Source organism: Notolepis coatsorum, assembly GCF_963971535.1.
Source record: "Notolepis coatsorum genome assembly, chromosome: 6".
Lineage (NCBI taxonomy): Eukaryota > Metazoa > Chordata > Actinopteri > Aulopiformes > Paralepididae > Notolepis > Notolepis coatsorum.
Window position 1 is genome coordinate 171506545 of NC_140170.1, and position 132250 is coordinate 171638794.

The following is a 132250-nucleotide window of genomic DNA, read 5'->3' on the forward strand; positions in this document are numbered from 1 at the left end:
TCTGTTTTGTAATTAATTTACCAATATACCAATTTATAATGATTGGTCTCTGTATATTCAAAATGACCACCTTATATGTCATCTATGTTGCTCTGGAACACCGGTCCACGCTTATCGCACTCCAGTGATTGTCTAGTTCTTCAGGTACCTTTTGCTAGAACTAACCTAGGAAGGACTGCTTCTTTTATTGATGTAGTGGAATCATGCAATCTCTTACGTGACCTGAAACGGAGTACTCTTCTCTCTTGTCTGATTGTGTGTGTTTTGTAATCTCATTGCCTATAGCCTAGCTTAGCACAAATTAATGGAAGCGGATAGGGACCGGCTAGCCTAGCTTAAAACTGCTGTGTTTTTGGCCAACATTTGTGCTAAGCTAGGCTAGCTTGCAGCCGGATAGCTTTCTACTGAAATCACAGAGAGGAGATTGGTATCTATCTTCTTGTCTGACTCTGGAGAAGACGGTAAATGCATTTCCCACAATGTTGGCGTGTCCCTTTTCACTCTGGTAAAGCCAGATCTGGGGGATTCCTCTTGGGCCTAGAGTTGTCTTTACTTTGTTGAATGGTGGGGTTGAGTCTCCAGTGGAGGACGACAGCCTAGTTGAAGCTAGCTTTGGCTACAATCTTCATTTTGCCATAGTTACACATTAATTCGGAATATCTTCCTTGTAAATCTCATTCAGTTGCTCATACTGTAGTTGTTCTTGCATCTTTCTCAGAACACATCTCACACTCATCGTGACAGCCAGGTTGGCTTTGCCTTTGTTGGCACTTGGATAATCTAAAAATGTATCAAAGAAATCTATACTATAAGATATATACTGTATATCCACCCCAAGTGATTGTGCCCAGTGTGAATCTGCAGGATTATGGTGAAGATCAATAACAATAACAGAAATCTTCTTTATATTTGGACCATATGTGATAATTTAGGACTTCAAATTTCAGATTGAAGTCCTAAAATTAGTTTGATGAATAATTGCACTTTATGAATAGAAACATCTAGTCTCTCTCCTTGGTATTTCTTCCCAATAATGAGACGGCCTGCATGTGCAATGTTTGCCCAAAAAAAAAAAAGTATGATGACAACGGTAGCCTATAGCTTACTGTTGTGAAGATTCAGATTCAGATTCACAGTTTTATTTGCCACATGGATGTAATATAAAGCATACCGTTCTCATACAAACACATAAATCCAGTTATACAATGGCATGCAAATTTCTTGATTCTGATTGGCTGAAACACTTCTTTCAGACGTTGTTATTTCTCATAACACACTCCACGTGATCCCAGAACCCGCCCACAACCGAATTACTTTTTTTCCCGAATCACTCCGCCGTTCGTGTTTTTATGAATGAAACCAAGATGGCGGACAATAATCTTTATGAATGGATGTATTGATATCGTCATAACGACTCATTCAAAAACGATAAAGTCACATGGAATGTGTTAGTTGCTTACACAATGTTGGATTATGTAATTGGTTGGTCATAACTAATTGTGAAACAAAATATAAATCGTGGGAAGTGTGTTGTTAGATGGCATTCGTTGTAGAACCTCCCTCTCCTTCAAAAGGACACTGTCATTTCACTGTTAATAAAACGCTAACTTCACTGTTAGATGGCATGCTTTGTAGCAACCTATGTATATTGATTGATTGATTGAAAAGCTTATTAACAGATTGCAGAAAGGGTACAGTACAGTACAGCTCAATACATACAATTGTTAAGAGGATGCAGACCTGAGAAAAACTTTCGTCTTGTTTCCATCAGCGTCCCCCATTTTCAATTCATCATATGACACACACGACATACAGATAGACAGTACTGCTACATCTATACATTTATGACATACCAGATTTGCAAATACAGCATACTGTTTGTGATACTAAAAAAATCCAGAAAAAGAGTATATACATTTGACATAGAAACTGTGCATTGGAGGAGGTTGGGTAGGTGGGGTGGGGCTGTACATTGGCGGTGGGGGAGGGGGGTTGGGTAGGGGGGGACACTGTACATTGGAATACTGACATACATTTGACATAGAAACTACATTGGAGGAGGTTGGGTAGGTGGGGTGGGGTTGGGTGGGGCTGTACATTGGAGGTGGGGGGGGGGTTGGGTAGGGGGGGGGGCACTGTACATTGGAATACTGACAAAGCCATGCTTGGTCTTTATTGTACAACTGGGTTAGGACATTTGTAGGGGCCAGTTTCGAATTGCAGTCTCCCGTAGGTGTTCTTTGAGAGTGTTTTTGAAGGTGGGTAGTGATTCACATTCCTTTACAGCTTTGGGTAGGGCGTTCCACATTGATGTGGCATAATTGCGAAACATGTTTAGTCCCTTGTTTGAGCCGAATCTGGGTTTTACATGATTTGTGGAGCTCCCTCTGGTGTTGTGATCGTGGTATTCACTGACCTTTGGGAAGTATTTTGACATGTACATGGGTACCTTGGTCGTGTAGCTGTAGATGTAGCACTGTCTATCTGTATGTCATATATGTTATGATGCATTGAAAATGGGGGACCCAGATGTAAACAAGATGAAAGTCTTTCTCTGGTCTGCATCCCCTTAACAATTGTGTGTATTGAGCTGTACTGTATTGTACCCATTCTGCAATCTGTTAATACAATTTTCAATCAATCAAATAACAACCGCTAACTTCACTGTTAGATGGCATGCTTTGTAGCAACCTATGTATAGATGTAGCACTGTCTATCTGTATGTCATATATGTTATGATGCATTGAAAATGGGGGACCCTGATAACAAGACGAAAGTCTTTCTCTGGTCTGCATTCCCTTAACAATTGTGTGTATTGAGCCGTACTGTATTGTACCCATTCTGCAATCTGGTAATAACTTTTTCAATCAATCAATCAATCAATCAAATAACAACCGGTAACTTCACTGTTAGATGTCATGCTTTGTAGCAACCTGCCTCCACAAAAGGACACTGTCGCACGAAGCGATTTCACTGGATGTCCCGGACACAATGGAAGTATGGATATATTCGTAACGAATAATTTTAAAAAGATACCGTTAACTGGAATATGTTAGTTGTTTACACAATGTTGGATTATGTAATTGGTTTCGTTAGATGGCATGCTTTGAAGCACCGCACCTCCCAGCTGCTTCTCGCTTTGGATAAAAGCGTCAGCTAAATGACTAAATGTAAAATGTAAATGTAAATGTAGACAGGGAGGCAACTTCTTTTCTTTCTTTTTTTGAGCTACTTTTTCTGTGGATGGTTTTGTGAATAAATCTCCATTATGCTTCAATTACTGTGTGTTTATTGTATAGCAATAAGGTTGGATGAATTCGGCCATTGTATAAAAGTATTACACCACTTGAAGTTGTGTGTTATAGAAATTAGATCACGCCTATGGGGGTCTAACGACCCATAGGCGTGATCTAATTTCTATAACACACTCTGTCGCGTGATGTAATGCTTAATTCTACCATGGGCAAAAAGGAGCAGGAAGAAGAAAATATCTTATAATTAACTGCCCCCTATTCCTGAACTAAACAAGTAACACTTGATGGTCGCCGTACAACCTAATTTACACAAAATAATAATTTATACAATATACAAAGAAACAATTCACAGATGAAACAAGAAAAAAAGGAAAGAAAGAAAAGAAAGAAAATATCTCACTATTCAGATTTATATTTGATAATGACTAAATATTAAAAATGTTATAATTGTTTTTGAATTGACAAATATTAAACCCCTTTAATCGCTATGGGGATAATTCCACAATTTTACACCAATAACCAAAGGACACATCTGTTTAAGTGTGGTACGTGCAAACTGATGTTTAAAATTTAATTTCCTCCTACTAAACTCACTTTCTAAATGAAAAAGATTTTTTTAACTTTTCTGGCAGTATTTTATTTCTTGCCCTAAACATAATTAACACTGTTTGAAACTTAACCATGTCTTCTAGTTTAATTATTCTAGATTTAATAAATAATCTGTTCTTCAACACAATAACAAAAATACGGTGAGATGAGTGAACAGTAGGCGTGAATACTTTCCCCAAGGCAGTTGTCCTTCCTGATTGGCCACTGACGCTTCTCTCAACGCCCAATCGCGTTACTCCTAACGCTCGCTCCTAACTTTCAGAACTTTTCTCAGTTCCACAAGTCCATCACATCAGCTACCTACCTGCATCAATATACTACTAACTATCAACTAACTCGCTACCGCCGTGCATCAATATACTAACTAACTAGCACATCAATGCACTAACTACTACCGCCGTGCATCGCTATACTGCTACCGCCGTGCATCAATATACTAACTATTGATGTGATGTCGATTGGTATGAATAGCTAGTGACGTTAATATAGAGAGATGAAAACAATACGTTATTTATATTGATGTGATGTCGATTGATATGAATAGCGCGTTACGTTAATATAGAGAGATGAAAACAATACGTTATTTATATTGATGTGATGTCGATTGATATGATAGAGAGATGAAAATGGAAGGACTTGGGCTGTGGAACTGAAAGCTAGGCACAACGCGATTGGGCGCTGAGAGAAGCTTCAGTGGCCAATCAGGCCGTGCAAACCGAACGCGGAAGGACAACTGCCTTGGGGAAAGTATTCACGTGAACAGCAGTGTTCTCATTGCCTCATACTCTAACTAACACATCCTTTGCTTTATTCGTAACAAAAAATAAAGCCACAAGGTGGCGCATGTCTCCCTCCAGCCTCCACGGCTTCGACAATAGTGCTTCAGTGCATCCCGCCTGGCAGGAGAGAGAGCATCATCCAGTAACAAGCACTCTCTCGAGTTGGAAGCAGACCTCTACATCAGGACCAGCAGACGCCTTGCGCGGTGGGATTTATCTTCAACTTTGATTAACTCGGACCTACGTTGTGGTTTTCCCCTGAGTAAAGAATATTTAGCAAATCACGTGGCTTTGAAAACTTTACCACACAGGGGTTTAAATATCGTAGAGTTGAATAGAGGGCGGAATGCTCGCTCTGTTTGCTTTGCTGCTGTTGTCTCTGGGCGCTGCGGAGCCCCGTCATGTCGGGGACCGGAGGTCTGCCGTTGTCTGGAACGCAGGCTCGGTGGTGGAACCGAATCAAATCGGAGGTGCGAGCGCTACGGACACGTCGGAGCTGGAACCCCACGCCAGCCTAATAAAGAGAATACCCCGGGGCGCAAATGACGGGAGCTCCACCAAGCGGGACCAGCAGCAGCAACACATACCCCACAATTACCGACACCACGACCCGGACGGTTACTTCACCACCGCCAAGAGCGCACAGCACGTCGGCTCGAACTCCGTCCGTCGGGCGAACTCCTCTTCTTCGCACAAGGGCACGGTGCTCCTGCAGAACCCTCTGTACCCGGTGACCGAGAGCTCCTACGGGGCTTACGCGGTGATGCTGCTCGCGCTCATCCTCTTCGCGGTCGGCATCGTGGGGAACCTGGCGCTGATGTGCATCGTGTGGCACAATTACTACCTGAAGAGCGCGTGGAACAGCATCCTGGCGAGCTTGGCCTTTTGGGACTTTCTCGTGTTGTTCTTCTGTCTGCCCGTGGTCGTCTTCAACGAGCTGACCACCAAACGGCTGCTGGGAGACCTGTCCTGTCGGATCGTGCCCTACATGGAGGTGAGAGGAACGCGTTGTCATTTTAATCAGCTGGCAGCTGATGGTGGCGCACCCATGGCCTGCTGGGCGCACCTGTTACGCACCTGGCCTGCTGGGCGCACCTGTTACGCACGGATGTGTCCAGTTATTCCACCACGGAACAGCAGCCCCCCCCCCCCCCCGAGGGGGTAAAAGGGCCCCTGGCTGTGTTTTATTACCTCCCAAAACACGATATGGCACCGACTTTTATGTCAGTGCTTTCCCCCAGTATGGCACTAATCCATACCACCTCTAGGATATTTTGCTGACTCATTTCATAACTATGAAGTAATTTCATCAAAACATTTAAGCTAAATTGATCTAATATGTTGTCATAAAAGAAAACATAAAAAAGGTCATAGCTCTGAAATTGTGAGAGAGTAATCCCATTTACCCATTGGGGTAAAAAAATAAACTTTTGTTTGATTGGATTGACCATTTTAAAACAATCTGACGATTTTCTGTTATTTTTGCAGTAGTCCAATGATCTGTGATTTTAACCTACAGTAAGCGTACTATTTAGCATATAGTGTTAACTGCTACCTCTACCATTATGACAGGTCTAGTTAACATGTAGACATGAGAAGTTTGAGGTAAACACTTTTAAAGTTGACAAATGACATTTCTAGAGAGAGATGAGAACTTAAACAGAATGATTTTACAACTTGGATAAGTAATTAAATGCAATATCATTTGGAGAAATATGCTCTCAATGGGTCTTTTGCCCCATGGTGGGGGCTTTTAACCCTGGTAGTGGGGCTAAAGGCCCCCTTCAATATGTTTTTATTTGAACAGAACAATTCTACCATACCATATATTATTTTCACATTAAATGTGTTGTATACCCACTGTGCTGTATACCCCCCCCCCCCCCCCCCCCCCCCAATTCTTGTTTAGTTTGTGTAAAAACAAACAACAAATTCCTTAAGGGGGCAACAACACAAGACAATGTGAAGTTTGAGTTTGGTATCCTAGTGTTCCTGGTTTAGGAATACTGCACAGAATACTGTTTGTCTTTGATTCACCTTCAGCTGTATTTAATCATTGAATGGGAGTGTTAATAGTCTGTAATTACACCATAGCTTTGTATATAGTTGTTTGTATATAGACCCTCTATGTGCTCCGCCAGTTAACCTATTCTTATGCAAATAGTCGGCCTGCGTTAAGTGTCTAGAGGGGTCGGCTTAACTAATTGAGGCCATTAAACACTCAAGGAAGGAGGGGATCTGGGTCAGACGCCTCTCTAATGATAGTCTATTTCTTTAACTAACCAAGATGGGGGACCCTATTTGCATTTGGGCCTGTTGTCTTCTACGTCGGTCTTTATCTGTAGTATCTGACAGCATTGCAAATGCTGCTGTTTTATGTGTGGTAGAAGCGTCCATTCATTCTGAATTCACATGGTTGTTGTTCTGCCTCCTCTTCCCCATGCTTCCTGCCTCTGCTCACTTTCCTCACTTTTCACTATCTTCTCTCAACGGACCTTCACCCCCATTCCTCCTCCATGCCTATACCCATCTCCTCTTCCGCACCCTTCTCCTCCTGTCTTTGCTACAGGTGACCTCACTGGGTGTGGCCACCTTCAGCCTGTGTGCCCTGAGCATCGACCGCTTCCACGCCGCCACCAGCCCCAGTCCCGCTCAGACGCCCCGGGTGGAGCCCTGCCAGGCCATCCTGTCCAAGCTCTCGGTCATCTGGATCGGCTCCATGGTCCTGGCCTCCCCGGAGCTGCTCCTCTGGCAACTCACCCAGGAATCTCTCGGCGGTTCCACGGTCGCTCAAACCGGCGGCTCCCAGGCAGTTCCGATCGGGCTCCAGAATGCCCAAATCGGCGGTCCACCGGCGGCTAACCTCGGAGCCCAAACGGGTGACCTTTTAGTGGACATGTGTGTCCGTCGGCCCTCTATGAACCTGCCCGAGACGGTGTACTCCTTGATACTGACCTACCACGAGGCCCGCATGTGGTGGTACTTTGGGTGCTACTTCTGCTTGCCGCTGCTCTTCACGCTGGCTTGCAACCTGGTGACGAGGCACGTCGTAGCCCAGGAGACCCTGCAGAAACAGAGCAGCGGCAAGGCGGCAGGCGGGCGCATCTCCTCGTCTTCCTCGTCTTCGTCCTCATCTTCCCGCTCTCCCAAGAAGAGGCGGCAGGTGCAGCACGAGCACCGGCTGAGTTCCACCGTGGCGGCGCTGGCGGTTATCTACGCCGTGTGTAACCTGCCGGAGAACGTCTGCCACATCTCGCTGGCGTATATCTCCGTCCCAATGTCCACGGCGACCGAGGCTCTCCTGGCTCTGATTGGCCAGTTCCTGTTGTTTGTGCGCTGTGCGACGACGCCGGTGCTGCTGCTGTGCGTGTGTCGCTCGCTGGGCCAGGCCTTCATGGACTGCTGCTGCTGCTGCTGCGAGGAGTGCCTCCCCGATGGCGCCTCCTCCTCGTCCTCCTCCGCCTCCACCACCGCGACAGCGGCCTCCACTTCCCCTTCGGCCCTCTCCTCTCCCGTGTCCCTCTCTCCTCCGTCCCTTTCTCCCTCCTCATCCAAGGAGGAGAAGTTGAAAATCATGTCAGGGGCGACGCCGACGATCTTCTACGATAAGGCCAAAGAGAGCTCCTCGCTGGTGGCCATCGGGACCCCTTGTTGAGAGAGCTCTGTCCTTCATACCGGTCGCTCCACTCCGGCTAGCTGCAGCAGTATCCTGGCCTGCGCGCGCACATAGCTGGGCCGCAGATAATGTCTGACAATTTCACAAATCCACTTTCATAGTCATATTTGTAGTCTTAACTTTTCTAGTCATATTTGTAGTCCTAACTTTTATAGTCACATTTGTAGTACTATGTTGTTTTCTAGTCATATTTGTAGTCCTAAGGTTTCTAGTCATATTTGTAGTCCTAAGTTCCTAGTCGTATTTGTAGTCCTACGTTTCTAGTCGTATTTGTAGTCCTACGTTTCTAGTCATATTTGTAGTCCTACGTTTCTAGTCATATTTGTAGTCCTACGTTTCTAGTCATATTTGTAGTCTTAACTTTTCTAGTCACATTTGTAGTCCTAACTTTTCTCGTCACATTTGTAGTCTTAACTTTTGTAGTCATATTTGTAGTCTTTAATTTTCTCGTCACATTTCTAGTCCTAACTTGTTATCTGTAGATCTCTGTGTTGATCTTCTCGTGTTCTTCTGTTCCTTTGATGAAGCTGCTGTGAAGCAGCGCGGACGATGGTCCATTTGATGAAAGTTTTGCAGAAGAAGGAGATAGCAATAAGTGTTTTAATTACAAATTGAGCTCTAAAAGTGGATTTTTTTTATACAGTTTTGTTTGCAGACTTTAGACACTACAACAAGTAAATAGGTGCGCTTAGTGTGTGATTTCATGTTGCGAGTTTGAGCAAATACGCGTGAAATCGCAAGTACGTAGGGAACAACATTGCACGTAGGACCGGTTATGCACAAAGCAGCTGTGAAGCCGGGGCAGCTGCATGCCGGCCTGGTGCAGCCTCTGAGGGGGATGGTCTGTGTGAGCCTCCCTGTCCACCACCAGCTCTGTTTAAAAACAATACACTTACAGCGCTGGGTATAAGGCTGTAAGACAAACAAATCGCATCCAGGAAATTCTGGAGAAGGCTAAAAGCAAATGTTTGAGGAGGAACCAGAGACTCGTGGCTACAGACCGACAAACTATGAATTTGTGAATTTAACTTTTCTTGCCATTTATCCTCTCGTGCCTTGCAAAAAGAGGTGGTTGTGTTTTCTAAGATCTGATCAAACAGGGGAGGACTTGTGTCCAGCAAAAATACCTTAAAGGTGCACTATGCAGTTTTGGGAAAGAAATCTGAAACTCTGGGTTCATGGAACACTGTTTAAAGTTAGAAAGTTACCTGAATAGGTACTGTTTCACTGTTTACAATGACAGGGACCATACTTCTGTTTACAGACATTCAAAGAATCTTCCACTCTTAACATTTGGTTCACAGTTCCTGAAGATTATTCTGCTTTGATTCATGTTGATGTAAGATAGAGTATGAATTATTCTGCTTTGAGTTACGTTGATATAAAATAGAGTGCAGGCTCTTCTTTCACCAGGCTTCCCTGAAACGGTGCACCAAAAAAGATAATAATAATCTAGGAAACTTGTAAAGATGCTGTCAAATGCAAGCAAATGCAAGGATGAACTCAGTATGAATGACTTTTTCTAGTGTGTTCTTTTTTTAGTATTGTTTGACAACCTTCAATTATCTTGACCAAAAAGGAAAAATATTATCTTAGCTGTGAGTAATTCCTTGAATTACTTTCCTAACTTCTGGTGTCTTCCTTAGTGGGGGAATAAAAAGACTGATTGAAGGATTCTTCGACTGTGGCTGGGACGCAGACGGCTCTCTCTAACCTTTGAACTGCGTGGCGGAATGATCTAGAATGGAAGGAATGCCACACAATGGCAGTCGTCAGGGCCCATCATAATGTGACACCCACCGACTGAAGAAGAGTTGTTTATGCTTTGATTTCAAGGTTCCTTGAGTCATTATTCAATCATTTTAGATCATGGCTTAGTCACACCCATACTGACAAAGTAACCTGCAGTAACAGTGGCCTTGCTTGGTGTTTCCCAGCCATTGAGAGTAGATATACATAATCGTTGCTGGGAGTAGGAGTAGAATAAAAAAACATTTTTTAAATGGACTGCACTTATTTTATACTTTTTTTTACTTGTCCTGTTGAGTATTTTCACATGATTTCCCAACGTTTTGTCCATTAAGATCTACAAAATGCTCTGTAGTCTACAAATAATATAACCACATAATGTAATATAACCCCAGCCTATATAGCCTACTTCTTATCTTAAAGGGAAATTCCACCACACACCAACATTAAAGTAATTTACCAGTTTGAGGCATGATTCTCTCTATGTGGCCAAAGTGATCTGAACAGTGGAAGGTGCTAATTTGGTAGAGCTGTGTGTCCTAATGACACTCCATTCTGAATAAACCACAATGGTGTGTTTCCTGATACCTCGATAGTCTCTCGATCAGCTTCCCACAACGGAGTGACCAGATGTCAAAGCTCAGCCCCTCCCCTCCTTGTGTGTGTTTGGTAGGCGTGGCAACCTTTTGACTGGCCTTGTCTGACACCTGCCCATTTTCAGCTCAGTGTAGTCCTTTGTGAAGCAGGAGCATGTGCAGTAGATATGCACACAGCTGGTCGCAAGCCTGTTCTTTGTACTCAATTATAAAGTAAGAAAAAACAACGTTTCTGTAATAACATCAAACCAATATATTATGCATAACAAACATTATTAATAACTATCCCACTCCAACTAGCATTATATCTTTGTAATGTATGTGTACCATATTGAATAACTGGAATACATTGTTTTTTTTCAATCCAACCTCAGTGGAACAATTGTCATCTAGTCTGTAGTTAGAAAATATTGCTGTTGTTGATGCTCTTTCTGTGGTCAAAAGTTATATAGACATTTTCACCGGAATGCTGTTGCTAGGGAACAGTTTTTTTAGACCCATGTTTATTTCCTGTCAGTTATTGGTTTTATCTAACATTGCAACAGTAATGTAAACTTGGGTCTATTTTAGAATGTGTATTTCCTGTTGCAGTGTTAGTTTGGGGAAAATGTGTTCCTACCCTTGGAATTAACGTGATGAACTAAGAATATATAAAGATCATGTTTGCATTTCAACACAGTAATGTCAGTCTGTCATCATAGGTATCAGTTCATGACATATAACAACCATTATCACCACATTGTTTATGTCAGCTTGACATAAATGTTAACTTAGCATCGTACATGGCTTGATATGCCAAGATGGCCGATGCTCACTCGCTAACAGTTAGCTAGTTGGCTAACATTAGCTTCTCCATCAAGACAGCCATTTGTCCATTTCTAAATACAGCGGGAACTGATTGTACATACGACAACAGACATGCCATTTTGAAATGCAAATATTAACTTTTTATATTATATTAGTTTATCGCGTTATTTGTTCAACCTGGAAGTCGTGTAGGAATAGACTTCGATAGGAATTACATTTACCCCGTACTACAATCACAAGGATTGGTTGGTGTTTAACGTTTGCAATGTTCTGTTACGACTGGGAGACTAATCACATTGTAAGAACAAAGTAGTGTCGTCTCCTGGTGCCGATTAACCTCCAGGAGAACATGGCGGCTGTGACCTCATCCTCTTCTGTGACCTCATCCTCTTCTCATTAACGAACTTGGGCCCAAGCTGTTCTGAACAGAATTCCATCGAAAAGGTCTATACATTGAGCATACTTCTTAATAAGGAGTCTCTCCAGTAGCTCAGGCATATAATGTAAAAAAGAAAAATGATGATAATAATAATAATAAACTGATTTCATGTTTCCCAGCTGATATTTGTACTAGAAATGGATTACGAGGCACACAAGAATTTCCCTGGCATTGTGAATATGTTGTAATTATGATAGGTTGAATATATTTTAACATAGTTTAGTCTATTTTTAAGTGGACAGGTTTAATATTGACTGTAAAAGATTTTTGTATTGAATTGTTATTTAGTTGTTGTTGTTCTTTTTGCCCAATAAATGGTGAAAATGACGTCTAGGGTCTTGTGTTCTGCTGGGAGGCCGTGGGAAGGAAGGCATGTCATCCTCGCTCTGAGAAAAGAAGATCCCACATCTGTAACCCACTCCCCCCCCTACACACCACACACACACTACACACCACACACACACTACACACCACACACATACTCACTCATGCAGTCCCATAATTGTGTTAGTGAATGCATGCCCTTTCTACTCTCTCTCTGTTTGTATGTCTCTCTCACACAGAGGGACAGTAGAGGGACACAGGGACAGTGGGGACTCTACAGAGGGCCGGTAGAGGGACAGAGGGACAGTGGGGAGTAGAGACTAAAGACGCACTTCTTCAACCACTATCTAAAAAATAAATCGAACCCTAACTAACCTTACTGTCATGCATTTGTCCTAATAAACGAACCGACACTGTAGCACTCAACACTTTGATGAACATTGTTACTCAGCTGATAGAGTTGTGCCCTTCCTGATGACTTGTCGTACAGAACTTGTAAGTCGCTTTGGATAAAAGCGTCAGCTAAATGACTAAATGTAAATGTAGAGGGGGACACAGTGGGGAGTAGAGGGACACACACAGGGACGGTAGAGGGACAGTGGGGACTCTACAGCCGGTCAGGACTCGTTCCCGTCCTGTGAGTTGTGTCGTCTCGGCTCTCTGAGCTGAAATATTTGTCTTCCCACTTAGTTGTGCCTGGTTGTGGGCTAAGCGGGGGGGGGGGGGGGGACAGCTCCAATAAGGCCAGCTTTGTTTCCTTGTCCCCCACCTTCTGCCCCCCCTCCTCCCCTCCTCGGAATATCAATGGCCAGCCACTGAGGGAGTTGCCAAGCTACCGTCACATTCAAGCCCCCCTCCCTCACCCCATCAACAGTGCAGTCACCAAAGAAAGAGAAGACAAGAGAGAAGGGGGGTGGGAGGGGCAGGGGGTTGGAGGGAGGTGGAGGGAGAACTCAGTGAACACACAGCGACAAAACAACCCCCAAACACTCCCAAAACCCCATGGTTCCTCTTGGTTGCCGTGACGATGATAAAGTCTGGGGGGGGGGGGGGTGAAGCCATAGCAGTGTTTTTGACATGTGGTTCCAAGTCATGCTTAAAAAATTATAGAATCCACACACTGTTAAACTTTTTATTGCATCTTCATCAATGAAGATCCTTTGATCGAAACATTGATCTCAATAAATGAAGAATGACTCTGAACTAACATGTCAAAAAGACTGGTCTGGTCCTTTAAGGCCGCTCCCCATCCCCACCTACCCCACCCGTATACACTCCCGCATGTGACACTCTCCCATAAACAGCCACTACTTACAAAGGGAGAAGTAATTAAATGGGTTAATTTGTATGAAGAGGCCGTCGTTCTCTTGTGTTCCAGACTCCTTGTTCTTCGAACCGGATTAGATGTGAATCCGGAGTGAAGAGGTTTTCAGATCTGAAGTGTCTCTAAAGTGGGCTCAGGAGAACAGAACCGGGCCAATGAAAGCCAGGCCAGTGAGGCCTAGACGACACAGCTATTCGTGATGTGACCCACAGTTTTTTTCTTCTCAATGAACGGTCTCAGTCGGAACCTGCTCTGGGAAACACTCGAAGGAACGATAAAGAAATTGAGTGAATGAACTCTTTCACTACCACACTACATACGGTTAACCTTTCACTACCCACACTACAGACGGTTAACCATCAGTAGTGTGGTAATGAAAGGGTTAACCGTCTGTAGTGTGGTAGTGAAAGGGTTAACCGTCTGTAGTGGTAGTGAAAGGGTTAACCGTCTGTAGTGGTAGTGAAAGTGTCCCTCAAAGAACCTCTCAGACCGCGGTGGTCGACCTCGTCCCTCAAAGAACCTCTCAGACCGCGGTGGTCGACCGCGTCCCACATAGAACAGCAATGGTCAAAACTAGAATAGAGACGTATACATAAATGCAATGCAGTCACATCTGTTTTAATATTACTACGGTTTGCTCTAAAAGAAAAGGACATTACAAAAATGTTCAGCAAACTGTTCCTCTGCATGCAATGACGCTCAAAGATTGCAACATGTGAGCTTTCAATCACCCTATTACACGTAGTATTGATTACGTTGTGTGCACTCACTGTGGAGTCATTTCCAGTGAGGCTGAGTCAGCTTGTACAGACTCATCCCCGTCAACCTTGCACTGGTTTGTGGCTAACTAGCCGTAGCTAGTATGAAGAAATATGAGGAACAGCTTGGGTTGTGCTGAGAAAGGATTCTACCAATCAACATCATTATTGGTAAGTTATAAATAGGGCTTAGGGTTACAAAACTGAACTGTACCTTCAACCCTTTAACTTTTTATAGAATAGAATAAAGTACTTTATTAATCCAGAGGGAAATTCAGCACCACAGATTGCTCACAATAAACATTTAGGTAGTCAAAGATCTAAAATAAGAATAAGAATACACAGTCAAAGATATACATTCTAAAATATGTATATACATTCTAAAATATACAGTCCAAAATATACAGTAAAATGTAAAAATGTACAGGAAGATATACAAGGATTTATACTGTTACTCTGTGCTCAGTTAGGCAGTGTGGCACAGTGAGGCGTTATACAGTCTGAGGGCTGCTGGCATGAAGTTAATACTCAAACCAAATAAATGTGCACAAGGCAGTTTATAGTTTGGGGATATGTGTGAGATTATGAGCATAATAAATAAGCGTCCTTCTTTTGTTGGACTAGTCTGCTTTTCCAAAACTTGATTTTAGCAGCACACACAGAGCTCATCTTTACCCCCACCGCAGTCGTCACCATCTGCTGAGGGAGCGGCTCTGAGACTGACCTACTCATGCCTCTACAGATCACCACTGTTCTACTCAGAGACTGCTTGTCCTTGCTTCTCTACTGAAGGGGGCTTACTGGGACAGAGGTACATTTAACAGCACAACTAAAGAAGAAAAGGGGGCTTTTGTTTGTGGAAACTAAACAACACTGTTCCCGGTCAATGAGCATTTCATTCAAGGTTCTGTTCCATCCGTCTGTGCTGTTCACGCTATAAATGGTAAATGGACTGCATTTATATGCCGCTTTTATCCAAAGCACTTTACAACTCATGCCTCACATTCACCCACTCACTCACACATTCGCACACCGATGGCGGAGGCGACCATGCAAGGTGCCAACCTGCTCTTCGGGAGCAGTCAGGGGTTAAGTGTCTTGCTCAAGGACACTTCGACAGGAAGCACCTCCGGGAGGAGCCGGAATCGAACCGGGAACCTTCTGATTACCAGACGACCGCTCTACCTCCTGAGCCACTGCCCCCATGAATGAGCCACTGCTGCCCCAAAGGCAAACGGCAGTATCTTCAGTTATCATAGTTTGCCTTTGTAGGGCAGTACTGATATAGTGGTAATAGTACATAAACATGTAGAGGGGTACAGATATAGTGTTATTCATACACATGTAGAGGTGTACAGATATAGTGTTATTCATACACATGTAGAGGGGTACAGATATAGTGTTATTCATACACATGTAGAGGGGTACAGGTATAGTGGTATAAATACACATGTAGAGGGGTACAGTTATAGTGGTATAAATACACATCAACACATGTATAGGGGTACAGATATAGTGTTATTCATACACATGTAGAGGTGTACAGGTATAGTGGTATAAATACACATGTAGAGGGGTACAGATAGTGTTATTCATACACATGTAGAGGGGTACAGATATAGTGTTATTCATACACATGTAGAGGGGTACAGATATAGTGTTATTCATACACATGTAGAGGGGTACAGATATAGTGTTATTCATACACATGTAGAGGGGTACAGATATAGTGGTATAAATACACATCAACACATGTATAGGGGTACAGATATAGTGTTATTCATACACATGTAGAGGTGTACAGGTATAGTGGTATAAATACACATGTAGAGGTTAAAAGATAGTGTTATTCATACACATGTAGAGAGTACAGTTATAGTGGTATAAATACACATGTAGAGGGGTACAGATATAGTGGTATAAATACAACATGTAGAGGGGTACAGATATAGTATTATTCATACACATGTAGAGAGTACAGTTATAGTGGTATTCATACACATGTAGAGGGGTACAGATATAGTGGTATAAATACAACATGTAGAGGGGTACAGATATAGTATTATTCATACACATGTAGAGGGGTACAGATATAGTGTTATTCATACACATGTAGAGGGGTACAGATAGAGTGTTATTCATACACATGTAGAGGGGTACAGATATAGTGGTATAAATACACATGTAGAGGGGTACAGATAGAGTGTTATTCATACACATGTAGAGGGGTACAGATAGAGTGTTATTCATACACATGTAGAGGGGTACAGATATAGTGGTATAAATACACATGTAGAGGGGTACAGATAGAGTGTTATTCATACACATGTAGAGGGGTACAGATATAGTGGTATAAATACACATGTAGAGGGGTACAGATATAGTGTTATTCATACACATGTAGAGGGGTACAGACATAGTGTTATTCATACACATGTAGAGAGTACAGTTATAATGGTATAAATACACATGTAGAGGGGTACAGTTATAGTGGTATAAATAATAATAATAATAATAATAATAATAATAATAATAATAATAAATCAAATTTATATAGCGCCTTTCATAGAACCCAAGGTCGCTTCACAATCAGGACAAAAAATAGGGCTAGGGAAATAGGGGGGGAAAAGGGGATGAGGGAAGGTAAGGGATAATGGATAATGGACCTAATCTAATCTAAACTAACTGATGGGGAAAAGTCTTGGTGAAGAGGTGTGTTTTTAGAGCAGATTTGAAGGTGTCCAGGGTTGGGGCGTTGCGGATTTCGAGGGGGCGAGAGTTCCAGAGGGTAGGGGACGCCACGCTGAAGGCACTGTCCCCAAAAGTCCGTAACCTGGTGCAAGGGATGGAGAGAAGACCTAGATCAGAGGATCGTAGGTTCCGGGATGGAGTGTGCTGGTGGAGGACATCAGACAGGTATCGGGGGGCGAGGGCATAGAGGGACTTGTAGGTGAGGAGCAGGAGTTTGAAGGTGATGCGGAACTTGACTGGGAGCCAGTGGATGTGGATGAGGGTGGGGGTGATGTGCTGCCAGGGCTTGGTGTGAGTGAGAACCCTGGCAGCTGAGTTCTGAATATACTGGAGCCTGTCCAGGGCTTTGCTGGGTACCCCGAACAGGACTCCGTTACAGTAGTCCAACCGGGAGGTGATGAATGAGTGGATCAGGGTCTCAGACACAGAGTCTGAGAGTGAGGGTCGGAGACGGGAGATGTTTTTGAGGTGGAAGAAGGCAGACTTGGTGACGGATTTGATGTGGGAGTGAAATGAAAGTGTGGAGTCAAGGGTGACGCCCAGGTTACGGACTTCGAGAGACGGGGAGATGGAACAGCCGTCAACGTGGAGGAGGAGATCTCCAACCTTCCCGAGCAGTGCCTTGGGGGCCACAACCATGATACACATGTAGAGGGGTACAGATATAGTGTTATTCATACACATGTAGAGAGGTACAGATATAGTGTTATTCATACACATGTAGAGGGGTACAGTTATAGTGGTATAAATACACATGTAGAGGGGTACAGATATAGTGTTATTCATACACATGTAGAGAGGTACAGATAGTGTTATTCATACACATGTAGAGGGGTACAGGTATAGTGTTATTCATACACATGTAGAGGGGTACAGATATAGTGTTATTCATACACATGTAGAGGGGTACAGATATAGTAGTATAAATACACATGTAGAGGTACTCTGCTGTAAAAAAGCGAGTACTGTAGAGAATCATAGTATTCCTGTTTTTTTTTTTTTTTTTCATACATACCGGTACTAAAGAGACGTACCAGAGAAATACTATATGGTTTATAATTTATAGTTATATAGTGGAAATGTACAGAAATACTGAGTACTGAGTAAAAGAAGATGTGATGTTTATATATCAATCGATATTCACCCTCATATTTAGTTATCAAAGAGTTTGATTGATTGATTGAAAACTTTATTAACAGATTGCAGAATGGGTACAATACAGTACAGCTCAATACACACAATTGTTAAGGGGATGCAGACCAGAGAAAGACTTTCGTCTTGTTTACATCAGGGTCCCCCATTTTCAATTCATCTGGACATATATGACATACATGACATACAGATAGTCAGTACTGCTACATCTATACATTAATGACATACCAGATTTGCAAATACAGTACTGTTTGTGATACAGAAGGAGTCAGGAAAAGGGAGTATATACATTTGACGTAGAAACTGTACATTGGAGGAGGTTGGGTGGGGGGGGGGGTTGGGTACACTGGGATATTGACAACCATACTGGGTAATCTACATTGGAGGTGGTTGGGGGGGGGGGGGGGGGGGCACACTGTATATACAAGCAAAACTGTACATTGAGGGGGGAGGGGGGGGGACACTGTACAAACAAACAAAATTGTACATTGGACTATTGACAAAACCATACTAGGTAAATGACTGTACATTGGAGGGGGTTGGGTTAGGATATTTACAGGGGCCAGTTTTGAATTGCAGTCTCCCGTAGGTGTCCCTTGAGAGAGGTTTTGAAAGTGGGTAGTGATCCACATTCCTTTACAGCTTTGGGTAGGGCGTTCCACATTGATGTGGCATAATTGCGAAACGTGTTTAGTCCCTTATTTGAGCCGAATCTGGGTTTAACATGATTTGTGGAGCTCCCTCTGGTGTTGTGATCGTGGTATTCACTGACCTTTGGGAAGTATTTTGACATGTACATGGGTACCTTGGTCGTGTAGTGTATCTTGTAGACCAGGCCCATTGCAAGTTGCTGTACTCTGTCGTCTACTCTAAGCCATCCTAGGTTGTCAAAGTGGGCAGGGGTGAGGTGGGTTCTAGGAGTAAGGTCAAGCAGTAGTCTGACCAGTTTGTTTTGAGATGTTTGTAATTTTGTTTTTAGCGCCTTTGAGGTGCTTTGGTACCATGAGGTGCAAGCATAGTCGTAGTACCCCTGAATGAGTGCTCCTGCCAGAGTCTTCAGGGTATTCTTGTTTACCAGAGAGGAGATCCGGTACAAGAATCGAGTTCGTTGGTTGACTTTTTTTATTACATTGGATGCCATTTTGTCACAGGAGAGATTAGCCTCTAGGATGGAACCCAGGTAGGTAATTTCATCTTTCCTGGTGACAATATTGTCACCCACTGTAACTGAGAAGCCGTCGGTCTTGCTGAGTTTGTTATTTGAACCGAAGAGAATGGACTCTGTTTTGCCCATGTGTAATGATAGTTTGTTATCAGCGAGCCATATGCAGATTCTGCCTAGTTCCGAGCTGAGGGTTTTTTCAACCTGTAACTTGTTCTTGTCAGAGACCAGCAGGGCTGAGTCGTCCGCAAACAGGAACAAGTTGCAGTCACAAGCTGACGACATGTCATTTGCATAAATTAGGAACAGTAGCGGTCCTAGTATGCTTCCTTGTGGAACACCACAGCTCACTGTGAGGGGGGGGGATAGGGTACCGTTTACCTCCACCATCTGTTCCCTCCCCTCAAGGTAGGATTGCATCCAGCTCACTGATAGACTATCAAAACCAATTGCTTTTAGCTTGTCAATCAGAATGGAGTGATTGACCGTGTCAAAGGCCTTTTGTAGGTCCAGCATGACCATGCCGCAGTATTTGCCTGCGTCCACCTCTTGTTTGATGTGGTCATTCAAATAGAGAAGGCATGTGTCAGTGGAGTGGGATGTTCTGAAGCCAGATTGGAATTCGTAGATTAGATTTTTTTCCGCTAGGTACTTTTCGACCTGTTCGTAGACTATTTTTTCCATGACTTTCGAGATGGAGGTGAGAATAGAAACAGGGCGGTAGTTGCCTGGGTCTAATTTGCTGCCCTTTTTGTGCAGAGGGGTCACCCTCGCAATTTTGAAGTCCTTGGGGACGTGTCCCTGTTTTATGGAGAGGTTTATTATGTGTGTGATGATTGGGGTGATGGCGGCTGCTGAGTCTCTGAGGAATTTGGAAGGGATGTTGTCGTGGCCAGTGGCCTTGTTAGGTTGGAGGGCGCTCAGTTTATTGAGTACCTCATCTGTTGTTACCATTTCCAGCTTGAAGTCGTCCTTGCGGACCCCTAGGTTTTTGTAGTAAGCTACTATGTGTTCTACCCCATAAAGCCCTGAGTGGGAGGGTAGTTTGTTTACCAGTGTTGTGGCTATGTTTGTGAAGAAAATGTTTAAGTAATTGGCTACATCCAGCTTGTCTGTGATGAGCGTGTTGTCCGTTTTTATGTTTATGTTTGAGAATCTGGTTTTAAGTTTTTTACTGCATCCTAGTTGATTATTGAGTAATTTCCAAAGTTCACGTGGTTTGTTTTTGTTTTCCTCAGTTTTGTCATTGATGAAATTCTTTTTTGCAGTTTTGATCATGGAGTTTACGTCGTTTCTTAGTCTGTTTCTTTCTAGTTTGAGTTCAGTCACGTGGGCTTGGAGTTCACTGCTCGTGCTTTTAGTAAGCTTTGACTGACTTTTACGAAACTCAGAGCATTTTTTGTCTCTGGTTTTCATAGCGGCCAGTATTTCGGAGTGCATCCACGGCTCAGCGCGATTTTTTACCCTGGTGGTTCTTAGGGGGGCCATGTCGTTTAGTATTGTTGAGAATTTGGTTTTGAAACCAAGCCATGTTTCTTCAACCAGTGTACCATTGAGTTCATCTGACCAGTCCAGACTCTCCAGTTCAAGGTTGAAGGCCTCGCTAGAGTAGGTTTTTAGGTCTCTAGATGTGACTGTTTTGTGGCAGCCAGCCTTTTGTTTTAGTTTTTTGCGGGTACAGAATATCATATAATGATCACTTAACCCGCATGCTATAACCCCTTTATTGGAGATCTTAGACTTGTCGGAGGTCAGAATGAGGTCAATGGTAGTCTGAGTTGATTCACATACACGTGTGGGTTGGGTGATTAGCTGGCTGAGGCCGTGCAGATCACAAAACTTACTGAATGACTTGAAGACGGGTGCATCTTTTCGTTGCATATCCGTGTTCCAGTCTCCAATAAGAATTTTGTCTACATCCTCAACTCCAGCTAAACACCCATCCAGTTGTGACAAAGATATGTACTGGAGGCGGGATATTTTAGTTGAACAAACTTTATTATATATATATATATGAATGACCAAAATCTGCATAGGACTACTGTAGATTAGATGTGGCCTGTTATGGGAACAGAGGAACGGGACCCGAATAAAAGAGTGAAACAGTTCAACAGTTTAAACGCTAGACAAGCGTGTATTTATTTACAAACAGAAAAATATACAATACCAAATACAGAGCACTACAACAGCGATGGTGGAAGTGTGGTGTATGCAGGTCGGGGCCTGAGTTAATGAAGTGTGTGTTAACCCGAAAAATGCGTGGTGTAGCAGACTATGTGTGTGTATTTAATATGTGAATAAAGTCTTACCGTGTTGAAAAATATGTAGTGGAATAGGTTGCTTCAGCCACGCCGGGGTGAAACAATAACGGATCCCTGAGGGGATAACGCGAGTGTGAGGATTGGTCCGGTTCCGCACGCTTCAAGGTACCAATTACCTTCGCGCACCTGAAGTGAGTTCTAATCAGCTCGGTGGAGCCCTTATATACTCTGGTGTTCCTAACGTTCTGTGTCGGGTCGTTTTGGATTACCACTGGCTGCTGCTTGTTTCCTCCCGTGTTGTACCTTGTCTGTTTTTCTCCAGGACGTCTATGGAAGTCGCCGCTGTGCCTTTCTCTGCCATCCGTTGGATCTCTGCCTCATAGACCGCTTTGCGCAATTGCGCCTTGGTGAGTTTTGGAACGTACTTTTTTTGGATACTCTGTTTTTCTCGCATTTTCCTGAACTCGGAACCTTTCTGTTTTTTGTGTGTTTGGGTAACACTGAAGAGGAGCCGCTTGTTGTTGTTACCGACTCAGCTAAACAATTCTGGACTGCATTGTATTCCGTTCGCTCGTCTTGTTGACATTATCTCTCTCTCTGTTTTCCCGAGTGGATCGTCAAGTAGCTGCAGAGCCGCAGAGTCAGAGGCGCAACGCCACAGTGCCGTCTCTGCTCTGAAGACGAGCTGCAGAGCCGCAGACAACTCTGCCAAGAACATTTTCTCCCCTTGTGCTTTTTGTTGTTTTCGCTCATTTCTGTTTTGTAAATAAATACGCCCTGGTTTTTGGCTAACTCTGAACTACCTGTCTGTGCCGTGCTGTTGGGGTTGTTTACAAACCATAACAGCGAGGGACTTGGCGAGGCGGGGGAGAAAATAACACGGGAATATAACGGGCGGATGAACGCGACGAGTGTCCGAGACGGCGTCCTCCAAACTAGACGGAAGAGAAAAGAGACACGATATTAGTTGACCAGTAAACATCTACCCACGCTGGAGGGGAGAGAAGAAACGAGGTTAGGATATACAAACATAGGCATTGAACACGCGCATCAAACAACGAGGGTTAGGTAACAGAATATTGAATGAACAATACAACGAGAACTAAGCTAGACAAAATAGTCAAGAGGTAAAGATTTAAGGCGCAACAAACCTACTGTTCCTACAGAATGAGATCGACTGCTGGGCTGGTCAGGCGTATATAGTCCGGGAAGAGGCAGCATTCTCTGATTGATCATCAGAACCAGCCGTGAGACGGGAACGTCTAGAGAGACGTGCACCTCGAGGTTGAGTAACCGCGCCACACATCCTCAGGGGGGAGCCAACAGGCTGCGGTCCCTGCTCAGACACAGTCCTCACAACAGTACCCCCCCCCCTCTCATGGGAGACACCGGGCGACCTCCCCACGGCCTCAGGATTCTGCCGATAGAACTCCTCCAGGAGAGCTGGATCGGCCAAGTACGAGGAGGGGACCCAACTGTGATCCTCCGGGCTGTACCCCTCCCAGTCCACCAGGTACTGGAAGCCCCGACCCCGACGGCGTACACCCAACAGCTTCCTCACTGTCCAGACTGGGTCGCCATCTAGCAGGACCCGCGGAGGCGGGGGTGCAGCAACAGGGGCAGACAAGCCGCTCTCCGACACGGGCTTGAGCAGGGAGACAGGAAACACGGGACGAAGTGGACTGCCTTGGAAAAACGGTCCACAATGGTTAGAATAACAGTCTTACCCAGGGAGTCTGGAAGTCCAGTAACAAAATCCAGTGCAATGTGGGACCATGGACAGGTAACAGACGTAGGAGGCCGGCGGGGGGCCGATGAATGGCCTTACTGCGGGCGCAAACCGGACAGGCAGCCACATACTCCCTAATGTCTCTCTCCATGGTTGGCCACCAGAAACTCCGCGGCAGGAAGGATAGAGTTCTCCCGATGCCGGGGTGGCAAGAGAACGGACTGGTGTGACCCCATTCAATTACCTCCAACCGCACCAGGTCGGGAACAAACAGTCGGTTAGGGGGTCCGTTACCGGGGTCTGGTTGAGCGTGTTGGGCGGTTCGGACCCTGTTCTCCAGCGCCCACGTTACTACACCTATCACCTGGGAGGGGGGAAGGATAGTGTCGGAACCCTTCTCAGCAGGGTTCTCCGGAAATAACCCGGAGAGCGCGTCGGCCTTAGCATTCCGTGACCCCGGGCGATAGGTGAGGGTGAAATTAAAACGGCTGAAGAACAGAGCGCAACGCGCCTGTCGAGAGTTTACTCTCCGGGTGGACTTGTGGTCTGACCGCACTGAAAATGGATCTCTGGCCCCCTCGAGCCAGTGTCTCCACTCCTCTAAAGCGGCGTGAACCGCCAGCAGCTCTCAGTTACCGATATCGTAGTTTCGCTCTGCCGGGGTGAACCTACGAGATAGGTAAGCGCAGGGGTGAAGAGTACCATCCTCTGGGGATCGTTGGGAGAGGACGGCTCCGACCCCAGTATCATGCTACAGTTCCCTGGAGAATCATGCTACAGTTCAATACTAAGGCATTATTTTAATTAAACTATCATAACAGGTATTTGCAGTTTCAGTAATAACCCAACAGTCTGTTTGTCTCTATTCTGTAATTGTATGGATTTAAACAGTTCTACACATTGGTCCTTGAATGTGGTGTAGTATTATAGATTAAGAGTTGGCTCATGGGGGGTTGGTTTCCTGTGTTTACCCAACAGATACAGTTTAGCATAGAGGGGGTTTTTATGATCACCCACTGTCTCTAAGACTCTCCTTAGTCAGCAGTCGAAACCCACTTTGCTCCAAAAGGTACACAAGGTTTTTTCATTATGGTTACTTTATACAGACACCTTGGCTATGAAATGCACAGTTTCCTCAAGTCAATATACCATATTGGTTTTCATCCAGTTTGTAAGGCTGGATGAACAGTGAGGAATTGAGTGAGTGGTTTTCATCCAGTTTGTAAGGCTGAATGAACAGTGAAGAATTGAGTGAGTGAGCGAGTGATATTTTCTTCATGAACACACTCTCATGTGCTAGCAGACAGCAGTGGAAACAACATGTGGCGGCAACATGGCCGCTGCATTTAATCACCAGACTAAGCACCCCTGGGCTGTCCAGAGTGATGCCTGACTAGAAAGTAATAGGACACCTGGTGGTCCAAAGAATTGCCTGACTGGAAATAATAATAATACACAGCATAGAAAATAATGGGGAATTTACAACAGCCGCCCCCAGAATAGCATAGCTATTATGTAAACAGTCAAATTCCCTAGGTGGCTACGGAGGTCTCTGGATTGTCATCCTCTGCGACAGTCGGGTCCAGAGCGTAGGACACTTGTGGCAGGGAGGCATCCCGCCGTCCCATCAATAACCAGTTTGTTGTCACAGGGTCCGGATCCGCGATGTCTGATGACACATAATGGCGGCTTAAGGGGCCCCAAATGGGCAGGAGGTATTTCTGCCATTGTTGGAACCACCGGCTTCCACCTCCACTTCCTACATCCGGTGCAGGTCCTCTGATGATGCTTGATGGCCCGTCTCCCCACAGGACCCAATACTGGTGCCTGATCTCTGCGAGGGCGCTATCGGGCCATGGGTGGAGTAAGCGTGCATCCACATCATTGATGAGGAGTTTTGTCACTGCATGGCCAGGATCGAGGACTATGGGGTGGATGTCAGTGGAACAGGAGGTGTCCAGGTGACGTTCCTCTGGGAAGCAATAGGCCTGGCTGGTCTTCAGCAGGAAAACTTGTGTCATGCAGGTTAGATTGAGGTAAAGAGGAGTCGGCCGCCGCCCCGTGATGGGTGAACCATGACTCAGACCTATTCACCTCTTCTTCACTCAGCTTGGGAACACATCCTTCATTGATGAGCTGTTGGATCCCTGCTCCATTGATTTTAACGATTGGCACCACCTTAAGGTACACCTTTCCTCCTTGTTTGGAGTTGGAGAGCGAGGCAGCATCCTTTGGTGTGATGAGGTAGGCGTGGGGACCCGGCTTGGCGATGGCATGGAGAACTCTGAGGTGGACCTCCTGGCACTCACTGCATGCTTTCCTCAAGGTGCAGGCATCTTGTTCGTGGCTGGTACGACCGCAATTACGACAACGTTTGCCATTTGCTATCCACTTCTCAACCTTTCCCAGTGAGCATTGGATAATGTCTGGACACTGCGATAAGTAGTGCTCGGCACTCCTACAGAAGAGACACATCCTCTTGAACTTCTGCTTCTTGGCTTCTGATCGAGATGTCTCAGCAGGCTGACGGCTGTCTTGTTTAGGCTTGACGGAGCTATAATAAACTGAGAAAGGCTGGTTGCAAGGTCTGGGTGGGGGAACTTGCTTGTCTCTGTTAGAGAACTGTCTCCCTTCCATCCGATGGCGCTGTGCCATTTTCTCTGACAGTCTTTGAGCTTCAGCCTTTAACCTGAGACAGTCGGCGAGGTCTCGAAGGTTCTACGGGTTTAGGCTAGTCGTGTTGAGGCGACCTTGAGCGAGTAGGTGCTCCACAAAGCCGCCCCTCACTTGCGTAGGGAGCTTACACAGGAGCCGATCCACATGGCCGGTCAACATGACTTCCATCCCGTTAGATCCTTCCAGCGACGTCAGCATTCCCACTAGCAAGTCGATGCTAAGGGCGAAGCTCTGGAAGGCTTTGGTATCTCCTGCTTTGAGATCAGGAGCGTTCAGTATTGCTGCAATCTCGCTTTGTGCAAGTTGATGTGGCTGTCCATATTGCTGCTGCAAGGCCTGCATGGCGGCGGTGTAGGGTTGCGCATAATGCATGCAGGACTGGGCTATTAGCTTAGCCTCATCCAGAACCAGCTGCTCTATAAGTACACAGTACTTGTAGTGCTCAGAAAGTTCAGGGTGGGCATCGAGTAGGTGGTCCAGCACCATCTTAAGGTCTGTGAATTCTCCCTCACTGTCGTGGACCAAGTTAGGCAGTTTAGGTACAGGGACTGGCTGCCGTGGAGGCTGGAGCGGCGCGTATGACTCCTGTAGTTATGTATACTGGGGCTGATGGACATACTGGACCGGTGGAACTGGTACAGAATAATAGGGTGCTGGACCAGGTGTTGGATGCACCAGCTGATAGGCTGGCTGAGTCGATGGAGCAGGCTGAGGCTGATGCACTGGTTGTGGATGGTGGCTCAGTTGGTGCGGCAGGGATTGATGCATTTGCTAAGCAGGGATGACTTGTGGAGGCTGATATGCTGGTTGTTGATGGCTCTGCTGGTACGGCAGCGCTTGATACACTTGCTGAGCAGGGATGCCTAGTTGAGGCTGATATACTGGTGTTTGATGGTGGCTCAGTTGGTGCGGCAGCGATTGATACACTTGCTGAGCAGGGATGACTGATGGAGGCTGATATGCCCTCGCTGCTGCGACAGCGGTTGTGAATGGTGAAGGCACCGCTGTCCAGGAGGGTAGTTGATGGGTAGACTGCTGAGGTGCACCTGCTGTATGTTGGCCCACTGGCTGGAGAGCAGCAGTGGGTAACCGTCGTGCAGGGTAGAGTGCTGTTGTAGAGAGCCACTTCATCCACAACAGCACACTCCGGACAGAGAGCGGACACAGACACCAAAGAACAGTCCTTTGTAGTTTAATGTTGGTATCAAAGGATCAAAGGATGATAGGGTTTCTTCAGTACAGGTGATTTCCATCCAGTTTGTAAGGCTGAATGAAACAATGAGCATCCACACAAGGATGAGAATGGTATTGGGTGAATCTAGCCAATTATTGAGTGAGTGGTTTTCATCCAGTTTGTAAGGCTGGATGAACAGTGAGGAATTGAGTGAGTGGTTTTCATCCAGTTTGTAAGGCTGAATGAACAGTGAGGAATTGAGTGAGTGAGCGAGTAATATTTTCTTCATGAGATAGCAGACAGCAGTGGAAACAACATGTGGCGGCAAGATGGCCGCTGCATTTAATCACCAGACTAAGGACCCCTGGGCTGTCCAGAGTGATGCCTGACTAGAAAGTAATAGGACACCTGGTGGTCCAAAGAATTGCCTGACTGGAAATAATAATAATACACAGCATAGAAAATTATGGGGAATTTACAACAGTACCGTTTACCTCCACCATCTGTTCTCTCCCCTCCAGGGAGGATTGCATCCAGCTCACTGATAAACTATCAAAACCAATTGCTTTTGTGTGAAAAAAGAGTGTGTGAGAGAGACAGATAGAGATAGAGTGAGATAAATAGAGAGGGAGGGAGATATAGAGTGAAAGACAGACAGATCTGTCGAGATATATATATATAGAGACAGACAAAGAGAAAGTGTGTGAGAGAGATAGAGGGAGAGAGTGTGTGAGAGGGATAGATAGAGTGAGATAAATAGAGAGGGAGGGAGATATAGAGCTATAGAGTGAAAGACAGACACAGAGAGATAGATACAGTATATAGATAGATCGAGATCGAGAGAGAGACAACGAGAGAGGTCAATGGACCCATTTGATATGACTAATATCAGCTGACCGATATGATATACACATTGGTATGTGTTCAGCCTCCACTTAGCTCACTCAACACCCCCCCCCCCCCCCCCCCAAACTCACACTGTTTATCTTGTTCCCCATCCAAACGCAGCGGGTTTTAGGAAACATATGGGCTGATCACACACTTACATCCTCATTACCAAGACAACACAGCCCAGCGACCGGCTCCGGCACACTGAGGAATGCTGAACAGAATCGGGTCGTGGAGAGTCATCGTCCCGTCCCCCCCGCCCCCCACACACACACACACACAATTACTGGGCTCAGATCCCGGAGGGGCCAAAAGGTTCTAGATCCTTCCATCTTCTGTGACACCGGAACACAGAACCGACCCGGTTTGCGGCCGCAGTCTTTGTCAATAACGCAGTAGGCGCAACCCGGAGCCCCCTCCTCTCAGCGCAGGCTGTAAAAGAGCTGGTACCAGAGATGGGCCGCAGGGATTCTTCCTCGTCGTGGGCAGTGGGGTTGAAAAAGAGATGGGAAACATCACTAAAGCCTACAAGTAAACACTGGGGGGTTCCCTACATTCAATCCTGAACAAACAGTGCTTTCACTGACTGAACTAACAGCACTTTAGGCCTGGAAAAAACAACATCTATAGGGTCTTTAAAAAAACAAAGACGGCGAAGTAGATGAAAGGTTTTCTAACGAGCCGCCACTGTTCTGTTCAACGGGCTACCTTGGTCCGGTCACTGCCCCGGTGCTCGGTGCTGCCCTCTGTCTCAAAGGAAACGTTTCCACTCAGACGTATTAGGCTTCAGGGGAGCTGGGAATTAACACAATAAAAAAAGAACTGGGAAAAAGTAAAACTCCTTTATTTGGTTTTTCAGATATGGACCACTGCTTAAATAATCTAGACCTATACTGCCCTCTTCTGGTTGTCATGTATAATTGCTTAATTATATTGAAATAGACTTCAATATGTAGGCTACAGACTGTAGCAGTGAATGTACTCATTATTCTCATGACGTGTCATCCCAACCAGTATTGATTGATTGATTGATTGATTGATTGAAAACTTTATTAACAGATTGCAGAATGGGTACAATACAGTACAGCTCAATACACACAATTGTTAAGGGGATGCAGACCAGAGAAAGACTTTCGTCTTGTTTACATCAGGGTCCCCCATTTTCAATTCATCAGGACATAATATGACATACATGACATACAGATAGACAGTACTGCTACATCTATACATTTATGACATACCAGATTTGCAAATACAGTACTGTTTGTGATATAAAAAGAGTCCAGAAAAGAGTATATACATTTGACGTAAAAACTGTACATTGGGGAGGTTGGGTGGGGGGCTGTACATTGGAGGTGGTTCGGTGGGTGGGGTGGGGGGTGGGGGGGGGGTTGGGCAGGAGGGGTGGGGGGGGGGGGGGAACACTGTACAACTGTACAAGCAAAACTGTGCATTGGAATATTGACAACCATACTTGGTCATTTACTGTACATTGGAGGGGGTTGGGTTAGGACATTTACATGGGCCAGTTTCGAATTGCAGTCTCCCGTAGGTGTTCTTTGAGAGTGTTTTTGAAAGTGGGTAGTGATTCACATTCCTTTACAGCTTTGGGTAGGGCGTTCCACATTGATGTGGCATAATTGTGAAACGTGTTTAGTCCCTTGTTTGAGCCGAATCTGGGTTTAACATGATTTGTGGAGCTCCCTCTGGTGTTGTGATCGTGGTATTCACTGACCTTTGGGAAGTATTTTGACATGTACATGGGTACCTTGGTCGTGTAGTGTATCTTGTAGACCAGGCCCATTGCAAGTTGCTGTACTCTGTCGTCTACTCTAAGCCATCCTAGGTTGTCAAAGTGGGCAGGGGTGAGGTGGGTTCTAGGAGTCAGGTCAAGCAGTAGTCTGACCAGTTTGTTTTGAGATGTTTGTAATTTTGTTTTTAGCGCCTTTGAGGTGCTTTGGTACCATGAGGTACAAGCATAGTCGTAGTACCCTTGAATGAGTGCTCCTGCCAGAGTCTTCAGGGTATTCTTGTTTACCAGAGAGGAGATCCGGTACAAGAATCGAGTTTGTTGGTTGACTTTTTTTATTACATTGGATGCCATTTAGTCACAGGAAAGATTAGCCTCTAGGATGGAACCTAGGTATGTAATTTCATCTTTCCTTATGACAATATTGTCACCCACTGTAACCGAGAAGCCGTCGGTCTTGCTGAGTTTGTTATTTGAACCGAAGAGAATGGACTCTGTTTTGCCCATATGTAATGATAGTATGGTGCCGCAGCTCATTGGCCACAGTTGACATTTAATAATAATCACCTTTTTTTATTACAACCACCTGTTGTTTGCAATCAAGATCAGGCTCCACAACTGGGGGCATGGACTGCTGCCATCAGCTGGAGAACTAACGGTGGCAGAACTTGAGAACTATTAACACTTAAATGGTAAATGGCTGCATTTATATAGCGCCTTTATCCAAAGCGCTTTACAATTTGTTCCTCACACATTCACACACCGACGGCGGAGGGAAACCATGCAAGATGCAAACCTGCACATCGGGAGCAATTAGGGGTTAGTGTCTTGCTCAAGGACACGCTGCCGGGGAGGAGCGGGAATCAAACCGGGAACCTCCGGATTACCAGACGACTGGTCTACCTCCTGAGCCACTGTCGCCCCCTTTAACCTAACTAACAAGTTCAAGTTCAAGTTCAAGTTCAAGTTCTTTAATAGTTGTCATACAGAAGTACAGAATACTTTCATACAAAATGCTTCTTACTGTTACGCTCCAGAGACTGTGCTAGACAAGATAGTATCAAATAACATAATAACATAATATAGCATGAATTTAGAAGAAGAAAATGAGGTCACAGTGTTCGGTATAGACATATGTACAATGTTCTGAGTTACCATATAATATACAATCCACAATACTATGCAGTGTACTAATGTACAGTACTATCTAGTGCAAAGCAGAAATGGGATGAGGTACAAGTAGTTAACCACTAAACCCTGCACAGTTACTAGTTAGAATATGTATATTATGCCCAATAGGGTATACAGACCCACATCTGCACCTCTGCATATACTGTTTGATTCATATTTTATATTCATATTAATCATTTGTATTGCCTATATTTATTTCTATTACCCTGCCCATACCTGTAGCTCCCCTCTATCCTCCCCCGAGCTGCTACGACACCTGAATTTCCCCAAGGGGATTAATAAAGTAATATCTTAATTTATTTCAAGAGGCGATCAAATACTATGAATATAGTAGACTATAATATGATATGATATGATATAATATAATATGACCAATGCACAAATACCTTGGAACAAATACTTTTTTGTTGTATCAGATTAGGATATAAATCATCAAGTGTTCTCTGTATTAGAGCCTTATTAACAGATTATTGGCCTCACAAATCTCACATTTACCAAGCTGGTGAGGAATGTGAACCTATCACACGTTTTCCAACATTCCCTTAACACAATGATAGCCTATTCATAAACATCTATTAAAATATTTAAAAGTTCCTTGTTTAAAGCAATATGAATGAAAAGTCTTTCCTCACTCCTTTACGACTATTCCAACGGTTCTATAAACGGTTCTTCATTCCTCTACTACTGGAAAGATTACTCAAAGCAAAGACTCTCAAAACAGCAATTTATCATCTTTTGGTGTGTATAGTTGTGTAATTTTGTTAATAAATAATACCTATAGACATAATTACAGCCGACATGTAAACAAGTCAGTTCGTGTATTGTCAAGATCATACAAATTCAATAGACAAAGGGGGGGTGGGGGGGACACCAACAGAATCCTTTCATTTATCTGACTGAGGTGGAAAGATATTTGAGCCAAAAATGTCATCAGATCAGAGTCTATTGGAAAAGCTGCTGGGAAAGGTTTTCCTTCATGATCTTACCTTTTTCAAGTCAGCATAATTAGGGCTAATATAGGCCCTTCTCACAGCTGTCATCTTGATGAGTCACTCAGGTGTAATTAATATGCTTCTGTTCCATTAAGCTGTGCCAAAGCCGGGATTGTGATGGTGTGAATGCTGACTCACTGGGACGACTCTGGCACTGGGAAACATAATCGTCACACCTGCGTTTACCCTGCTATGACACATTAAAGGCACAATCCGTAATGGCTTTCAAAAAATAGTGACCTCCCGGGCAAAGGAGCCACGCTTGGTATTGCGCTTTGTTTACATTTTTTGTTTTTGGTCATTGGCGTTGGCCGTTGGTGTGGATAGGGGGGGGGGGGGGGGGTGCTGTTGTTGGTCATACCTCAGGCTTTGGAGAGGTCTGGAGAAATTCACAGTATAGTAAGTTACTGTAGTTATAATATGGTATATATATATATAGTAATTTATTATTAGGGGTTTAAGCCCAGAAGGGGCTAATTATATTATTATAATTTGTCTTCTTCTTCAGAAATGTTTACACAAATTCCTGTGAAATGGTAGAAATATGAAATTCTGCCCATTGCTTGGAAGTTGCTGCAAGTGCTGCCAAAAAAACATGACCCCAATCAGCCTGATGACGGCGCTATAATTATCTTTTAAATCTTTTTTTTTTTAAATCCTCTCTTTCTCTGATTTTTTCTGTTTTCTCCCCATCCCAATTCAGTCGTTGTGCCAATTCCACCCCTCCCCTACCTGGTTGTTGTGCGCATGTTCTCCTACTGGTCGGTACAAGGGAACCCTGAAGTCATCCGCACGCTTCCTCCGACACACGCGGCAACAGCCAGTGACTCTTTTTTCACCTGGAAGCGAGGACTCTCATTGGTGAAGTGTAACGCGTGGGAGGTCACGCTGCCTTCATCAAGTCCTGCCTCCGCTGAGCAAGCGCCCAGACCTGACGGCGTCGCTGTCCACAACGCCAGATTCCCACCCATGACTTGCCCTCCCCCTAACCCAACCAAACGGGTTAGTATAGCGATCAGCCCAAGTCCCAAGCAATGCTAACTCCGGGAGTCGAGACCGCAGCCTCTTGCATTGGTGACAAGCGCAATCTCCGCTACGCCACCTGACCGCCCTATCTTTTAAATCTTTAAACTTTGAAAGGTCAAAACTCCTACACAGTGAGTGTGATTTACACAAAACCTGCTACAGACATCTATCCTCTCTACAACCTTTCTTCAAGAACCACATTTTCCATACTTTGTACTTTGCTACCAAATTGTCTGTGGATCAATATTGGACAAAGCTTATCAAGCAATCAAAAGCTTGTTCATATCCTCTTTTATTTTCAAGATATTGACCAATGAACTTCAAAGGGGTGTGGCTCAGCACATAAATACACCAAAGTCAACAACTGTTGGGCCAATCAGCACAAGGACATGTCCACATAAGTACCAGAAACATACCCATAAAGTTGTATTCAAATCGACCACTAGGGGGGGCGCTACAATAGCAAAATAAATGGGCGTGGCATAACACAAATCAGACTAAAAAACACTATTTACTGTTATTATTAATGTGAATTTATCCAGACTGAGGTGTGGCCAGCAAAAGCAACCCAATATCAAATCAAAACAAAAAATTTAAACAAAGTGCAATATCAAGCAGCATTTGCCCAGAGGTTGCCGTTCGATGGCATTACAGATTCTACCTTTAACTCATTCAGCGCCGAAGCGATATGCCCGATATAGGTCTAGTACGCCACAGCTTTAATCAATGGGGGGACTGCGAGATTTGCGAGTGCTTAAAATATATCTTAAATTAAAGCTATAGGTCTAATACACCCGTAGATTATCAGTGAGTTGCTTCCAGTCAACATGTACAAAACGGATAATTTTTTCATTTGTACATTTCCGTTTTATACCGTTTTGAATATGAATATAGTTTGGGTGCTTCTGTGTAATTCCAGGAAAAGACGCGATAATGGCGTTTTAGTGGAATACACTAAACACGTTGTCATTTTTCGCCTGATTATCGAATCTTCCTGAAATCAACGCTAGATCATCATTATTATCCTTCCTCGTGCAAGAATGAAAAGAGCCTCGTAGGCGTAGCACGAGGCTCCCCCAGTCCCCTCCTGCACTCAACAGCACACAGCCACACACAGAGACAGCATCGATCGGGGTAGAAATAAATATCAGATCAACGATCAAATTTATATATAGTGTTCTTACCTTATATCTGATGTAATGCAAAAGAAATAATCCAATTATCTGATCGCCATTCCAAATACTGCTCGTGGAGGTCCGTACCACATTACCGACCGTTACACACCGACGGGCGGGCGGGGTTACTGTTCCATGCCATCGTTGTTGAGGCCTACCTCGCCTGAGTATTTAAACACCGCCCAGGCGGCTTGGATCGTCCCAGAAAAGAAACTACACCATTCCCAATGGAATGCAATACCAGCTGGAAGGCATAGGCTGCGGTATTTGCTCTTTTGCAAGCTCAGACCCATTCCCAACGATAACATCAGGCTGGATGGATGAAAATGAATGGATATCGCTAATAAAAGAAATAACGATTAAAAACCGACTATACTCGTTATTGCCGCTCAGGCGATGGCGAGTTAACCCGACTATCATCGTGACTGGCGCTGAATGAGTTAACAGTCAACATTTCTATTTGAGCTCAAGACACAAATGAGGCCAATCAAACACAGAACACTCATATTCCGCTCCGAGTTCACTAACCTTGAAAAGTTGCCCTGGAATGAAATCCAGTATCTTTTCACCCTTAAGACTAACAACTCAATATGAGCATACTTTGTTGTTATACAATGGTATTTGATGTTATACAATAAAATACTATGGGAATACTAAACTCGAATTACTGAGATGTCTCTGTTGGATGATAATAATAATAATAATAATAATAATAATAATAATAATAATAATAATAATAATAATAATAATAATAATAATAATAATAATAATAATAATAATAATAATAATAATAATAATAATAATAATAATAATAATAATAATAATATCCTACAGGAGATAATAAAATATGGCAAATACTGCGCTGCGTCAGGATCAGACAGAACAAGATGAGTCACTGTATGTTTTCTTCATATCGCAACGGAATGTCTTCTTTATTTATCGTGTAATTTCAGTAAAAGTAGAAATGGAAAAGCTATATAGATTCACTGATAAGACCTCACTGTGCACTGTTTCATATCACAAGAACAGAACCAAAGACAGGCGAAAACAAGAGAGTTAGTCGATGGTCAAGAGTCCAACTTTATCCCAAGTCTTTAAAGTACATGGCGTAAAAAATGCATATAGGTATAGAAAACAAAACAAACTCCTAACAAACAGTGCAAATCATAATATCCTCACATAATCTTTACAAGAAGAGAATCAGGTTGGGGGGGTATTTGGGGAAGGGCTTTAAAGGGACACGCCAACATTATGGGAAATGCGCTCACCTTCTTCTCCAGAGTCAGAAGATGGATACCGATTTCCAATCTCGTTCAGTAGAAAACTATCCGGCTGCAAGCTAGCCTAGCTTAGCACAAATTAATGGAAGCGGATACGGACCACTAGCCTAGCTGTTGGGCAAAAACACCTCTCCCAGAGTTTTAAGTTAGGCTAGTGGTCTGTATTCGCTTCCAGTCATTATTTAGTGCTAAGCTAGGCTAGCTTGCAGCCGGATAGCCTTCTACTGAATGCAGAGAGGAAATGGGTATCCATCTTCTTCTCCGACTCTTGAGAAGACGGCAGCATAGTTCCCATAATGTCGCAGTGTTCCTTTAAAGGTGGAATCCGTAATGCCGTCAAACAGCAACCTCTAGGCAAAAGCGACCCGCTTGGTATTGCACTGTTTACATTTTTTGTTTTGATCCGACGTGTGGGTTGTTGAGAGTTCAGTAACTCAGACCTCTCTTGGCCTAAGGCGTGGACCAGCAGTAGCAGCAACCCCTCCTCTACCTCCATTCAACTCTAACCCATACATCAGACCAAAACGAAATATGTAAACAAAGTGCCTAGAGGTCGCCGTTTGACGGTACAGATTCTACCCTCGAAGAGTAAAATGGAATGATTTAGATTGAGAAGTAAGGTGGGGGGGGGGGGTGTGGGGTTCGAGAGAACAAGTAGCCCCGGTCTGTTTTAACAAAACCTGCGACAGCAGTAGCTCCACCAGAAGCACATACAGGAGGGAACGTCCACCATGTTGCTCAGATCCATCTCAGCCGCTCGGGGATCAAAAGAAAATCAAGATGGGATTCTTGGTCTTGTAGAAAAGAGGCGAAAATGGAACCAGGGTGACGGGATGGAAGGAAGGGAGGAGCGATGGAGGAAGGGGGGGGGGGGGGGGGGCAGGAGGGGTTGAGATGAGCCTTAAAGGGGAACTACACCAAATACTGTCTTAAAGGGGAACTACACCCTTATAGACTAAGACAGTCCAAAAATATTAGTCAACATGGTCAGCACAACAACTAGAGTGCTAACATTGGGAGAGATGGTAAAGGTGACACTGAGAGACACCCAGGAGAATGTTCTCAGTATATGATGGTAAAGGTGACACTGAGAGACACACAGGAGAATGTTCTGAGTATATGATGGTATAGATGACACTGAGAGACACCCAGGAGAATGTTCTGAGTATGTGATGGTATAGATGACACTGAGAGACACCCAGGAGAATGTTCTGAGTATGTGATGGTATAGATGACACTGAGAGACACCCAGGAGAATGTTCTTAGTATATGATGGTATAGATGACACTGAGAGACACCCAGGAGAATGTTCTCAGTATATGATGGTATAGATGACACTGAGAGACACCCAGGAGAATGTTCTCAGTATATGATGGTATATAGATGACAATGAGAGACACCCAGGAGAATGTTCTCAGTATATGATGGTATAGATGACACTGAGAGACACCCAGGAGAATGTTCTCAGTATATGATGGTATAGATGACAGTGAGAGACACCCAGGAGAATGTTCTGAGTATATGATGGTATAGATGACACTGAGAGACACCCAGGAGAATGTTCTCAGTATATGATGGTATAGATGACACTGAGAGACACCCAGGAGAATGTTCTCAGTATATGATGGTATAGATGACACTGAGAGACACCCAGGAGAATGTTCTGAGTATATGATGGTATAGATGACACTGAGAGACACCCAGGAGAATGTTCTCAGTATATGATGGTATAGATGACAGTGAGAGACACCCAGGAGAATGTTCTGAGTATATGATGGTATAGATGACACAGAGAGACACCCAGGAGAATGTTCTCAGTATATGATGGTATAGATGACACTGAGAGACACCCAGGAGAATGTTCTCAGTATATGATGGTATAGATGACAGTGAGAGACACCCAGGAGAATGTTCTGAGTATATGATGGTATAGATGACACTGAGAGACACCCAGGAGAATGTTCTCAGTATATGATGGTATAGATGACACTGAGAGACACCCAGGAGAATGTTCTCAGTATATGATGGTATAGATGACACTGAGAGACACCCAGGAGAATGTTCTCAGTATAATGGTATAGATGACACTGAGAGACACCCAGGAGTATGTTCTGAGTATATGATGGTATATAGATGACACAGAGACACCCAGGAGAATGTTCTCAGTATATGATGGTATAGATGACACTGAGACACCCAGGAGAATGTTCTGAGTATATGATGGTATAGATGACACTGAGAGACACCCAGGAGAATGTTCTGAGTATATGATGTTATAGATGACACTGAGAGACACCCAGGAGAATGTTCTGAGTATATGATGGTAAAGATGACACAGAGCATCCAGGAGAATATTCTCAGTATTATGATGTTATAGATGACACTGAGAGACACCCAGGAGAATGTTCTGAGTAATATAGGTACATTTTACGTGTCAGAACTGAGAACACTGCTATAGAATGAAGCTCATTTGGATACAGAAAAGAAAACAAACAATCTGTGGCTCCATTCAGTGTCAATGGAGCAGCTAAAGACTTCATGCCTGATGACATCACAGGTTTGGTTCTGACTCGTCTGGGTTCTGGCTGGGAGAGCGAGTAGCTCCCGTTTACAAATATTGATTGAACATTCCTAGGTCATGGACATAACGTATTGGATTGGATTTCTGAATTTGGGCGGTGTTCCCCTTTAAGGTAGCGGGTGGGATGGTGTGTGTGTGTGGGGGGGGGGGGGTTCAGGGGGTCCAGAGACGGGTCCTCTCATGTCCTCCGGCTTCTGGAATGCTGGATCAGCCACTGTAGTGTGATGTCTGGAGGGAGGGACACACACACGCACACGCACACACACACACACACACACACACACACACACACACACACACACACACACACACACACACACACTAACATTTAGAATGCTCACTTTATGGACAGACAGTCGTTGCAACAGGTAGTTTATTAAAGCTGCTGTAATTGGAGCCTTTGCACCAAAAAAGCACAAGTCCATTTAGAATCTTCAGACTTTTGCAGTTGTGAAGTTAATCTAAATCACTTTTCTTTTTTTTCTTTTTTTTTTATCCTCTCTTTCTCCGATTTTCTCTGTTTTCTCCCCATCCCAATTTAGTCGTTGTGCCAATTCCCCCCCTCCCCTACCTGGTTGTTGTGCGCATGTTCTCCTACTGGTCGGTACAAGGGAACCCTGAAGTATCCGCACGCTTCCTCCGTCACGTGCGGCGACAGCCAGTGGCTCTCATCTCACCTGGCAGCGAGGGCTCTCATTGGTGAAGCGTAACATGCGGGAGGTCACGCTGCCTTCATCAAGTCCTGCCTCCGCTGAGCAAGCGCCCAGACCTGACCTGTAGGCGTCGCTGTCCACAACGCCAGTTTCCCACCCACGGCTTCCCTCCCCATAACCCAGCCAAACTAACTAGTATCTTTAGATAACTTTAGCATCTTTAGATAATAAAGTACTCAGCCTCTACTGTCTTTACCTATGAATGAACACAACACCGTCTCTAACTTACCACCTTTAGATAATAAAGTACTCAACCTCTACTGTCTTTAACTATACATGAACACAACACTCTAACTAACCACCTTTAGATAAGAAAGTACTCAACCTCTACTGTCTTTAACTATACATGAACACAACACTCTAACTAACCACCTTTAGATAAGAAAGTACTCAACCTCTACTGTCTTTAACTATACATGAACACAACACTCTAACTTACCACCTTTAGATAAGAAAGTATGCAACCTCTACTGTCTAACTATGAATGAACACAACCCTCTAGTCTAACTTAGGCCTAACAAAATAAATTGTTTGGTTCCTGTTGGTTGTCAGTTAAGGCCATGGGTAGGTAGGGAATTTATTTTATTTTATCTTTTATTAAAAATGTTCCCACTGCGACTATGGATAGGGAATCTTTATTTAATTAAAATGTTCACGACAACATGGATGCATGTACTCTGCCAGCATGTTTAATATCCATAATACTAAAGGTTTGACTAAGATTTTTATGAAACTTTATTGTAAAAAAAATATATATATATATTATTATTATTATTATCTTTTATTTTAAACTCATAAAATAAATTGGGTCGCACCTAAATCGGCAGGGTCGGTCGGCAACCGGAACCAAACCATTTATTTTGATAAGCCTTACCACCTTTAGATAATAAAGTACTCAACCTCCACTGTCTTTACCTATGAATGAACACAACACTAACTTTACCACCTTTAGATAATACAGTACTCAACCTCTACCGTCATTCACTATGACTAACAAACCTAATTTTAGAATGTTCATCCCTGTCATAGGGTGGGAAATAATTGTAAGGTATATTAAAAGAAAAAGGTATGCGTTTTCCCATCATCACAAAATAATATACATTTGAGCCATTAAGTAATAAGAATAAGTGATGAAAAATAAGATGAGAATATAAATATCTCTGAAATAACTCTAAAATGTAAAATGTTTGTCCAGCAGCAATGTTTGTATTACTGAAATAGGCCTGGATCCCCTACTTTCAGCCAGGCGACGTAGTGCAACTAGTCTCTCGGTATACTTGCTTGTGACCACGCGTACGAGCAGACAAGCTGCTGCGTTGTGAACGCCATTGTTCACATACTTGTGCGCGTATTTAAAAGCAAGTATAGCGAGACCCTTAGGGGGAAAACATTCCGAACTCTTGAGGTTGTCCATTCAAAGAGGGTAATGATTCCTGGGACAAGCTGCTGGAGATGGACAGAATTAAAGGACCATACCAGTCTTTTTGACATGTGGGTTCCAAGTCATTTCTCTTAAATGACCAGTCTGCAGCGGCCTTTGTGTCACCTGGTTGATGCAAATTTAATTATACAAAATGTTTCAGTAATGGTAAAAGAAAAAAGAAGGGTGCCTTGCTTTTTACATCAAGGCAAGAATGACTTGGATCCCACATTTAAAAAAGATTGGTATGGTCCTTTAAGAAGACTGGTATTGTCCTTTAAGAAGAACGGTATGGTCCTTTAACCCTTTCACTGCCACACGACAAAGGGTTAACCCTTTCACTACCACACTACAGAAGGTTAACCTTTCACTACCACACTACAGACGGACCATAAGACTGTATGGTCCTTTAAGAAGTCTGTACGGTCCTTTAAGAAGACTGTATGGTCCTTTAAGAAGTCTGGTAGGGTCCTTTAAGAAAAGGTACTACTGAAACCAGCATCATAAAACAACTTCCAAGAATAAAAACGGTTACGCAAATTATAGAATTGAATCCACATAGACATTAATGTGACTTTATCAAGTAATCATTCTTTATAACCCTGTTAAACAGGCAAACTCACCAATGTTGTCTTTCTCCTTGCATGAGATGGAGTAACAGCAAATCTCTCTGTCTTGGATGGCTGACAAGTTCCTGGAGGAGAAGAGAGGAGAGGAGGTAGAGGAGGAAAGGGGAGGAGAGGCGATGAAGAAAGAGGAAAGGAGAGAGAAGTGATTCGAGGAAATGGGAGGAGGTGAGAAGAGAGGGGAGGAAAGTAGAAGATAGAAGAGGAAGATCTGTTATCTATTTTCTTGTCTGACTCTGGAGAAGACGGTAAGTACATTAATGTTGGCATGTTCCTTTAAAATAAAATAAAAAGTGTAACCTCTCCCGAACTCACATCCTCTCGATTAGTTCCTTTTCATCCAAGGCACCAGGAATGTCTCGTTTGTTTCCCAACACCAACACCTAGGAGACCGACAGGAAACACACTGTCCATGACCACGGACACAGACTACACCCTTTCGCTTACAACGAGCACCTACTAGCCTTGAGCTCAGTTTGAATAGATTACAGATCGACAATGATGTTCTTGCCGTCTTTGGTCTTGACATGATCAAAGTAATGGAGTATGAGTTGTTTTTCGATGGGATAACTGTAATAGGTTTCCTGCCGTCGGCCGTGACTGAGGTACTGGCGTTACAGCTGGAGTTGGTCCCTGGGGCCGTACTGTGTGGCTGCCCACTGCTTACAAATTAACTTAACAATAATAATATAATAATGACTTGGATTTATATAGCGCTCTTCATGACACCCAGAGCGCTTCACAGAGTCCATTATTCGTTCATACACAGTCATACCGGTGGTGGTAAGCTACAATTGCAGCAGAGCAACAACTTATATTATTACTGACATTGAGATAGTAATTTGTTACACTACAGATTATATTATATGTTGTTACTACTGTATTGCACATCGTTGCGGGCAAGACCACCCGCATTTCATTGTATACTTGTATGCCGTGACAAATAAAACTCTTGACTTGACTTGACTATCTACCCTGCATTCTCTACCATCTACCCTGCATTCTCTACCATCTACCCTGCATTCTCTCTACCCTGCATTCTCTACCATCTACCCTGCATTCTCTACCATCTACCCTGCATTCTCTACCATCTACCCTGCATTCTCTCTACCCTGCATTCTCTACCATCTACCCTGCATTCTCTACCATCTACCCTGCATTCTCTACCATCTACCCTGCATTCTGTACCATCTACCCTGCATTCTGTACCATCTACCCTGCATTCTCTACCATCTACCCTGCATTCTCTACCATCTACCCTGCATTCTCTACCATCTACCCTGCATTCTGTACCATCTACCCTGCATTCTGTACCATCTACCCTGCATTCTCTACCATCTACCCTGCATTCTCTACCATCTACCCTGCATTCTCTACCATCTACCCTGCATTCTGTACCATCTACCCTGCATTCTCTACCATCTACCCTGCATTCTCTACCATCTAGAGGTGCAAATCCAGAGCCTGCAGGATAATGAAAGACCCTCACCACCCCAACAACAGCCTGTTCCAGCTGCTGAGGTCAGGCAGACGCCTGCGAACCCCAGCTACTAGGACGGAGAGACTTCGGCTTGGCTTCTTCCCCCAGGCCATCAGAGCCTTGAACACTGAACTCTCCACACACAAGCACACATGAGCACACACACGACACGCACGCTGTACACGCACGCACACTAGCAGCCACTTTGACATGAGCAGGCACACACTCATGCTGCACACGCCCACACTTATGGCCACTGGGGAAGGGTCACTTTAAGGGTAGTATGGTGGCAGTGGCAGTGTGTTGCACTACCAAAGGACCTAGCATGTCCTCCATGCTCTGTGGGTAACTTGTGTACGGATACCGATATGCCCTACTGTGTTACCTGTTTATTGCACAATGTTGTTTTATTGGATTCTATGTTGTTACTACTGTATTGCACATCGTTGCGGGCAAGACCACCCGCATTTCATTGTATACTTGTATGCCGTGACAAATAAAACTCTTGACTTGACTTGACTATCTACCCTGCATTCACTACCATCTACCCTGCATTCTCTACCATCTACCCTGCATTCTCTACCATCTACCCTGCATTCTCTACCATCTACCCTGCATTCTCTACCATCTACCCTGCATTCTCTACCATCTACCCTGCATTCTCTACCATCTACCCTGCATTCTGTACCATCTACCCTGCATTCTGTACCATCTACCCTGCATTCTCTACCATCTACCCTGAATTCTGTACCATCTACCCTGCATTCTGTACCATCTACCCTGCATTCTCTACCATCTACCCTGCATTCTCTACCATCTACCCTGCATTCTCTACCATCTACCCTGAATTCTGTACCATCTACCCTACATTCTCTACCACCTACCCTGCATTCTCTACCATCTACCCTGCATTCTCTACCATCTACCCTACATTCTCTACCATCTACCCTGCATTCTCTACCATCTACCCTGCATTCTCTACCATCTACCCTGCATTCTCTACCATCTACCCTGCATTCTGTACCATCTACCCTGCATTCTGTACCATCTACCCTGCATTCTCTACCATCTACCCTGCATTCTCTACCATCTACCCTGCATTCTCTACCATCTACCCTGCATTCTCTACCATCTACCCTGCATTCTGTACCATCTACCCTGCATTCTGTACCATCTACCCTGCATTCTCTACCATCTACCCTGCATTCTGTACCATCTACCCTGCATTCTCTACCATCTACCCTGCATTCTCTACCATCTACCCTGCATTCTCTACCATCTACCCTGCATTCTGTACCATCTACCCTGCATTCTCTACCATCTACCCTGCATTCTGTACCATCTATCCTGCACTCTGTACCATCTGTACCATCTACCCTGCATTCTCTACCATCTACCCTGCACTCTGTACCATCTACCCTGCATTATCTTGCTCTCTCTCTCCAAAATCTATCCCTTTCTTTTGGCTAATTTAAGACTCATTTGATGTTTCCCTGTGCTCCCTCAGTTCCCCCATCATTCCTCCATTTTTACGACCTCATCTTCTGTATCACCTCCTGCATCCGGCTCTCTCCACCTCCTATTTTTATCGTTTTTACGTTTTTACTGCCTTCTCTCCCTACAGGCCTCATCTCCTCTATCTCTATCCCTCTCTCAGTCTCATCACTAAATCAGGCAGATATCCTTTTTGGTCATCAGACACATCAATTATTCATTACTGGTCTTAAGTCTAGTGTCTGTGTCTGTAGCAAGGTGACAGGTGCCACACTGCAGGACCAGCAGCCATCAATCACCAGCTGAAATCTCACGGGTCATTCTACATTGCTGAGGCCATATGCACCTGCATGATGCACACGGCTCTTCATTTCTCATATGACACCACCATTTTTGCTCTAGCGTTAGAATTAAGCACACAAGAGCCCATGAAGGATGGTAATGTCGGTGGGCCAATATCATAATGTCGGTGGGTCAATACCAATATCATAATGTCGGTGGGCCAATATCACAATGTCGGTGGGCCAATATCACAATGTCGGTGGGCCAATATCATAATGTCGGTGGGCCAATATCACAATGTCGGTGGGCCAATATCATAATGTCGGTGGGCCAATATCATAATGTCGGTGGGTCAATACCAATATCATAATGTCGGTGGGTCAATACCAATATCATAATGTGGGTGGGCCAATATCACAATGTCGGTGGGCCAATATCACAATGTCGGTGGGCCAATATCATAATGTCTGTGGGTCAATATCATAATGTCGGTGGGCCAATATCACAATGTCGGTGGGCCAATATCATAATGTCGGTGGGCCAATATCACAATGTCGGTGGGCCAATATCATAATGTCTGTGGGTCAATATCATAATGTCGGTGGGCCAATATCATAATGTCGGTGGGCCAATATCATAATGTCTGTGGGTCAATATCCCATGTTGAATATCAGTCAGTACAAAAAAAAATTATTTATAAAAGGCAAATATCGGCCGGGTAAAAACAACCAGGCCACATGTACAAAAAAAATCTCAAAATTCATCTTCAACTTGCACGTTTTTCTAGATGGACGTAAGCATTATTTGTGTGCTGAATGTGTTATTACACTGTTATTTCACAAGCATAACATGTTAATAGATGAGTAATGAATGTGTTATTACACTGTTATTTCACAAGCATAAAACATTAATAGATGAGTAATGAATGTGTTATTAGACTGTTATTTAACCCCTTAAGCCCAACGGGCCTGGTAGTGGTTCGAAATTAATATCACGTCATAAATACATCAATAGAGTCCGTATTAATTAATGTTGCGTTTCTTTTTCAAATGTAGCCAAGAGTAAAGACCCTAACCCTATCAAAACAGCAGTCAACGTGTATATTTTCAGCATTACGTTTGTTTACCAATGATTTTAGTGTTATTAGCTAAATATAAGTTTATAAATATCCGGATGAATTAGACGCGAGGAAATGACGCCGTCATTCATGTTTGTAGTCCATGGCGGAGCATAGACATTATAAAAAAATAACTGTACTTACAGTAGATTTCATTCATAGTCTTTGCTGCCCTGTCAGGGGCACCTGGTGGTACTAAATCCAGATTGAACTCTGCCATTGGAAAGATGAGATTTGGCCCGATCCATAGATGTATGACTTGGCCATAATAAGGTTATTTATAGGCCCGATATACTATATTCATATTTTAAATTACATGTGTCCGGATGGCAAAATTCAATACTGTATCTACAGAAAACCCTGTAAATGATCTGCCGTTTATTAATTTGCTTAGTTTTTTGTACACTTGATCTAAAGAAGGTGCTGAATGAGACTTTTCACGTCTGGTCAATGTTAGCATGGTGTTATTCACCGTCAAAGATGGCAATTTTTTTAATAATAATAATAAATTATATTCTCCTTTGGTTCATTACAATTTACTCAAGCCTAATTGATTGATTTTTATTTAGTACATACAAAAGTATAAAAACAAGGGGTACAAGGATAACATGTGAAAGTCTGTCGACTTGTTTCCAACATGGTCCCAAGAAGAATACAATACCGTAATTTTCGGACTATAAGCCGCGCCTTTTCCCCCATTTTTCTACCCTGCGGCTAATCTATGGATTTTTACAGCTAACGGCCACTAGGGGACCTCCTAAATCTATGGTTTTTTACAGGTTACAGTCCACCACCTTTAACTCTCACTCGCTCTTCTCTCACAGGCACACAGCTGCTGCAGCAGTGCACACCTTGCCCCTCCTCCTCCCCCTCACAGACCCATGTCAACAAACCCTTACGGCAAGAGTCGAGTGCATGAGCAGCTCAGAGCTCCTCTTTCAACATAACTGAAGCATTAAACAAAATGACCCAGTCAACTATTCACTTTAGTTTAATACATGAGGCATTGGCTAACGTTAACTACTGGCTACTGATGGCTCCTGATATCAACGTCTGATATCATCAGTTTGGCATTCGTTTTCACAGGTGCTGGCTAGCGTTGGCTAACTAGCTATTGTTGTTCCGTGAGCTAATGTTAGCTACCTAGCTAACGTTACTGTTTAAACAAAATGACCCAGTCAACTATTCACTTTAGTTTAATACATGAGGCATTGTCTAACGTTATCTAGCTGGCTAGCTACTGATAGCTCCTGATATCAACGTCTGATATCATCAGTTTGGCATTCGTTTTCGCAGGTGCTGGCTAGCGTTGGCTAACTAGCTAACGTTCCGTGAGCTAACGTTAGTACCTAGCTAACGTTATTGTTTAAACAAAAAATTTAATAAATGGGAGCTTCCTCAAACAGCCATCTCTTTCCAGACAATCCCCTCTGTGCCATTGCCAAACTCAAAGCCCTTCTCTCCCCTGCAGACCTTCAGAGAGTCATCCACGCCTTCATTTAATCTAGATTAGACTACTGCAACTCCCTCTATATAGGCATTAACCAGTCTTCCCTGTCCCGCTTACAACTGGTACAAAACGCTGCTGCCAGACTGTTGACCGGAACCTGCAAGAGAGACCACATCACCCCTGTCCTTGCCTCCCTTCATTGGCTCCCAGTACGCTACAGGATAGATTTTAAGGTTCTCCTATTTGTTTTTAAAGCCCTTAATGGTCACCCCCCCTCCTACATCTCAGACCTCCTATCCCCCTATTCCAACACCAGGTCCCTCAGGTCAGCCGATCAGAGGCTCCTGACAGTCCGGAGGGCTAACCTCAAGCTCAGGGGAGGCCGTGCCTTTGCTATCGCAGCCCCTGAACTGTGGAACAGCATCCCCACCTCCATTAGGCTCGCCCCCTCGATAGATGCCTTCAAATCGAGGCTCAAAACCCACTTCTACCTACTAGCCTTTCCCGTTCACTGACTCATGCCCTGTTTTCCTGTGTTTCATGTGTTTGCCTGTGTGCCCTCCCATAAAACGGAGTGTGATTGTTGTCAATATGTATCTATGTGTATCTACCCTCTGTACAGCACTTTGGTTGACACGCGTCATGTGAAATGTGCTATATAAATAAATCTGATTGATTGATTGATTGTGCACGAACCCTTACATATGGTAATTAAACATTAAAAGACATGCGGCTTATAGTCGAGTGCGGCTTATATATGTACACATCATTCAATTTAGCTGCTGCGGCTTATATTCAGGTGCGCTTTATAGTCCGAAAATTACGGTAAATCACAAAAAAGAGTTAAGATAAGATAGATAAAACAAGTAGATAATAGACAACACAATTTTCTGAAAGAGCCTCATTACAGCATGTCATGTTCCTGTTCTTCAAGAGTGGTGGCCAAGCACCCACTGCAACCTATTGTTGCAGATGTCGCTTCACACCCCTCTTGAAGACAGCAATAGTGGGGGAGTTTTGGATGGCCCTGGGCAGAGAGTTCCACAGCCGGTAGGCTGTAGACAGAAAGCCATTCTGTGAGTAGGAACCCTTTCTAGGCTCATAAACTGAGAGCTGCCCAGACCGTAACTGTCGTCCGTGGACCTGGCCACACAGGACAATGCGAGAGCATAAATAACTGGGGGCAGATCCATTTAACATTCTATACATATGTCCCAGTTTCAGAAAGGAGACCCTCTGCTCCACAGGGAGCCATCCCACCTCATTGAGTGACATGGCTCAATATGGGTTCGAGTTGGTAGATTTAGGACCAATCGTATGGTCTTATTTTGGCTGGTTTGTAGCCTGTGTTTACTTTCCACTGTAACACCACTATACCAGTACGTACATGCATAATCATATTGGCTGAGGATCATGCAGTTGGCAAGCTATTTCATAGTTTCCAGTGATAAGAACCTCTTTTTTCGGTGCAAAAATTTCACCCTTGCCTAGTAACAGACACAATATTCCTGTAACTGGGAATACATTCCCTGAGGTCCATAGATGTCCCAAGATACCAAGAACATGCAAATGGACCTTGTAGAAGTGGAGCAATCTTCCATTTACTTGGGTATGTACTTTTAGGCAGATTTTCTGAAAATATGGCTGGGGCTTAAGAGGTTAACAAGCATAATGTTAATAGATGAGTAATGAATGTCTTATCCCAGTTATTTAACATGGATAACACGTTAATAGATAGTAAGAGATGTGTTGTCCCAGTTATTTAACATGCATAACACGTTAATATAGTAAGTAGGGATGCTCGATATTGGCTTTTTTACCGATACCGATATTCCGATATTGTCCAACTCTTAATTTCCGATACCGATATCAACCGATATCAACCGATACCGATATATGCAGGGTTTCCCCCCCAAAAAAACTGAATAATTTCAGGTAACTAATAATTTCACTGTATGCAATATTGTTATTGTTTTTATTTTTTTTTAAACCGATACCGATATTTTCCGATATCACATTTTACTGCCGATATCGGTACATATATTATCGGTGATAATATCGGACATCCCTAATAGTAAGAGATGTGTTACCCCACTTATTTAACATACATAGCACGTTAATAGATAGTAAGAGATGTGTTATCCCAGTTATTTAACATGCATAACACGTTAATAGATGAGTAAGAGATGAGCATCCAGTTGATAGTAAAATCATTACGGCCGCTCTATGAATGAGGCCCCAAGACGTTTTGTGTGTTTAAACTTTAAGTGCTCTCACTGGAATGCCCTGTAGCTGGGGTTTGTCTAGGAGGTTGTGCAGCTCATTCTTGGAGGCCTCAATCTTTTCAGGGTCCGCTGCATCTACCATATACCTGGGTGAGGGAGGACGGGGCAGGAAGGAGAGAAAGGAAGGTGTCATGTGAGCACATAGTCCATTATATACACAGTATATATATTCAAGATTCCAGATTATTTATTATTTATTTATTCCACAGCTAAAGAGATTGGTTTTATCCGGTATCACAGTGGCTAAAAAGCTGATAGCATCACGATGGTTTCAACCGGAAAAAATTTGCCGTAAGGTCTGGATTCTTACATATCTCTATGTGATTTATCAAGAAATATCAACAGCTAGAATTTTGGGTCTCAATGAATCCAAAATGGCAATGTGGTTAGAAGTGGTGGAGAGAATAAAAGCCAGCATATAATGGTAGTGTCTGGTTAGGAACAAATTATAATGGTTGGATTATCCAATGGGGGGTCCGGGAGAGGGGGGTACGAGCTGGAGCATATGTGTATTTGTATATCCTATTGTGTGTTGTCATGTTTGTTTATATGTTTGTTTAAAAAATTATAAAAAAATAAAATACAAAAAGATTCCAGATTATATATTGTCATGTGCACAGTTAAACAGACAGTTTGCTGTACAATGAAAATCTTATTTCGCTAGTCCGCCCTTCAAAATCACACGGATCACACAATACTTAAACAAAAAATTAACAACTTAAATACAAGCAAATACTAAAACAAGGCACAAGTGAGTAACATTGACATTATTGCACGTTCCTTCCATATATATATACTATAGTAATTTCATGAAAAGTCTAGTGTAGATTTCTCACAGAATTATTTCTGAAATGTTTGAGAATGTCAGGTGAAAGATTGTGTGTGTGTGTGTGTGTGTGTGTGTGTGTGTGTGTGTGTGTGTGTGTGTGTGTGTGTGTGTGTGTGTGTGTGTGTGTGTGTGTGTGCGTGTGTGTGTGTGTGTGTGTGTACTCACACAATTGCACTGACTCCTCGACAGTATCTCTCCCACATACTCCTGAATCGAGGCTGACCCCCTATATCCCACAGCTGGGGAGACAGAGAACCACCATCGTTATGCAAATCAAAAATATCTTTAGCCTCTTTCTCTACCTTTCCCACTGCCCTGTGATGAACCCATGATTCATTCAACACAGTGTACAAAACACAATAACCTAATGAAAAATGAACCCATGATTCAACACACAGTCCAAAGGTACATATATTGTTACAACATTTGTACAAAACCCAATAACTGCTAAAGGCTGTTTTTATCATATAGTGGCTGTGGGATGAAAATGAAAATCGCTGAATTAGCAACTGCTAATCTAGGGTGCCCACCAGCTCTGCCTAAGTGCCTTTGAGCAAGGCACAGAACCGACAAACTGCTCCAGGTGTCCCTGTACCCGTCCCTCTCTTCTACCTCCGTGTAGTCGCCGGTACTGGTGGAGGCAACATGTCGGCACGTGTTTCAAATGACACACGTGCCTAGAACGGGCTCCGTTATGTATTCCTGTAGGAGGTCGAGACCCACTCTCTCCTACTGCGACGCCTTCTTCCACTGGAAAGAATACATAAGCGGCCCACTTGGAATTCCTGGTAAATATCAATGGGCTCTTGTTGCCGATTTGCATATTAATAGATCATTGCGTTCTCACTGAGGGTAAAGGTGCAGAGATGCTGCCGAGCCATTTATATTCAACTACCTGGTGGGGAAAAAATATATAAAAATAAAATAATATATCCCTTTCCATATACTTATACTATATCTATTGTGCTATATTTAATTTAGTTTATATCCCATATAATTTTATTCAACCTCTTATACAGTCGTACAGCCCTGGCCTAATACTTTATTTCATAAATATATTATTCTATTGTGCTTAACTTAGCTCATATTTCATTTTATTTTACTCCACCACTTTATTGTATTATCCGTCTGTTAATGTCTGTCCGCTAATGTCGCACCAGTAACGTCCAAAGCTAATTCCTTGTAGGCAATAAAGACCTTTCCGGTTCTGATTCTGAAAAACATATTTATACAAACAGAGACAACAGAGTTTTGTATAGAACATTTTTAAGGGTTCAGAATCTGTGAGCCTGGAGATGCTGGGTTCTCATCCCGCGGCGAAGTTATGGTGCGGACGACATCCACGCCCTCAGAGCCGAGTCCTCCCACTGACCTTAATGGTGACATTTCCTTTGGTGATCTTCCTCATGTTGAAACCCACAGTAGGAATCATGTCTTCACTGAACTGCCCCGACTGGAGGGAGAGGAAGGAGGGAGAGATGGAGGAGGAGATGGAGATGGGAGAAAGTGAGCGTGCGATGAATGATGAGAGAGAGAGAGAGAGACCAGAGAGGAAGGAGGGAGAGAAAGAAGGATAAATTATGAACGCACCAGGGCAAGACGGCTGTGTTCACAACGTCACACATACAGTATGCAACCGACAGAGTGCCGTGAACAGGCTTGATGAGCTAGCAACAAAATCTGACCGCAGAGGTCACAGTGGAAGTTGAAAAGGTCAATGTTTCTGACAAGTCATTGATCGTGGCTGTCCTGTCTATTGATCCCCTTCAGTGGCGTTCTCGCAACATCCGGCCCACGGCATTTAAACGCTCGGCTGATCAGCACAAAAGGTAAAAGAAAAGGACAGGTTCACCTTTTCTTTCTACATACTGACCTGGAAGGCTAATATATCCCTTTCCATATACTGACCTGGAAGGCTAATATATCTTTCTACATACTGACCTGGAAGGCTAATATATCTTTATAGATACTGACCTGGAAGGCTAATATATCCCTTTCCATATACTGACCTGGAAGGCTAATACAGTATATCTCTTTATACATACTGACCTGGAAGGCTAATATATCTCTATAGATACTGACCTGGAAGGCTAATATATCTCTTTCTACATACTGACCTGGAAGGCTAATATATCCCTTTCCATATACTGACCTGGAAGGCCAATATATCTCTTTATAGATACTGACCTGGAAGGCTAATATATCCCTTTCCATATACTGGCCTGGAAGGCTAATATATCCCTTTATAGATACTGACCTGGAAGGCTAATATACCCCTTTCCATATACTGGCCTGGAAGGCTAATATATCCCTTTATAGATACTGACCTGGAAGGCTAATATATCCCTTTCCATATACTGGCCTGGAAGGCTAATATATCCCTTTATAGATACTGACCTGGAAGGCTAATATATCCCTTTCCATATACTGGCCTGGAAGGCTAATATATCCCTTTATAGATACTGACCTGGAAGGCTAATATATCCCTTTCCATATACTGGCCTAGAAGGCTAATATATCCCTTTATAGATACTGACCTGGAAGGCTAATATATCCCTTTCCATATACTGGCCTGGAAGGCTAATATATCCCTTTATAGATACTGACCTGGAAGGCTAATATATCCCTTTCCATATACTGGCCTGGAAGGCTAATATATCCCTTTATAGATACTGACCTGGAAGGCTAATATACCCCTTTATAGATACTGACCTAGAAGGCTAATATATCCCTTTATAGATACTGACCTAGAAGGCTAATATATCCCTTTATAGATACTGACCTGGAAGGCTAATATATCTCTTTCTAGATACAGACCTGGAAGGCTAATATATCTCTTTCTAGATGGCATCAGAGTAGAAACTATTTGGCAACAACATTACCTGAACTCAGTATCACATGTTTGTGTTTGTCATTTTGTGTTCAACTGAGCCTAGAGCTATTATTACAAAACAGGATATATCACACACGCGCGCGCGCGCGCACACACACACACACACACACACACACACACACACACACACACACACACACACACACACACACACACACACACACACACACACACACACACACACACACACACACACACACACACACACACACACACACACACACACACACACACACACACACACACACACACACACACACACACACACACACACACACAGCTTAGCTCGACCGCCACAAGTGGTGCTGTGTGGGCCTAGGGCCAATCTCTCTTGTTAAGATACATTTCAACACTGTTGTTGTTGTTATGTGTAATTGAAATGTACTTTCCTCCTCAAGATGAATATTCAGCCTGGGGTCAGTGAGACCTTATTTCAGAGGGACACAGACCAACACTGTTACCTTCTCCTGTAACAAGGTAATTTAACACTTTACTGTTCCACTGTTGGTAATCACATTAGTTACTGATCTAACAAATAGGCTACATTATCATTCCCCGTTCTTTTGTCGATTCAAATAAATATTGATACAATTCTTTATAAGCCTTTTGGAGAATCCCCTGTAGTTTACAGCTTTATAAAGTGCGCCAGAGAAGAGAGGGAATATGTTAATAATTACCCCTTCTATCGTGATGCATTCAAATACATATTGCAGTTATTTCCTCTTTATTGTCATAACCCTAGCTTACCACTTGTTTTCATCATCCCCCTGTCTGTCGTAATGTTTTACGTTTAAAGGAACTGCAGAATGAGAAATGCACTTACTGTCTCCTCTCTGCACGTTCAGTAGAACGCTTCAAAGCGGATATGGATAAGCTAGCCTACAGTAGCTGTTGGCCAAAAACACCTCTACCTGGAGTTTTAAGCTAGGCTAGTATCCGCTTCCATTCATTTGTGCTAAACTAGGCTAGCTTGCAGCCGGTTAGCTTTCTACTGAGTTACTTCATTTTGTACTTTAGGTTGTACTTTAGTTTGTATTGTATATTTTGTATAGTGTGTTTGTATTCTTTTTACTTTTTTTTTTTACAGTATGAAGCACATTCTCAGGGGGCTCATACAGAACCAAGCATTTCACTGTAATGTACATGTACCTTATGTGAGACAAATAAAACAAAACTTGAGAGGAAATTGGTATCTATCTTCTTTCAGGGGGCGCCTATAGGAGCCAGGAACCGTCCAATAGGAGAAGCAAGATGCCAGTATGAGATATAATTGTCTAAACTGAAAACGATGGGCAGATAACAGCGAGCGTGACGACTATGAACACACAACAGTCACTCTTATCATCTGGCTCGATTTGTAGTCAATTAAATACTAATTAGTATTACAATATTCCCTCATCTTACTGGGGACCCCTGGAATCCCCTCAGGGCCGAGCTTGAGAACCACGGGTCTAGATGTCTGCATACAGACAGTGGCCACTGAAGCATCCATCAAGGCAGGTCGGTGTAACAAGAGGAGGGGGTGTTCCTGTAACCAATTAGATGCAGTTTATCAATCATTTTGATCAATAATAATCAATAAATAACCCAATGGAATATCACATATTAGATCATCCAATTAACCCAAGCATCACATTGGGACTGCATGGTGAATGGAAAGTGTGATATAGATTCAAAATGTTATATTTACACAAAGAAAATGTAATCACAATAAAAAAAAAAGAGAGAAATCACACAAATAATAAAGGATGAGGCTAATATTGATATATCGCCCAACCCTACTAAGAAATGTACAGTGACAACTAAGTTAATCAACAGACTTTGAGCTCGTCATTAATCTGTGTAATCTGTTCATTTCAGTGAACAACTGGGCTAATTATGCCATCGATCACAATGCCAGTCTCCCCCCTAAGCTGTGCTTCACTCTACAAGGACCTTACAGAAGCCTTTGATTTCTCCAAAGAGTAATCATTTGTTAGGACTAAGCAAGGCCTGAGCACACTTAAAGGAACACGCCAACATTATGGGAAATGTGCTTACCGTCTTCTCCAGAGTCAGACAAGAAGATAAATACCTATTTGTGCGTTCAGTAGAACGCTATCCAGCTGCAAGCTAGCCTAGCTCAGCACAAATGAATGGAAGTGGATACAGACCAGCTAGCCTAGCTGTTGACCAAAAACACCTCTAGGGATGGGGATACTACTCTTATCGATACTGCTTAACGGTTCGGTACTTTATCGCTACTCTTTATCGGTTCTTTTTGATTTAGCAAAAAAACAAAAAAAATTATTACGAACAGAATCGACATTGCTTTATTATTATTTTATATAACTATATTACTGCACATGGCTACTTTTTTATCAATTAATACAAGCAGTCAGATAAATTAACTATTTTGGGACTTTCTATTTTATTTAGAAAGTTCTTAAATCAGAATGACCCACCCAATACCCAGCTGTTAAAAACGGTTCAATACTCCATGTTATTAGTAGAGGCTGTGTGTCTTGGTGCGCTCCGGGTTCTGTTTACGGTTTGCGTTTTGAGCGTGTAAGCTTGCCGTAGCGATGATGTCACGCTCTAACGTCAACACAGGAAGAGGTTTAACACACGGTGGTGGAAGCTGGATGCTGATATAAAGAAACAAATAACCAATAAATATGAAGTTATATTTGAACCTGTTGTCAAGCCTTGTCAATATAACCCACCCCCTTTTCTCACGAATGGAACTGGTGTCGTGGAGTCCGCTTTGAACGTTTTCCAGGGTTAGCGGCTAACGCTAAGCTAACATTTACATTTACATTTAGTCATTTAGCTGACGCTTTTATCCAAAGCGACTTACAAGTTCTGTGCGACAAGACAGCAAGAAGGGTATAACTCTATCAGCTGAGTAACAATGTGTTGCGTGTTACAGTGTAGGTTAGTTTATTAGGACAAGTGCATGACAGTAAGGTTAGTCGGGGTTAGATTTTTTTTTTTTTTTTTTTTTTTATCATTTCAGATAATGGTTGAAGAAGTGAGTCTTTAGTCGACGGCGAAAGATTGGACGGGATTCGGCTGTCCTAACTGGGATGGGTAGTTCATTCCACCATTGTGGGGCAAGGACTGAGAATAGGCGGCTTCTCTTTGATGACCCTCCGGGAGCTTGGATAGGAGTAGATCTGAGGCGGCCAGAAGATGCAGAGCGTAGGGGTCTTGAGGGTGTGTAGTTAGAGACCATTGACCGGAGGTAGGCGGGAGCGGTTCCCTTTGCCGCACGGTATGCTAGGTCGAGGGCCTTGAAGCGCTAGTTAGCTTAGCCTATGTATTACTAGTTAGCAGCTAACATTGCTCGCATCAATTATATTGCATGTCATTGATCTACCGGTCGATCACGGCCGACTGGTTGGCCACCACTGGTCTATAGAAATAAATGCATTCGAACAAGAACCCAATGTATAGTAGAAATAGCAATGGCAAAAAAAGTTAAGTGTGAGTAATAATGGCTCGCTGCGGCTCGCTTCTCGTGCAGAGACAGAGAGAGGAGAGATCATTTGCAACGTTTAAATTCCTCAAAAAAACAACTCATAATAATAATAATTTCTAGAGTATCGATAGCAGTACCGATAACGTCGGAGCTTATCAATACTCCGGTCTTTTCTAATATAGTACCGATTCCCGTTTAGAACCGGGGTCCGGGGGGCACTCCTAAACACCTCTCCCCGAATTTTAAGCTAGGCCAGTGGTCCATAACCGCTTCCATTAATTTGTGATAAGCTAGATAGCTTTCTACTAAACACACAGAGGAAATTAGTATCAATCTTCTTGTCTGACTCTGGTTAACCGTTAACCTAACCCTTATTAAAACCTAACTTTGTACCCTAACCATAACCAGAGTTTCTTTTCATACCCGGGCCGTGTGTCCTTTTATACGTACAAAATATACATATCGCTACAGAAATACGTAAGTCTTTTACATTATTTGACATGGTCATTGTGCTAAGCTAACATGCAGTCAGATATCTTTCCACTGAACGCACAGAGAGGAAACTGGTATCTATCTTCTTGTCTCTCTCTGGAGAAGACAGTAAGCTAATTTCCCCAAATGTTGGTGTGTTCCTTTAAGTGACACACGGCCGGTGGCCTGAATGTCATATAGCGGGTAAAAGCGTCTCATGAACATGACCCAATTATTTGTGACCCCATGACTGTTCCAAGGATTAGTGTGTGTGGCCTCCTTTGAACGCCTGTAAAAATCATAATCATATTACACCACATACCTGAGAAAACTAGAACTGCATCTCACAGGACAACTCTGCTCTTGTGTCATACGAGTGATCCCAAAGCCATTTAAAGGTGCACGTTGGTGAAAAAACTTTATTTTGCACATAATCCCAAAACTCAACAGTTTTGCACATATTAATTTAGTTTCAGAGTATTTTTTTGTGTGCCTTTTTCTCAATTTTGCCAATTCCCTGTGTGTGTCATGGTCCTACCACTCCTCTGACGGTCTGGGAAGGGTGTAGACTACCACATGTCTCCTCTGTCGGTCTGGGAAGGGTGTAGACTACCACATGTCTCCTCTGTCGGTCTGGGAAGGGTGTAGACTACCATATGTCTCCTCTGTCGGTCTGGGAAGGGTGTAGACTACCATATGTCTCCTCTGTCGGTCTGGGAAGGGTGTAGACTACCACATGTCTCCTCTGTCGGTCTGGGAAGGGTGTAGACTACCATATGTCTCCTCTGTCGGTCTGGGAAGGGTGTAGACTACCACATGTCTCCTCTGTTGGTCTGGGGAGGGTGTAGACTACCACATGTCTCCTCTATTGGTCTGGGGAGGGTGTAGACTACCACACGTCTCCTCTGTTGGTCTTGGGAGAATGTAGACTACCACACGTCTCCTCTGTTGGTCTGGGGAGGGTGTAGACTACCACATGTCTCCTCTAATACATGTGGAGTCGGCAGCCACTTCTTTTCACCTGACAGTGAGGAGTTTCACTGGGAGAGCGTAACGCATGCAGAGGTTCACACTATCGCCCCCAGGCCAACCAGTAGGAGTCGCTAATGCAACGACCAGGACTAATACCCTCACCAGCTTCCCACCCGCAAACTAGGGATGGGCACGTGTAAGGTTCCCAGATTGATTCCTTGCATAAATTACTTGAGTAATGCTAAATTACAGTACGTGTTTAGGGATCTATGGCAGCACCAATAACTGCACATCAATATACCCGACAGGGTTTCCGTTAGAAAAAATTGTTGCCGGTCTCCGTGACCTGCAAGATTTCAACTACCGGACAAATGAGATTAATTCCGGTCATAGTTTATTGAGCTTTAAAACAATTGATAGGCAGGCTCATGTCATCCTCAAGGCATGTAGATTTATAATATTATTACTTAAAACTAGGCTACTTTTGCGTATACAGTCATTAATATATTCCAAATAAAATAAGTCCCTCGATACTCCGTCTCCGTGCTGCTGCTGACTTGAAATAAAATAGACCGCGTATGTGGCAGTCGGTCCGACCCTAACAGCAGTCTGTTATAATCACATTTTTATGAGCTAACGAATTCCGTTATATTGGACATTTGTATTAATTATATCAAGCGAAGAACTGAGAAAGCAGAGACACGGCAACATTATCGTGGTTTGCGTGACTACTCTCTCCACCTCAATGTCACGCGGTCGAAAAGGGCGCTTGTCTATTGGACAGTGGAAATGTGTGTGTGGCTGCGATCCTGTGTGTGCGCGCGCGCGTGTGTGTGTGTCTGTGTGTGTACTGCGGAGCCCAGATCAGCGGAGCCGAGTTTTGACATGGCATTGATCCATTGTTCTATTGAAGCACATTATTACCACCATCCTCTCGCTAAACAACTTGTAGACCACGGTGTTTTTATGAGTGCCCACAAGTAGCCGTTTTAATAATATAATAAGCCGCGCGCCTCGGTAATAATAATAAGCCGCGTTTTTTCTTCCTTCTTCCCAAGATGCACAGACATAGAGAGAGAGAGAGAGAGAGAGAGAGAGAGATAGATAGATAGATAGATAGATAGATAGATAGATAGAGAGATTAGATGCAGTGTGCTTGTTTTGCAGTGAGTGCTGCGAGCAGTGGTAATAATAATCACTTCCTATATTTGGTTCGCGTTTGGTCCGATGAAGCGAACCGAGACCTACGTTTTTAAAGCTCTCGCTGACAACGTCGTTGTCATTATTATAAGTAACGAGGAAACAAATGTAATGATCGTTTCGTTCATCGCATAGGCTATTTAATTTTAGCCTATTTTAATACAATTCAAATAATCAAATTGTGCTTAGACTCAGGGAATTATTTTCACCGGACATTAAGACCGGAGAAATTAAATATGTCGGACTTCAAGAGATTTTGCCGGACAAATACCGGTAATTACCGGCTAACGGAAACGCTGATACCCGATGCTAATGCGTACTGTCAGTCAAAGCAGTCAGTTACCATTTGTAATAATTACATGATTACCTCCACTCTGTCTGCAGCAGGTCTCTCCGCTGATGCTACGGCATATTTCCGTATCAATAGTCTCATAAAGTGGGCAACATGATGTTGGCACAAGTTGGAAATGCACAAACACAAACCTCTGTTTTTATCTTTTACATAACACTAAGCTAGCTGTAGTCCAACACAACAAACAGTCACTGTAACGTTAGCCTACTATCCATACAATCCTCCTTAGGCCTAAAAGAAAAAATGGTTTGGTTCCGGTTGCCGACCGACCCTGCCGATTTAGGTGCGACCCAATTTATTTTATGAGTAAAAAAAAATATATATATATATATATATATATAATTTTATTTAATTTTTTTTTACAATAAAGTTTCATAAAAATCTTAGTCAAACCTTTAGTATTATGGATATTAAACATGCTGGCAGAGTACATGCATCCATGTTGTCGTGAACATTTTAATTAAATAAAGAAATTCCCTATCCATAGTCGCAGTGGGAAAAAATATAATAAAAGATTTCATTAAATAAATTCCCTACCTACCCATGGCCTTAACTGACAGGAACCAAACAATTTTTTCTTTTATGCCTTATGCTCTCACGCTCCACAGTGTTGTCTTCCTGCAACAACTCACGCCTTGTGAGATTTCAGAGCGAGACAAACAAATGTATTAATTGTTAATAAATTGAGTTCAGTTGAAACGGCGAGTACTCAAGTAATCGATTTCTCACGCCCATCCCTACCGTGAACACTGCCAATTGTGTTCATGGAACGTCTGACCAGCTTAGACCTCTGCACCCAGACTCCCCAGTGTTTAGACCTCTACACTACCAAGCCACTCCAGTGTTTAGACCTCTACACTAGTTTAAGTTTCAAGTTTGTTTATTATTTGTCACAACAAAATACAGAATACTTTATGATGAAATGCTTGTTTCTGTATAGGCCCCTGAGAGAGTGAGAGTGTGCTACATACAGTAAAAAGAAAAGTAAAAAAAAGTAATTAAGAAGTAAGTAAAAAGTAACTAAAGTCAATATACATATATACTAGGGCTGGGCGATATAACGATAATTATCGTAATATATTTTAATAATCGATATCAGAAAAAGAAATATATCGGGGGAAAAAATATATCGATTTATTTTTTTAGTTAAACCCAGAGACAGTGGACAGACTTGTCTTTCTTGCCTGCAACTTAAAGTAATGGCTTTGCTTGTCCAAATGACAATACTGACCAAATTGAGATTTATTTCTCTCGTCCATTTGTTTTGTTTGCTTTCTAATGTAAAATACAGTTTGAAACCGTCTGTACACAGTAGGCTATGTGTGCTAGCAGAACTAGACTCCAGTCACGAGTCACGGTGCACATGTGCAGTGGTTTGTCCACCAAAAAAGCGCCAAAAGATAGAAAAGAAACTAGCAGAGCCAGAACTGTTCAACTCCCCTGAAGCCACAGCCAGCAGAGAAGCTTGTTTACTTTCGCTTTCAAACCAGCTGCAGCCTGAGAACTGGAGTGTGAGGGGATGTAACACTAAAGATGGCGGCAATGACAAATAATTGCTGCAAAATAAACATAAATCTGTTTTTTTTTTAATACTTATAACAATATCGATAATTATCTATATCGCGTAATATGATATTGTTATCGATATCGTTATCGCAATATCATTTTTGGCCATATCGCCCAGCCCTAATATATACAATATACAATACAGAGTATTGTATGAGTGAGGTACAATGCAGAGGTACAAAACTTAGGGTAGGGTGCAAATGAGGTATGAATGTAGTGCAAATCTCTTTAATAATAGATAAATATAAAGTGTGCTAAAGTGTCTAAAGTGAGTAAAGTGAGTGGTAATGTGAGTGTTTGTTAAAAGTGAGTGTGTACATGTGGATGTGTGTGCAGTAGGGATGGGTACCTTTCACATTTGAACCGATACCGGTACCTGTGAATCGATACCGGTACCCAACGGTACCTTTTTTCGGTACTTTAGTCTCAAGAAATTTAATTTACCTACTTCAGTCGAAAAAAATAAATCCAAACTTCAAATAACTACAATTTGACAGTTTTCGGCTTGTCATTGCTCCGACTGCTTTGTTGTTGAATCAAGTTAAATCCTAGGTAAGCATATATTGTGCGTGTGAACGTTGACATGAAAATAAAAAAGTAAAAAAATAAAAAATAAAAAAAGGTAATTTTTTTTTCTTTGTATCTCACTTGATTCGATACTCGGTAGTACCGACGTGTTTCGGTGCGGTACCTCAAAAGTACCGAATTCGGTACCCATCCCTAGTGTGCAGTGTGTGTAGATGATGGGTTGTTACATAGTGTCATTGTCATTGAGCATCCTGATGGCCTGGGGATAGAAGCTCCTTCTGAGTCTCTCTGTACTGACCATGAGACTCCGGTAGCGCTTGCCTGACCGCAGCAGTTCAAAGAGGCAGTTGTTTGGATGACTAGAGTCTTTGATTATTCTCTTAGCCTTGGTCCTGCAACGCTTGTTATATAAGCGTCCTGGAGAGTGGGGAGCCCCCCTCCAATTGTGCACTCGGCTGAACGGGACACTCTCTGTAGTCTGCTGCGGTCTTGTGCAGTGCTATTCCCAAACCAGGAGGTGATGTTACCAGTCAGGATGCTCTCTATTGTGCACGAGTAGAAGTTCTTGGGGATCTTCTGACTCACTTTGAACTTCTTACGCCTAAGGAAGTAGAGGCGTTGCCGTGTATTCTTCACTACACTGTCAATGTGTGTGGTCCATGTCAAGTCCTCGGATATGTGGGCTCCGATGTACTTAAAACTGCTCACTCTCTCGACCGGTGCCCAGTCGATGCCGAGGGGGCTGTAGTCCCTGGCCCCCGACCTCCTAAAGTCCACAATCACCTCTTTAGTTTTGCTGACGTTCAGGGAGAGGCAGTTCTCCTGACACCACTGTGACAGATTCTCTACCTCTTCCAGGTAGGCCCTCTCGTCGTTTGCAGAGATCAAGCCCCCTGTGTCGTCAGCAAACTTGATAATTGTGTTGTTGTTCCGCTGTGCCACACAGTCATGTGTGTACAGCGAGTAGAGGAGGGGGCTCAGAACACAGCCCTGGGGGGGGGCCCTGTGTAGAGAGTGATGGATGAGGAGGTGCAGTTGCCTGCTCTCACCACCTGGTGTCTTCCTGTCAGGAAGTCCAAGACCCACTGGCAGAGGTCATAGTTCAAGCCCAGGTCCCTGAGCTTGGCTATGAGTTTGGAGGAGACTATGGTATTGAATGCTGAGCGGATGAATAGCATTCTCACATAGTTCCCCTGCCTTTTGTCCAGGTGTGATGCTGCTGTGTGCAGCACATGGGATATGGCGTCCTCCGTGGACCTGTTGGGGCGATATGCAAATTGCAGGGGGTCCAGGTTTTGGGGAGGGAGGAACAGATGTAGCCCTTCACTAGCTTCTCAAAGCACTTCATGGCTATGGAGGTGAGAGCTACAGTGCGATAGTCGTTGAGGCCAGCGGGCATGGATTTTTTGGGTACAAGGATAATGGTGGACCTTTTCACACAGGTGAGGATGACAGACTGTTCTAAGGACTACCCAGCTGCTCCAGTGCTTAGACCTCTACACTACCCAGCCTCTCCAGTGCTTAGACCTCTACACTACCCAGCTGCTCCAGTGCTTAGACCTCTACACTACCCAGCTGCTCCAGTGCTTAGACCTCTACACTACCAAGCCACTCCAGTGTTTAGACCTCTACACTACCAAGCCACTCCAGTGTTTAGACCTCTACACTACCCAGCCTCTCCAGTGTTTAGACCTCTACACTACCCAGCCTCTCCAGTGCTTAGACCTCTACACTACCCAGCCTCTCCAGTGCTTAGACCTCTACACTACCCAGCCTCTCCAGTGCTTAGACCTCTACACTACCCAGCCTCTCCAGTGCTTAGACCTCTACACTACCCAGCCTCTCCAGTGCTTAGACCTCTACACTACCAAGCCACTCCAGTGTTTAGACCTCTACACTACCAAGCCACTCCAGTGTTTAGACCTCTACACTACCCAGCTGCTCCAGTGTTTAGACCTCTACACTACCCAACCGCTCCAGTGCTTAGACCTCTACACTACCCAGCCGCTCCAGTGCTTAGACCTCTACACTACCCAGCCGCTCCAGTGCTTAGACCTCTACACTACCCAGCCTCTCCAGTGCTTAGAGCTCTACACTACCCAGCCTCTCCAGTGCTTAGAGCTCTACACTACCCAGCCTAGTATCCAGTGCTTAGACCTCTACACTACCCAGCCGCTCCAGTGCTTAGACCTCAGAGGTCTAACTGCACCCCTTCTCTCCTCCTCTATCTTTGCCAATCTGTCAGTCAGAATAACAAAGCTGTGAACATTTTAGTCCTTCACTCGGGCAAAGGAGACAATTAAAGCACGCCAACTGCCATTTAGTAGAAGCATTATGACAACAGTGAGATACATGGAGGGCCAGACGGGACGGATGAGATCAACAGATAGGAGTCATCCATGCCAATCATCTCTGGACTGTGACGTCACACTCATCCCGTCATCAGATGAGACTGCTCGTCACACCAGTCTCCCATGTGACCAACTATGACCAAGTTAAACCCATTCAATGAACTCTCAACAGTCAAGGTGGCCCTTTCATAATGACACGACAACTAAGGCTGGGCGAAAGGGAATGTAAGGACTGTAGGGATGCATGACACCTATAGACCTGGGGAGTCATGATGCAGTAGCTGTTTCCCCTACCATTGCCTTGGCAGGGCGGGCGGCCCGCCCCGCTAACGTGACCCCCCGCCCCCCCTGAAAAAATTATAATAAAAAAGAATATTATATATAAAAAAAATATATATGTTATATACTTTTTTTTTTATTAAAGTTTGCTTTAATCACAGTAACGTTGGCGAGCTAGCTAAATTATACATAAATCGGTTTTCATATAAATTAATCTTCACTAAGACTTTAAAACGGTGGTGCGGCACGGTCTACGGAGACGCAGAAAAAACCTACCAAATCCATTCCGAGACTGACTAGCGTCGCGCGTAACAAGTCTCAGTCTCAGTCTCACTCTCAGTCTCTCTCTCTCTCTCTCTTTCAAGTAATGTTACACTATAAAAACGAACTGGATAGTTTATATATGAACTGCATAGCTCATTAAAAAAAAATTATCGCAAATTTTATCGCAATCGCAATATCTGTCAGAAAAATCGCAATTACATTATTTCCCAAAATCGTGCAGCCCTACAGGTAACCACTTTTGCTTCATTTCTTTGATGGCTCAAATGTATGCTCTAGTCCTGTGGTTCTCAAACCTACGGGAGGCTGCAATTCGAAACTGGCCACCGTAAATGTCCAAACCCCCCACCCCCTCCTAATAGACAGTCTCCTCCCCACCGCATGTATATATTCTCTCCCCGTCGTATGTATATTTCTCTCCCACCCACCCACCCCCTCCAAATGTACAGTCTCCTCCCCACCGTATCTCTCCCCACCGTATGTATATTTCTCTCCCACCAACCCACCCCCTCCTAATGTACAGTCCCCTCCCCATCATATACTCTGTCAGGATCTATGGGTAACAGTACTGTATATTTGAATATCGTATATGTCACAAATGTAACTAAATACCTGTATGTCATGTATGTCCCTATGCCATAAATGTCATGTATGTTGTGTATGTCATAAATGTCACTATGAATTGAAAATGGGGGACCCTGATGTAAACAAGACAAAAGTCTTTCTCTGGTCTGCATCCCCTTAACAATTGTGTGTATTGAGCCGTACTGTATTGTACCCATTCTGCAATCTGTTAAATAAAGTTTTCATTCATTCATTCTCCTCGAGGCACCCCAGCCGTTCCATGTATTTGTTAAATTCCACCACCAGCACACCTTATTCAACTAATAAAGGGCTTGTTAAGTTGAATCAGGTGTGCTGGTGGTGGAATTTAACAAATACATGGAACGGCTGGGGTGCTCCGAGGAGAGGATTGGGAAGCACTGTCGATTTTGTGTTTTGAGCACAAAGTTCATCATAGATCTGGATCTGGCCTCTTTATTTTGCTCTCAAAGTGCACCAGATTGATGCATTCAACTTTAAAATATACAAAAAATAAAATAAAAATCCGGGGGAGCATGCCCCCAGACCCCCCTAGAGCAGGGGCGGCCAACCCGCGGCTCGCGAGCCGCATGTGGCTCTTTGCACGTCAATGTGTGGCTCTTCCATCAAAAAAATTATAATAAATAAATAACTTTTATTTTTTTTTGTATGTCACTCATTCCATAAGGACGTAGAATAAACATTTTAAAAAAATGTAATGGTCCATTTGCATGTTCTTGGTATCTGAATCTAGGGACATATGGATCAGTGTCAGAAATAGTGTGTATGTTACTAGGCTTGAGTAAATTGTAATGAACCAAAGGAGAATATCAATTCTATTAAAAAAAATTATAATTATCTTTGACTGTGAATAACACCATGCTAAAATGTACCAAACCTGAAAATCTAAGCAAATGAATAAAGGGAAGATGATTAAACAGACGGTTTTGTAGATACAGTACTGAATTCTGCCATATTTTTTATAATGTCAATTTCTCCACCATTTTTCATCGTATTGCAACACCGTTTTTTGCAAGACGTTCACAGAAAGGTAGAGAAACTAACTGCGTTCTGTTTTATGGCAATAACGTTCAGGTTTGTGGGAGATAATCCCAAAAAATAAGAGAAATAAAAAAGTAAATCCAGAAGTCAGATGATTGTGGCTGCGCCACTTCCTCCTGTCAATATGCGCCGGTTTCCGACTCAATGCCCTGAGATTTCTATAATATTATATTTCACTAATAACAGTTAAAATCATTGGTCTCTACTACAGACCCACCTGGTTCAGGTAGAGTGTTGCCTCTGGTCTCTACTACAGACCCACCTGGTTCAGGTAGAGTGTTGCCTCTGGTCTCTACTACAGACCCACCTGGTTCAGGTAGAGTGTTGCCTCTGGTCTCTACTACAGACACACCTGGTTCAGGGAGAGTGTTGCCTCTGGTCTCTACTACAGACCTGCCTGGTTCAGGTAGAGTGTTGCCTCTGGTCTCTACTACAGACCCACCTGGTTCAGGGAGAGTGTTGCCTCTGGTCTCTACTACAGACCTGCCTGGTTCAGGTAGAGTGTTGCCTCTGGTCTCTACTACAGACCCACCTGGTTCAGGGAGAGTGTTGCCTCTGGTCTCTACTACAGACACACCTGGTTCAGGTAGAGTGTTGCCTCTAGTCTCTACTACAGACCCACCTGGTTCAGGTAGAGTGTTGCCTCTGGTCTCTACTACAGACCCACCTGGTTCAGGTAGAGTGTTGCCTCTGGTCTCTACTACAGACACACCTGGTTCAGGTAGAGTGTTGCCTCTGGTCTCTACTACAGACACACCTGGTTCAGGGAGAGTGTTGCCTCTGGTCTCTACTACAGACACACCTGGTTCAGGGAGAGTGTTGCCTCTGGTCTCTACTACAGACCCACCTGGTTCAGGTAGAGTGTTGCCTCTGGTCTCTACTACAGACACACCTGGTTCAGGTAGAGTGTTGCCTCTGGTCTCTACTACAGACCCACCTGGTTCAGGGAGAGTGTTGCCTCTGGTCTCTACTACAGACCCACCTGGTTCAGGGAGAGTGTTGCCTCTGGTCTCTACTACAGACCCACCTGGTTCAGGTAGTGTGTTGCCTCTGGTCTCTACTACAGACCTGCCTGGTTCAGGTAGAGTTTAGCCTCTAGTCTCTACTACAGACCCACCTGGTTCAGGTAGAGTTTAGCCTCTAGTCTCTACTACAGACCTGCCTGGTTCAGGTAGAGTGTTGCCTCTGGTCTCTACTACAGACCTGCCTGGTTCAGGTAGAGTTTAGCCTCTAGTCTCTACTACAGACCCACCTGGTTCAGGTAGAGTTTAGCCTCTAGTCTCTACTACAGACCTGCCTGGTTCAGGTAGAGTGTTGCCTCTGGTCTCTACTACAGACCCACCTGGTTCAGGTAGAGTGTTGCCTCTGGTCTCTACTACATACCTGCCTGGTTCAGGTAGAGTTTAGCCTCTAGTCTCTACTACAGACCTGCCTGGTTCAGGTAGAGTTTAGCCTCTGGTCTCTACTACAGACCTGCCTGGTTCAGGTAGAGTTTAGCCTCTGGTCTCTACTACAGACCTGCCTGGTTCAGGTAGAGTTTAGCCTCTAGTCTCTACTACAGACCTGCCTGGTTCAGGTAGAGTTTAGCCTCTGGTCTCTACTACAGACCCCCCTGGTTCAGGTAGTTTTGCATAGTTAAATGACTGAGCATAGTTAAATGAGATTTGTGTTTGATTTTTGAGAGGACATTTTGAAAAACAAGAAAAAAATTGGAAATATTGTGATATTTCTTCTTGACTTGTTTAACCGATTCAGTGCCAACCACAAGATTAGTCGGGTTAACTCGCCATGCGTTGAGTGCCAAGACCCGAGAAAACTTTTATTAGCTATATCCATAAATTTTTCATCCATCTAGCCTGATGTTATCATTGGGAATGGGTCTGAGCTCGAAAAGGGCAAATACCGCCGCCTCTCGTCTCCCGGATGGTATTGCACATCATTGGATTGGATTGGGTGGCACTGTGCATCAGAAAAAAACTCAGCTCCCGGGGTTTCCCTTCTCGGGCAAGCAGTATCCGTTACCACATTCACTGGGGAGGCTCGGAGCAGCTTTCGATTATGTGTTTTGGTGCTATAACGTTGGATCAATAAACGCGATCAATATTTGGAATGGCGATCAGGAATTGGATTAATCTTTTTGCAGAACATCTGATGTGAAGTAAGGACTCTATGTTACGTCTTGGGGTAATCAGATGTTTTTTTCTCCGCCATCGCAGCGCGCATGCTGTGTGTGTGTAACGTTAGCCGTATCCACGGCATGGATAATCGATTTTTCAGCCCGCCTCTCTAGCGTGCATAAGTACATACTATCGATAATCTAGCGTTTATTTGAAAACGATTAATAAATCAGCCGAAAAATTATAACGTGTTTGTGTATTCCAGTAAAGGGCTATTATCGCGGAATTTCTCTGGAATTACTAGAAATCTCCAAAACTATACTCGTATTCAAAACGGTATAAAACGGAAATGTACCAATGAAAAAACAATCCGTTTCGTACATGTTGACTGCAAGCAAGTCATTAATAAGCGAGGGGTGTTTTAGACCCATAGCCATAATTTAAGATATAGTTTAGGCGTTCGCAAATTTCCCCGTCCTCCCATTGACTTCCTTATTGGCACAGTAGCCCTAATATGGTCAAATGGGCGTGGCTCTGAATGAGTTAAAGAATACTTGTCCAGCCCATGGGGGCATTACCTTGTGATTTCGGGCTTTACAAATACATTTGATTTTAATTTTTTCTTGTTTTTCAAAATGTCCTCTCAAAAATCAAAACACAAATCTCATTTCGGGCCAACCCTATACTTTTGTGGGAATGATAGCATGTAGGACACATGATGTAACTAACAACCTACTGTAGCTGTTACATCAGTAACTGCAATATGATTACTGAAGTTGAAACAGTAATACCTTACATTGCTTCTGTCACAGGAGGAACTGATGTGATTACAGTCAGTGTGTTACTTTATCATACGTTACGCACAACAGTGCTCTTAGTACAAGGTTTTGGGGCTGGGGGCGGGAGCCAGCATATGTTTGGAGGCAAGGTCATCATGGTAGGATTTTACGGGCTCTGTAAAGGTGTATATTTACACACAGTTGACCTTCTGCACAACCACTCAGTTGTATGTATACTCACTAGGGGTGGGACAATACATCGATCCAGATCGATATATCGATCTATTATCAATAATCAAATAGGATCGACGCAACGTAAAAAGATCGATTCATATTGCGATACTCTTATTTTGAAAATCCCCGCGAGTCATATCCGCCGGCGCCCAGTATTGTGAAACTCCGTGTAGAAATTACAGCAGTGTTTGCGTCTGCTGTAAAGCACTACAGAGCGTCTATTTTGCGAGCCGATATAAGTCTGTGCAGTTTTTCCCCCGCAACGGGTCAAATGCATATAACAGGCGTTGCATCGTCGCCATTCCTTTATGCCAACGTCGCGTTAAATATCTAAATGAACGTCGCGTTGGCTGCTAAAAGCTAAGCAGCTAACCGTGAGAGATAACAGGAGAGTGGAAAGGGGACTTGGAAGGAGGAGGGGTGGGGGCTGTGGGGGACTGTGTGTGTGTGTGTGTGTGTGTGTGTGTGTGTGTGTGTGTGTGTGTGTGTGTGTGTGTGTTAAAGCTCAATATATAAAAACAAAAGTGAACAGGAGGTCTATTTGTATTAAAAACAATAGATTGTTTTTCATTTAAATGTCTGGAAGAGCTCAAAAATAAATACATCAATTGATATTTCCGTAGCCTTTTTTTAGTTGATCTAAATGTGACTGATTGTGTTAAATGGGCACATAATATCGCCTCATATCGATCGCAGACACCTGAATTGAATCGTATCGTATCGTATCGTGGCAGACTTTGTGATATCGGCAAATATCGTATCGTTGTCCAAAGAATCGATATCGTATCGTATCGTGATGAAACTGATGATTCCCACCCCTAATACTCACCCCAGTCGTTAAAGACTTCCCCAGGCTTCCTGTCTCCTGCTGGATCAATTACAACATCCTGGTCTTCACCTACAAAGCCCTTCACCAACAGCCCCCCCCCCCCCCAGATCCACCTCAGTCTGTCTCCACTCCCCCTACCAACCCTCAGATCCTCCTCAGCTCCTACCAACCCCATCAGCCTGCCTCCTCTCCTCCTCCAACCCCATCATCCCTCAGATCCACCTCAGCCTGCCTCCTCTGCTCCTACCAACCCCATCAGCCTGCCTCCTCTCCTCCTACCAACCCCATCATCCCTCAGATCCACCTGAGCCTGTCTCCTCTCCCCCTACCAACCCTCTCATCCCTCAGATCCACCTCAGCCTGTCTCCTCTCCCCCTACCAACCCTCTCAGTCCTCTTCCTTCTCTTCACCCCAATTACAATCGCTGCCGTTTTTGGGGACAGAGCTCTTCTCCAGGTCAGCTCCCAAGCTCTGGAACTCCCTCCCCTCTCAGAGCTCTTCTCCAGGGCAGCTCCCAGGCTCTGGAACTCCCTCCCCTCTCAGAGCTCTTCTCCAGGGCAGCTCCCAGGCTCTGGAACTCCCTCCCCTCTCAGTCAGAGCTCTTCTCCAGGGCAGCTCCCAGGCTCTGGAACTCCCTCCCCTCTCAGAGCTCTTCTCCAGGGCAGCTCCCAGGCTCTGGAACTCCCTCCCCTCTCAGTCAGAGCTCTTCTCCAGGGCAGCTCCCAGGCTCTGGAACTCCCTCCCCTCTCAGTCAGAGCTCTTCTCCAGGGCAGCTCCCAGGCTCTGGAACTCCCTCCCCTCTCAGTCAGAGCTCTTCTCCAGGGCAGCTCCCAGGCTCTGGAACTCTTGTCCCCCAAGACTTTAGCGACTCAGATCTCTCAGTTTTCTAATCCCACCTCAAGACCAGTCTCTTCTCCACTGCCTTCTCTTATCCTTCCTTGTTGTCTGTTGTTTGTCTCACTACTCCCTCCCCTTAGTGTAAAGTCACTAAGAAATTAGATATATAATTTATTATTATCAGAGCTGTCAGTCCAAAGGCACACATCGAATATATAGAGTAATAAGCCTACACTAGGTACTAAAGAGAAGTAGCACACTGACACTTATAGACACATTTGACCTGTAATAATTTTACAATAACTCACTGTAAACCACAGAGTCCTTAAAACCATGTGATCAATAAGAACACAGCATAATAGAAGAATTTAAAAAATTTGGTAGAAAACCCCCACACATCAGCCTTGGTCTTAAGACAATAACGTGTAGGCCATATAGGGGGGGATCAGGATCAGGAATGCCTGCCTTAACTGTTCTCCAAGGTTGTGTGGGTTTCAGGACCATTTTGAAGGGACGTCATTCGTGGTGTCGTCATCATCATCATCATTATTACTAGTGGACTGATGACACGTCATGTGGTGTTAGAGAAGGTCTTCATGCATCCATATATAAAATGATTAGAAGAGTGTCCGCTGTGCTATTCACAAATGTCCATCTATGTATGTATGCATACACTTCCTGTACTGTACTCTATACTGCTTGTACTGTATGTGCAGCGGCGCATTCTGCGACACTTGCATTTTGGGCGGAGCGGCCGCGTCTCGAATCACGGGACCCGCTACTCAAGGCGACACACACACACACACACAAATGACGACGACCGAATTTACCGCTATCACGTTCACGAAGGTCGTCTTCCCCGAATACTGCAGACCGACCAGTGTCAGCTCCATCTCCTCCTTCCAGAACAAGGCTTTGAACCAGTCCAGTAGCTTGTTAAACAAGGCGATCATCTTCTTCACCGCACTGGAGATCAGCTGACCGTCTTCACCCTCCTGCTGGCAGCCAAGTCTCGCCAAGTCACAATAACAAGCCCCGCGTTACTTTGATTTTCACCTGCGAAAGATGATCAATATCTTATGATGAACGCCTTTTCGCACAATATTCCCGTCCGTTTAAGATTTGCGTCTCGACTGTTCCTCGTTGGGGTGGGGTGACACACATCCATGCACAGCTGATCCCAAAACAATGCACAGAGAGAGAGGAGGGGAGCAAAGCGCTGTGGTCAAAACCTGTTGTTTGGCAAAATTGCGCCCCCTGCTGAACGTCGCAGACAGAACAAGCGCTTAGCATTCATTCTGACAGATTCGACTCAACCATTATCACCAAAGACACTCTACTAACGGAGAGAACGCGTTCAAAGCAGGATGGAAATGGAATAGTTCCGGTCTCCTATGTGGGCGGGACGTTTACGCCACACATCATCCGCACTGAATTTTTATCGCCACGCCTCTTTTTGGGAAGGAATAAACAGCATTTCTTCATAAACTACCATTTTAGGACAAAACACGGGGGTATAAATCACGCCAAAGACGATCTAGGCCCAGACATAGTCATTACCTCTTAGTTTTCTTGGAGATTCATAAGCATGTCTAGGTAGGGAAATAAGGAGCAGCACGGTGGTGTAGTGGTTAACACTGTCGCCTCACAGCAAGAAGGTCCAGTGTTTGATTCCCGCTTGGGGACCAGGTTTCCATGATGCCAGGTACTCAGGTGGGGTATCTCCCTCTCTCTGTGCTCGCAAGGGTTTCCCCCAATAAGATAAACCCAATGGAAAAACATGCACACAACAGATCGCTGACGCTATTGCGTCCTTGACGAAGACGGGCAGGAGCACTTGGATTGGTCCCTGGACGCGGTACCTCGCCGACGCCCTGTCTGCTCCCGGCTGCCATTGGGGGGAAGGACGACGGGATGTGCTAAGCGCAGAGCTCAATCGCATCGGCGACTGAGAAAAAAAAGACAATGCGTGTGTGTGTATTCCAGTGTGTGTGTGCCGCTCCCATTGCATGTCCCAGTGTGTTGCATGTCGAATAAAGACCTCTAAAGAGGTCCTGAATTATTATTATAAAGGAGATATCCTGCAGTTGAGGCGTTTGACTGAAAACGGACCAAACCTAACTTTTCACAATGGCGCAAACGCTCATTGACATTGACGGCCAGTGTTGGAAAGTAATTGCTTGATGATGCACATGATGCACTAACAAAACAAACCTTTCAAACAATATAAGCATTCTGCAGACAGCTTTTATATTATACATTATAAATCATACAATGTCACTGACATAAGTATACTCACTAATGGTAAAACAGCCGTTTTTCTGCCACACAGCAATTAGAGTAGACGACAGTAGTACAGCAACTTGCAAGGCCTGGTCTACAAGATACACTACACCACTAACATTGATTAGTACATGATACCCATGTACATGTCGAAATACTTCCCAAAGGTCAGTGAATGGCACGACCACAACACCAGAGGGAGTTCCACGAATCATGTTCAACCCAGATTCGGCTCAAACAAGGGACTAAACACGTTTAGCAATTATGCCACAACAATGTGGAACGTCCTACCCACAGCCGTAAAGGAATGTGAATCCTAGCCAACAAGCCAACGTTCGTTATACAAGTATCGCAGCAACATTTCAAAGGTACTCACAGTTGCACGAGGGTCTTGGACAGAGAAACGCAACGCAATGGTTCGGCATTGCTAATAAACATTTTTAATTATTTTTATAAACGTGTAAACAGCGAAGAACGTATGGCTGCTCTCCCCCGAACGCCGCAGTGAGGAATAGGGTATATCTGTAGAGCCGCACTGCCGTCTCAGTGATGTTTACACGTTTATAAAAAATATTTAAAATGTTTATTAGCAACACCGAGCTTTCAAACCATTGCGGTTCTCTGTCAAAGACCCTCGTGCAACTGTGAGTACCTTTGAAATGTCTCTGCGATACTTGTATAACGAACGTTTCTCGTCGGACCAGTTCTTCAGAGTTAAAATAGGGTGGTTTCCTATGGGGGAGCAAGGGACTGTGGATTCACTCGGCCAAACCTTGTTAGCGTGCATCAGTCACGAAAGGGGCTATGTGAATCCCTACCCTCCTTCAAACCCGCTCTCAAAGAGCACCTACGGGTGGCTGCAATTCGAAACTGGCCCCGGTAAATGTCCAACCCCCCCCCCCCCCCCCACCCAACCCCCTCCAATGTACCGTTTCTTCCTCCTCGAATATATATATATTTTTTTATGATATCTTTCTCTTAGACAGTACTGTATATTTGTATATCTTGTATGTCATAAATGTCATGATGAAACAGTACTGTATGTCATACAGTAAATGAAAATGCCTTGATTAATTGAAAATGGGGGACCCTGATGTAACCAAGACTCATGGAGGTGGGGGCCAGTGCTGTAGCTCAGTGACGAAATACAAGAAGTGAGAATGAGTTTAGTCTCCCATTGAAGTGTCTCTGATATCACCAACTCCTAGAACCCACCTCACCCCTGCCCACTTTGACAACCTAGGATGGCTTAGAGTAGACGACAGAGTACAGCAACTTGCAATGGGCCTGGTCTACAATTCCTGATGAATTGAACATGGGGGACCCTGATGTAAACAAGACAAAAGTCTTTATCTGGTCTGCATCCCCTTAACAATTGTGTGTATTGAGCTGTACTGTATTGTACCCATTCTGCAATCTGTTAATAAAGTTGTCAATCAATCAATCAATCACACTACACGACTAAGGTACCCATGTACATGTCAAAATACTTCCCAAAGGTCAGTGAATACCACAACACCAGAGGGAGCTCCACAAATCATGTGAAACCCAGATTCGGCTCAAACAAGGGACTAAACACGTTTCGCAATTATGCCACATCAATGTGGAACGCCCGGGAGCATGTCTATGTTCCCCGCTTTGATTGATTGAAAACCATTTAGACCACCAGCCCTGATTCCAAACTCTAACCTTAACCAGTTCGAAAGAGGGCCTAAGCTTAACCAGTTCGAAACAAGGCGGACATTAATAATTAATAAAATAATAAAAATTTATAAAAATTTCAATCTATTAATCAATCAAGCGGGGAACATAGGACCCGGGGAACATAGGACCCGGGGAACATAGGGATGATCCCGAACGCCCTACCCACAGCTATAAAGAAATGTGAATTACTACCCACCTTCAAAACCACTCTCAAAGAGCACCTACGAGGAACTGCAATTCAAAACTGGCCCCTGTAAATGTCCTAACCCAACCCCCTCCAATGTACAGTAAATGTCCTAACCCAATAATACACAAGACCCTCTTCTTGGGACCAAGTAAGGTTTCGTAGATAATCCAATGTACAGTTACCCCCCACCCCCCCTACCCAACCCCCCCCAATGTACAGTTCTCCCCCCACGCCACCCACCCACCTACCTACCCAACCCCTCCCCCTCCACCCCACCTACCAACCTCCTACCAACCTCCTACAATGTACAGTTTTTTCGTCAAATGTATATACTCTTTTTGTATCACAAACAGTACTGTATTTGTAAATCTGGTATGTCATAAATGTATAGATGTAGCAGTACTGTCTATCTGTATGTCATGTATGTCATGTTATGATTAATTGATCATCCTCATGTATTGCGCTGTACTGTGTACCCATTCTGCAATCTGTTAATAAAATGTTCAATCAATCAATCAAACAAACCTCAGTATGGTCAAGAATATAGCGACAAAATAAAACACATATTACTACGGTAATACTGCATGTAAACCTATAGGTTTATAAAGTTATATTGCAATTATTTTCTAAATAATCTGCATTGTTGTCAACCAGGATGTTACGAAAGTGCGAAGTCGAATCGGCCGGGAAGTGGCTGACTGACTGATAGCATAGCATACTCTGCACCTGCAAGGAGTCTGAGCAGCAAGTAGCGTCACATTGTTTGCCGTCGAGATAGAATGAGACGCGAGAAACCGTGAATACAACACAATTATAAAAAATAAGGTGAGTGGAACTCTCTTCCATTTAGTTATGTGTGAGTGGAGGGAGTCTGAAACGTTAGATAACGTGGACTTTAGCTAGCTAAGTGTTTTAGCGCTAGCTAGTTTTTGCTCTTGCCAGCTGTTAGTTTTGAAAAATACCCAAGACACATTTTCAAACAAAGTGGCCTATTGCAATATTCCAGACGGCGACCTCTCAGGCTCTCAGTAATGCAGAAGCTGTTTTTTTGTTTATATCTATATATCTATATTTGTATATATCTTGACACTGACAGAACCTAGCTAAGCTAACATTAGCTAAGATATGCTAACGTTAAAGGAGAATGCCGCACATTTTAAGAATTCAATTAATGTTCTTCCTGTGCATCAGCAGTTCAGTACTTCAATCTGTGAACTAGAACTCACAACCCTTCTAGAACTAGAACTCATTTCACTATGAATTGAAAATGGGGGACCCTGATGTAAACAAGACAAACGTCTTTCTCTGGTCTGCATCCCCTTAACAATTGTGTGTATTGAGCCGTACTGTATTGTACCCATTCTGCAATCTGTTAAATAAAGTTTTCATTCATTCAGTCGGTGTCACTGAGATCTGGGGATTCTCCATAGACAGTGAATGGGGCTTTGACTTTACATCACAGATTTGGAGAGTGGTGCATGTTCACAAATACTGACTGAACTGTCCTGGGGGCTGGGGCACAGGAAGAACTTGTGTAAATTATTAAAACTGGTGGCATATCCCTTTTTAAGGTACAATCTCTAATGCCATCAAACAGTGACCTCTACCACCGCTTAGTATTGCATTTTGTTTTCGTTTTTTTTGTATTGCACGTTTTTTGGCTTTGGTCTGATGTGTCTGTTGGAGTTGAGTGGGAATAGGGGGGAGGGTTTGTTTTGCCGGCCAAGAGAGGCATGACATCCACAGTATAATATAGGCCTATTTCTATATATTATGTAGTATACCATATTATGGTGAGGCTGGTATATTTAGTTATTATACTGCAAACCTCTCTTGACAGAACCTGAGGTGTGGCCAGCATTAGCAACCCCTCCCCTATCTCCACTAAAATCCAACCTCCCCCCCCCCAAAAAATAAAGTGCAGTTGATGGCATTGACGGCATTACAGATTCTGTTTCCATCACGCTGGTCATCTGCAATGTCAACCATCTAATAGGGCTTGTTGTGAAGGATCAGATTAAACCGAATATATATATTTATTTATGGATATATATTTAATAGTATTTGTATATCGTTTGATATCTCTTGTATATTCTTTGTACATATACACTGAATATCCCTTTAGTCTACTACAGCCCATAATAGTTAATTCTCTCATTGGACAAGAACCTGGCGCCAGCAGACAAGCCCCTTGAGTCAAGTTCAATAGTGCCGACGAACATGTCCCAACTAGCCCCGGTTCCGCGTAGGAATACGGCTACCGAAATACGAATGGTACTATTTGTTCACCGTGCATATAAATATGGCGCAAGTAAAGTAGAACTTTCTTTTAGTCCATTAGTCCTTTACCCTCCAACCTAGTAACAGACGTGAAGCCTCACCCACGACCCACGTGTGGTGCAGTATGGCCTATTTGGCCCCAGAATAGGCATTGAGACCTCGTGTAAATTCATAGCTGAATTGTCATAGTTTGGCACTGTACCGTCGAGTGGGACGTATTTCTATTAAGTTAATAATAGTCTATTATGTATGGTGCATCGTTCGGTTAGAGTTCTAAAGTGAGCAGCACCCCCATCGTTTCCTCGCGTTATCTAGAGTCTTAACCAGGCTGGGCAGACCACGCGTGGTGCTTTCATCCGAGGAGTTCTGGGCGAGGACGAGTGGACCTGCACATTGGATTACCTACCCGGACGACTGCTGAGCCTATACGGCATGGAATATCTATTTGCTTTGGGTGCTTTGATTTGTGGAGCGGATAACAGCCAACGCCGGTGAGTGTTGGAATTACCCCCGAGAGGAGCCCAGGTGAGACGGCGCTCAACCCAGACCGAGGCCGCCTCGCTTCTCCTTCGTTGTGGACCTACAGCTACCGTCTACAAGAGGGCCCAAGTGTATTCATCTGTGGATCAAGATCCTGCGGGCACTGTGTTCTGTACCTGAATTCTCCCCAGGAATCGTTGGCCAGATGGGATGCAGCTGACGGCTCTCCAAACCCCCCCCCCCCCCTACTGACTTACAACCAGCAGGACCCCTTTAGTATCCCGCTATAATCCTTAAGTACCATCGCTATAGTTCCCTAAAGAACCAGGTTGTATACTTGCTTCCTGCGTAACCAGAGATTGGACATTCAGTGTTGATTTGCCTACGAATACTCATTTGCCTTACAAGTGCATTCAAATCATAAATGTAATTAAGTGAATGTTGTATATACCTTTTGCTATATTAAACCTTCGACTGTTATATTTGTGTGGACCTGATTTCATATGTGGGAAAGTGTTCATCATACTTAGATATCGTGTACTGTATGGCCAGAAGTTAAAGTACATCAAGCGGTAGTGGTTTAATGATACCATACTTATCAATACAGTCAGGGAATTGTACCCCTCAGTTACAATTGGTCCTTCGAGCCGGAGGGTAACTAGTGTAATATTAATATAGTGTTATTAATATTGAAATGGCCTATGATGAACACTCCACGAAACGGTCCTCCTAAAGTAGAACGCCCGCGGCGCAGACGACAGACACCTCAGTACTTAGAGGATTACGCTGTCAGTCAACTACCTAGCCTTCTACAGACGGTAAACGCGGTAAAAGTAGAAAGTAAAATTATGTCTGACCTTAACGACCAGGTTACCCCGACCACAGAGGCCCTAGTGGGTTCTAATGTAACTGACCAAGCTCACGGTGGGGACCAGGAGGGAACAGACATGCCTTTACCCCCCGCCAATACCGAAGAAGTAGTCCCCGACCAGCTCCGGGAGGAAGACAACCCTCCAGAGGTGGAACCCTGCATGAAACAAGATGAGGAGAGCGCCGAGGAGATAGAGCTCCAGGACTCCCCAACGAGTACAGCCAGGAGCGGCTCACCTCTACAAGCGTCTTCCCCCAGCGAGGCGGAGAGGATGCTGTCACAGCAGGCCTGTACAGTGCGACATATATCTCGCACGTGCTACAGCAACAGCGGTCTGTGCGATGGATGGATTTACTTCAGTAGCACTGGTGCGATAGGGATTCGGTTCATATAGATACTCTTATTTTGAAAATCCTGTAGCGGGTCTCATTTCTGCCCACGCGCAGCTCCAGCTAGGCTCCGAAAGCTAGCAACGTTCAGGTGCATATGATAATCTTATTTTGAAAACTCTTGTGACAACTCGACGAGTCATATCCGCCCTATCCGTGCGCCTTCTGCAAGCAGAGCAGCGCGTTGGTCGGTTGCTGCGTTAACACAGCAGTGCGCCTACACGTCCCGAAATAAGTCCGTGGTGTTTTTTTCTTCTCGCAACGGGTCAAATGCATCTACATGCTTTGCACCGTCGCCATTCCTTTATGCGCACATCGCCCGAAATTAACGTTTATGTACCATTACAATCACTACAACGTTAGCAAGCTAACAAGCTAATCCTGATCACAGGCAGAGCCAGCAGACACAGTGTGGAAAGGGAAATGGGGGGGCACTCTCTCCCCTTCCCTGTGTGTGTGTGCGTGCGTGCGTTTGGAAAGATGATGAAGTCACTAGTCAGGACAGGAGTATATTATAGTAAACTGAGGATGGACAGATAATGTTGATATTCAAATAAACAAGTTTCGAGAGGAGTGGAAGTTTGAAGACAGACTAGACTACAATATGATGCGGGGGTGGTGAGTTGAAACTGTGTGTGAATGAATGAATGAGAACTTTATTTAACAGATTGCAGAATGGGTACAGTACAGTATGGCTCAATACACACAATTGTTAAGGGGATGCAGACCAGAGAAAGACGTTTGTCTTGTTTACATCAGGGTCCCCCATTGTGTGTGTGTGTGTGTGTCCCAACCGACCCCACTTCTATGTTTCAATAAATTATTTGCATTTAAAACTATTAACGCTGACTCATTCCTTCAGTCCACTCAAAATTATGCTAATATTCCTTATGTTGTTTATGATATTAATTGAAAATAGCATATGAGAGTATCATAGTAATAATAACACATGGCGATATACTAAATGACAGCCAAACATGGCACTGCAACTAAATAACACAAATACAATAGGCACATTTGTGACTGTTACAAATATAACAAGTTTTATACTTGTGCTACAAGATTTTGGCCTGTGCTACAAAACTATCAACCTCTGTAGCACCAGTGCTATGTGCAAAAAAAGTTAACGTACAGCCCTGTGTCACAGGCGTTCCTCGTCAGCCTGACAGCCTCTACCGAACGCGATCGACTCCAGGGGGAACGCGATCGACTTCAGGGTGAACGCGATCGACTCCAAACACAGCAACGGAGCGAAGAAGAGCACATACGCCTGGAGATGAGACGCCTTCAGACGGAAGAGAATATGGCAAGAGACCGGTCCGACACCCAGCGCGCCGCTGACGGTGCCCAAAGAGAAGCAGAGCGCGACATCGCTCTCATCCAGCGCGAAGCCGAGCGCGACAGACTACAAGCGCAGCTAATGGAGCAGCTAATCACCAAGGCAACACCCTCTCCCTCCGCCAGGGGTTCAAGGGCCTCGTCGAGACAACAGTCAAGGGCAGCATCCCCTAACCGACCAAGCGACCCTGAACTTGACCACCAGAGAGAGCCTATACCCCCCGCAGACCCCCTTCCCCGACCGGTCCAAGCGAGACCCAGCTACAAGGAAGGAGCAGCATACACTGCGGAGAGGCTAAATAAACGACTACAGGATCTAGAGGACCTGACAGAAGAAGAAGAGGGAGAGGAGGAGAACCAAGCCCGACGACAGCACAGTACTCCACCGGACCAGGAGGTCCAGTACAGCCCAGGCTATACCCCCGCGGCGCTGCGCTACAGACCCCCGACTCTATTCACGGGTGAGCATGACGCACGACCAGCCCCGAGGAACAGCACCTGGACCAGCGGGCCATGGTACCCTGCCGGTACCAGCCCACAGAGAGGCGCAAGAGGAGACTCGCCTAGGAGGCCTCTCTCCCAACGCTCACCGATGTGCCAGCCATCCACGGCGTCATACATTGGCACACCGACGTTTCCAGACTTCACCCATGAGAATCGAGCACAGTACACGGAGCTCCGGATGTGCTTAGAGACAATGATGGTGGATGTCGTTGACGAACGCCACAAGTATGCAATATTACTGAAGCACCTGAAAGTACCCCGAGCGCACAATATAGCGCTAGCCTATGCCACCTCTACGACCCCATACACTGCGGCTCTAGCAGCGCTGGACCAGAGATATGGACGTATATGGGATTACGTAATCCAAGAGATAAGGCATATTGACCGCCTACCCCCAGCAACAGACAATAATTATAATAATTATAATAATAATTATAATTTAGGACCTGCTCCGAGGTCATCAATTGGCACACATGCGATGCATGCATGCAATTCGTATCTGCGATTAACCCATCCCGTCGTCCTTCCCCCCCAAGGGCAGCCGGGAGCAGACAGGCGTCAACGTGAGCCGCACCAGGGGACCAATCCAAGTGCTCCTGTCCGTCTTCGTCAAGGACGCCACAGCGTTAGCGATCTTGTTGTTGTGCATGTTTTTCCATTGGGTTTATCTTATCGGGGGGGAAACCCTTGCGAGCACGGGGAGAACATGCAAATCGCTCACTAGACGACCTGTCTATAAAAGTGCAGTCCCTGGTAGGGATGCTGGGAGCGCAACGAGAAAAGGGTATGCACGAGCTATACGCCAACTCTAACGTCGAGAGGATTTTAGAGAAGCTGCCGCCCGCCAGACGAGAGCGCTTTAGGCGGCAAAGAGACCACCGTGATCCTAACGGTCCCGAACCATCCCTCCTCGATTTAGCCGACTTCCTGAGGAGAGAAGTCAGCAGCCTACGCTTGGATACATTCGTGCGGAGCACACCAAGCTCCAGAGAGGGACCTAGGAGAGTAAACGATGGAAGAAGATCAGTGACTGTCATGCACCAATCAGAATCAGTACCGAGCAGTAAGAACCACAGTACCCCCTTGAGAAAAGAGAAGTGGAAGATGGTGTGCCCGTACTGCGAGAAGGAACACTGGCTGTCACAATGTGACCTGTTCAAGAAGATGAATGCAGAAGAAGTGAGTCAATGGATAAAGTCCAACAGGCGCTGTTACCGATGTGCGCGCAGTCACATGGCAGCCGAGTGCCGCCCAAAGAAGAGGTGCAGTCGGTGTGACGGAGCCCACCTAGATGTCCTACACGACAGTAACAGAAGAAAGCCTGCACCTGCACCATCGAGCAGCACAAAGGCAAGTGTCATGTACATTGACCCCGCCAGCAGCAGCGGCGCCCAGGTGCTCTTAAAGGTAGTCCGTGTAACATTGAGCCACCAAGATAAAGTCATGGACACTTACGCCGTCCTTGATGACGGGTCAGAGAAGACCCTTCTCCTCGCATCCGCTGCGGCCCAGCTGGGACTGCGGGGGAGCGAGAACCAGATGACGATTCGGACAATAAGAAGAGATTTAAAGACGATAAAAGGCGAGAATGTCTCCTTCACTATCGCAGCAAGCGGGCAGCCAGAGAGACGGTATAGGATTACAAATGCTTTCACCAGCCAAGAAATAGGACTATCACAGTACACCTACCCCATCGCCAAGCTGATGGATAAATATGTGCACCTGCGTCAACTACCTATCCCGCTCATAGACGGCGCCACCCCGACCCTGCTGATAGGCTCCGACCATGCAGACCTCATAGTCCCGATAGACCGGGTCCATACAGGACCCAGAGGCTGTCCTGCAGCAGTCGAGACCCGCCTAGGATGGACACTACAAGGCCCCCTCGCTAAATCTCTCAACCGAACAGCAGCCACTAGCTGCCTCCACTCCAGAGTGACAGAAGAAGACACCACTCTCCTGCAGCATGTCGAGAGGCTATGGACACTAGAGACAATGCCCTTTAAGAACGAAAAGAAAGACATTCGTTCTAAAGAAGACATTTACGCCATAAACCTCCTCGAGCAAGGGACAAAGAGAGTCAGTCGGCGGAGTGATGAGATACGCAACTCCACTCCTGAGGCGAGAGGGAATGCCCACCTTTCACGCCACGAAAGAAGCGACGGAGCGGTATCTATTGAACACAGAGCGGCGCCTAGCCAAAGACCCCGCTCAAGAGAGTGTGTACCGCGCTGAGATTGAGAAGCTAATCACAGCGAGACACGTAATGAAGATTGACATTAAAGAGGCCGATCAGACGACCGAATCATGGTACGTGCCGCACCACAAGGTCCACCACAACGGCAAGGATCGCATTGTGTTTAACTGCAGCTACCAGATCGGATCCCAGAATCTGAATAAAGAGCTCTTGCCCGGCCCCACACTCGGCCCCTCTCTACTAGGCGTGCTACTACGCTTCCGCCAGGACAAGGTGGCTATCAGCGGGGATATCAAAGGGATGTTCCTGCAGGTGAGACTAGTGGAGGAGGATAAGCCCCTACTGCGGTTCCTATGGAGAGAGAGGATCGGAGATGAGCACCCAGCCATCTACCAATGGGAAGTCCTCCCCTTTGGAACCACATGCAGCCCGTGCTGTGCTACATTTGCACTGCAGAAACACGTCGCAGAGGACCCAGCAGCAGATGAAGAGGTCCGACACAGTGTGAAGAACAGTTTCTACGTGGACAACTGTTTACAAAGCGTTTCGACCCGAGAAGAAGCCGAGGCTCTCCTACTCAAGCTACGCGCCTCCCTGATCAAAGGCGGCTTTGATCTCAGGCAGTGGGCCAGCAGCGACCCGCAAGTATTGCGCAGCCTCTCCCCCGCGGACAAGGCAGCCAGTAGCGAGACCTGGATGGCGACCATCCCAGGAGAAGCCCAAGAAATGACACTAGGACTAGTCTGGCGCTTCAAAACAGACTCGCTCCACTATAGACACAAACCCCTGACCACGGAGCAGGGAAGGTCGACGGCGATACCGACCACCAGACGGAGTGTGTACAGAACACTCGCCAGACAATATGACCCGTTGGGATGTATTCTACCTTACACCACCAGGGCAAAGATGATTGTACGAGCACTATGGGACAAGGACCAGGGCTGGGACGACCCAATACCCGCACACCTTGCCTCCACATGGAGAGAGTGGGAGACGGAACTCCGCTCACTCCCAGGCGTCAACATACGCCGCAGCTACTTCCCACCCACAGTGAGGCCAGAGACATGCAAGATGGATCTACACGTCTTCAGCGACGCCTCCGAAGTAGCCTATGGATCTGTGGCCTACTTGCGTGCCCAAGAGAAGGGAGAAGAGATACACACCGCTTTCATCCTGGCTCGCTCAAGAATAGCCCCACGAAAGCAACAATCTATCCCGCGTCTAGAGCTCTGCGCAGCCCTAGCAGGAGCGCATCTAGCCACGTTAATCCAACGTGAACTCACCATCCCGGTGCAAAGAACAATCTTGTGGTCAGACTCTACGACAGTACTCACATGGATCAAGTCTGATTCATGCAGATACAAGGTCTTCGTGGGAGTCAGAGTCACAGAGATTCAAGAGTTAACAGAAGCAGCAAGCTGGCGGTATGTGGACACCAAACACAACCCAGCTGACGTCATCACCCGGGGAATGTCCCTAGATGACCTCACCCGTCACAACATCTACAGTGACGGACCAGAGTTCCTCAAGCTCCCGGAAGAAGAGTGGCCTACGCCCACCCCACGGGAGGCGAGTAAAGAGGAGGCTAAAAACAAGAAACCTATGTTCTGTGGATTGAGCACAGTTGCCTCCACAGACCCCAACATAGATGATTGCCTCACCCTACAGAGTGCGCAGCTAAAGACATTCCTGTGGCACCACCCAGAGATTCAGCCCACCACTGACATTTCAGCAGCTGACTACGAAGAAGCAGAACTTCTTCTACTACAACGAGCCCAGAGAGACTCGTTCCCCGATGAGCTAGACTGTCTACAGGGAGGAAAGCCCGTCCCATCAGACAGCAGACTGCTCCACCTGGCACCCGAGAGTGACGCCCATAATCTCATCAGAGTGGGTGGTCGTCTGCGGAGAGCCCCCGACCTACCGGATGACGTTAAGTACCCGATAGTCTTGAACAGCCGACACAAGGTCACAGAGCTGATCATAAAGAAATACGACGAGGATGTGCACCACGCAGGAGCAGAGAGAGTCTTCGCGGAGATCAGACGTCGCTATTGGATACTTCAAGGGAGAGAAGCAGTGCGACGCTTCCAGCGAACCTGTCTAGACTGCCGAAAGTGGCGCGCGCAGCCCAGCATACCCCGGATGGCTGACCTACCTCCCTGTCGCCTCCGACTCGGCGACAAGCCTTTTCACTCCACAGGCATGGACTGTTTTGGCCCGTTGTATATAAAGAAAGGAAGAGGAACCGAGAAGCGGTGGGGTATTGTATTCAAATGCATGACCACCAGAGCGATACATATCGAACTCCTTCCAACCATGAGCACAGACTCATTCCTTATGGCCTTCCGAAGATTCACATCGCGGAAAGGAAAACCGTCTACATTGTTGTCTGATCACGGGACAAACTTCAAAGGCGGAGAAAGAGAGCTGAGAGAGAGCTTCCAAGCTATGGGCCCAGAACTTAAGACCCACCTCGCTCCATCCCAGATTGACTTCCAGTTTAATCCCCCGAACGCACCCCACTTCGGTGGAACCTGGGAACGAGAAGTACGTTCTATAAAGACAGCCCTGTACGCCGTGCTTGGGGCCCAGACTGTGGCGGAAGAAGTCCTAATGACAGTCCTCATGGAGATCGAGGGAGTATTGAACTCCAAGCCCCTCGGTTACGTCTCAAGTGATGTAGCAGATGTCGACCCAGTCACCCCCAACACACTCTTGATGGGGCGGCTGGACCCTGCGCTACCCCAGACAATGTACAGGCCTGAAGAAGCGAACGGCCGAAGAATGTGGAGGTACAGTCAAGTACTGGCTGACAAGTTTTGGAATAGCTTCCTACTCCACTATCTACCGTCTCTACAGACCCGCCAGAAGTGGGTAAAAGAGAGAGACAATTTGACAGAAGGAACAGTCGTCATGATTATCGACCAGTCACTACCCAGAGCTATGTGGCCGGCTGGCCGCGTAAGCAAAGTGATCACCGGTGCCGATGGCAAGGTCCGAGCAGCTGAAGTGCTCGTCCAAGGGCGGACTTACACACGACCCGTGGCGAGGCTAATAGAACTGCCAAGACTCCCAGACACTATCGATGACGACCATGACCCCACGACTTTGTGAGTTGACTGACCCTTACAGCGGACCTTGAGTGGTAGACAGTGCGGTTAATCTGTCTCTGCTTAGCTAATTAGGTGGGACTAATTAGGGGGCGGCTGTTGTGAAGGATCAGATTAAACCGAATATATATATTTATTTATGGATATATATTTAATAGTATTTGTATATCGTTTGATATCCCTTGTATATTCTTTGTACATATACACTGAATATCCCTTTAGTCTACTACAGCCCATAATAGTTCATTCTCTCATTGGACAAGAACCTGGCGCCAGCAGACAAGCCCCTTGAGTCAAGTTCAATAGTGCCGACGAACATGTCCCAACTAGCCCCGGTTCCGCGTAGGAATACGGCTACCGAAATACGAATGGTACTATTTGTTCACCGTGCATATAAATATGGCGCAAGTAAAGTAGAACTTTCTTTTAGTCCATTAGTCCTTTACCCTCCAACCTAGTAACAGACGTGAAGCCTCACCCACGACCCACGTGTGGTGCAGTATGGCCTATTTGGCCCCAGAATAGGCATTGAGACCTCGTGTAAATTCATAGCTGAATTGTCATAGTTTGGCACTGTACCGTCGAGTGGGACGTATTTCTATTAAGTTAATAATAGTCTATTATGTATGGTGCATCGTTCGGTTAGAGTTCTAAAGTGAGCAGCACCCCCATCGTTTCCTCGCGTTATCTAGAGTCTTAACCAGGCTGGGCAGACCACGTGTGGTGCTTTCATCCGAGGAGTTCTGGGCGAGGACGAGTGGACCTGCACATTGGATTACCTACCCGGACGACTGCTGAGCCTATACGGCATGGAATATCTATTTGCTTTGGGTGCTTTGATTTGTGGAGCGGATAACAGCCAACGCCGATGAGTGTTGGAATTACCCCCGAGAGGAGCCCAGGTGAGACGGCGCTCAACCCAGACCGAGGCCGCCTCGCTTCTCCTTCGTTGTGGACCTACAGCTACCGTCTACAAGAGGGCCCAAGTGTATTCATCTGTGGATCAAGATCCTGCGGGCACTGTGTTCTGTACCTGAATTCTCCCCAGGAATCGTTGGCCAGATGGGATGCAGCTGACGGCTCTCCAAACCCCCCCCCCCCCCCTACTGACTTACAACCAGCAGGACCCCTTTAGTATCCCGCTATAATCCTTAAGTACCATCGCTATAGTTCCCTAAAGAACCAGGTTGTATACTTGCTTCCTGCGTAACCAGAGATTGGACATTCAGTGTTGATTTGCCTACGAATACTCATTTGCCTTACAAGTGCATTCAAATTATAAATGTAATTAAGTGAATGTTGTATATACCTTTTGCTATATTAAACCTTCGACTGTTATATTTGTGTGGACCTGATTTCATATGTGGGAAAGTGTTCATCATACTTAGATATTGTGTACTGTATGGCCAGAAGTTAAAGTACATCAAGCGGTAGTGGTTTAATGATACCATACTGATCAATACAGTCAGGGAATTGTACCCCTCAGTTACAGGGCTGAACAATTAATCAAAGTTTTTATCAAAATCTCAATTGTGCAATATCAAAATCGCAGCATGCGCAATGTTTGTTAAAAAGTGAAATTCTAAATGAAGTACTGTGGTGTGTGCTGCAGAGACGTCTCGGCCTACCAGTCCTATTCTTCCATAAACAAAACATCTTTGTTTGGTACATATCCTGACCTCAGTGAGTGCCTGTATGGTATCAGCCTGGCATTGTCCCACAAAACAACGTAATATTGGGTTAACCGTCTGTAGTGGTAGTGAAAGGTTAACCTTCTGTAGTGTGGTATTGAAAACTGTTAAAACTGTTACCGGTTTTAATGATAACGGTTAGTAAACTAATACTGTGTTTGATTACAGTGCTTTGAAAAAACTCACTGTAAATACTGTCTGGAATGTCCAGCATCAACCACAGACTTTAGCAACAGTCTCCCAGACACAGGTGTGCAGGTGCGGCATGGGTTTGTTTCAGTCTCCCAGACACAGGCGTGCAGGTGCGGCATGCGACATGGGTTTGTTTCAGTCTCCCAGACACAGGCGTGCAGGTGCGGCATGCGACATGGGTTTGTTTCAGTCTCCCAGACACAGGCGTGCAGGTGCGGCATGCGATATGGGTTTGTTTCAGTCTCCCAGACACAGGCGTGCAGGTGCGGCATGCGACATGGGTTTGTTTCAGTCTCCCAGACACAGGCGTGCAGGTGCGGCATGCGACATGGGTTTGTTTAGCCATGAAAACATGGCTGAATGCAGACGGAGATTTTTTCAGCCTTCTAAGAGGACTAAATGTGCACGTATTCTGTTTTTATAAGAGTGCTGAGTCTGACTGAGGGAAACTCAGTCGTACATTTTCAGCAAATTTTTTACAATACCGCGATAATCTCAGTCAGTCAAAGTCACCTTTATTGTAAATGTTCTATTGTGCAAGACAATTTACAGAACTTTGAAATTACGTTTCCTTCATTTCCACGGTGTATATAAAAAGATATAGACATAGACAATGTAAAGAACAAAAGTAAAAATGTAAGACACAATATACAAACACACAATACACAGGACTGCAAAATATGCACAATATAAACAATAAATTAAAATAAGCTTAGTGCAAATAATTTTTAGTAGTACTGAGTAAAGTAAAGTGGCAGTGAGTATAGTGGCAGTTATCCGTTAAACTGATGACCATGATCATTTTTGTCTCTATAATCGTGATATGACATTTTCATATCATCTAGTTTAAATTCACAATCACTAAACTGTGGAATAGCCTCCCCTTCCACACCAGGTCAGCCCAGACCCTCCATGTCTTTAAGTCCCGGCTAAAGACTCCCTGGCCTTTGACCAGAGCTGAGCCTGCCTCCTAGGTCGTTACTTTTAGTCCCTTTATGCCCTATTTTTGTAATCTGCTGAACTTTTCTTTCTTTTATTCTTCTTTTATTTTTTATTTCTATCTGAACCCCTGCACTTATTTATATTTGCACTTTTTGCACCATTATATTTAGTATATGTATTGTATATGTATATTTTTTGTATATGTATTTCTTGCTCTATGCTCTTATCTGTGAAGCACAACAGTCACAACTGTTGTAAATGTGCTATAATACAAATAAACTTGATTATGAATCAACCCCCCATGCCAGCAGGTGATAATGTGCATGGAGCCGGCGGTGCTGAGCAGACTGGAGCGTGCCGATACCGCCTGAGGACCAGCGAGCCGCCGCAGCAGCAGCACCATGGGCACCACCACGAGCGAGCCGTGCGTCTACGACAAGCTGTCGGAGAGCATCGACATCCTGCGGCAGTCTGGCTACCGCTACGGCATGTCGGAGAGGGAGATCGAGAAGTTCATCAAGCAGGTGCTGGAGACCAACGAGCCCCGGAGAGACCCCCCCCAGTTCCCTGTCCTGCGGGCCACCATCAAGGTGCACAGCGCTTTATTCAAGATTACTTTTACATTTTGTCATTTAGCTGACGGCGCTTTTATCCAAAGCGACTTACAAGTTCTGTACGACAAGTCAGCAGGAAGGGTACGACTATTTCAGCTAAGTAACAATGATCAAACAGTGCTGAAACTTGGGTGTTGCCGTGTTGAGTGCATAGACATAAGACATATTAGTAGGAGGAGTGCATGATAGAAGACAGTAAGAAGGTTCGTGTTTTAATTTTTTTTTAGATATTGATTAAAGAAGTGTGTTTTTTGTCGGCGAAAGATTGGTCGGGATTCGGCTGTCCTAACTGGTGGGAAGTTCATTCCAGATTATTTATTGTCATGTGCACAGTTAAACAGACTGTTTGCTGTACAATGAAAATCTTACTTTGCTAGTCCGCCCTTCACACAGATCACACAATACTTAACTAAAAATGAACAATTTAAATACAAGCGAATGCTAAAAATAAGGATATTTTTATTTTATTTTTCATGGTAGAAGATATATACAAGGCACAAGTGAGTAACATTGACATTATTGCACGTTCCGTTCACAGTGTAGGATCCAGTAGTGTTTACAAATATAAATATATGGAGGTGACAGTGGGTCACAGCAGCAGTTAAAGTGTCTTTAGTGTTCACAATTGGGGGGAGGGTGACGGTGAGGTCACAGCAGCAGATACAGTGAGGTCACAGCAGCAGATACAGGGAGCTCCACAAGTTGACGATCAAAAGTAAACCCAGAGCAATTAATCACAGCATCTCTGAATATCCCTCTTCTTCTCTCCAGTTCGTGGTAGCGGTGGGCTTCCTGCTGGCCGTGGTGCTGGCCTTCACCTACCCCCAGAACCCCCCGCAGCTGGGCCTGGTCAACAGGGGGGCCCACAACTGGTCGTCGCCCCTCAGTCACGTCCGCCTGCTGTCTTTGCCCATCGCCAAAAAGTACAACCTGCAAGGTACAAATCTCTCTCTTTCTCTTGCAGGGGTCAACAAATAATGGTTTTTAAACTGACCGTGGGGAGCCCCCCCCCCCCCCCCCCCCCCCCGTAGACTGCAGACTTTCAATGCCTACTGCATTGTGTTGTAAACCAACAAAAATACAACAAAATGCATGGATATGTGATGAGCTGAATGTGTGGCAGCGTAGTTCTCTCACCGGTGACATCTTTTCCAGCTGCTCCCGGGTTTTCAGTCTTTGCTGCAGCTGCAGGAAAACGAATGGACTATTAATAGATCTCCTGTGATTCATGCAGCTGTGGTCCCGTGAACAAGGCCTTGTAATATACACTTCTCTCTCTGATAAGGCAGTGGATAGGGATGTAGGTATCAGCTAGGTGTGTACTAGGGATGTGCATGACTGACCAAAATCATTTTCCAATAGTCTCTACTGTTCTTAACTCATTCACTGCCAGCCATTACCCTTATCCCGTTCTAGCTGGGCCACGCTTTAAAGACAATACTATGGTCATTTGACAGTCAGTATCTTCTGTCGAACATGCAAAAAAGAATACATTTTTTCATGTATACTTTCATGCGTTATCCCGTGGTGAATAATGTATAATTTCAGAGTGATCCGGGCTAATTCCTGAAAAGCTCTGCGTGCACACAGAGCCTGACCATGTGGTCTGTCACATCATACCTGTTTGCATCCTGAACCCTCTTCCTCACGCAGGCTTCCACGAGTGGTGGGGCATGGGCGCTCTGAGGCAGGGCCTGGTCAACTGCTCTGGCTGCGCCGAGGTCTCCTCTGTGCTGGAGGTTCCTGAGACACTCAGAGAGTCTGTAGCCATGCGGAGGGGCCCCCAGCCCGTCCTGCTCAAGGTAACCCCTGAATATGTATACACAACCTGTCCTCCTCGAGGTAACACCTGTACATACAGTATATACACAACCTGTCCTCCTCGAGGTAACACCTGTACATACAGTAATATATACACAACCTGTCCTACTCGAGGTAACACCTGTACATACAGTAATATATACACAACCTGTCCTCCTCGAGGTAACACCTGTACATACAGTAATATATACACAACCTGTCCTCCTCGAGGTAACACCTGTACATACAGTAATATATACACAACCTGTCCTCCTCGAGGTAACACCTGTACATACAGTAATATATACACAACCTGTCCTACTCGAGGTAACACCTGTACATACAGTAATATATACACAACCTGTCCTCCTCGAGGTAACACCTGTACATACAGTAATATATACACAACCTGTCCTCCTCGAGGTAACACCTGTACATACAGTAATATATACACAACCTGTCCTCCTCGAGGTAACACCTGTACATACAGTAATATATACAACCTGTCCTACTTGAGGTAACACCTGTACATACAGTAATATATACACAACCTGTCCTCCTCGAGGTAACACCTGTACATACAGTATATACACAACCTGTCCTACTCGAGGTAACACCTGTACATACAGTATATACACAACCTGTCCTCCTCGAGGTAACACCTGTACATACAGTATATACACAACCTGTCCTCGAGGTAACACCTGTACATACAATATATACACAACCTGTCCTCCTCGAGGTAACACCTGTACATACAGTAATATATACAACCTGTCCTACTCGAGGTAACACCTGTACATACAGTATATACACAACCTGTCCTCCTCGAGGTAACACCTGTACATACAGTAATATATACACAACCTGTCCTCCTCGAGGTAACACCTGTACATACAGTATATACACAACCTGTCCTACTCGAGGTAACACCTGAACATATCTATTTACTTCTATATACACAACCTCAAAACATTTAGAACGTATTATCCTGCTTATACCACGGCCACTTACCAAAGCCATTTACTCTTATTTTCAACATTAAAATATAACAAAATATGTTATGCATGCTTTGCTCACTGCTGACTTTCATTATAGTCCCTCTGTGATACCTTAGTAACTGCTTGACAACCACCTGTCGCCTGACTGATGCCTGTGACACTGACCCAGAAAGTTACTTTATGCTAGTGAGCCTTTCTGTCAGTAACTTTGCCTGGTTAACAAACAGTGAATACGGGGAGAAAGGATTCTACCGATCAACATCATCATGTAAGAAATGGAGCCAGGGTTCTAAAAATCATAACTATTTTTTTATAATACTGCCAATTATTTTTCTCCATTTCCACCACCCTCTCTCTTCCTGTTTGCCCCCGACACCACCTCTCTCGCTCTCTTTCTGTCTTTCTCTGTCTCTCTTTCTCTATCTCTTTTTCCATCTCATCTCCCTCCGTCTCTCCCTCTCTCTCTGTGTCTCCCCCCCCCTCTCTCGCCCCCCTCCCCACTCCCCTCTCCCCCCCCTCTCTCTCTCCCCACCCCCCCTCCAGGGTGGTGAGTCTCTGTGTGTTCAGAGGCAGCAGCTGGAGGAGCTGTACTTGGCTCACTCAGGCTCCATGTCCATCCTGCTGGAGGAGGAGGACCGTCTGCTGGCCCCCGACCAGGGCTTCCCTCAAGGGCCCGCCAACTTCACCCTGCTCTGGTACCACGCTCTCCACCCCCCACCCCACGCCCCCCACCCCACGCTCTCCCCAGGCTGTGTGACGTACAGGCGTAGAGGCAGCTCTGTGTAGGAGTGTGTTTCAGGCTGTGTGACGTACAGGCGTAGAGGCAGCTCTGTGTAGGAGTGTGTTTCAGGCTGTGTGACGTACAGGCGTAGAGGCAGCTCTGTGTAGGAGTGTGTTTCAGGCTGTGTGACGTACAGGCGTAGAGGCAGCTCTGTGTAGGAGTGTGTTTCAGGCTGTGTGACGTACAGGCGTAGAGGCAGCTCTGTGTAGGAGTGTGTTTCAGGCTGTGTGACGTACAGGCGTAGAGGCAGCTCTGTGTAGGAGTGTGTTTCAGGCTGTGTGACGTACAGGCGTAGAGGCAGCTCTGTGTAGGAGTGTGTTTCAGGCTGTGTGACGTACGGGCGTAGAGGCAGCTCTGTGTAGGAGTGTGTTTCAGGCTGTGTGACGTACGGGCGTAGAGGCAGCTCTGTGTAGGAGTGTGTTTCAGGCTGTGTGACGTACGGGCATAGAGGCAGCTCTGTGTAGGAGTGGGTCCGTTGATATTTCCTGACCAACCAACTCATTCAACCAGAGACCCACAGCTAACAGAATACACTATAAAGTTTGGTTGCTTAGTGGAAAAAGCAGCCTATGGAAAGTGTCATATCCTTTTTCTTTTTTGTTATGTGGTGGGGTGGGCACGGCGGGTGTATTAAAGGTTAATGGTTGATTCAGGCATTTTGGGCTCTGACATTGCCATTGTTTCTCTAGGAGGTTCAGCTCGGGGACCAGAGAGAAGGTGCTTCGGTGGCTGTTTCCCAAGGCAGAGCTCTGCCCCCTGCTGGACAGTGCCGGGACTACGCTACAACGCTGCCTGGTGACTCACAGCACCAACTCGCAGAGCAGGGTAAGAGAGAGGGAGAGTAGAGCCTATGAAATCCGTAAAAAAGAAAATCCCAAATTCAGTTTTTTCCGTTTTCATATTTCAGAATTCTGTATTTAGCTTTTTATGTGCATTTTACCATCAGAAATAGTGTCTAATAAGTGGGAATGAATAAATGTCCACAATTTAAGGTTTTTAAGTGCTGCAACTCAGAAATACTTAAACATTTTAAAGTGCTTATAAGCTTTGCTAAAGGGATGTCGGACTCTGCGCAAACGGCTACAAAGTCTTGCACAAACTCTCGTCTTGAGTCTGCTGATGAGGTACTTGCTGTAATGGTCGTTTGAAGAGCTGGTGTGTTTTAGAAGGAAGCACAGTGTTTTTCCTTGTTCCTGACACGGCTTTTGGAGACTACGTGATCTTCGATGTTTTTGTGGGTCCAGCCCACAGTATGTTGACAGAATTTGCAAAACACCTTATCGCCTGAGGCATAAAAGTCATTAGGATACTGCTCTGCTCTGAATTGAGGGCTTAGTGCGGAATTTCTTAGATTTTTTGCCGACATTAACACCGAAGCAGCCAGATGCTTGGACATTGCTATGTGTTGTGAAGCAGTGTGTTAGTGACGTACGCGGTTGTAACACGCTGTAGCGTCCCCGGGCATGTTTGCTTTGCACCAAACGTTCCATCTTCTCCCGAAAACGGAATTTCAGTCCAAATTAGGGCATATTTCGCAATATTCCGCGTTTTACAGTTGATTCCATTTTTATTGTTAAATTCCGCGATTCCGTCCGTGATTCCGTGAATGTGGATTTCATATGGCTCTAAGAGAGAGAATGGATAGATACCTTGATTATGCATGTATTTTCCAGTGTGAGAGTGAGGGAGATGGGTGGTTTGTGTCTTAGGGGAGTGTTGACGGCTTGTGTTCCTAACTCCATTCTACACTCATTGCACACAACATCCACACGCGCACACTCACTTTAAACATTCACTTTAGACACTTTTTAACACACCATATTTTATCTATTTATTACTAAAGTATTTGCCCCACCTCTACCTCATCTTTGCATTTTGTACATTTTAGTTTTGTATATTTTGTATAGTGTTTGGTCCTTTATTTTTGTACTGTATGAAGCACAATTTCAGGAGGGTCATACAGAACCAAGCGTTTCACTAATAATGTACCTTATATGTAGGGATGCACCGAATGGGAAATTCTTGGCCGAAACTGATACCGAAAATAGAAAACAGTTTATAAATAAATCACTATTATGGGTCCATAAAACATTTATTCAGCACTTCTGAATGCATACAGCACATTAATTCCATCTTTTCTCTGGCTGCCGCGGCGGACATCTGTGCTCTACTGAGCGCACCTTTCTAGTCCCCAGTTGAATGTGCTCTCTTGACTCGGCACAGTAGACGTGTATGCTCGAGAAAGATTATTATCAACGACAGACAGCGTCAATGTGAGAAACACTACCCCCCCCCCCCCCCCCCTCTCGCTCTGAAGAATATGCATATTAGATCACTCAGTGATTAACCGCGACGGGCATATAGTAAATAAGGATGTTAAAGACTCATTTATTAGACGCGTTGCGCGCAGAGTTTACATAGAAACAGCGCGACTCCCGACAGCGCGACATCATCACAACAACACGCGTTAGGTTACAGGTTGTTTCTGTTTCGGTATTATATTTTCGGTGAAAAAACTCTTTCGGCCGAAAGGCCATTTTTTGCCATTTTTGTCCGAAAACTTTCGGTAGCCGAAATTTCGGTGCATCCCTACTTATATGTGACTAATAACACTTGACCTTGTTCGCAGGGGCTGCCTGTCCTGGGCTGGCTGGTGGTGGGAGAGGGGCTGCCCACGGTCCGCCTGCTCCCCGTTCATCGCTGTCAGAAACACTGCAGCTCCTTCAACCTGTGGCTGGGCCCTGGGGACATGGGTAAGAAGAACAGTCTCCACTTCTCTCCTTAGTAGTTCTCAAACTCTGGTCCCCAGTGAGGGACCACACGGGTCACAGGAGGAGGACATGGAGATCCGTTTAGTTAAAAACGGAAATAATGTTCTTAGACGGTATATTCTGTTCACAGAATGTCTTTCACTTGGACTAGGACACTAGCTTCTGTCCTCTAGGACTCTGGTCTTCTCACCAAGGGTCCACTCCTGTCTAACTTAACTATATCGAGAATTCACCCTACGAAAGTCGAGAGAGATCTATAATGAAAAAGCATTGAATTTCACTTGCTCAAACAGATACCGTAATTTTCGGACTATAAGCCGCGCCTTTTTCCCCATTTTTCTACCCTGCGGCTTATATAACGGTGTGGCTAATCTATGGATTTTTACAGCTAACGGCCACTAGGGGACCTCCTAAATCTATGGATTTTACAGGTTACAGTCCACCACCTTTAACTCTCACTCGCTCTTCTCTCACAGGCACACAGCTGCTTCAGCAGTGCACACCTTGCCCCTCCTCCTCCCCCTCACAGACCCATGTCAACAAACCCTTACGGCAAGAGTCGAGTGCATGAGCAGCTCAGAGCTCCTCTTTCAACATAACTGAAGCATTAAACAAAATGACCCAGTCAACTATTCACTTTAGTTTAATACATGAGGCATTGTCTAACGTTATCTAGCTGGCTAGCTACTGATATCAACGTCTGATATCATCAGTTTGGCATTCGTTTTAGCAGGTGCTGGCTAGCATTGGCTAACTAGCTATCGTTCCGTGAGCTAATGTTAGTACCTAGCTAACGTTACTGTTTAAACAAAAATGTTAATAAATGGGAGCTTCCTCAAACAGCCATCTCTTTCCCGACAATACCCTCTGTGCACGAACCCTTACATATGGTAATTAAACATTAAAACACCTGCGGCTTATAGTCCAGTGCAGCTTATATATGTGTACACATCATTCAATTTAGCTGCTGCGCCTTATATTCAGGTGTGCCTTATAGTCAGAAAATTACGGTACTTGCTTACTTTCTGGGCGGTGACGGACGCTTATGTCTCCTTTGCACAAATGGACTTCTAGACGTAGTTAAACACAAGTAATGTTAGTTAAACAAAGCCATGTGATCACACAGGTCAGCCTTTTATTGGACATCATTTTGAAACCTTACCTCATGAACATGTGCACAGAATAATCTTGTGATCTCCACTTTGTGCTTGCACAAATGTTATAAAATACTATACGTCTAACAATTCACTGTCAGTGATTAATTATGCGCCACTGTCTGGGCTACTGTGACCTGAATTATGCATGTGAGGTATTTTAATATCACAACATTATTTGGCTATTTTTTACTTACAGTTCATCACAACTAGAGCTGCCGCGGTTACCGCATTACCGCGGTATCGCTGTTACATCACGCCCACCGCAGAGTTTAGCTGAATACCGCATCACCACTGTTTTTTATAATAATACTCTCAACCAAAGCAATCCAACGGAACAATTTTGATTGACAGTCGATTCTGCCAATTACGTCACACCGCTTGCACCCGCCTCTGCTGTTACCACCAATCGGCAAGCGCTTATTCGTTTTTTACTTCCTGAATGTCAGCCATTGATCAGAGCTCACAACAAGGCTAATAACGTTAGCTCCCCGCCGGAGTGGACTACCATCGCTCCTCAGGAGTACTAAACGAGGCATAATGATTTTACTGCAACGAATGTTATAATAAAAGCCCTTCGTTCTATACACTTGTCTGATTGAAAACTTTAGTGAACACCGAGTGAACGGCGCTTTCAATAACGAATGCGTGCTTGCCGAATCCCAAACAATATTCATGCTGCAAAGTCATCCTCTAAAGATAGACATTTAGACTAGAGGCAGGCTATATGCTATAAAGAGTAGAGTAGACTACAAAAAAAAAATGCATTCAAACTTTTTTTTTTTTTTTTTTTTTTGGGGTAACCGCGGCGGTAGCAAATATTTCGCAAATTTGTGCGGTAAGGAAAACATCAATACCGCGGCAGCCCTAATCACAACAGTGAGAAATCACACCTTTGTGAATAATACATGAGAAAATGTCAACAAAATCGGCTTCATTAAATGTCCCATATTATGAAACACATTTTCAGTGCTTGTGTACATGCATGCATTTGGGTCTCTGATGGGCCTACTAACACACAAACTATGAAGTAAGCCAACCCAGTGTTTTGGACCCAGACCCTATTCAGAAACTGTGCCTTTAAACGTTTGGACTAATGCCTTTATGTGATAGATACCAATTCCCTCTCTGTGCGTCTTGTAGAAAGCTACCCAGCTGCATGCTAGCCTAGCTTAGCACAAATGAATGTAAGCGGACACAGACCAGCTAGCCTAGGTGTTGGCCAAAAGCACCTCCCACAGTTTTAAGCTAGGCTAATGGTCCATATCCGTGTTAATTTGTGCTAAGCTAGGTTAGCTTGCAGCCGGGTGACTCTCTCTGACTCTGGGGAAGATGGTAAAGCTAATTTCCCATAACGTTGACGCCTTTTCAAAATGGAGACTCTGTATTTATCAAAAGTCTCAGGAAGAGCCTCGTGCTGGAAAGGTCACAGGAGAAAATAAAACCCCTTTAAACAGGAGCTATTTGGTGTGTAGATCTCTGTTCAACTCTGCCAGGTCTTTCTGGATCCATCCCATCCTCTTGGGTGTCGGGATGATGTGCGTGTATCTTCTATAGTTTCTTATCACTCAAACGACCCCTCATGGAAACTGTAAATGAAGCTCCAGGCTACATGGAACCTCCTTAACCTGTTCTCGTGACCTTCCTCTAGTGTACGCCGACCCCCGCTACTGGCAGATGGAGCTGTTCCCAGGGAGGGACCAGAACATCGTCTGTGACGGCTCTGCCTTCTGAAGGACGGGAGGAGCACTCTTGATGGAGAATGTCAAACGAAAGGAGAGGAACTTCAAAGGGAAAGAGGAGAGAGAGAGAGCGCAAGGATTTGACAGCCAGGACTCGATGATTACAGCCCTCTCTCTCTCTCTTGTGGAAACTGCTGCTGATAAGAATGCGTCATCACTGGAGCTCTTCAACCCCGTAACGACAGCATCACTGGAGCTCTTCAACCCCGTAACGACAGCACACATGACATGTCTGCTCTTTAGACGAGTGGTTTGCCGCTACCTTGAGAAATGCCCATGTTTTAACATTGTCACGCTACATAACGCATAATAGTCTTTGGCCTAGTCCCCCATAAGGCCTTATACCAAATGTTTTTGCTTCTAAAGACACAACCTTCTTGCCTAATAGCCGCCTCATTGCCAGTCCCGCAGCGCTCTGCGATAATGACCGAACGTCTTGTTTGGCGTTTGGACATTTCCATCAGTTAGGAGCGGACTGGAATGTTCTACTGCAGGTCTTTGCATGGCTGTGTGTCCACACTGGAAAAAAGGGACTGTGTTTTGGGAATTGCACACGATTCAATGTGAATTATATACAGGGTCATAGCTGTATACGCATAGTGGCAGGTGTGATGTCGGGTTGAGGATGATCAGTCGAGAATAATTTTTGTTGACGTTACTAGTTTCATCACATGTTTGTCCGATTTCTAATTCAGTTGGACTATTTTTGGCCGTGCTTGTGCTATAGCTAAAAGAGGAGCTTGGTCGTTTTAAATCTGCACTATGTCGTTTTGGGATAGAAATGTGTATGTGTACCCTGACAAAGTCAAAATAGATTGTGATCAAGTGGTGTCCTGCCCTCCCACCACATTTACAATACAAAGAAGCATCTTCTAAAGATTAATGTTGGTCAACCTGGTTTTTAGATGCAATTTCTTGGATTTGTGTTGACATAAGAAACGGATGTAAACATTTGTAACTAATTATTGTAGGGGTAGTTTTTCCTTCCTAAAACGACATACATTTAAGGCAAAGTTATTTTATGGGTTGGATGCCTCATTGAGCTCAGCATGTCTTTGTTAATGTTCCTTAAAATCATTGCTTTGCTGTCTGTTATCCGGTTGCCTGTAAGAGCACTTTATCTAGGTAGCATTTTTTTTTTTTTTTTTTTTTTCTCCGTTTTTCTCCCATCCCAATGTTAGTCGTTATGCCAATTCCCAATCCCCTTCCTGGTCGCTGCGGGAGAGTGGAATCCCCTACGGTCGGTCTGGGAGAGTGGAGGCTATCGCATGCTTCCTCCGACACATGTGTAGCCAATCAACCGCTTCTTTTCACCTGGCAGCGCGGACTCTCACTGAGAGGGTGTAACGTGTGGAAGGATCACACTACCCCCCTTAGATCCTTTCCTCGCTGAGCAGGCGCCCCGACCGAACTGTAGGAGTCGCTGTTCACCACGGCCAGGACCCACCCACCAGCTTTCCCACCCCTAACACTGCCAATTGTGTTAGTATGAACGACCAGCCAAGCTGGTAGCAATGCCGAGAGCTGGGCTCGAACCAGCATCTCCTGCACTAGTGGCGAGCGCCTTGCCCACTGCGCCACTTAGCCGCCCTCTAGGTAGCATTTCTTAATTATGTCACTGATAGATCAGACATTTAAATTATCTTCTATAATGTGAAACCAATCACAGTTCTTGCCAATTAATAGATTTAATTCATCAACATTAGGGGCGACTGAGTAGTGTAGAGGCCTAAACACAAAGATTCCCAGCAGCGGTACCTTCCGGCTTGGTCAGTCGCCCCTATGGACACAATATTGGCGGTGTTCACGGGTGAGAAGCCGGTGGGGTTGTAAGTCCTGGTCGTTGCAACAGCGACCCCTACTGGTCGGTCAGGGGCCTGTTCAGCACGGAAGGGAGATGGCGTGAAGCTCTGCAGGCATTACGCTCTCCTAGACTAGCTCCTCCCCAGACCAACAGTAGGGCAGCACAGTGACCAGGAGGGAATGGGTATAATGACTAAATTGTGGGATGGGAGAAAATGCTAAAATAATAATCATTTATCAACATTGTTTTTCCAGTTATGGCCTTATAGACCACACTTTATTTGTAAAATGTGTTTTCATCTTCGCGGTTCAGGTTGTGTATGGAGATGTCAAATTCATTCAACCTGTAATCAATATTCTAATAACTTTATTAACGTGGACAAAGCTACTTTTCTTAATTTCCTTATCTTAATTTATTGTTACAATTGGATGTACATATTGGAAGCTAAGCTATTTTGTTTGGTTGTGGTAAAACTAATATTTTTGATAAACATGTGATTGCCAAAGTCTATTCATCCTGTGATGTTTCTGAGAAGCTGCGATGCTGACACTCACTCCTGCCCCCTTTTCAAGTCACCATTACTTCTGATGCTCCCAGAATTGTCCAATCCTGAGGAAGGGATGGGCAGGAGTGCGAATTACACTGAGAGGAGATGATGGATTTGAAAGATGGATGACTGCTATACTAGTAGACCACTCCTTTGAAGTCTGTCTTGTCATATCAAGAGGGTCTAGGCATAGTCTCATCAGTACTAAGGACATTTAAATGGATTGAACAGAAATTAGAATCTTTTCATCCTAATTTTAGTTTATTATGCCTTCTCGGTAAGTAGCTCGTTCCAACACTAACCAATGTGGCTGCAGGAAACAATGGTTTTGAACATAACTCTAGTTATATGATTTCTGGTAAAGCGTCTTGCTTCACCCATGGACACTTGCTGATATCTCTTTTTTTTTCATGTTTACATCATGTGCTGGTTGGATGCTTTATATTGTTGCTGGTTTGGATAGCCTCTCGTATGCAGATCCAGCATTGCATCAGTGTTTGTGTGTGTGTTTGTGTAACGGAACACGCCAACTTTTTGGGAAATTAGCTTAGCTTTGTTTAAAAAAAGAAAACAGGGCGTTTGAGGTGATGAAATCGTTGCGCCCAAGCAGCAGTGGTTCGGCAAAAAATAGTTCCGAGTATATATCTGCTTTGAAAAACGAAAATGTCAATTTTTTATTAATTTTCTTCTCCACGTGCTAAATGCACAGGTCACAACATGTTTACAGGAATGTTTTGGAGTGTATTTCGTGACTGTTGGGAACTACAGTAGGCTACACTGGCACACCTACTTCCAGTGAATTACACTAAGCTAGGCTAACGGTGCGGCTGTTCCCTAAGCCTAATGCATGCACAGAGAAGAAAAGGGTATGTATCTGCTTGTCTAACTCCAGGGTAGATGGCAAATAAGCTAATTTCCCAAACATTTTGTGTGTTCCCAGCGGCCTGGCTGTGAATGATGTTTGGTGAAACCTGTTGGGGGATTTGGACATCTATCCTATTCTGTAGGATTTCATGCAGTTTTTTATGAGAGCATAAAAGCAAGGCGCTTTGCCAGCGATCAAAATAATTATGATCATATTTCAATCATGAGTTATGATAATAACTCATATTTCAATCATGACTTATGATAATAACTATAACCCGACCACAGAGTCTGGTTCACACGGCTACATAAACCCATTAAAGTCACCACATGTGACTAAAATGCCATGCTATGTCACTGTCCTCTGCAGAGTTGGATGGCGTTCCACTGGCTGTGACATGTAGAGGATTATCATGTGTATCTTGTTTCTCTGAAGAACCAGCTTTGCCCTGTGGATCATCATCATGCTGTGATTCTTCAGTCACTACAGACTACAGGTCTCTGGGTGTGTGAGGCCTGAACAGAGCTCTCTTTGCCTGAGCTGGACTATAGTAGGTACCTGCAGTTTCAGGACCCTAGTTTTTGCTACACCGCCACCCAGCGAAATTGATCTTGTTTTTCTTTTACTTTTTTGATAACCACATTTATAGGACCCTAGTTTTAAAGGTTTATCTCACCCAAATGCTACTTTGGGTGGAATTTAATTGTATAACTTATTTGATCATGCAAAGGAATTTGGCAGATGCTGTTATCCAGAGAGAGCCATACAACAATATAACATGTTTATAACAATTAAAGAGTGGGCGTTGCATGTTATGCATTCAAATGACAAAAGTGCTTCTCTTCACATTAATACTACTAATTCAATCTTATACTACTACCCATCTTGCTAATATGTCTATACTACTATGAGAGTGTAACACTCGAGCTCAATATTATTTGAAGAACAACGCCACTGACCCTTAGCTGCCAGAGATGTACCCCTCCTGGTGACATGTTGTTCACAATCTGTAAGTCGCTTTGGATAAAAGCGTCGGCTAAATAAGTTGCAAATTGTAAATGAATCTGCAAGAAAACCGTGTTAAAACAAATTGTCTGCGGTCGGCTCTCCCTGGTACGCTGCTGAATTTGAGTGTTGCATGCATGCATAGTTAAAGACATAGTTCAGCACTTTCATAGTTCAAAGCAAGGGTGTAGATGTGAGTGAAGGGAGTTCAACTGCACTGGCCCACGGTGTTCTGGTGCAATGAGAGGCCCCTCCCAAGAGCACCTACATATTAACATTATCAATAGTTGGGCGGTCAGGTGGCATAGCGGAGATTGCGTTCGTCACCAACGCAACCAACGAATCCAGCTCCCGGCGTTGTCACCAGCTTGGCTGGCCGTTCACACTAATACAATTGGCAGTATTAGGGGGTGGGGAAAGCTGGTGGGTGGGTCCTGGGCGTTGTGGACAGCGACCCCTACAGTTGGGTCGGGGCGCCTGCTCAGCGAGGGTAGGATCTGGAGAGAGGTAGTGCTGCCTCCCACACGTTAACACTCTCCCAGTGAGAATCTGCGCGGCCAGGCTGGCTGCCGGCTGGCTGCACATGTGTCGGAGGAAAGCATGTGACAGTCTCCGGCCTCTCGGACCAACAGTAGGGGAAAGTGCGCAACAACCAGGAAGGGGGTTGGGAATTGGCATAACGACTAACAGTGGGATCGGAAAAAAGGAGGGGGAAAAAGATAATAAAATAAAAAAAAACATTATCAATAGTCAGTTATAAGGAGGGGGTCTGGCAGTATCACAATTGTTCACCTGGGCCAACTGTGACCTCCCTTGTGAAAAAGTATCACAGTATTGTCTCCGCCGTCGGTGTGTGAGTGAATGGGTCAAATGTGAGGAACTAATTGTAAAGCGCTTTGGATAAAAGAGCTATATAAAAATGCCCCATTTGCCATGGTGAAACTGAAATTACCATGGAACTAGGATACTTTGCCAGTGGTGTTGAAGATAAGGCGTATTGTTTAAAATAAGATAGTGAAACTTCAATCAAACCTTCCTCATTGGGAGCAATCAATGAATGGAGCAAGGTTCCTAACAGTGTAATATTATCCGTCTCCAGAGCCCAGGGAGGGCTTTCAGCCCTGTGTACCCATTATACAAGATGAGTCCCTTGTGATGGATGAGGACTAGGTGAGGTGCTTTGCATGAAAGTGGAGAACGAATATGGGGCTACGGAAGTAACTTACTGTTGCGGATAAGCTATAAGCCTCCCGCCTCAACAGTAGCGGGGGTGCGCAACAACCAGGAAGGGAGTTGGGAATTGGCATAACGACTAACAGTGGGATGGGAGAAAAATCGGAAAAAGAGGAGGGGGAAAAAAGATAGTAAAAAAATAAATAAATGGGCAGTTATTTTTCTGGAAGCACATTTGCGAGCTATAATATTAAAAACCAAGGGGGGGCGCCCAAGTGGCAAACCATGAAACACGCTGCGTCGCGAAGCGGCCGACCCGGGCTCGATTCCCGGACCCAGCATCCTTTGCCGAATGTCTCCCCCCCCGATCTGTCTCCCATTCTTCCTGTCTCTCTCTCTCTACCGGACTGCCCGGTAGTAAAACCAATAAAAATCTACAAAAACATAATTAATTTTTTTTTATAAAATAAAAACCAAGGGACAACTTTGAGTACATAAGTGTATATTTCATGCATACTCTGGTAGCATGTAGCGTGTTGTAGGTTTCATTCTGCAGCATATTAGCAGCACATAGTGTGTTATGTGAAAGAGCCCATAACTACAACACGTCTAAGAATGGAGTCTGTTAATTATATAGTATGTCAGGGGCACGTAAAATGTTGTGTATAGTCCAGAAAGTGGGTTCATACCTCATAACCCTCTATGTAGCTGCCATGGACGCCGTCATGGAATCAATGCTGCTTATTATTTAGCCACATTCTCTCAAAAAGAACTTAAAAGAAACACGCCAACATTATGGGAAATGTGCTTACGATCTTCTCCAGAGTCAGACAAGAAGATAAGATACCAATTTCCTCTTTGTGCGTTCAGTAGAAAGCTATCCAGCTGCAAGCTAGCCACATGAATGGAAGCGGATATGGGCCACTAGCCTGGCTTAAATCTCCGGGAGAGTTGGCCCCTGTAAATGTCCAAACCCAACCCCCTCCAATGTAGTTTCCCCCCCACCCCGCCTACCCAACCACCTCCAATGTACAGTTTCCTGTCTTTCTCTGGTCTGCATCCCCTTAACAATTGTGTGTATTGAGCTGTACTGTATTGTACCCATTCTGCAATCTGTTAATACAATTTTCAATCAATCAATCAGGTGTTTTTGGCCAACAACTATAGGCTAGCTGTATCCGCTTCCATAGGCGGCGTGTGAACCGGACATTAGGGTAGGCTATATCGCGTGGAGCACACAACATTTTCCCTTTTTTGTCAATACACACACCCACTAGGCTATGCGAGGCGAGGCCCACTCATTTAATATATAGTGCAAATGAAGTGTTCAAATGAAGGCATCCAATAATAGATTAACCATTGTCTTACCTTAATGCAGCAAAATGCGACGTTTCGTCTTGGCATCAATGATATTTTCTGCTTTAACTTTGTCTGTGAGATCGCTTTCAATGTGAAGCAGACTGGCGCATTGTTGTTCTTAGTCAGTTTTGGATGTGATGTGCCTCATTGCTGAGAAAGACCGTTCACAACTTGAATCACAAGTTGCAGTGCTGACAGCAATGAAGGGAAAGTTTTTTGTAATTTAGATCTCATCATGCTTTGAAAACAATGTACATACATAGCTCTAAAAAGTGTCCACGATTTGATGAACTCGGACCAGGGCTTGACATTAACACCTGACCACCGGCCAAATGCTGGTAGAATTCGGCTGTGGCCGGTAACTCTGTCATTCTACCGGCCACAGTGGCCGGTGACTTTTTTTCTATGAAAAAAGGCATCGGCAATAATTAAGTCAATCCAAGTGATACTACATAATACTACAACTCATGATACCGATCATATGCATTTAGATTTTAAACCTATTCATCATCACGCTATAAAATGGGAACGTATTGATGAAAAGATTATTTAGTGTGGTGATTTTTGGCTGGTGAAAATGCTGAGTGGCTAGTGACTTTGGAAAACCACTAGCCACAGTGTCTAGTGAGCCAACAAGTTAATGTCAAGCCCTGACTCGGACTCTCATCATGTCCTCTTAGAGAGCAAGCCCTTGCCAAGATAACGCAACATATAGCCTCAGGTGATCCGTGTAGTTATGCCCAGGGGCAGCCCGGTGCAGCTTCTAAATTACTTTGTTTATATGCTTTGGGAAAATACCATATATCCATTTAGCTTTTTGAAATTTGACTAAAAATAGTGCGCTGGTGTTCGCTACAAAGCGATCGGCGGGCGGAGATTCAGAACACAGATGTTTGCTTTACTGCGGGATCAGGATGATCATGTGAATGATGTGATTGGCTACATTATTTAACCTGAGCCTATGCGTGATTGGTTACTGCCTGTACCTGGAATGTTAAACGCTGCCACCTAGCTGACTGACCTAGCCGGTTCGTCGTTGACACCTCGGCCAGCGGGCTGCAGCACAAGACACACACAATAGCCAGCAGCCTGCGCACATATATTATATATACATTTCAAAATTCCCAGCATAATATGGGTAGGCATAGCCTAGCCTGGCCTTACATACCCGCCGCCTATGTCCGCTTCCATTCATTTGTGCTATGCTCGGAGTCGCATTCTACTGAACGCACGGAGGAAATTGGTATCTATTTTCTTGTCTGACTGCGGTGGGGCAGCGGTGGCCTAAAGGTTAGAGAAGCGGGTTTGTGACCTGAAGGTCGCCGGTTCGATCCCCCGGACCGGCAGGAAAAATCTGGGCTGGGGAAGTGAATTAATAACTCTCTCCCATACCCTAACACCAACCGCTGAAGTGCCCTTGAGTTGCTCAGTGGCCAATGGTGTCAGACTGTGGTTGTACTGGGCCGCTCCCAGGTGTGAATAGAACTTTGTGAATGTGAAGCAGGGCGTAGCTGAAAAAGAGCATCCGTGCTCAGCGAACTGGGTAAATAAAGGTATAAAAAAAAAACAGCAGGGGTGTTGGTCAGCCCAAAGGGCATTACCTTGTACTCGAAGTGACCGAGTGGGGTCTTAAAGGCTGTCTTCCATTCGTCCCCCTCCCGGACACGGACGAGGTGATAGGCGTTCCTGACAGGGTTTGAAATTAAGGGGGGCTTGGGGCAAAATGCCCTCGAAAATTTACCAAATGCCCTCGAAAATCAGTTAAGGGGGGCAAGAAAAGCCCCAGACAGTTTACTAATTATATATATGCTCTACAGTGCGAGTATTTCACTCGTATTTGCCCCTAATAATATGTGTGTGCGAACCAGAAAAATCATTTACTCGCAGTGTGCGAGTGAAGATTACAAACAGCTCCGCTGTTAACACTTTCATTGCCACTTGTTAACATGGTAAAACGTGGTTGGATGCCAGCACCCACTTCAATGATAGCGTTGTGAACGCATAATCTATGGGTTAAATTATGGCTATGTGTCTAATCTGCCCGTCGCTTATCAATGACTTGTTTACAGTCAACATTGTCGAAACGGATTGTTTTTTAATCGGTTCATTTCCGTTTTATAGCATTTCGAAAAGCCGTCGTTTTCTTGAAAGTTTCAGGAAAATAGAAAGGTTCCATCAAAAAACGACATTTACTGGAATATTCTGGTATACACAAAAAACGTTGTAATTTTTCGGCCTATTTATGAATAGTTTTCAAATAAACACTAGATTATCGATAGTATATGTGTATTTATGCATGCTATAGAAGCGGGCTGAGAAATATATTCTCTCATTTCCTGATCGCACACACACACACACACACATACGGGACACGCTGATATCTCAGTCCTTCACAATGCCAAAGAGCTGCTGTGTTACACGTTGTACTAATGACAAAAACAGAAACCCAAATCGCAAGTTTTATACCATCACGGAGGGAAAAGTGGCTGGCAGCTAACGTTAGCTACGTTAACCTAGACAAATAGCTACATGCTGAGCTAACGTTAATTATATCATATCGAACCGATAGGAGCTTATCTTATCTAATTTTACATGGATGTTTGATCGGGTAGTGGCACACGTGGTACCACCACGTAAGATTAGATAAGATAAGCTCCTATCGGTTTGATATATATGATGTAATTAACATTAGCTTAGCATGTAGCTACCACGACCACAACACCAGAATCAGGGGGAGCTTCTTTGACTCATATCTCGCCTTAGAATCACCAGAAAGGCTTTCGAAATAGTGAAATGCCATGTTGGCCTCAATATTTTCAAAACAAATCGTATGCAAATGTTATGAAATGAACAAGAATGTGATAAAACATGTAATAAAAACGGACTTCAACGCATGCATTTGATGGTAGAAATGCATCTATACTTTCCGTAGCCGCATTTCTGCAGGACGCTCTCTGATTGGCCACTGACTGACGCTCTCTGATTGGCCACTGACATGTTTGCCCAATCGCGTGACGAGCTGTGTCTTTGCCCATTTCCGCGTCGAACAGCCTGCAAACTACCTGGCGTTCTATCGCCATGCTCTAAGGCAAACTCTAACATTAACCAACTTCGAAAGAGTGCCTAAGCTTAACCGTCGAAAGAACTTGCCGTCACGCTCTAAAACAAACTCTAACCTTAACCTACTTCGAAAGAGTGCCTAAGCCTAACCAGTGTAGAAACTGACGTCGGCCAATCAGAGAGCGTCCTGCAGAAATGCGGCTACGGAAAGTATAGACGCGGTAGAAATCAGTTTGTTACCCTCATACCAAGATGGCGGCGGTCTTGTGACATCAGAGTGTCTTCGAGAATACTATTTATTTATTATTCCGCCGATTTTTGTCCGCTAACTCCTCCCAGAGCTTTCACACCACATACACAATGTAAATTGCTATTATTTTTTGGAAAGTTTCACCGCACCGTTTGGCTACTAATCGACTTTAAACAGGACATTTTGGTCCATAAGGAATGAATGGCAGAACATTCTAGAACATTTGTGATGTCACAGTATGATGTCATAATAGACCATTCTAGAACATTTGTGATGTCACAGTATGATGTCATAATAGAGGCATTTAATTTTATGTCACCTAGATTATTGTGCACCAGTATGGTCCTCTGCATCCAAAGGTCAACTAAAGAAATTGCAAACTGCCCAGAACAGAGCTGCAAGGTTAGTTCTGTATCGTTAGTGGCTTAGCTTGGCATCACACTGCACTATCTCACGTACGTGCACGCGCACTGAATAAACCACAAATATACCTCTAATACCAATATTAGTCTGACCACACCCCTCATCAGCTTACCTTCATAAGCAGGTGTGTGGTCACCTGCTCTCCTCCTTCTCGCTTTCACCACAAGGAAGTGCCTCGGTAGTACCCCACTTGACGTGTCGTTGATAGTTGAAAAGAGTTGTGACTAGGTTTACATTGTGCCTAACCTTTTTCTTCTCTCACTTGTTTGTATAAGAAAAAGGTTTGGGTCATAATGTATTCCGCGGAGAGTAGACCCGCTAGACCTACTCTTCACCACCGATTCTCCATTCCCGCCTCCGTCGTGCGTTCCGGTGCTGGGCTCTCGTGGTTGCTGACCCAGCCCGGGAGACTGCCGGTGGATAGTTTTCCTCACCGACGAGCCGAGGGTTCGGTGCCGTCGCTCCGGCGATGGCCTGATCTCGACTCTGGTTCCTCTGTTTCTGGGGAATCGCCCGTTGATGAACGGGGGATTGTCTTAGAGCCAGAGGATTTGCGACGAAAACTTTTTGCGTCTGCTCGCTCACGTCGTAACATGGTGGCGTGCAGACGCGAACGGCCTGGGTTTGGGGAATTGCTGGAGACCAGCGAGGCCGCGTCCGACTCTGGATTTCTGATGGAAACTGAAGACTTCATGGAGGAGGCGGACGGGTTCTTGTATGATGGTCCCGTGGAGGGGAGTATCCCTCCTCCGGAGACCCCGGAGGGGGGAGAAATGGCTCCACGGGGCGCCTTGTTCGAGGATGTCGGGGAACCACCTTGGCCTCATCGACAGGATGCCCTACTGTCAGCCGCATCGGATTGTGGCTCCTTGACCAGTCGCAGCCTGCTGTATGCGAGGGATGCGGGGTCGGTGGAGGAGGGTCCGCAGGGGGAACTGCGGGCCTTGTTCCCCGAGCTCATGGCGGTAGCCGCCGCTGCAAACGGTGTGCCGCTGCCGCAGCCATTGCCTGCACCTGTCCCTGATGACCTCATAGGCCATCCCTGGCAGCGTCCCCCGGTGAGAGGGGTGGACGTTGTCTACCCATTTTTCCCATCGATGGGGGCCTATGTTCATCGGGGTCAGGCGGTCTCCAACATCATGGGACTAACTCCCGCCTACGTACCAGTTACGCGGGTGTCGGGGTTGGTCAAAGGTATGGGGGAGGGCGTACCTCGGCTTGACAATCCGATGGCCGCGCTCCTCTGTCCGGATATGGTGTGGGAGCCCCTATGCAAGCCGGTCCTCCAGGGGAGGTCGGCTAGGCGATTGGCTTATTGGGGTGACCAGTCATTCATCGCCGGTACACAGTCGCTGGCTGCGGCCTCTAACATCGCCCACCTGGCTAGATTTGTATCGGGGATAATGACGGGCGGCGCGGATCTGAACGAGGTGAGGTGCGATCAGATCACCCAGGCTGCGGGAGCTGTGCTGCACCTCTCCCAGGTGCTAGCCATAGCCATGGGGAAAGTGCGCGCCCTGGCCACCCTGGGCCAGCGTCATCTTTGGCTGGAGCAGGCCCGTGTGCCGGAACGGAAGAGAACCCCTCTTCTGACGGCCGCCCTCTCCGACGCTGGCCTGTTCGGGAAGGCCCTGCTATTGATGACCTCAACATGCAGAGAGATGGCAGAGGAGAGGTCCATTCTCCAACCCCATTTTCCGCCTCCCGTCCTTGCCGGTGGGGGCAGAAGGATTCCGCGACGTCGAGCTGTCTCCGTCGCCGCTACCACTGCCTCCGCCGCCGCTGCTGGCCCTGCCAAGAGGGCCAGGGGACGAAACGGCGCTTCGGCCACCGCCGGCCCATCCCAGACCGGAGGAGACGGTAGGGATCGTCGTGTCCAGCAGACTGTTACCTATCGTCCCTCCGGGGCTCCCCGGGGTGGCAAGACTCGAGCGGCGCGAGGTGGCAGGCGCCGTTGAGAGTGACTTTTCCCCCTCTGTGTCCCCTCCTCTACACCCTCCCCGGCCCCTCTATGATTTTGTGCCTTGAACACGTATTTATTTATTAATAAAAAGTTCCCTGACATAAGGGGGACTGTGTTTGGCCGAACAAACTGTGTGTTTCTTCAATACAAATCATGTGGTGGGGTTGTGTTTTATGAATCTACCCTGTTACGTTGGGGGAATGAGTTGTGTTGTGTTACGAGTTTTTAAGCAAGGTCTGCAACTTACACTCGGTAATAGGTTCTATTAGCTTGATGCTCCACATGCAATTAGAACTGGTGGTATTCCATTGCTTTAACTAAGTATATGTGTTCACAACGCTGTGTTGTTAGTTGCAGTAATGCTCGTACACACTTTTCATGGCCTAGCCATTACTCTCGTTCAACGTCTTCCTATGTGTAGCATAGGCTGCGGGTATGGGATTCACGCACAGGCGACTTGTGTTTTGTTGTAAACCCTTTTACACTTTGTGGGTAGCTAACATTGTATTAGCTTATGCTATATATTTTGTTCTACCGGAGGTTTTCAAAATGGCTACGGTTGTTTTCTGTGTGTAGGGATAGAAGGTGTGTTTTTCGGGAGGGGGTGTCGGATAAACCCCTCCTTTTTCCCACTTGATTGGTTTAGAGGGTTTGTTGACTTTTCTGCTGAGCCAGTCAGGGCCAAGCCAGTGCTTGACGGGGGAGGGGGGGGGGGGGGAGGGGTATTCTACCGACTCCTGTTATGACAGGATCCGGTGGGTTTTCCCCGCCCGTTATAGCGTTGTTGCTATGGCGACGCCTTCCATGAGCTGGTGTCGTAAAGATGTCGAGGTTAGAGCGCAGGACTTAACCTGCTGCGCTCGTTTTTGTGTCAAACTTGAGTCTGTTGGTCACGTGTCTCACAGTTTACATATCTTTTTCTTGACCGTGGTCTCATGTGGGAAGGTGTTTCTGGGGGAATCTGGTCTTACACTCTGATTAAAAAGAGTGACTGGATTAAAATCATGTGAAAAACAGGGTTTTTTACTCCCAGCTGTGCAGTTAGGTCATACATGTGATGCCTTTTCTTTATTTTATAAAGAGTTGAATGTGTCTTGATGGATATGAAATGAGGGTCCCTGATGGAACAAGACTAACGTCTTCTCAGGTCTGCCTCCCCTTATCTTTTTGTATGTATTCCTGTACTGCAGTCTGTTGGGTATATTTTTTCATTCATTCATTCATGGAGTTGATTGCATCTCGCCCCTCTTGTCGTTTCCCTGGGCGTCTTGGGGATTCAATATGGTGGTCTAAACGGCCTATTGTTGATGTGGGTATGTCCAAACGCACACATAGTGCTAGCTCAGGATGTGCTTTGGCCGTTGCTGACTGGCGCGCCTCGTTTGCTTTGGTAAAACAGCGTTTTTATGGAGCAATTGGGATGGGGGTTTTTCCTCTTCCGACATCCTGTGTGTTGTCGATGGGTTCCCGTTCATGTCAGGGGATGATGACGGAATGGGTCTGGGCATATGGGAAGGGTCTCACGCCCTAGGGGTGGGCCGCCGGACGCGGTTCATACCGACACGTCTGGGTGGCGCCTTCTTTTATGTTGGGATCAGACGCGCATATCTGCCCCTTCTCCTGGGGTTGGCAGGTCGGCGTGATTAGGGCACGGGACTGGTTCTGGTCGCGCTGGTCCAGATCAGTGCACCCGTTGTCCGCTGGGGATGCAGATCTGCTGTTCTGGTACCCTGAGGGACTTAGGGTTTTTTCAGGGGGGAAAAATGCTAGGTCGATCCGGGTGTCACAGGGTTGTGCGTTATGGGACCCCTTGTTTGATGTATTCTGCACTGTCATAGTGGCTTATGGCCGTGCCGACCTGTACGCATCCGATCTCGTCGGATCTCGGCTGCTGTGCGGGTTGGTCTTGGTTGGTACTTGGTTGGGTGACCTCCTGGGAATACCGAGTGCGGGGTGCTGGGGGCTGGTCTTCCATATTACGCTCTTCTCTTGCGTTTTGGCGCTGAGGAGCCTGTTGGGTGGGGTTAACCTCCTTTGGGATCCTGTGCTCCCCGTATCGCCGGGCCCGGTCCGGGGTGATGCCCGTTGACCTGTAGGCCCGGGATAGCCCTGTTGGGAACCGGAACGCGGGCTGCGGCGGTGCCGCAGGTGCGTTTCGGGTTTTTTTCCTGAGGGGTTATAGGACCAACCATTACATGGGGTAATGCCTGGGTGGTTGGTTCTCTGGTGTGTTGCTGCAGTGTCAACTCCCGGTTCTCCGGTTGAGGGTGCCCCTGCACGTTCATGACGTCTGCCGATCGTATGGGCTTTTCTGTGGGCAGCTGTCAGGGGCCGTGTGGTCTACGGATCCCGCTTCTGACGTGCTGTTGAAAGCTTGGTTATGCGACAACGCCAGCATACGCCCCTTCCGCCGGGGCGGCTGTTTCAGCTGTCCTTTCTGGCGCCTGCCTCGTCCGCAGTTTTTTCCAGGCTTGGGTTGACGACCTGTTGCCTGGTCTTCCCCGGTGCACTGCCTGTTTCCGTTGGTTAACTCTTGTATGTTATGACCATGCTGTCTGCCTGTTGCAGGGCTTGTGTTCCAGGCGGTGTGCTGTTGGGGGGGACAGGGCCCGCTCGGCTGAGGGGCCTTTGTCCGAATACGCTGGCGATGTGAGGGGCGGGGTCACTAGGTGCCCCCCTGGTGGGGTCTTGATGCTGGCATCATGGACTTCTCCGGGCCCCCATTTCAGGGAGCCCAGTCCTTGGTGGGTCTGGGCCTTCCTTCGCGCTCCGCTGCTACGGCCTTGCCACGGGGTTGGGTTGGCCCTTGACCCCGTGATTCTGGGGGCAGTGACGAGGTGGTTTTTCTCCGTTCGTTCCCGGGTGGCATGCGGGTTGTGCGTGTGTGTAGTCGTGGGGTCAAGCCACGGCTGCTCACCCTGTGCGTTGAGTGCTTGAGTGCCTCTTCGCACGGTCGGGTCCGTCGCCTTCCCGTGACGTCCCTAATAGGGGGGCTACCCGCCATTAGGGGGGGTCGGGGGGGCTCGGCCCTCCCTGTTCTGATGGTTGTGGGGGGGCTGTCAGCGGGGTGTATTTGTCAGCCAGTGGCTCCGCTTGGCCTCCCTTGTGCAGTGTGATGCCAAGCTAAGCCACTAACGATACAGAACGATAGGTTATGACTATAACCAAGTTCTGTTAGTTAGGGGCGATGCTTGGCATCAGACGGCCGCTGCAGCCCTTGTCCTCACCTTGTGGTGAAAGCTTGGGAAGGAGGAGAGCAGGTGACCACACACCTGCTTATGAAGGTAAGCTGATGAGGGGTGTGGTCAGACTAATATTGGTATTAGAGGTATATTTGTGGTTTATTCAGTGCGCGTGCACGTACGTGAGATAGTGCAGTGTGATGCCAAGCATCGCCCCTAACTAACAGAACTTGGTTATAGTCATAACCTATCGTTTTACATTGTTCCATGAGAACAAACACCATCACTATGCACCGGCAACTCTCATGGTTAACGGTAGAGAATAGGCTGGTTTTCAACACAGTTAAATTTTTCAGGAACACTGTCTTTTCGTCTCAACCTGTTTTCTTATACAAACAAATTGTCAGATGCAGTCAGGTTCATTCTTATTTTACTAGGTCAGCTGATGATGGACAGATTATGTTACCACGTCCAAAATCAAATGCTTTAAAGAGGACTGTTGTTTATCGTGCCATCAATCATTGGAATAACTGCCCACTGAACATAAGTAAATTGAATAGTAAAGTGTCTTTCAAATACCACCTGAGAATGCACTACTTAAATATGTGAGCAAAATATTCTGATGTTGATAATGATGTCTACAATGTTTTACTGTTTTTAGACAATGTTACAATGTTTTTAGATAATGATGTCTACAATGTTTTACTGTTTTTAGATTATCATTGTTAATTGTGATTGTCATATGTATCTTATGTTGTTATGTTTTGTGTTGTCTTTCTATGTGGACCCCAGGAAGACTAGCTCGCCACTTAGGTGACAGCTAATGGGGATCCTTTTTAAACAATAAACAATAAACAATTATTAGTATTTTTTCTTTTATTAAATCAACTTTCCCGCCTCCTGTCAACTGTCAAATGATGTCAACTGTCAACCTGAATTTTAACATTCAGTATTCAATATTGTCTGATTCAATATTAACATTCAGTATTCAAGTAGACAGCTAGCTAGCCGTTGTGGACACTCACCTTTCCACAGCTAACGTTAAACGATCGTTAAAGGAATGTGAGGAACAAAATTGCAAAGCGCTTTGGATAAAAGCGCTATATAAATGCACCATTTACCATTTATTTTAAACTGAGTGTCTAATTTTCTATGCATCCATTCCGTGCTCGCATTCCCAACAAACCTTGGGTCAAAAAGGAATTATTGTCTATGGACTTTCAGGGTAGGACTTGGAAAAAGAAAATAAGATAAATGAAGGTGGGTGGCGTTATGAGAGCATGAGGAGCATGAGGAAGAGGGTCTAGGAGGCCAGGTAGCTGTAAGTGTCTTTCTCTCTGTCCACTCGTTCCAGATACTCCTTCTCAATCAGGATGTCGATGCATTTCTTGATAACAGGTACCCTGGGCTTGAACCTAGATGCCAGCTGGTTGAGGACCTCTGCTAGCAGCTGTTGGTGTTTCAACACCTTCCTCATCTTCATGATCCTCACGATGGCAGCCTGTATTAGCAGCTTCCTGTCCTCCTCAATGTTCTAGTGAGTGGTTTCCTGTTCCTGCTTCTGCTCTGTCTTCATTGGCACATTGATGTTCACCCGCAGTTTCTTGTTCTTGTATCCCAGGAAGAATTTGATGAGCGTGTCTGGTTTGAACTCCACCTCATCCACATTGGCATTTTCATCCTCCAACACCAGTAGTTTAGACTTCAACAGGATCTGTAGAACCTGAACCAAGATGTCTATTTTGATCTGTGTGCTGTCTGTTAGCTGCTGAACCGTGTAGACATCCTCAGTGTTGTACTGTAGTAGGATGGCCATCTGGAACGTAGATGCCTGCAGTGTGTATCTGTTCTTGAAACAGTTGGTGACCAGCTCTCCTTTAGACAGGTGGTAGAGCCATGTCAGCTTCCTACCACTGTGTCTAGTACTGGCATAAAAGGCGGTGAACCGTTGGTAGCTACGCTCCAACACAGAGGGGAGGGTGAATGTACACGACTGTTGGAAAGGCTGGGAGCCAGAACTAAGGACTTGGATGCTGAAGTCCAAGTCTAAAGGCTCAGAGTTGGTGAGGTGCTTCTTGAACTGCTCGTTGAGGTCTTTGCTGACTCCTATATCCTGGAACATGCGCTGTAGTTTGGACGTGTACTCAAAGCCACAGGCTTGCTTGAGCTTGGAGATCATACTGGCCTCTGCGTCATCACTGGCACTGTTCTGGTGGACCAGCCTCTTGGCTAGCATCTTAGCATAGAACTTCTGGAACACATCTTTGTCTTCTATGTACTTAAACACCACCATCACTTGGTTGAGTGTGTCTTCTAGCTCTGCCTTCTCTGGGTTTTTAGAGCTCTTCTTGAGCAGCGAGTCACAGTATCTGGCCAGCAGCTCTGGTGATTTACTAGACGACTGGACCATCTTGGTCACAGCGTTGTTGATGAAACGACCGCAGGCCTTGTCCAGAGCTGCTACAAACCCGGCGTCGTTGTTGAAGGCTGACATGACTAAGGCATTGTACTTCTTATGGACGTCTAGGATGGTCTGGACATACATCTTAGGGTCATTAAGAGCAGCGTCTCCACATTTCTCTATGGCGGCAAGGCCCTGATTATAGATGTGTGTCTCTAGCAACTTCTTCAGCTCTCCCAGACCGTCCGTGATCCGAGACACAAGGTTGTACATACGGCCCAGGTCTTCGTTCTTGTCTGCGTCCAGGAGGTTCTGGAACTCTATGTGGAAAATCTCCAGGTGTTTCTCTATGAGGACCTGCTCACACTTCCTGGCCAGCTCGTCCTGGGTGGACTTGTGGAGGTACACCTGGACACGACGCTGCTCTTCTAGCAGACGGGCGTCCGCCTTCTTCATGTACTCCGTGACCGGGTTCTGCTGGAGGAACTCTGTGCTCTCTCTGGTGTAGAAGCGCTCTGTGTCGGCCAGGAACTGCGTCTCAAAGTACTCCTTGTACACGGACAGCATGGGGCCTTTGGCGAATGCGTCGTCTTCGTTCAGCCCCAGCTCCACGTAGGACTGGAGCACTCCGCTGATGAGTCTAGTGTTGATAGTCTCTCCGTTACATTCCTTCTCTATCAGCTTGAGTACTGCATTGGTTACCTGCTTATTCAAAGGTCTAAAAAGGCATTCCCTCCACATCACCAGAGCAAGCGAATATATTTCATAGATTCCTTTCCTTCCCTCGTGTCGTAGGTGGCGGTTGAGGTAGGCACAAATAGCGTTCAGCACCTTGCTAGAGAAACGGTAGTCCTCCCACTGCTGGGTATACAACTTCAACACTCCCTCATCCATCAGGTCCTCCCCATCCTTCAGCAGGTTGATGAGGTAGGTATTGAGGAACTCCTTGAGCCACTTGTAGAGCTTCAGGCCAACACACTTCTTGGAGCGCTTGGAAGGCGGGGGGGCGGCCCCACGTGCCTGGTTGGACTGGTGAAAACTGGTGCAGTAGCTGTAGACATGTGTGTAGAGTTCCATGTAACGTGAGTTGGCCATGCTGCTCTGCCTGGTGTATACCTGCTGTATTCCTGCCCTCAGGTCATCCCAGATCTGGTCCAGGCCAATCTGCTTCAGACCATGGGGGTTCTGGGTCCTGTTGGACCACATGCTGGCTCCTATTCTCCACTCAGTTGCACTGGGGTTAGTTGGGTGTCTAATGTCTCGGAGTGAAACTGTGAATCCTTAGTCCTCCATAGGGGGGTTATAGGGGGAGATGTGAAGGGTTGGGGTTCTCAGAGGAGCCCCTGAAGTTCAAATGGCAATCAGGGGTGCACTCTGTCTGCAGACCATCGTCCAATATTGCTGCTTCAGAGGTCCGACTGGAAAGAAAAAAAACACGCTGGAACTCACATGAATATTAAGATGATGTTCTTGAACCGATTTATGAAACGGAACGCAACCCTCATTAGCCGCAAAAATATTTACTTTTCTGTAAACTCCACTGAACAGCCTGCCTTCTCAATCCTATATAATCACCTTTCCACAGCAAAACGGTAGGCAAAGCATCTTGTTTGAGAAATGCAGGTTTCAATCTATATGTTGTTTAGTCTATCTATCTCTTCAGTCCTGTTCCAAGATGCACAATGAGAAAGATCTGTTAAAGATCTGAGAGAATTGTTGAATAGATACACAAATGTTCTAGAATGTTCTATTATGACATCATACTGTGACATCACAAATGTTCTAGATTGTTCTATTATGACATCATACTGTGACATCACAAATGTTCTAGAATTGTCTATTATGACATCATACTGTGACATCACAACGGAACATGTTTGAGTTCTATTTGAATAATATAAATAATATGTTTGGTAAGGCTGTCCCCGATGTAGATTAATCGTCTGGAGGCTATGACTTGGTGCGAGCTCAGCTCATTTATTGACAACTTCAGTATGCAGTAACAGACTGACTCATTCACGTTCAGTGTAACAATATAACTCCAGATCAATGCACATGCCTTAGAACTACACCTGTATATCTTATATACTTCCGTATATGACATCTCCCCTTTTCAGCATGTTATCTCTAACATCATAGGAACATTTCAAATGAAAAGTACTATAGGCTGAACATACCTTTTTAACTTAAATCTGAGACATCATCACACATTCTGGTCTCTGTCTAAAACAATGAACTGTTTAAGCTTTCAAGTGTTATTATTACAGTTAAATCACCAACCAATATTTCAACATCCAATACAACATTCCCTTTTTTTTTTTTTTTTACATTGTACCCAAAAACTCTGCACAGTCCATTTTACCTGACCGATCTACAGGTCAAGTCTCTTGACTGGCTTACTCAGTCGTCCCGATCGGGTCACCGTTTGACCTGACCTTGAGCTGTAGCCACACTCTGACTGGCAGGAACAGTCTCTAACAAGGTGTGTCTGTCAGAGTGGGAGTCTGTCCCTGCACACTCACTAGGCGCTGCTGTGGTTGGCTGCATCGCAGGCACCGGTTGGAGGTGGTGCCGGTTCCGCCGCAGCTCTGTTCCTTGCTGTGTCTGGATGACGAAGGATCTCGGGGTGCTGCTCTCGCTGGAGATCACTGCTGGCAAGGACCACTTCTTGTCATGGTCCAGCTTGGAGAGTACAACGTCTCCTGGTCGCAGGGCGGGTAGGGCCCCGGCCCAATGACGGCGGTTGAAGTAAAAGGCCCGTTTAGCTTTTTTCTTCTGATCCTTCTCTCGCACAGCTGCCTTGCTGGGCCATTTTGGGGTGAGGTTTTTCTCAAGAGTGGGGAGGGTGGTTCTGAGTTTCCTCTCCATCAAGAGCTCCGCTGGGCTGTAGCCTGTGGAGGAGCATGGAGTAGAGCTGTAGCTCAGTAGAGCCATAGCTGGGTCATCTTGCTTGAGGATTTTCTTTGCCGTCTGCACGGCTCTCTCTGCATGCCTGTTGCCTTGCGGGTGATGAGGGCTGGACGTGTAGTGTTTGAAGTCGTTGCCTAGCCAGCTCCTTGAACTCCATACTTGCAAACTCTCGCACGCCCACACGCCCGTCAGACCTTCTTTTTCAATCTGGGCGTAGCGCGTTTCTGCTTCGGTGAGGCGTCTTGAGCAGTATGCCACAGGTTTCCACTGCTCGCCATGAAGTTGAAGTAGCACGCCCCTAACCCGTAACTGCTTGCGTCTGCAGACACGGCGGTGGGCTTGCTCACGTCGTAGAAGGCGAGTACTGGTGCTGTGGTCAACAGCTCTTTGATCCTCTTTAAATTTAATTTAAAAAATTTAATTAAAATTTTATAATTTGTTTTAATTTTTTTTTTTTTTTGATCCACTTTTTCTCCCATTTTTTCCATATTTTCTCCCATCCCAATTTCGTATCATCCAATTCAACCCTCCCCTGTCACGAACGCTGTTTCTTGCCTCCCACAAGCCGGCTGCAATGTGGACTAAGTCATACATAGCACAAGTCCCCTCCGGTACTTGAGGTAACAGCAGTCGCATCTTTTCACCTGCGCAGCTCGATCTCTCAGTGTCAAGGAGTAACGCGTGGGAGGCTCACGCTGCCCCAGACACTTCCTGATTCTACTGCGCAGGCGCACCAACCGACTTGTAGGAGTCGCTTGTTCACAACGTTCGATCCCCACCCTTCAGTTTTCCCTCCCCGTAATACGGCCAATGTGTATTACTGCGGACGACCAGCCAAACTGAAAAACAATGTGGAGAGCTGGATTCGAACACGCGAATCCTAGCGTCTCCACACTGGTAGCGAGTGCCTTGTCCACTACACCACCTAGCCGCCCAATTTGTTTTAATTTTTATTATATATCCTCAAACTAAATCCTCAATTTGAATAAAGTGATTCAAACTTCGTCAGGGTTTTTCTAACGGACGTTCGAACCTTTGAAAAAAAGATTAATTAAAAACTAATAATTTTATAAATTCTTTTTTTTTTATCCTCAAACTAAATCCTCAATTTGAATAAAGTGATTCAAACTTCGTCAGGGTTTTTCGAACGGACGTTCGAACCTTCGTTTTTAATTAAACAATTAAAAAAAGAAAAATAATTCAAAATTTTCTTTATAAATTCTTTATTTTTTATTTTATTTTATATACTCAAACTAAACCCATTTGAATAAAGTGATTAATCTGATTAAATTAGTATTTTTTCTTTTATTAGTTTGTTAGTGATGTAATCAAAAATACAAAAAAAAACGATAAACGATTGGTAAACACTCTGATTAACCAAAACACTGATAACTCGTCCATAATAATTAATTTAACCAAGAAAACTGGATGAATTATTATAATAATATGTGGTTGGCACTTCTTTATCGTTGCTATTGTAGATAACTGTGGCAATTCTAGAGTTAATACATGTAATTTTTTTTATTCATTGATAACCCAAAAAAAACATTATCTACTTGAGGAGAGAATGTGTATATCTGTGTTTTAACTTTGTGTACACACTTATCGCCCATAATGGGAGTAGGTATGCGTTACTCATAAATTGTTTCTGCTTGGGGAGAAGTCTTGGTTTTGGGGAGAGTAATACTTGCTCTACTTCTAGAAACAAAACCGTGAACAAAATGTGTATTTTAGCAGCTTTAGGGGCTACAGGCGTGTAGTTCACCAGTTTGATAAGAATCTATTATTTGGGAAACAGACAATACTGTTACACTATAACCACTTGTTAGGGCTGGGCGATATGGCCAAAAATGATATTGCGATAACAATATCGATAACAATATCATATCACACGATATCCATAATTATCGATATTGTTATAATTTTAAACAACAGATGTATGTTTATTTGGCAGCAATTCTTTGTCGTTGCTGCCATCTTTAGTGTTACAGCCCCTCACACTCCAGTTCTCAGGCTGCAGCTGGTTTGAAAGCGAAAGTAAACAGGCTTCTCTGCTGGCTGTGGCCAATAGTACCCAGCTGCAGCTCCGGAGACCAGCGCTTACAAGCCCCGCACATACAAGCCCGCACATAGCAACCCCTCGCTTCCATTGGCTGATTTTGGTCACGTGATTTTGGGTCACGTTGCACTGCGGGATTGATTGATTGATTGATTGAAAACTTTATTAACAGATTGCCGTATGATTTGGGTCACGTTGCACTGCGGGATTGATTGATTGATTGATTCATTGATTCATTGATTCATTGATTCATTGATTGATTGATTGAAAACTTTATTAACAGATTGATTGATTGATTGAAAACTTTATTAACAGATTGCCGAATGGGTACACGTGACCACAGGCCCTGATTGATTGATTGAAAACTTTATTAACAGATTGTAGAATGGGTACACGTGACCTGACCGATTGATTGATTGATTGATTGATTGATTGATTGAAAACTTTATTAACAGATTGCAGAATGGGTACAGTGACCGATTGATTGATTGATTGATTGATTGATTGATTGATTGATTGATTGAAAACTTTATTAACAGATTGCAGAATGCAGTACAGCTCAATACACACAATTGTTAAGGGGATGCAGACCATGCAGTACTGTTACATTTGTGACATACAGTAAATATATACAAGGGGGAGGGAACTGTACATTTATGATGAATTGAAAATGGGGGACCCTGATGTAAACAAGACGGAAGTCTTTCTCTGGTCTGCATCCCCTTAACAATTGTGTGTATTGAGCTGTACTGCAGATATATTTCAATTGCCTTACTTATTTACATAAGTATTATAGGCCTACAGCAGTATTGTACAGACAGTCTGTGTGAAGTCTGTGTGGTTCTCCAGCTGCACAAAGGCAGAGCAAGAGGCTCTACAGAGGGTGGTGATGATAAAGCCATGATAAAGACCTTCAATCAGCTGAAGGGGAATCCCTCCAAGCTGCTGTCAGCGCTACACACCTTCGGCCGCTCTGGTATCAGCCATGCATCAAAACGTGCACACGCACTCAGGCGAGTCGCTAACCGTGCTGGGCCAAGTATAGCGGCTCAACCCACCTCTGTTGCCCGTCGTAAAATGAAGCTCGGGGGTCGACGACGGCTCGCTGCGGGGAGGCCGAAGAAAAGTGTGGTGAGCACAGACCATCGCTATAGTTTCCCAACAGGAGTAAAGTCTGGAACGCACCACAGCCTGTCACAAGCAGTAGAGATGTGTCGTAGCAATCCGAAGTGACATTGACCACCAATATAGCATGTACATAAAGACCCAGTGCCTCATCCGTAGCTAATATTGCACTACCACAGGACCTAGCATGTCCTACCATGCTCTGTAAATAACTTATGTACATATACCGATATGCCCTACTCTGTTTACTTGTTTTATTGCACAATGTCGTTCTATTGGATTCTATTATATGTTATTACTATTGTATTATGCACATCTTTGCGGGCACGACCACCCGCATTTAATTTTTTTTTTTTTTTTTGATATTTTTTGCACAAATCTCTCCAATATTCAAAACATCTCTTTCCACATCACCATATGCAACTTCCAAGATTTGCCTTTTTCTTTTTTGTAAGAACATACAAAACATGTAAAGGACTCATACAAATACATTAACAACTCAAGTTCAAGTTCAAGTTCTTTAATAGTTGTCATACAGAAGTACAGAATACTTTCATACAAAATGCTTCTTACTGTTACGCTCCAGAGACTGTGCTAGACAAGATAGTATCAAATAACATAATAACATAATATAGCATGAATTTAGAAGAAGAAAATGAGGTCACAGTGTTCGGTAAGCGTCCCAGACACATGTAGGTGTGCATGATAGCATGCATGCATGTGTGTCTCCAACATATGTATGTGGGTACGTGTATTGATTGATTGATTGATTGAATTGATTGATTGATTGATTGAAAAGTTTATTAACAGATTGCAGAATGGGTACAACTGACATGGAAAATAAAAAAGACTTACGAAAAAAAGAAAAATACTATACTATACATTGTGCGTATACATCCCTGATATATATACTTTGCATGTAGACCGATCTACCTGCGAGCAGGTATGTGCTGCATCCTCTATCGGGATGCCACCCTTCTCCATATTGCATGTGAGAGAAAGCGTCCCAGACACATGTAGGTGTGCATGATAGCATGCATGCATGTGTGTCTCCAACATATGTATGTGGGTACGTGTATTGATTGATTGATTGAATTGATTGATTGATTGATTGAAAAGTTTATTAACAGATTGCAGAATGGGTACAGTACAGTACATCTCAATACATACAATTGTTAAGGGGATGCAGACCAGAGAAAGACTTTCATCTTGTTTACATCAGGGTCCCCCATTTTCAATTCATCATAACATATATGACATACATGACATACAGATAGACAGTACTGCTACATCTATACATTTATGACATATCAGATTTGCAAATACAGTACTGTTTGTGATACAAAAGTGTCCAGAAAAGGAGTGTATATACATTTGGCGTAGAAACTGTACATTGGAGGAGGTTGGTGGGGTGGGGTTGGGTGGGTTGGGTGAGGGCTGTGTACGTAAGCATGTGTACATGCCTCACATGTGTGTGTGTGTGCATCTTCCAGGTATGCGACTGTACTCCTATCTCTTGTGTGTGTCTCGTATCCATGTGTGCCTCCGCCCCCTATGTGAGTGTATATCTCAGGTGTGCATATATATGTGCGTCTCAGCTACGTATGTGTGTGTCTCCTATGTACATGTATATCCCCCATATGTGTCAGTGAGAGCCTATACCTCAACTATGTGTATATGTAGGTGTGTGTATGCCTATTTCCTATAAGTGAGTATGTGCATATGTGTGCCCCTGACATGTATAACTTAGCCTTGTGCATATGAGTGTGTGTAAACCTATTATGTACACATACGAATATGTGTATCCTAGATACTTGTATGCGGCTAAACATGCACATATGAGAGTGTGATAGAGACAGTGACCATTCCATAGATATACCATCCGGACATAAAATCCATGTACATATATATATAACACATTATAAAGTACAAGTACCATCAGATCAGATCCCCTTTTTCATATTCATCCTTGATATCATTGTAACCCCACCTTAATCATTTGTCCCCAGACCGTTCAGTCAGGTGTAGAAAACTGTCCCATAAACGTGTATGCAAATAAACAACTTGTGACAAATAAAACTCTTGACTTGACCACCAGCCTCTCTATCTAAATGTTATATTGTTAACTGTCTAGTTAGGCATTAACTGTGTTAATCTAAATGTTATATTGTTAACTGTCTAGTTAAGGCATTAACTGGGTTAATTAATCTAAATGTTATATTGTTAACTGTCTAGTTAAGGCATTAACTGGGTTAAGTGGGGAGTGCGTCATGGTACAGTTTCAGTAAGTGGGGAGTGTAAACAAGTTGAACGCGTCACGTGAAATAACGTTACGTGAATAAACATATAACGTTACAATGTACAGTTTCTGACAGCTGGCTGTGTTGTGAAATGTGCATAACGTTATGAATAAACCGCGAAGTCACGCGAAATAACGTTATAAACGCGAATCTGGTAGTATATTTATTTGTATCTTCTTGAGATGATAACATTAACATCCGCATTTTACCGCATGGCGAGCTAAACCAATCAGAGAGGGGCTTCGCTCAACCAATCAAAGAGGGGGCTGCAGAAATGGAGCCCAACCAATCAGAGAGGCGTCTGCAGAACTTCAGCCATTGGGTGGGACCCAAATCACGTGACCAAAATCAGCCAATGGAAGCGAGGGGTTGCTATGTGCGGGCTTGTATGTGCGGGGCTTGTAAGCGCTGGTCTCCGGAGCTGCAGCTGGAAGCATCTCGCTGTGGCACCAGGGGAGTTGAACATTTCTGGCTCTGCTAGTTTCTTTTCTATTAGATGGCAGGCCGAGTATGTCTAAAGTGAACTTGATTGATCCATGTTGGGAGACTACACAATTATTTGTGTGTGATATCTAGTTATTATGTTCAGTCAAAATACGTTTGTTGGCCAGCCGTCTGGTGGTCATCGGTTATCGTAATCTTACATTTAAATTAAATGTTTGCTCATGCATATCTTTGGACACCTCTAGCTGATAAACCAATCAGGATACAGAAACGGGAAATAGGGACCCCAAAATTGTCAACAAGAACGGAGAATGGATCTGACTGGAACGCTAGCTGGATTATACATTGCAACATGAGACAGTAAATACTATTGTAATAAAACGTTCAAAACTATGTTCAATTTGTGTATTGTTTTGTTACTATAAGATTGTATTTCGCACTGTATTAAGCCATACCGACGTCACAGATGAGCTTTAGATGGTTAACGTGATATTAACGTTAGATCTATCCGACCTAAATACTATTGTAATAAAACGTTCAAAACTATGTTCAACTTGTGTTTTGTTTCTTACTATAAGATTGTATTTCGCACTGTATTAAGCCATACTGACATCAGGTGAGCTTGCTAGCCATTAGATGGATAACGTGATATTAACGTTAGATCTAACCGACCACAATTTGATTCGAAATGTATTACCTCACTTTGTTGGTCTCACGAAAGTCTTTCTCTGGTCTGCATCCCCTTAACAATTGTGTGTATTGAGCCGTACTGTATTGTACCCATTCTGCAATCTGTTAACCGTTTTCAATCAATGTCAGACGTCCTCTCTATAAAAAAAACAATTGAATTGCTCAGAATTTAGAATGATGTCCCCAATAGGACATAATAATATTAATATTATTCCCCAGTATGACACAATAAACACAGAATGAATGCTACCAAAGAGAATGCTATATGCAATTTGCTAATATACATAACATAGCCCGCAGGAAGGCAAAGTTGACAAACACCACAAAAGGTTTGTACCAAAATGCAATTTATTTTAAACATAATGATACATGATTAATGTATTTTTTTACTTTTAGCAATATGGGTGTAAGAAAATGTGTATTAATCCTGTAACATGAGTCAAGGTCAGATCTAGCCTGGAATAGAGAACAGAATGTTGATTTTTTGATGTTCAAGTTTCTTTATTAGTTGTCATACAGAAGTACAGAATACTTTTATATAAAATGCTTCTTTCTGTTTTGCTCCAGAGATTGTGCTAGATAAAAATAGATAAGTATAAAATAGAAGTAAAGTGTTCAATATATACATACAATGTACAATGCAGAGTAGAAAAGTAACTGAGTTACAATACAATATACTATACAGTACAATGCAGAAATGGGATGAGGTACAATTTAGGTACAATTTACAGTAAGGTGTAATGAGGTATGGGTTGTAGTGCAAATTCTTTGCCAATAAATATAAAGTGTATGTTAGGGTTTGAAACCGACCTCAAACGCACGGCACAGACAGGAAGTTCAGAGTTAGCCAAATACTAGGGCGTATTTATTTACAGAGTCACAAAAGGGGTAAAGTAACAACTATGAAACAACAAGGGAAACTGCCATCGGCAGAGTTCTCTGCGGCTCTGCAGATCCTCCTGGTGATAGCGGTGGGGAATCGGTATTTGACGTTGTAGCGGCTCTGCAGATACTCCCGGCTTTAACTCGAGGTGGAAAACGGAGAGAGAGAAAGATATCAATAACAGTCCAACGAAACACAGAGGCAGTGTGGTTCCCTCCTCCCTTAGCTGTGTCCAGAACCAATGAACAGTGACAATCTTCAGTGTTCTCCACAACACACAATTTAGCTGAGTTTAGTGCAAACAGAAATGATATCTTCAGTGTCTCTTCAAAACACACACTTCAACTGAGTCCAGTGCAAGCAAAAATGATAATCTTCGGTGTTCGTCACACACACAGACAGAATAATCCAGAGGGGTTTGGTTCCAACTCACCCAAGCGCAAACGCGTAAAGCGGGTAAACGAGGCGCAGCTCCAAACGGGGAACAAGGTTCTCATCAGCGGATCTCCACAGAAAGTCCTGGAGGGAAAGTAGACGAGGCACAGCAACGGGGAAAAAGCAGGCAAAAGCAGTTGTATTCCAAAACGACCCGACATCGACTGAAGGGAAGTCCCAGTATAAAAAGCCTCTGGGGCGCTAATCAAAAACTATGACAGGTGTGCGCTGGAATTGATACTTGCTCCAAAAGCGTGTGGCGGGGAATGCACCAATCAACACAGCACCTTAAAGGAGCGGAGCGTGTGGCGGGGAATGCACAAATCAACACAGTACCTTAAAGGAGCGGAGCGTGTGGCGGGGAATGAACAAATCCTCACAGTGTGTTTAGGTGTTCTAAAGTGGGTGCTGCAGTGAGTTGTTTGTTTAAAGTGAGTGTGTGCGTGTGGATGTGTGTGCTGTGAGTGCATTTGATGGTTGTTACATAGTGTTATTGTCATTTGTATGTGTGTAATGTGTAACTAGTACAGTGGAGGGGTGTCCAGTCCGCGTCTACCTTAATGATAAGCAAGCAGTGCAGAAATGCGGAAGCATTCGTCACCGCACGCCACTACGGTAAAGCGCCTTTCTTTTCAGGCCCGCTTTGGGAGCTGTCGCGCGGAAATAGGCTGTCTATTGCCATTCTCTTTGACAAACTCTAACCTTAACCAGCTCCTTAACAGCGCCTAAACTTAACCGTTCTAACCTTAACCAACTCCGAAACAATGCCTAACCTTAACCTTAACCTTAACCATGCCTAACCTTAACCATAGAAATTATATTGCCATTCTCTTTGACAAACTCTAACCTTAACCAGCTCCTTAACAGCGCCTAAACTTAACCGTTCTAACCTTAACCAACTCCGAAACAATGCCTAACCTTAACCTTAACCTTAACCATGCCTAACCTTAACCGGCGAAAGAATACACGTTAAAAAAAAATCACGTTAAAAAAAATATTCGATGGGATTCGAACTCGCCAGCAAACGAGCCATAGGATCCACAGCCATGTAGTCTTGCCAATTGAGCTATTTCTAGATACTGAATAAGGGGCGGTGACTTATATATATTGAGCTCCGCTCGTGTCGAACCAAGGCGGGATCTCATGCGCATGCGCGGGCACCTCGCGCGAGCACGCCGGCGCACGCACGCACCTGAGCGAGCACGCCGCCGCCGGTGCACGCACGGGCGCTGGGCGGCGGAAAATGAAAGGCGCATTACCGCACGCCACTACGGTAGAATGCTTCCGCATTCTTGCACTGCTTGCTTATCATTAAGGAAAAGGCGTCCAGTCCAGGGCCCAGTGAGTAGAGAGCTGTGTGAGTCGTCCCCGGACAGCTTATGTGAGAGGATGACCATCCTTGTTCAAAAGTTGAGCTCTTGCAGATTAGCCTGGCCCCACTTCTATCCAGAACAATATATATATATAAGGGGACTGCACATTGTTTATTCACTGTGCTGTTTACCATGGCTATATGAATTGAAAATGGGGTACCCTGATGGAAACAAGACAAACGTCTTTCTCAGGTCTGCATCCCCTTAACAATTGTATGTATTGAGCCGTACTGTATTGTACCCATTCTGCAATATGTTAAATAAAGTTTTCATTCATTCATTCATTCATGGCCTCTCATTCAATCATGATATTCATTGTTTTGGGAAATACAGGTCCTGCAGTTGCCACTCTGATAATGGTTCTTGATATAGAGCAGGGCCAGTCACCTCAAGAGCTCAATCTTTGAGCTTGCATGATTACTATATAACCCTCAGGCTAGGGTTAGATTAGGCCTAGAATATATCTGTCGTGTGGTCCAGGGTTGAGCATCTGGGGAAACAGAAAAACAATCAATACATTTTGGAACATTGTTACTACAATAGATAACGTTATTCATCATATTAACAGATTGCAGAATGGGTACAGTACAGTACAGCTCAATACACACAATTGTTAATGGGATGCAGACCAGAGAAAGACTTTCATCTTGTTTACATCAGGGTCCCCCATTTTCAATTCATCATAACATATTACATACATGACATACAGATAGACAGTAAACAACAGCACAGGGACCATCCAATATCAAACTATTGTTAAGGGGATGCAGACCAGAGAAAGACGTTGTCTTGTTTACATCAGGGCCCCCCATTTGTAATTCATAGTGACAACAGCATCTAAAACAATATATTTATATGTATATTTATATATTGGAAGAGTATATTTATGAGACAGTATATTTTGTACATATGTAACGGTTGTGACAACGTCACCTCAAACTTCTAACGTCACAGGCAACAACACAGACCGCTATACCATAGTGTAACACACAGCAAGAATGTGAAACAAGTTACTATTATTAGTATTGGGTTAGAGTTGTTTGATTTACACTAACGTAATGTTAGATCTGAGAAAGTTAAAATGCTAACGTAACGTTAGTCTATGTGAGCTGGCTACAACATTTTCCAATGTGTAATCGGAAGTCAAAACGGACTGCATATAAACTGCTAATGACTCATAACTTCCTATCACGTTTGAATAATGCTGTAAAGTTAAGTAAAAATGCATTTCAATAGTAATGTATATGAATTGAGAGCTTACCGATGCAGAGCTAAATCCACTGTTGACAACAGACGAGTCGCAACATTTACTTCCTAGTTCTGGAGCTTGAGGAATGTCATTGGGAGAAATCAAGTCACATGACGTTGTAACACGCTTTGATTGGTTCCGCAGCAACGCCCCTTTTCACAAACGTAGGTCGTTTTTTGCTTATCAACACATTAATTTTCATAAAGATATGACCCAAAAACCATTGCCAACAAACGGAAATGTGTTATTATAGTATATTATGTAGTTCATATTACAATAACATATACTCTCTAAAACCAGATCAATCATTTCACTAACGGAAGCCTCTAGCAACCTTCGGCCCACCGTCTATATCTTTTGGCGCTTTTTTGGTAGACAAACCACCATGTGCCGTGACTCGTGACTGGAGATAGCTCTGCTAGCACATATAGCCTACTGTGTACAGACGGTTTCAAACTGTATTTTACATTAGAAAGCAAACAAAATAAATGGGCAAGAGAAAAATAAATCTCAATTTGGTCAGTATTGTCATTTGGACAAGCAAAGCCATTACTTTAAGTTGCAGGCAAGAAAGACAAGTATTTTTTTTTTTTTAAATCGATATCAATTATTAAAGCGTTGGTTTTAGGACCTGGCAATTCAAGCTGCCCACTACTGGAACCTCTAGTAGTGTAATGCTCGTGCACAGTATTACTCAAAACAATCTAATTAAGCCGTCGGTCTTGCTGAGTTTGTTATTTGATCCGAAGAGAATGGACTCTGTTTTACCCAGGTGTAATGATAGTTTGTTATCAGCGAGCCAGGTGCAGATTCTGCCGGGTTCTGAGCTGAGGTTTTTTTTCAACCTGTAAAAAGCAGGGCTGAGTCGTCTGCGAACAAGAACAAGTTGCAGTCACAAGCTGACAACATGTCATTTGCATAAATTAGGAACAGTATAGTGGTCCTAGTATGCTTCCTTGTGGAACACCACAGCTCACTATACAAGGCGTGTCTTCTGTGTATTGCTACAAAAAACAATGTACAGACTTAAGTGGGCTAATTAGCCTTACTTACCTTTTTATCCATTTGGCGGGCAAATACTGCGGCATGGTCATGCTAGACCTACAAAAGGCCTTCGACACTGTCAATCACACCATTCTGATTGACAAGCTAAAAGCAATTGGTTTTGATAGTTTATCAGTGAGCTGGATACAATCCTACCTGGAGGGGAGAGAACAGATGGTGGAGGTAAACGGTACCCTATCCCCCCCCCTCACAGTGAACTGTGGTGTTCCACAAGGAAGCATACTAGGACCACTACTGTTCCTAATTTATGCAAATGACATGTCGTCAGCTTGTGACTGCAACTTGTTCCTGTTTGCGGACGACTCAGCCCTGCTGGTCTCTGACAAGAACAAGTTACAGGTTGAAAAAACCCTCAGCTCGGAACTAGGCAAAATCTGCATATGGCTCGCCGACAACAAACTATCATTACACATGGGTAAAACAGAGTCCATTCTCTTCGGTTCAAATAACAAACTCAGCAAAACAGACGGCTTCTCAGTTACAGTGGGTGACAATATTGTCACAAGGAAAGATGAAATTACCTACCTGGGTTCCATCCTAGAGGCTAATCTTTCCTGTGACAAAATGGCATCCAATGTAATAAAAAAAGTCAATCAACGAACTCGATTCTTGTACCGGATCTCCTCCCTGGTAAACAAGAATACCCTGAAGACTCTGGCAGGAGCACTCATTCAAGGGTACTACGACTATGCTTGCACCTCATGGTACCAAAGCACCTCAAAGGCACTAAAAACCAAATTACAAACATCTCAAAACAAACTAGTCAGACTACTGCTTGACCTGACTCCTAGAACCCACCTCACCCCTGCACACTTTGCCAACCTAGGATGGCTTAGAGTAGACGACAGAGTACAGCAACTTGCAATGGGCCTGGTCTACAACATACACTACACGACCAAGGTACCCATGTACATGTCAAAATACTTCCCAAAGGTCAGTGAATACCACAATCACAACACCAGAGGGAGCTCCACAAATCATGTAAAACCCAGATTCGGCTCAAACAAGGGACTAAACACGTTTCGCAATTATGCCACAACAATGTGGAACGCCCT

General features: G+C 44.7%; 3 protein-coding genes and 1 pseudogene across 5 annotated transcripts; 2 read left to right on the plus strand and 2 right to left on the minus strand.

Annotated features, from left to right (window-relative positions):
- Nucleotides 1-4988: 4988 nt before the first annotated feature.
- gpr37l1a (G protein-coupled receptor 37 like 1a) lies at nucleotides 4989-8297 on the plus strand (the record flags this gene model as incomplete). Its single annotated transcript, XM_084316852.1, has 2 exons — nucleotides 4989-5636; nucleotides 7212-8297. 2 exons carry the CDS (start codon nucleotides 4989-4991, stop codon nucleotides 8295-8297), a joined length of 1734 nt encoding a protein of 577 aa, XP_084172978.1.
- Nucleotides 8298-35151: 26854 nt separating this feature from the next.
- arl8a (ADP-ribosylation factor-like 8A) lies at nucleotides 35152-71776 on the minus strand. Its single transcript, XM_084317570.1, has 7 exons — nucleotides 71427-71776; nucleotides 51172-51252; nucleotides 49965-50038; nucleotides 48963-49056; nucleotides 41178-41245; nucleotides 40860-40930; nucleotides 35152-38331 (listed from the first exon to the last, which is right to left on the minus strand). Exons 1-7 carry the CDS (start codon nucleotides 71547-71549, stop codon nucleotides 38282-38284), a joined length of 561 nt encoding a protein of 186 aa, XP_084173696.1. The 5' UTR covers nucleotides 71550-71776; the 3' UTR covers nucleotides 35152-38281.
- Nucleotides 71777-75462: 3686 nt separating this feature from the next.
- cUnh6orf89 (chromosome Un C6orf89 homolog) lies at nucleotides 75463-101370 on the plus strand. 2 transcript variants are annotated; one of them, XM_084316135.1, is made up of 8 exons: nucleotides 75463-75595; nucleotides 89079-89357; nucleotides 90153-90318; nucleotides 91035-91183; nucleotides 92726-92877; nucleotides 93653-93788; nucleotides 95593-95716; nucleotides 98540-101370. In XM_084316135.1, the coding sequence occupies exons 2-8, from the start codon at nucleotides 89169-89171 to the stop codon at nucleotides 98620-98622; spliced, it is 999 nt and encodes a 332-aa protein (XP_084172261.1). In that variant the 5' UTR covers nucleotides 75463-75595; nucleotides 89079-89168; the 3' UTR covers nucleotides 98623-101370. The 2 variants fall into 2 exon arrangements, with proteins under 2 accessions (XP_084172261.1, XP_084172260.1); XM_084316134.1 differs by having other exon boundaries at nucleotides 75475-75595; nucleotides 89076-89357.
- Nucleotides 101371-115564: 14194 nt separating this feature from the next.
- LOC311229750 (cullin-1-like) lies at nucleotides 115565-117868 on the minus strand (annotated as a pseudogene). The gene has a single exon. The product of its transcript is annotated as a cullin-1-like (transcript).
- Nucleotides 117869-132250: the final 14382 nt, after the last annotated feature.

Excerpts from the sequence above, each read along its gene's own strand:
- arl8a (XM_084317570.1), bottom strand. The coding sequence starts at position 71,549 with ATGATCGCCTTGTTTAACAAGCTACTGGACTGGTTCAAAGCCTTGTTC. Across the intron at positions 49,057-49,964 it reads CGAGGAGTCAGTGCAATTGT|GTATATGGTAGATGCAGCGG; the intron begins GTGAGTACACAC and ends TCCCTCACCCAG. Across the intron at positions 38,332-40,859 it reads CAAGGAGAAAGACAACATTG|ACATCACACTACAGTGGCTG; the intron begins GTGAGTTTGCCT and ends CCCTCCCTCCAG.
- cUnh6orf89 (XM_084316135.1), top strand. The coding sequence starts at position 89,169 with ATGGGCACCACCACGAGCGAGCCGTGCGTCTACGACAAGCTGTCGGAG. Across the intron at positions 92,878-93,652 it reads GCCAACTTCACCCTGCTCTG|GAGGTTCAGCTCGGGGACCA; the intron begins GTACCACGCTCT and ends TTGTTTCTCTAG. Across the intron at positions 95,717-98,539 it reads GCTGGGCCCTGGGGACATGG|TGTACGCCGACCCCCGCTAC; the intron begins GTAAGAAGAACA and ends ACCTTCCTCTAG.